Consider the following 144179-nt stretch of genomic DNA (forward strand, 5'->3'; position numbering starts at 1 on the left):
ACACTCCCTGACTTTGAAGCTTATTATAAAGCCACAGTTGCCAAAACAGCATGGTACTGGCACAAAGATAGACATATAGATCAATGGAATCGAATTGAGAATTCAGAGATAGACCCTCAGATCTATGGCCGACTGATCTTTGATAAGGCCCCCAAAGTCACCGAACTGAGCCATAATGGTCTTTTCAACAAATGGGGCTGGGAGAGTTGGATATCCATATCCAAAAGAATGAAAGAGGACCCCTACCTCACCCCCTACACAAAAATTAACTCAAAATTGACCAAAGATCTCAATATAAAAGAAAGTACCATTAAACTCCTAGAAGATAATGTAGGAAAACATCTTCAAGACCTTGTATTAGGAGGCCACTTCCTAGACTTTACACCCAAAGCACAAGCAACAAAAGAGAAAATAGATAAATGGGAACTCCTCAAGCTTAGAAGTTTCTGCACCTCAAAGGAATTTCTCAAAAAGGTAAAGAGGCAGCCAACTCAATGGGAAAAAATTTTTGGAAACCATGTATCTGACAAAAGACTGATATCTTGCATATACAAAGAAATCCTACAACTCAATGACAATAGTATAGACAGCCCAATTATAAAATGGGCAAAAGATATGAAAAGACAGTTCTCTGAAGAGGAAATACAAATGGCCAAGAAACACATGAAAAAATGTTCAGCTTCACTAGCTATTAGAGAGATGCAAATTAAGACCACAATGAGATACCATCTAACACCGATTAGAATGGCTGCCATTAAACAAACAGGAAACTACAAATGCTGGAGGGGATGTGGAGAAACTGGAACTCTTATTCATTGTTGGTGGGACTGTATAATGGTTCAGCCACTCTGGAAGTCAGTCTGGCAGTTCCTTAGAAAACTAGATATAGAGCTACCATTCGATCCAGCGATTGCACTTCTTGGTATATACCCGGCAGATCGGAAAGCAGTGACGCGAACAGATATCTGCACGCCAATGTTCATAGCAGCATTATTCACAATTGCCAAGAGATGGAAACAACCCAAATGTCCTTCAACAGATGAGTGGATAAATAAAATGTGGTATATACACACGATGGAATACTACGCGGCAGTAAGAAGGAACGATCTGGTGAAACATATGACAACATGGATGAACCTTGAAGACATAATGCTGAGCGAAATAAGCCAGGCACTAAAAGAGAAATATTATATGCTACCACTAATGTGAACTTTGAAAAATGTAAAACAAATGGTTTATAATGTAGAATGTAGGGGAACTAGCAATAGAGAGCAATTAAGGAAGGGGGAACAATAATCCAAGAAGAACAGATAAGCTATTTAATGTTCTGGGGATGCCCAGGAATGACTATGGTCTGTTAATTTCTGATGGATATAGTAGGAACAAGTTCACAGAAATGTTGTTATATTAGGTAACTTTCTTGGGGTAAAGTAGGAACATGTTGGAAGTAAAGCAGTTATCTTAGGTTAGTTGTCTTTTTCTTACTCCCTTGTTATGGTCTCCTTGAAATGTTCTTTTATTGTATGTTTGTTTTCTTTTTAACTTTTTTTTCATACAGTTGATTTAAAAAAGAAGGGAAAGTTAAAAAAAAAAAAAAAGAAAAAAGACAAACAAGGAAAAAAAAAAAAAAAGATGTAGTGCCCCCTTGAGGAGCCTGTGGAGAATGCAGGGGTATTCGCCTACCCCACCTCCATGGTTGCTAACATGACCACAGACATAGGGGACTGGTGGTTTGATGGGTTGAGCCCTCTACCATAAGTTTTACCCTTGGGAAGACGGTTGCTGCAAAGGAGAGGCTAGGCCTCCCTGTATTTGTGCCTAAGAGTCTCCTCCTGAATGCCTCTTTGTTGCTCAGATGTGGCCCTCTCTCTCTGGCTAAGCCAACTTGAAAGTTGAAATCACTGCCCTCCCCCCTACGTGGGATCAGACACCCAGGGAAGTGAATCTCCCTGGCAACGTGGAATATGACTCCCGGGGAGGAATGTAGACCCGGCATCGTGGGATGGAGAACATCTTCTTGACCAAAAGGGGGATGTGAAAGGAAATGAAATAAGCTTCAGTGGCAGAGAGATTCCAAAACGAGCCGAGAGATCACTCTGGTGGGCACTCTTACGCACACTTTAGACAACCGTTTTTAGGTTCTAAAGAATTGGGGTAGCTGGTGGTGGATACCTGAAACTATTAAACTACAACCCAGAACCCATGAATCTCGAAGACAGTTGTATAAAAATGTAGCTTATGAGGGGTGACAGTGGGATTGGGAATGCCATAAGGACCAAACTCCACTTTGTCTAGTTTATGGATGGATGTGTAGAAAAGTAGGGGAAGGAAACAAACAGACAAAGGTACCCAGTGTTCTTTTTTACTTCAATTGCTCTTTTTCACTCTAATTATTATTCTTGTTATTTTTGTGTGTGTGCTAATGAAGGTGTCAGGGATTGATTTAGGTGATGAATGTACAAGTATGTAATGGTACTGTAAACAATCGAAAGTACAATTTGTTTTGTATGACTGCGTGGTATGTGAATATATCTCAATAAAATGATGATTAAAAAAAAAAAAAAAAAAAATCAAGCATGACTACCATGGGGTCACCACTACTAAATTAACTTTGTCACATTTGGACCAGTGTTCAGATACTTGTGCCTGTAGATTCACCATTGAAAATTGATAATTTAGTGCCATTTGATGCCCTTCCAATCATGCTTATGCAGAATATTTTCAGCCTGTAGGAAAGAAGAAAGTGCAAATGTCTCTTTTCAATATTTTGGTCAATATTTTGGTCAACAACTGTTGCCCAGTGATAGCTTAGACCAGATTTTTAAAAGTTGCAGCAATTTCATTTTTCAAGCATAATTAAAGAATTTACTCACAAATGCATAGATTACTCACAAATACATATAGTTAGTTAGCGATTGCCATAAACATTACCAAATTTCATTATCATACAAAATGAGCACTTATTTCTCATTTATCTGTGGATCAACTAGAATAGCTCATCCAGGCTTGACTCAGCTGGGTGACTATTTTAAGGTGTGCATACAGCTTAGCTTGTCTAGAGGGGCTTAGTTCTCCCTAAATTCATTATGTCTAAAGGCATGGCATCTTGTTTTTAAAATATCACATTTGTTAGTCATTCTGGCAAACACTACATCTGATCTATCAGTTCTCAAATTCTTGCATATCTAATTTTCTACTTTAAAAATATTAATTGAATATATGTAATTACATGCAATAACTATTCCTTTTACTCTCAAAGGAAGCATTTATGGATATACTATGACAAAAGAAAATGATGGCATATTTGGAATTCTGTCATCCTTTTCATTACCCAGGACTTATCGGGTACTAAGAATACTTCTAGTATATGGGCATAGTGGTCGATACAAAGAAGTGCACTCAGATACTCCCTTCAAGGAAGTACTTGCTTCCCAGCAGCAAGGAGTAAGGTCAGCAGACAGTCTTCTGCTTTCAGCTCCTTAGGGTCTGTCTGTGCCGGAGACAGCCCAGTTACTCAAAGTCATACACTTGCCAGACAGCCCATTCTGGTAACTAAACGAGACAAGTCATAAAGGCGTTGCCGTTTTGGCCTTATGTGGGAAATACACAGGCAATATTGACTGTAGAATTTCCTGCTAGCTTTGCTGAGGCTTTGTCAGTTGCATCTCAGATGACTTCTCTAGCCCACTTCTGCTTTCTGAACTTCCCTGTGATATGTAGTGATCCCTAATAAACATTTTGCAATCCAAACTCTGCCTCAGAGGCTACCTCCTGAGAACACAATCTGTGACAGATATCAAGTAGAGAAATCCCAGTGTCTATACTTATATTCATAATTCATATCCTATTTCAAGTATTGACAATCTCAGGAAAGTGAGATTAGATTTAGATTTAGAGTACTTTTACTGCAGATCAAATACTTAGGTTCATGTATAGCCATTTTCCCTTTTCAGAGCAAATATGGATGTCCAAAATCCCCTATAAACCAGGAAATTCATCTATGTCTCTTGATTCATTCATTCACTCTCTCATTTGTTCAACATTTACTTATTAATCCCTATTGTATACTAATTGCCCTTTTAGTTTGAGGGATATAGAGACAAATATATGGTCTCTTTCATAGAGGCATTAGATGGTGAGATAGACAAATAAGATAGGTAAGTTTCAAACAGCAGAGTATGTAACTTTTGCCATGGAAACCCTAGCAGATACTATATGAGGAAGGTTCTGAATAGTGGGTCAATAAAGACCCAATGGGAGCATAACTTTTAGAAAGAGCTTGGTAGGATAACAAAGTTAACTGGCTGAGGGTAGGGTAGAGGTGCTTTGGGACATTAAGAATGATGGAATAGTATGTGCCAAGACATTAAGTTATAGGAAATAACAGTCTTCGTGGAATTTTAGGTATCAGGAATTTTCAAGTTATAAAGTACACATTTCTTTGTATTTTACTATTCATGAAAACAACATGTGTCCTACACTGCACATTTAATGCTGTCATTCATTTATGTTTTCCCTAAAATGCTGTTATTAAAATAATGCAACCATAATAATTTTAGAAACATATATAAAATTTAATTTGATAAAGTTGGTAAAGAGCATTCTTAGAAAATAGAGAGAGGTGAAGGTGAAAGACAAAGCATGTGCCAAACTCATGACAAGGCTGTAACCATGATAAGCAGTTTTTAATCCATACTGAAATCCACAAGAAGTTATTGAATCCCTTTAAGAAGTCATTCGGCATGGTTTGCTTTTGGTTTTAGAAAGATCTCATTGACTACAGGGGAAGAAATTGATGGGAGGAGAGCAACATTGCCAGCAGAGACAATGGGGGTCTGCTGTCATCCAACTGGCAAATATGGGGGCCCAAATGAAGGAGGTGATGAAGCTATGGGATGAGAGCTAGCAGGAGGCCAAAATGGATGATCCCAACCTATGCTTGTGTGCTGTGGGACGGTGCCTCAGTTTGCCAGGGCTCTTATGGTAAATGCCATACAATGTTTGGGTTTAGACGAACATGTATTTTCTCACAGTCTTGACGCTTAGAGTCTGAGATCAGTTTGTTGGCAAAGGCATGTTTTCTCCCAGGTCGGTAGTGTTCTGGTGATGGCATTCTGCCTCACATGGCCACTCGCTCTCCTGGTGTCTGCTCTTCTGCTTTCCCCTGATTTCTGGCTCCTTCCTGTGGCTTCCTCTGACTGTCTGCATTTCCTCTCTTTATAAGGCCTCCAGTCACATGGATTAAGACCCACCCTGATTCAATTTGGCCACAACTTAATTAAGAATAACATCTTCCAAAGGTTCTATTTACAGATGGGTTCACAGATTGGATAGGTTCGCAGATTAAGATTTGAGCATGTCTTTTGTGAGATTCATGATTCAATCCCCAACAGAAAGTAAGAGAATGGGAAGTGATTAGGATAACTCGCTGATTTAGACAATTAAGAGTATAATTACTTCTTGTGCTGAGAAAGGAATTGAGGAAAAGGCTTTTTGTTGCTGTTGTTAGGGGGAGGGGTAGGATGAAGGAGAGGGATTGTTAAGGAAAGATACGGTTGCATTATATTTAGTTTTTGAGGTGTTTGTGAAATATGTAAATAGAAATATTTCTCAGAATTTAAATATAAAGGTGAAGACTGGGATTTTAGATGGAGATACAGATTCAGGAGCCTTTCAGGGGTAATTGATATCATAGACAATGATGAAGCAACAACAAAAGAATGTTATGGGCATTTTTTTTTTTTTTTACTACTTACCTTTTTTTTGAGATTCTCTGATTTTATGTTTTATCATGAGATACAGTGTCTTGCTTCTCACCAAAAGTAGGAATATGTTTCTTTTCTCTGCTCTACAAGAGACAAAGATTTGGCATTGTGACATGGACTCACACACAAAACTTTGAATCTGGTGCTAAGGCCCCAAGAAGAGTGATTAAGGTTTGTGTATGGCAAATGCAGTAAGTTCAGCAAGTGCAGAACCAGGACTTAGCAGGAGCCTTCACCAGCAGTAGGGGCAGAGGCTAAGTACTTCTTCCTGATCAGCTCTTTTTTTGATTGTTTACCTGTTTTAAAACCTTGGGCTTCTAGCTTACCATCAATTCTTGAATTCCTAACATTATGCCAATAAAAGCCTTTTCTTCCTAGCATACCTAGACTTGACTTTTCTTCTTGCAATCACAATTGCGGAGAAGACTTGTAGAATGCACAAAGAAATGGGCAGAGAAAGGACATTTGATAGTTAGGAAGAATAAGAAGACTCCTTATATTTGATGTTCAGTATCAGTCTGAGCCTTTTATCTTTCCCAGTAACAATCCTTCAGTTTTAACCTAACATAGCTTTGTATTGTCATACTCCCTTCAAACAAAACAGCCCCAGATATAAAGAAACAAGCACTGATATTCTTGGAATTTTCCAAGATGAAAAACTTTCACTGATGAAAAAAAAATGTGATGACAGTTACTGATTTTATTGCCTGAGGGTGGATGAATCCCTTTATAAGTTTGCTTTCCCCATCCAGGTATTCATTGGCAAAGTGTGTGTTTCATTCAGTTGAATGAAAAAGTCCATGTATGTGTGTTTGCCTGTGTTTTTGTGCAGTTGTATGCAAATACATACAAACACACACATATACAGATGTTTATTATATTAATTTTTCATTTCTGAAAGTATCTTTCTGGCCAAATAAATATAGATTAGAATGATGTTTTCTTCTCAGAAAAAAACTTAGCCTATTGTACCCATGAAAAGGTGGCTTGATGGAGTATATGGAGCTTGTGTACATGTTGATTTCCAGGATACATTTCAAAGCATGAATAATCCAGCTCATCAGCTAATGAGTGTTCCCTTCAATAGGATACAGGTTACATTTCAGCATTACAGGCACCAAAATATATTATTTTCACATTTTTAAATGAGTTCTGAAAGCTTTCCTAGATGAAACATGTGAAGAAAACTGAAACTGGAATATGAATTATTTCATTTTCCTCAAAGTGTCAAAATATATATGAATTTTCAAGTTTTGCAGATTGAGACCTAGCTGTAAATAAATTTTTGGGCTATGTACCACAATTATATGATTATTCATTCATTTATTATCTATTATTCTACAAACATTATTTTGTGCCTTCCACATGACAGCTACTGCTTTAAGCATAGAAAGATGATTTTCCCTGTGAGGGGCTTATAGGTTGTATAGAACAAAAGAAAAAAATAGTTCAATTACAAATAACCATAAGACAAAATAGGGAAGCAATATGAAGTGAGAAAATTAAGAACTTTTGAGCACAAAATTAGAGTAAATGGTAAAATGAATTTCATTAAACGGTGACAGTCAGGGATTTTGTCTGTTGAGGAAAGGAGCAGACTATATCTTTCTCAATATTTTCCTATTTAATTTCAAAATACTTCACCTTTACTACAATCAAAATAATGTTATAATAGCACAAAGAATTTTAGCATCAAGAATGAGTCTTCAGAATTACAAAATATTATTCAAGGAAATTACCTAAAAGATAAAGCGCAGAGAAAGTAATACAGGTAACCAAGAATGTGCTAATCCTTGGGGAAAATATTCTGTCAATTTGTATGTGCCCTTGAATGTTTGCTCTTGTGTTTTTGCCATGAGCAATAATTCAGAGATTCTATTTTTTGTTTCTTCTATCAAAACAAGACTGAATTTTTATGCTATATTTCCCATTGCCTTGCATTTTCATTCCTTGAATTATAAGAGATAAGTTATTATTTTAATTATAGAATAAAGTCTGCTAGTTACAATAATTTAGGGAATACATTAATCACTCATACATATTTACATATTTTAAATATTTCATGCGCTGCACACAATCCTTGAAAGAAAAATAAATAGCTTGTTTGATGACATTTGTTAGCCCAGTTATCTTAAATAAGGCAATTTTAATAGTGGTATACACCTAGGCATAGCACCAAAATATATTAGTGGTAACAATTAATATGAATATTTCTAAGGTTAAGATTATGCATGTTATCATTTTAGATGTATTGGGTGTATTTTAAGGGGAAACGTCATTTTATGAATAAAGTCATATATTTTCAGAATCTACTTAATATGTCCCATTACAATCTATATTTATATAGGGAATTAAACACCCAGATTTCACAATACAGTTCTTCCAACTGGAAGAGGCTGCAAACTAGATTCTTGATTCTGTGCAATTAAATCTAACAAGTAATGTAAAAGCTGTTTAAATAATTTGTATTTAATTATTTAATGAGGCCAATGAAATTTAGTGCTGAATGTATGTATGTGAATTTTGTTTTTCTTTTTAAATTTATTTTGCTTTGGTGGCAAATCTTTAAGCTTTCAGATTAATGGATATTATAAAATACTCCATTATTTCATTTTTATGTGTAAATATAACTTGATTGCAAATCTGTAAGTTTGTTTTACTTGAGAGTTTTCTGAGATTTTCATTCTTGTTGGGTCACAAATATTGCAAAGTTTTGTCACAAGGTTGACATTTTTCTGTTTTAGTATGGAGCCTTGATATGTCCTAAAGAAAGGTCATTATTGCATGGTGGGGTGGTTGAAGGAAAAGGGAATCTTATAAAGTACTTCAAAAATTAATTGTTGTAACCTAATTAATGGAACCTAGAATAGGGGATGAAATCTTATTATTCTGTATGGGTAAATGTAATACTCAGACACATCCCAGAGTATTTGGTACAGAAAATAAAAACAAAAAAAGTATTTGCAAAGTCCCCTTGAGGGACTGGGGAAAAATGTGGAACTATTAAAATTCCATACCTGGGGAATTCCAAATAGTCTCTCAAGCATTAGGGACTCCCAATTTAATAAGCCAAACCATTGATCTTGAGGCCTGCCCTTATGAAACTTATTTCTGCAATTGCAAAGCTAGGCCTGCTTGTAATTATGCCTGAGTCACCTCCAGAAAGTCTCTTTTGTTGCTCAGATGTGTCCTCCCTCTCTAAGCCCATTCAGCAAATAAACTCACTGTCCTCCCCCTTACATGGGACATGACTCCCAGGGGTGTAAGTCTCTCTGGCATCATGGGATATGACTCCCAGCGTGAACCTGGCCCTGGCATCATGGGATTGAGAATGCCTTCTTGATCAAAAGGGAAGAAAGAAATGGAACAAAATAAAGTTTTGGTGGCTAAGAGATTTCAAATGAGAGTCAAGAGGTCATTCTGGGTGTTACGCTTAAGCAAGCTTTAGCCAGATACTGCAAACTGCTACAGTAGGCCAATCCCCAACCAACATTATTCCTGAAAACTGTAGGAGTGCCCTGGACTCTACCTAAGCCTCTATAAAAGTTTTCGTTAGTAAGTTTATTCTTTCAGAAACTTTAGGCCTCCAAATTGATCCTAGGCCACATAAGCCCAGAAACCCAGAGGTACCAGTGCCTCCAAGAAGATCAACAAGTTTCATTCCTCTCCCTATAAGGTCAACACCCCTTTCCAGCATGAAGAAGTTAAAATGGTCATTGCTCATCTATCCCTGAGATTGAGAGATTGATTAAATGAGAGGGAGGAGGTGTAACTGAGAAATTAGTATTTAACAAATGACTGCCAATACTGAATCACAATATAGATACTTCTTTTTAGTGTCTATTGTTTTAGAATAGCCAGAAGGAAATAACTGAAGTTGTTGAACTGTAATCCAGTAACCCAGATCTTTGGTAATGATTCTATAACTATATAGCAAAAAAAAAAAAAAAAACCTCAATTGCCTTTGTATTTATGGATCTACTTCTGGCTGTTTTATTCTGTTCCACTGATGTATATATCTATTTCTGACAATACAACACTGTCTTAGTTAACCTACCTCAATTGCAAGTCCTAAAATTGGTTAGCGTGTAATACTAGTAGTCAGTAATAGGAGAGGGGATAAGGGGTATGGGATGTTTGAGGTTTTTTTTTTTTTTTTTTTTATTTAGTTTTCTGGATTAATGCAAATGTTCTGAAAATGATCATAGTGATGAATGCACAACTACGTGATGTTACTATGAACCAATGATTGTATACTTTGGATGGATTGTATAGTGTGTGAATATATCTCAATAAAATCACATTAAAAGTAAACAAACAAATGGATGACTATATGAATGACAAAAATTAATTGTTGATTAATATTTAGATAATATAGTCCTTAGGGACTTAGGGCCATAAATGGGAGGCTAAGCCTTCCTATAATTATGCCTAAGGGCACCTCCAGAGAACCTGTTTGGTTGCTTGGATGTGGCCTTTCTCTCTGTAAGCCCAACTTGGCAAATAAATCCATTAACCTCCCCCCACATGGGTCATGACTCCAAGGGGAGTGAATCTCCCTGGTGACCTGGGACAGGACTCCCAGGAAAGAGCCTGGCCCTGGCATCAAAAACGTCTTCTTATCCAAAAGGGGGAAAGAAAGGTAACAAAATAAGGTTATGGTGGCTATGAGATTTCAAATAGAGTAGAGGGACCATCCTGGAGGTTACTCTTATGCAAGCTCCAGCTAGATATCCCAAATGGTCACAGTATGCCAAGTCCTAACCAACAGTAGTCCCAAAATACCTGGTTCCCTATCTGGGATTCTGTAAAAGTTTCACTCACTAAGTTTATCTCTCAGAAACTTAAATCCACCAGTGTTCCTAAAACTAAGAGGCAACAGCCTCTTTAAGAACAACAACCAGATGCAGTCCCCTTCCCCATAATGTCACCCTTTTTCAACATGAACAAGTTAGGGTGGTTACTGCCTAGACACTCCTGAAGATCGAGAAAGTGATTAAATGAGAAGTAGGGGTAGCAACAGACAAGATAGGATTCAACAAAGGATTATAGATACTGAATATATAATATTTTTTTTTTTTTTTTTTGGATGCAGGGGTATGGAATGGTTGGTTAGAGGGAAATGGCTGAGATGGTGGAACTGTGACCATAAGATTCTTTGAAGTTTGCTCTATAGCTACTTGTTGAATTGTACTTTGAAAGTTATCACCTTTTTGTATATATCTTACATTTCTTGACAAGGAAAAAACTGAAATGGTAGAACTGTAACCCAAAACCTTCTTTGAAGTTTACTGTCTAACTACTTGTTAAATTGCACTTTGAAAGTTATCATTGTTATGTATATTTGTTAAATTTCACAATTAAAGATGTTTTAAAAATTTTGTATAACAGAAAGATATGTACACCTCTTTTCAATATGAACAAGTTAGGGTGGTCACTGCTTAGACACCCCTGAATATCAAGAAAGTGATTAAACAAGAGGAAGGGGTAGCAACAGACAAGAGAGGATTTAACAAAGTATTATGAATACTGAATCTTTATATAAATACATTTTTTAAGGTTCTGAGGTATTGGAATAGCTAGAGGGAAATGATGGAAATGGTGGAAGCATAACCCATAACATTCTTTGAAATTACTCATATAACTACTTGTTGAATCATACTTTGAAATTTATCACCTTTCTGTATGTATGTTTTACTTTACAATAAGGGAATAGCTGAGGTTGTGGAACTGTAACCCATAATATTCTTTGAGGTTTGCTCTCTACTTGCTAAATCGTACTTTGAGAGTTGTCACTGTTCTGAATATGTGTTGTATTTCATAATTAAAAATGTTAAAAAAGATAATATAGTCTTGAACAGTCTGATATAAATATCTAATCTCAATCATAGCTAGTTTTGTAAAAGTCAAAGTATTAAAATAGGTAAGTATGGATTTCCATAATTGACTGACATATTTTTATTATCCTCATTGCTAACCTCGATTGTATTGCATACGTACCAATCACTAGGCTAAGTATTTTACTAGTGTTGCCTCATATATAATGAATCAATGATATATTTATTATTACCTCATGTTTTTGCATGATGAAATCATAACACAGAGAAATTAAGATATGCTCTTAAGTCACACATCCATTGATTTTCAGCACCAGGATTTGCACCCGGGCATTCTGATTCCAGAACTTTTTGTTTCTCTGAAGCTTAATGTGTTAGGGAAAAATTATCCTAGTACTTGTACTCAGTTGTATCAATCACAGTTTTTAGTAGATGAGTCTGGCCAATTAAAGAGACAAGAAGTTTTTTACTTGATATTCTATTGGTACAGTAATAAGGAAATGGAGGAACAAAGGGCTCCAGGGTAAGTGCAGTCAAACATCTAAAACCACTGCAGAAGTGGCAGTTAGGAGAACAACACAAATTCACTTGTGATACTAATGGCTAGATGTTCACGTTTGCAACCAGTAACTTGAATAACTTACACAGCCACTAATGCCACCATTAATGCGCTCTGTGCATTAGGAAGTGTATATATATTATGACTACTGCAGCAATCAAAAGCCAGATGTTTCTGCTATCACCGTTGCCAGCACATACTTAACACAGAATCTGCTTCATCCTTTGCTTTCTTCCAAATCACATGCTTAAATGGTCTACCTTAGCTGTAGGGATGCCAGGGTATTTTGTTTCTGCTTTGTGGAGATAGTATTTATGAAGGTGTTATTCCCCCAAAATAGAAGAATATTCATAAGGTGTTGGGGTGCCATAAAATATTAATAATTTAACATTCAAGCTCAAGAGCTCAGTTTTGTTTTGTTTTCTTTGGTGATACTTCTACAATAGTTAAAGCCCTGTTTCTTCCCTTGGATGTCCATGCATACAATTACTGCAGATTCTACACTGACTGCTTTGATCTGTCTTCTATGTTCATATTTAATTCTTGGTAGATATTAAAGGAAAAGGCTATGGAACAGAATCTCAAAACTAATGATTGTGAATTGGGGCTGTTCAGCACACTGTTGAGTATCTAGATTATTCCATAAAAAATTATTTGGAGCTGGTAAATGATAACATTATTTGAGTATGCTCAAATAACCACGAACAAAGAGGGCATGAAAAGGGCTCTGTCTTATAAAATACTAGATGTCTTATGTAATTTTTCTAGTCAAAAGCAAGCCCAGAAGTAGATCTATTTGATTATAAAAATTAATTAACAGAAACCAAGGTTATTTAATTATTCATGTATTTCTTTAGTTTTGTAATTCAGGCAAGGTTCAATTCTTGATTTGACTTGCATGAAAATTTTGATTATTTTGATTTTTAATATTGTGGTGAAGTAGGTTTCTATGGAGAAGAAGTAGATAGAGCACATATATCATCCTCTCACCTAAGCACCCGTTTTATAGATGTTTTATCAGCTGAAATAGCCAGTAAGTCAATTTTCTTCAGAACAGAGTAGTCAAGCTAAGTTTGTTCTATTCAATTAATTGCTCTTAGTATGTGAAATTTTTTAGGTCAATCCTAGTGTAGGTAATCAACAAACAAGCCCACAAACTTAGGATCTACTCCTACCAAGGCCAAAATATTTCCTTCAAACTTTGTTAGAAACTAATCAGCCTAACAGTGCATTGCATTCAGGAGGAAAGGCAATGACCATTTCAGGTCTTTTAAAAAACGTTAAAGCTCAGGAAACTGAGATCTGAGAGATGTTAATTGCCTTGGCTCTTAAGACTTACAAAGGAAAAGAAAGCAGAGCCATGACTCGTGGCTCACTGTTGCTCCTAAAACACCATGCTGTCTGTTTCAATGCTGGATGGAGGTGCTAGTCAAAGCAGTCCTACCTGTGATTCCTGTACCTGCATGAACTGTGCCTCAGCCTTAAAATCAGCACACTCAGGACGTGACTTTACAGATAAATAACATTGGTGCATTGAAGAGACTCAGTTGTTTTATTTGTCTTTTAAAAAATACAAGAAAATCTTCATGACTTAGTCATTGCTTCCAATTTTAGTGGCAATCTTTGGATTGAAGAATTACATAAAATTAAGGGTTGCCCCTATGCTTTTAGACTAAAGAGCAAAGCATAGATGACAGTTCATAGTTATCCACTGAAAATTCACATGTGAAATAAATACTCCTGAACAGGAATGGTTACCATTGAAAACTACCTCCACAGCTCATGAACAAAATTTTTGTCCTGGGGAGACTATTTTTCTGCCATGGCTTTTGTAAGAAACATGGAGCCAGTTAGGTTAAAATACCCTTGGGACAGACAGTTGAGCACTTGCTGAGTGGCATTCAATCAAAACAAAACAAAATACAGCAGATCTTTTGCACCCCTCTTTATTCTGACAGTGGTCAGGAAGCCAAATTCCAGAGTGCTGAACAGAACTTTTGGCTCCTTTGGACTGCTGAGCTTTACAGTGGATTCCATTGCTTTGCATTAAACCAAGATAGGCCTATCAGAAAAATTTTGGTTGGAATCATCCATAATAAAAAGGCAGAGTAAATGTGGTTATTTGGTCTCATTTTTCTAGCACTTAAATAATTTCACTACCGCTGTTTTAAGGGGTGGATGTCTGAATGTCAGGACACCAAATATCCCCAGAAAACAATTTTTACATTTCCAATGTTGCATAATAAGCTTGGGGCCACTCCAGGCCTCATTAATAAAAACCTAAAGGCAAAACAATAACAAGTAGAAAATGCGAATGAAGCACAAATTCATGGAGACTAAATTATTTCTCACCCCAGCATGCTTGTTATATTTGACATTTTGTGAAATCAACCAAAGTGAAAGGAAAAACAGCTCCTGAGGGGAACTTTGACGTCAGCCTGTTGGGAGTCTCCAGGGAGAGCAAACACTCCTGAAAAGGCTTGCAAATTGTGAATTAGGATAACAGTCTTTGTGATCAATCTTCGTGATAAACTTCTTCTTCTCCATAAATGCTTTCCATATTCAGGAGTCACAAGTTTACCCCCAAAGCCCCCCAAAAGTGGCAGTAGGCAGGCAGAGGGAAAAGGGGTCATCAGGGATCCTAGAGTGCATAGTCTTTCCATAGAGCTCTCAATGTCATATGTTTGCTTTTACCTGGGCTAAGCACAACATTCTGTCTGAAAAAGAAAACCTGGAGAAAACAAAGGTGCCTTTGCCAATATTGTGTTTCGCTTTGACAAGCTCTCAGAATTCTGAGGGGAAATCCACTATAAATGGGATCAGGTTATACGTTTATGTTGTGTTCAAATATAGTTTTAAGATACACACTCCACAAAGAGTATGCTTTCCTAAGTGAAGGCATTTGAAGGACTAAGGGTGCAGGGTTCTTCTAAATCAACTAATCAAGAAAGGTGTTCATTGCATTCTGAAATGCCCTTATTGTAAATACAGGGAATATTGATTAAATTTACACTTAATGGCCATACTCAGGGGAAATTTAACCTTTGACTCATGGAGTGACAAACCCCAAAAGAGCAAGAGCAAAAGATTTATTGAGTTGCTGTATTTTCAGAGTAATTACACTAAAGAAATCTGCTTGCTTTTTGACATTAAAAAGTATAGCATATTTCCAAGTTTCATTTAGAATGATAACCAAGCTACAGATTTTTAACTGTACATTGAATAATTCCAACATTTTAACAGGGCTTTTTCTAATTGGTTCATATGTGCACCTCTCCTAGTTCCAAACTTAACTTTAAGTATGCAAATTTGATAGATTAGTATATACTGATCAATTCATAGAGGTTTCAAAAACACTACTGTATAAATTTTATATCATGGAAGTCATATATTCAACAAATTTATCCATATGTATAACTATGTGTTGTTTAATATAATGCTGTCATCTTAACAGAATCATCATTTTTTTTCAGAACATAGGGAGTTTTAATTAATAGTTATTCCTCAAAGAAACGGAGTTAACAACTTAGCATTATTTGTGTAATATGATCATTGTGATGTATCTAAGGAAACTTGGCCGGAAAAATTAATGTTGTTCCTTGGGATTTTTCTGCACTTGGTCCCATGATTATAATTACTATTTTAAATTTAAAACATATTTTTATTTTATACTCAATTTCTATGATATAAAATTAATTATGGAAATGATTACAAAAATGTTTATTAAAGATATTCAACCAGCAGATGCAAGAATTACTAACATACATAGAAATGAAACATCCATTTCATCACATAGGATGTTGGGAGAAAGAACATTTTTAATTGAAAGAGCACAGGTTACAAAAGGGCAAAATTTCAGTTCTTAACCAATTTTTGATAGCTATGTGGTCTTGTGTTAACCAGCTAACCTATTTGAATCTACTTTTATCTTTTCATTTCTAAAGTAAGGATATAATTACAGTTTTTCTTACAAAAGAAGGCTATGAAAATCAAAAGAATAGATATGTGAGTTTTCTAATACTTTAAAGCACTATTTAAGTGTAACAGGTTATTTTTATTATCAAAACAAGTAGCAGCAATCCCTTTTATATTCCCATTTGCAGGGTATATAAAGTCCCACAATAATGTCTCTCTTTTATTTATATTTGGAGAATTCTAGCTGAAAGGCAAATATGTTTGCCTGGCTGTATAGACCACAAAGGAGTGGATTTGAAGATGGTACTCACAAGTTGTTGAAATTACACCTTAGTTTTCACTTTGTATATTACAAGTTAGATTTAGTGTCTGAAAACTAGTAGGGAAGAGTATTATCAATAGAGAAAAATGACAAAGGTAGTGGAATTAAAACCTTTCCACTATCTGTGCATAGGTATGTTTGCTAGAAACCATGTCTACTTAAGCAGCGTAGTGAGGGAAGGGTCTTCCCAAGGAACATGGTTATGTCTCATGGATTTGAATGTGAAGAATAAACCTAGAATGCAGAGTCATCATTCCACAGTAAGATTGAAAATCCTGGCTTATTTTAAATCATGGTGAATTCATTAACATTTAAAAACCCACTTAAATCTTGATGTTGGTCTTACAGCTTTTTAAGCAGTAATGTAATGGTTTATGAGGTAAGGGTCATTGCCATTTATAGCTTAGCTAAATTGCATGAACATCACTGGGATATGGGCAGATGATAGTGAGAAACAGGCGCAGTGTTCAGCAATATCTTATCTTTTTTTTCTGTATTGGCTATCCCTTTTTCCCCAACCTCCTTATACACTTGCCCCTAAATGTTTTCCCAATCCAATCACATGGGCAAAACATATTTGTCTTGTCTCTATTCACTGTTAGGAAACTGTTGGACTAATCAGGCAACTGATCCATCCACCTGCCAGTATAACTAGCAAAACCATAAGAGAACATTATGTTCTCAAGTTATATTCACTTTCATCTAGTGATATAACCTCCTCTTTTACAGTTAAGGACATAGAAATAATTTGGGGGGAAAGTCTAGTGATAATTTCTTAAAATAAATAATCGGGTAATTGTAAACCTTATCCTACCCTATTCCCCTTATACTATTGTGATGGTTTGAATCTGTACATACCCCAGAAAAAAATGATATTCTTTTAAGCCATTCCTGTGGGTGCAAAACTACTGTGAGTGTGACTTTGGATTAGATCATTTCAGTTGAGGCCTGCCTCAGGTGGGTCTTAATCATCTTACTGGAGTCCTTTATAAGAGGATGAAAGACAGAGAGAAGACACAGAAAAAAGGCCCAGAGAAGCTAAGAGAGACAGAAGCTAAAAGAGAGGACACCTTGAAAACAGAGAGGAAGCCACTGAAGCCAGAAGCTGTAAGCAATGAAACCCAGGAGAGAAGAGAGATATCAGCAGACATCGCCATGAGCCTGGCTGTTTGACAGAAGACCTGAGGATCGCTGGTAGCTAGTCTTCAGGGAGGAGGTACTGTCCTGTTGATGCCTTAATTTGGACATTTTCATGGCCTTAGAACTGTAAACTTGTAAGCTAATAAATCCCCATTGTAAAACTCAACCCGTTTCTGGCATATTGCATTTTGTCAGTGTTAACAAACCAAAACAAATATATACTTCACTGTCTCATGTCTGTTTATGGGTTCATGGCGGGTTACAGCTTTATGCTGCTCAGAGTTTCAGTTTGACAATTCTTAGGGGGAGAAATTAAGTCTTTGGCAGAATGCCAAGTTCAATGCCAATTGTACTATATTAAATATTGTTTTGGCAAAGTATGTTGATGTACCTCTGCCTGTGTAGAGCAAGGATGCTGAGATGCAAATTAAATTCTTCAATTAAATGTTTACACACAGTGAAATTGAATGTAGGATTTCTAGAGCATTCTTCAGTGTCAGTGTCACCTATGATGAGCAAAAGTGTCCTGGATTACACTAAGGACTAATAAGACAATCAGCAAAAATTATATTACATGAAAGAAAATATGTATACATGTGTATATGAAAGTTTCTTATGTAAATGTATACACACAAGCACCCAACCATATATATCTATGTCTATATCTATGCCTAAATCTATCTATATAATTTACTTTAAAATTGTTCAAAGGTTAAAAGGCTAGTGAGAATAAGATGGCTAATAGTAGGGTGCCCAGCCAATTCCCCAACCAGAGAGTAGCCCTGTTTGGAATCGGTACTCAACCCGACTCTGTGGAGTGAGAGGTGCTATTTGGAAAGACATGAATAGTCAAGACCCTACATAAGAATTAGGGGAATACTGGTGAATCTCTGGTAACTTTTGGAAGAAGACAAATTTCTAAGATCATAGGGTTTAAAGTTAAAATCATAGTCCTTATTATATGGGGTAAAGTTGTCTCAGCTGTGAAGTAACCTGTCCTTTCTGGATCTCTCCTCTGTATCCCTGCTTTGGCATGTCAGGTTAAGCATTCCTAAAAGCCATGCCCTTAAAGACTGCTTGTTGGGATTCACTAGTAAACAGGAAAGGTTAGCCCTACTTCACCTTCCCCAAGATCAGGGCTGTGAAGTCACGTGGTCTGCATAATAAAGAAAACATTAGTTGTTCCCCACGTGCTCTTCTCTGAGTTTGTTGGTTTTAAAATAGATCATTTCAGGGAAACTGAGCAGCATCCTTTCTGAACCTGCATTTGTGAAATAGCTTAGAGACACCAAAAACAGAAACTCCATTGGTTTGAAATAGGCTATTGTGCCTTAGAGTCTCTGTTTCTCTAAATGGGTGGATTGATCCTGTAGACAAATAGAATCCAGAAGATTTTCTGAGAATGGGAATAACCGATTCAATTAAAGCATGCTAGGAGAGAGAGAAAATACAACAGAAAGTTTCCAAGAATAAGAGTCCTAAAAATAAACAGGCACTTAAAATAAGCCAAGGACTCTGCAAATCATGGTACATGCTTTTTATCCACAAACCAGTAAAGTGGTATTACTCTCTCTATTGGACATATGATAGAACTAAGGCTCTGAGAGCCTAAGTGATATATGTGAAGTAATACAGTTAATAAATAGTAGAGCAAAAAGTTGGCCTTCAAATTATATTGTTTTACTGCCACAAAGATCTCTATATCAGAGGCCATAATATCAAAAACTATGGCATAGGGATGTACCTGTGATGTGCGTATTCTTATCCACATCTAACAAATGAGAAAAATGAGGTTCAGAAAAGTTTTAAAATGCCAAAATCACATAGTGCCCACCTGACAACAGAACTCACACTCTTAAGTATCTGACGCTGAGGGCCTGGGGCTGTTATCTGTCCCATTCTGTGACTTTGTGTTCCTGTGACTTATGTCTATTGTCATGTGCCATGCATAGTGTTTGTTGGTTTCCTACTGAACTTCTTTTTTATTCAAAATGACCAGCATATTTCCAGGTTGGGGTTTTGGTATCAGGTTATTTTGCTTTCTAGAAGAGAGCTGTTCCCAGAAATCTGAACAGATATTTGGAGAAGTAACACAATTTTTAAAATGCACAATGCCTTTCATGACACAACCCTCCCTCTTACACAACTTACAGGGCTGGACTGGAATATGTATAGTTCAGAATTTAAAGTGAATTGTTATAAGAGATGAAAGCTTCAATAAAATGCTTACACTGTCTCAACCGAAACATAGAATAATGAGAGCATCTTCCAGGCATCTCTGTTATTTAGTTGTCTCCCTCTTCCTGCTAGTCTGCTTTGAAAGTCATATAGAATGGTAACTAGAATTGTCCTGCCAAGGAGCTTGTCAGTATAAGACGACTTTCTTTGTAAACACTGTACCTTTGGGCTTCATTTATAATCAAAAGGAAGTGGCGTAACCTGTCAAATCAAACTTAAAAGGCTATCTGTGACAATATATTATCTTATGGTAACCTGAGGTAAGACGTTAGCAATAAATAAATAAATCAGAGGAATGAAACTGAGCAGAACTGTCAGGGAAAAGGTGAGAATTCACAGTATTTGAAGAATATGGCTATAAAATAACAATAATAAAGCCACTAAATCCAAAATACCACAGGGTGACTTGTCTGTCACACGCATAATCACTGGAGATGAGGTTTAGGCACAAGGTTTGAGCAGATGTCTAGACAGCTAATTGATTCATTTTTATGGAAATCTCACTTGTTTTAAATGTCATCCTTGACCATTCTGATTTTTGACTTGAATATCTATTTTTTAAAATACCACTGTGGGAATAGACTTGGTTTTTTCACCTGTATTATATGGTTTCTATTCTTTCACTTAGTCTCTTTAACCTTCACCTATGAGCTAAAATGTTTTAAAATCCATTCATTCATCTCTACTCTAATAGAGACATTACTTAGAAGATTCATGTTCTCTTTGTTTTCGCTGAAACACTGTTTTTCTAAATGTGATAAGAGAGCAATATTACTGTGCTTTATTCATTTTGACAAGATAATCATTTATTGGTTTATAGAAATGATCATTGCTTTTTCATAGCTAATTTCTGTTAAGAACTATAGTTACACTGGTTAAATTTTTATTCTGAAAATTGTAGCACAGGCTACTTAAGTTCTGGGTTTGTTCTGTCTGGTGCTGCAAAAACAAGTCTTTGAGGGGAAAAAACAAAACAAAGCAAAACAAACAAACAAAAAAACCTGTATATTGTGCCTACAGAGGCAAGAGACAGGGGTGCAGTAGTACCCAAATCCAGCCCACTTCCCTTCTATTGAAGAGTCTTTTAGACTAAGGCAGCTCTCCCACTCACCCATGGCCCCCAAGAATTGATGGTTCTTGCAGGATGTTTTTACAAGGCCTGGCTCAGTTCACTGCCGCTCCAGGATGTTGCTGACTGCAGAGTCTTGGTTCTTGCATGTTTTAGTCAGAAAGGGTGCAGTGGTTTCTCAACCTACAGGGTGCACACATGGCATGCTCAGCATAATGGGCAAAAGCAAAACAAGGCAAATGGGTGGTTAGTTTTGTTAAGAAGAACTTTTGGGGCAGGTCAGGCTGGCATCTATTTGGGGCCTTGCTACAAGGTTGTTTTACCTCTTTCTTGAGCTGGTCTTGATTTTAGTAAACATGCCTAAACTGGATTCATCTTCACTATAGCATGCTATCATTACACAAAGCCTGTAATGACTCTGGACTTTTCAGATGAGTTAAGTATCATATGCTGAAGCATTTTTTATAGAAAATTAACCAAGAGGATTCATGTGGGTAATAAACTTAATGACATGACCTAGGAAATCAGAAATTATATTTTAGAAGAAGAAACTACTCTAAATTGTGTCAACACATACAGCACCATAAAGCACAGAGGCCATTTAAAACCGAAAGATCACATTAAATGTAAAACCATAAAGGCCATTTTTATAATTTGATTGTTTAATATTTATTTTATCCAATGTAGAAGCACACATTTCTAAATGTGTGTGTGTGTGTGTGTATGTGTGTGTAGTCTAAACTCAAATCAATAAATTGTAAAAGTTGTCTAGCTTGAAATATAAATGTATGACTTTACATCTTTTTAAAGTCTAGAATGATTCAATGAAACATATATTGGAACCCCATGTATTGTGAATATAGTAACCAAAAATTTTAAAGAATGTTGTAATATTTAAACAAATGAGATCACCCTCAAGAATTATTCTACTGCAAACTTGTGCATGTACATCTTTATTTTTCCTTATCTTGAAAACAGAAATTCTCAGATATTAGACAATGAGTAATTTAGAATTCTTATGAGAATATCAGATAATTAAATAAATATTGTAGTAGAATAAAAAAAGATAAGATTCAACAGATCAGAAGTTGCATGAACGAACCAAGATGACAATGGTAAACACAGGTTAAAGGATAGAGCCACTAAAATTGACTATGAGGAAAGTAATCTAAAAAAGAACATACCCCACTGAAAAAATAAATTTGCATATCATCAATTTAATACATTTTCATTGAGCGCATATTAAGTACCAGATATTGTTCTAAGTATTGGATTTATACCGTAAGAAAAAGAAAGTTCCTCATTGCCTGGTACTTACATTCTAGTGGAAAGTAACTGAAAATGAACCAACAAATAAATATGTAATATGTCTGGTAATGATAAATGCTATGGAGAAAAGCAAAGGAAAATAAGGGCTTTATATTTCATACAGAATTGTGAGAGAAGGTCTGATTATTGGCATTTGAGCAGAGACCTGAATTAGTTAATCTCTGTAGCAGAGAAAGCTTGCTCTCTACCAATTATGCTCCTCTGAGTAGACAGTGTAGAATTGTAGTGGTTGCTCAGGCAGAATATGTTTCCCAATCTCTGTGAATGGGTATAAGTGATGAGATTTCAACACCCAACATGAGTGAAACTCCGTGTTATAGGCAGAGTATTGGCCCCTGGAAAGATGTCCACATTTTTGTCTCAGGTACCTGGGGACATGTTATGTTATTTGGCAAGAGGGGAACAAGGAGTGCAGATATAACTAAAGGTGCTGACATAGCTGGTCTAAGAATAAGGGGATTATCTTGTATTAAACAGGTGGGCCCAATGTAATAACAATGGCCCTTAAATGGGGAAGATACAGGCAGAAGAGTCAGAACTAGTGAGATGGCATGTTGAGAAGGACTTGCCTGGCCATTCCTGGCTTTGAAGTTGGAGAGACCACAAGCCAAGGAATGCATATGGCCTCTAGAAGCTGGAAAAGGCAAACTCCAGTATGGCCATGGCTTGGCTAATATCATTCAGCAAATTAATAATGGGTAATGAATACATTTAAACCAGAAAAATAGACCAAAACATTTCATAAGTAAAATAATAATGTCTAGATATGGAATAGTTTTCAAGTTATTAAAAGTTTTTGGGTTCACAAAAGCTTAAGTAAACACAGTCCTTTCAGTGGGAATCACACAATAAAGGAAGATAAAGAACTCAGTAAAGTTAAACTAATAAAGAAGGAAAGGCATTGGTTAGAAAGGTATTATATATACTACTTGAGTACTAGTAATAAGTTTTTAAGATTAGGTATTTTATAAAAATTGTGTTGCTTGCTTATTTATTTTCCTAAAGGTTAACTTTATCTAGATTGCTGAAGTTTAATGATAAAGTTATTGTAATGATTCTTGTGTTACTTAGAATCAAAGTTTATTATTATTGCACATTAGTGATTTAAATGACAAGCTGATGATCAGGCTGTATTAAATAATCTAACTTTAATTGCATTATTGTAAACAATACAGGACCCTATCTTATATTCAAAAATGATTTTAAGCTTAATATGCACTACCAGTTGTGTCTGGGGCAAGGTTTTGTTTGTAATAATTTTGATATGTAAATAAGAATATTCCATTCCTTGTTGTTCACTGGTGTATAAAATACATGTCTACATTTCCTACTATGCTCTCATTTCCAAATAGGAAAAAACAGTTTGAGCCAACCTATACCCATGTCCATGAAAAGACTCTAACTTTCTATTTCCTTGTAGAATGATACTAAACAAACATTAAAACTCTGGTCCTCAGTAAATGAATGCCAAGTTTCAAATAAATAAGACCAGAATCCACAACTGATTTTATAAATTAGAGAACATATACAGTACTTAGGAGAATCAACTAACAAAAGTCTTACCAAATAAGGTGAACCAGTGAGCATCTGCCTTTTCCCAGTCTGATAGGCTGCAGCATATACTGAAGAGATATGCATCTTTGACACCTGAGAGATGAGAGTAAAATGGATTATAACATAAGAAAAGAAAAAGTAGGATTGCAAGGAGGACACACAGCCAAGTGTCATGCTCAGGTGTTACCATCTCAGAACTACTAAATTCATATTGGCATGGAAACTTGCCAATTGTAAACAACATACACAGGGAAGCAATGTCTGCAAAGCAATATCAACAGGGAGTCCTGTCAGTTTTAACTTAAGTATGTAGAGAATGTAAAACTATCTGCTAGAAAATACCTGAAGTTAGAGCCAGATTAGACAAGCGACTTTATGGGGTTAAACTGAAAGGTCCAATACTGTAAAGAAAAATGTGAAAATTCATAGTGAAGAGTTTGTAATTTTATAAACCAGACAAAATGTGCCATGGTTCCCTCATGTCTAATCGTTTAATTGTAGAGCAAATTATGTTGTTCTGTTTTCAGCATTTAATTTTTAAATTAGCTCTTGGCTGCAGTGTCCTTGATTACAGAAGTTAATTAACTGTGCCTGTTGAAGAGAATTATGCTATATACAGGATAGGCGATCACATGGAAAAGCTTAATACAAGCGATCATAATCATGGGGAAGCTCTGTCTGCTGTTCCTTAAAGGTGGAAGAACAGTTGCAAAACAGGCTGGATTTGGGGACAGAAGATTCAAAGAGGAAAGACCTATAATAAAATTAGATGGGCCTGTTTTCTATCTAGGCAAATATTTTGATTGGATGAATGTAATTATTGAGTGAATATAATTATTGAGTCATAGAAGAATGAATTAATGAATTATCTTTCACTTTTCTTGTATTAGTTCACCGATAGAAAGAGTGATCAACAACATGGACATTTGTTAAATACCAAATTAAACAGAAAATAAATTCTGGTTTTGATTTTCTAATATACTGGCTTTTTTAAAAACCATTTGACCTAGAATTGTGTAAGCATGCTATTTTGTCTTCACTAGTCAATAATGACAATTTCTCATCTTATTTCATGCAAATCAAATCCTTAATGAAAGGCAGCTAAACCAGACATTGCTTTTTCAATAACTTACAATGTGGGTGAGTTCACAGAACCAATTACATCTAAGGGAGAAAAAAAATCTTATTTTCGAAACAGTTTATGGAAATTTTGTTTTAGAGATTGGCCAACTACAAACCTTTAAAATAAAACTACAAGAAAGCACCAGAAATTGAAGCAGTCTATAAATTACCTAATGTTAATTTTTTTCCTTGGACAGGTCTAGCAAAATGAATGGCCAGTAAAAGGAGAAAAAAATATTTTTGATTTTGAGGATGAGAGGGTAGGAATTGTATCTCAGTAGAGACATTTCTCCCAATTAATTCTCAGGTTTGTTATTTATAATATGAGAAAATCATCTTTTGCTGCAAAAGCAAACAGTGCTCTAATCAATTTGGCATACAACAAAAACATTTGTTTGGGGTCACCCGCAAGGCAAGTCAACTGAGCTTTGCTGTACTCACCAGTTTCTGTTGAGCTGGGCTCAGTTCCACATTAATTCTAATTTTTTCAAATACAGATAGAAGTAGTAGCCACTCTCTGTGAGACATGTTTTCATGTTGAGGGTCTGGAGCAAGAGGGGAAGGACCTAAACATACAGTGCATTCCGTGCTTCTCCTGGGATGCTGAGAACTTCAATTTTGCTTACCTACCCCTGGCCAAAGCATGTCACATGGCCAAGCTCAAAGTTTAAAGAGGTGGGAATTACTTTTTCCACAGAATGCAGGAGAATTTGACATGACAATAGCCATGAAAGTGTTATCCTATTATAGCAAGTAAAGGGTTGGCTATAATAATCCCATGTGCCATGGGTAAAGATTTTATGGGATCTCAGAGGCAGGGAAATAATCTGCTTCTAGTAATCATCACTGAGCTTTTGTTGTAATCATTGAGCTTTTGTTGAGACACACAGAAGGTAATACTTTGATAAATTGTCCTGCCATATTTATTGGTTGACTGTTTCTGTCCTCTAGAAAGTGATTCCAATGAAGCAGTCCTTTTTATCTGTTTTGTTCCCCTCTGTATAACCTGGTTCTAGAAAAATGCTTGGCATGTTATAGACATTCAATAAAAACTTATGATTGATTTAATGAAGAGAAACATGGAGCATAGTTTGAGAGAGTTGCAATTAAATTTATAAAGATGATTTAGTGGAGAAATGATAATGGTGTGATCTAAAGCAATGCTGGTGTCAGAAAAATAATGTGTAAAGTGGGGCAGATCTGTGTTTGGAAAAAGAAAGACATGGCTATGAAAATCTCCAAATCTGAAGGTAAGGTAAAATGATAATGGGGCTTAATGAGGTGAAACCAAAGGAAAGAAGTGTTTCTATGGATTGAATTTTTTCCAAAGAGTTGTTTATAAATGATACTTCCTTAATGCAATCACACAATTATAGGAGAATTAAGATATTATAATAAGATAAACCTTCATATTTCTAATAAGCTATTAGTGTCATTACAAGTAAATAATTATATAAGAAATGTGAAATGATGCACAAACTGTAAGAATTTCCCAAAAGAACATGTGCATGATCCCTCTGTGTCACTAATTCTTCCCATAACCACTATCCTGATTTCAAAATCACTAGCTTACTTGTGCTTATTTTTTTTTCAATTCAATTTTATTGAGATATAGTCACATACCATACAATCATCCAAAGTGTACAATCAGTTGTTCACAGTACCATCATATAGTTGTTCGTTCATTACCCCAATCTATTTTTTGAACATTTTTCTTGTACCAGAAAAAGTAAAAATAGAATAAAAAATAAAAGTAAAAAAGAACACCCAAATCATCCCCTCCCTCCCACCATATTTTTCATTTAGCTTTTTTGTCCCCATTTTTCTACTCATCCATTCATACACTGGATAAAGGGTGTGTGATCCACAAGGCTTTCACAATCACACTGTCACCCCTTGTAAGCTACATTGGTATACAATCATCTTCAAGAGTCAGGCTACTGTGCTGTAGTTTGATAGTTTCAGGTATTTATTTCTAGCTATTTCACTGCACTAAAACCTAAAAAGAGTTATCTGTATAGTGCATAAGAATGCCCATCAGAGTGACCTCTCGACTCCATTTGGAATCTCTCAGCCACTGAAACTTTGTTTCATTTCATTTCGCATCTCCCTTTTGGTCAAGAAGATGTTCTCAATCCCATGCTGTCGGCCATTTGTTTTTTCCCTACATTTTGTCCCTTCTGGCTTCTCACTGATCCCTATCTTTTTGCATTTCAATAGACCCTGGCAGGGGTGGAACTGAAGCTGTTGGAGAGTAATTATCAGACAATAGCCCAAAGCATATCTTTAAATGCTCTATTCTGACACTGACAAAATTTCCAGGCTGGGGAAAAACTTTTAAAAGGGACTCTTTTTTTTTTTTTCTCTTTTCTTTTTCTTGTTTTTCTTTTCTATTTTTTTTTTTTAATCTAAAAGTAATATATATGGTTATTTTCTATCGGAAAGCCCAGGTTGAGGGACTAGGCTGGGCTTGGGGGGAGACAGAGTACCCCACAGCGACTTTGAGTTCTGTATTCACTACTGAAGGTCTCCACCCCTGTCTTTAATTGGCAACTCAGGCTGACCAAGGAATCTAGCTGGAGATGCCCCAAAGAGGAGAGGGGAGAAGGGAATAGTGCCCCTGAGAGACAACTGGAGTTCTGAGTATTGGGAGAGTGGAGGGAGGTCCAGCTCAACTGGCAGTCCTCCTTCTGGGAACTCAGACCCCAGGGGCTGGAATTCAGATTCCTGCTTCAGTCAGCCACGCCCTCGACAGGATCAGAGTCAGCAGGAGAACTAAAGTCTACATACCTCCTTACACTGGTGGGGGAGCTGTGGGCTGGCCAGTGCCACCTGCTGGACAGGAGAGGAAAAGCACCAATTGTAAAGGCCTCATAGGAGGGTCTCATTCTCAGGGAGACTCCATACCCTCCCAATGAGATCTGGGCCTCACTAGACTGGGAAAATCTGACTAGGGTCGACCATATCTGAGGAGACACACTCACAAAAAGGTTACACAGAGGCAGAGCAAGAAACAGAAAAAACAAGAGGGGAAAAATTCTGATCAACTAAATAGAACCTAAGTCAGAGGTCTAGAATAAGTTGAACTGAATAACAGAGGCCAGAGAACAAAGCCAACCAACAAGAAAACCACCAGGTAAAAGATAGAAAACCAGCCCCAAAATAAACTAATCAAGAAAATCAGATGCCTAGACAACTTAAGATAACAAGCCATACCAGGAAACATGAAAATATGGACCAGCCAAAGGAACAAACTAATAGCTCAGCTGAGACACAGGAGTGGAGGCAACTAATGCTAAATAAATTCGATGAAATGAAGGAAGATATAGCAAAAGAGCTGAAGGATATAAAAGAAGACACTGGATGACCATAAAGAAGAATTCATAAACTTAAAAAAACAAATGGCAGAACTCACGGGAATGAAGGCCACAATGGATGAGATGAAAAACACAATGGAGGGACACAACAGTAGATTTGAACAGGCAGAAGAAAGGATCAGTGAATTGGAAGACAGGTCATTCGAATTCATACACACAAAAGAACAGATGGTGAAAAAAATGGGAAAAATATGAGCAGGGTCTTAGGGAGCTGAGTGCCAACATGAAACGCACAAATATATGTATTATGGGTATCCCAGAAGGAGAAGAGAGGGGAAAAGGGACAGAAAGAGTAATAGAAGACATATTCACTGAAAATTCCCAACTCTTATAAAAGACAGAAAATTAGAGATTCAAGAAGTACAATGCACCCCAAATAGAATAGATCCCAATAGACCTACTCCAAGACACTTACTGGTCAGATTGTCCAATGTCAAAGACAAAGAGAGGATTCTGAAAGCAGCAACAGAAAAGCGATCCATTACATACCAGGGAAGGTCAATAAGACTATGCACAGATTTCTCCGCAGAAACCATGGAGGCAAGAAGACAGTGGCATGATATATTTAAGATACTGAAAAAGAAAAACTGCCAATCAAGGATTCTATATCCAGCAAAACTTTCCTTCAAAAATGAGGGAGAGATTAAAACATTTTCAGACAAACAGACACTGAGAGAGTTTGTGAATAAGAGACCGGCACTACAAGAAATACTAAAGGGAGTGCTACAGGCTGATAGGAAAAGACAGGAGAGAGAGAGTTGGAGAAGAGTGCAGAAATGAAGATTATCAGGAAAGGTAAAAGGAGAGGAAAAAATAAGATATGACATATAAATTCCAAAAATCAAAATGGTAGTAGAAAGTACTGCCCTTACAGTAATAACACTAAACTTAAATGGATTAAACTCCCCAATAAAAAGACACAGACTGGCAGAATGTATTAAAAAACAGGACCCATCTATATGCTGTCTACAAGAAACTCACTTTAGACACAAGCACAAAAATAGACTGAAAGTGAAAGGTTGGAAAAAGATATTTCATGCAAACAACAACCAGAAAAAAGCGGGAGTAGCTATATTAATATCAGGCAAGTTAGACTTCAAAAGTGAAACAATTAAAAGAGACAAAGAAGGACACTATATATTAATAAAAGGGTCAATTCATCAAGAAAACATAACAATCATAAATATTTACACACCAAGCCAGAATGCCCCAAAATTCATGAGGCAAACATTGCGATCACTGAAAGGAGAAATAGATACCTCAACAATAATAGTTGGAGACTTCAATACACCACTCTCATCAATGGATAGAACATCTAGACAGAGGATCACTAAAGAAACAGAGATGTTGAATTGTATGATAAATGAACTAGACTTGGCAGACATTTATAGAACACTACATCCAACAACAGCAGGATACACTTTTTTCTCAAGTGCTCATGAAACATTCTCTAGGATAGACACATGTTGGATCACAAAGCAAGTCTCAACAAATTTAAAAATATTGATATTATACAAAACACTTTCTCAGACCACAATGGAATGAAGTTGGAAATAAATAAAAGGCAGAAGGTCATAAAATTCACAAGCATATGGAGGCTAAACAACACCCTCTTAGAAAACCAGTGGGTAAAGGAAGAAATTACAAGAGAAATTAGTAAATACCTCGAGGCAAATGACAATGAAAACACAACTTGTCAAAACTTATGGGATGCAGCAAAGGTGGTGCTGAGAGGGAAATTTATTGCCCTAAATGCTTATATTAAAAGAGAAGAGAGAGCAAAAATTGAAGAGTTAACTGCTCACCTGGAGGAATTAGAGAAAGAACAGCAAACTAACCCCAAAGCAAGCAGAAGGGAAGAAATAACAAAGATTAGAGCAGAAATAAATGCAATTGAGAACAGGAAAACAATAGAGAGAATCAACAAAACCAGAAGTTGGTTCTTTGAGAAAATCAATAAAATCGACGGACCACTGGATAGGCTAACAAAAAAAAAAAAAAAAAGAGAGAGAGCAGATGCAAATAAACACAATCAGAAATAGGAAAGGAAATATAACTACCAACCCTGCAGAAATTAAGGAGATAATCAGAAGATACTATGAGCAACTATATGCTAATAAAATAGACAACTTAGATGAAATGGACAACTTCCAAGAAAAGCATAAACAGCGAACATTAACTCAAGAAGAAATAGATGACCTCAACAAACCAATCACAAGTAAAGAGATTGAGTCCGTCATCAAAAAGCTCCCAAAAAGGAAAAGCCCAGGACCAGATGGTTTCACATGTGAATTCTACCAAGCATTCAAGAACGAATTAGTACCAATCCTGCTCAAACTCTTCAAAAAAATTGAAGAAGAGGGAAAGCTACCTGACTCTTTCTATGAAGCCAACATCACCCTAATACCAAAACCAGACAAAGATACTACAAAGAAAGAAAATTATAGACCAATTTCTTTAATGAATATGGACACAAAAATCCTCAACAAAATACTCGCAAATTGAATCCAGCAGCACATTAAAAGAATTATACACCACAACCAGGTGGGATTTATTCCAGGTATTCAAGGCTGGTTCAACACAAGAAAATCAATTAATGTAATACGCCACATCAAGAAATCAAGGCAGAAGAACCACATGATCATCTTGATTGATGCAGAAAAGGCATTTGACAAAATTCAACATCCTTTCCTGATGAAAACACTTCAAAGGATAGGAATAGAAGGGAACTTTGTGAGTATGATAAAGGCAATATATGAAAAACCCACAGCTGACATCACACTCAATGGGGAGAGACTAAAAGCTTTTCCTCTAAGATCAGGAATAAGACACGGATGCCCACTATCACCATTGTTATTCAACATTGTGCTGGAAGTTCTAGCTAGGGCAATTAGGCAAGGAAAAGAAATAAAAGGCATCCAAATTGGAGAGGAAGAAGTAAAACTTTCACTATTTGCAGATTAAATGACTCTATACGTAGGAAATCCAGAAAAAACTACAGCAAAGCTAATAGATCTAGTCAATGAATACAGCAAAGTAGCAGGCTACAAGATGAACACGCAAAAATCTGTAGTGTTCCTATACAAAAGTAATGTGCAACAAGAGGAGGAAATCAAGAAAAAAATCCCGTTTACAATAGCAACCAAAAGAATCAAGTATTTGGGAATAAACTTAACCAAAGACACAAAAGACCTTTACATAGAAAAGTATAAGAAACTGCTAAAAGAAATTGAACAAGACCTAAAAAAATGGAAGAACATATCATGTTCATGGATTGGAAGACTAAATATAGTTAAGATGGCAATTTTACCTAAACTGATTTACAGATTCAATACAATACCAATTCAAATCCCAACAACTTACTTTACAGAAATAGAAAAACCAATAACTAAATTTATTTGGAAGGGTAAGTTGCCCTGAATAGCCAAAAATATCTTGAGAAAGAGGAATGAAGTGGGAGGTCTCACACTACCTGACTTTGAAGCATATTACAAAGCTACAGTGCTCAAAACAGCATGGTACTGGCATAAGGACAGATATACTGATCAATGGAATCGAATTGAGTGTTCAGAAGCAGACCCTCACGTCTACGGAAAACTGATCTTTGATAAAGCAATGAAGCTGAAGCAACTGGGAAAGGGCAGCCTGTTCAATAAATGGTGTTTGGAGAACTGGATATCCATTTCCAAAAGAATGAAAGAGGATGTCCATCTCACACTTTATACCAAAATCAACTCAAAGTGGATCAAAGACCTAAACATTAGCACCAAGACCATAAAACTCTTAGAAGCAAATGTAGGGCAATATCTTAAAGATCTTGTGATAGGAGATGGTTTCTTAGACCTCACACCCAAGGCGCGAGCAACCAAAGGACAAATAGACAAATGGTTTCTCCTCAAAATTAAACACTTTTGTACATCAAAGGACTTTACAAGAAAAGTAAAAAGACAACCTACACAATGGAAGATGATATTTGGAAACCACATATCAGATAAGGGTTTAATATCCCGAATATATAAAGGAATCCTGCATCTCAATAGCAGAAAGACAAACAATCCAGTTAAAAAATGGGCAAAAGACATGAACAGACATTTTTCTGAAGAGGAAATACAAATGGCTCAAAAGCATATGAAAAAATGCTCAACTTCACTGGCTATGAAGGAAATGCAAATCAAAACCACAATGAGATATCATCTCACACCTACCAGAATGGCCATTATCCAAAAAACAGAAAATGACAAGTGCTGGAGAGGATGTGGAGAAAGAGGCGCACTTATTCATTATTGGTGGGAATGTAGAATGGTGCAACCACTCTGGAAGACAGTGTGGAGGTTCCTCAGGAAGCTAAATATAGATTTGCCATATGACCCAGCTATTCCATTGCTAGGTATATACTCAGAGGACCCAAAACATAAGACACAAACAGATGTTTGTAAACTGATGTTTATTGCAGTATTATTCACAATTGCTAAGAGATGGAAACAGCCCAAATGTCCAGCAAAGGACAAGTGGATAAACAAACTGTGGTATATACACATGTGGAATATTATGCAGCTGTAAAACAGAACAAAGACATGGATCATGTAATAATGTGGATGAACCTTGAGGACATTATGTTGAGTGAAGTTAGCCAGAAACAAAAGGACAGATTCTGTATGGTCTCACTAATATGAACAGACATTAATGAACAAACTTTGGGAGTTAAAAGCTGACAACACAGGTGACCAGGAGATAGAAAGAGGGCAGAGACTAGCCATTTGATGCTGAAGGATTTCAGAATGTTTAGGATTGTTTGTATAGATCCAGAAATAGATAACATATTACTGTGTGATGGTAGCACAGTATTGTAAGTAAACTGAACAAAGATGTCTGTGAATAAAGCTGAAAGAGGTGGGATAGGAGAATGTATGGCACCAGAGGTAAAGATAGATGATAAAGACTGGGACTGTATAACTTGGCAAAAACTGGAGTGGCCAATGACTGTTACTAAATATACAAATATAAAAATGTTTTTGCATGTGGGAAAGCAAATGAATGTCAACCATGTAGAGAGTTGAAAAAGGGATGGTATTCAGGAAAAAACATAATCAAAGCAAACTGGAGTCTATGGTCAACAGTAACATTGTAACATACCTCCATTAAATGTAACAAAGGCAATATGCCAATACTAAGTGTATATGAGAGGGGGATATAGGGGAGGAATATGGGATTTTTGATAGTGGTGTTATTTACTGTCCTTACTAGTATATTGTATTGTATGACATGTTATTTTTCTTTTTATCATTTTTTTCTTATTGCTAAAAAAAAAGAAAACAATTTTTCTTGTAGTAATCAATATGTTCAAGTGCTGATTGTGGTGATAAATGTACAACTTTATGATGATACCATGAACAACTGATTGTACACTGTGGATAAATGTATGGTATGTGAATATAACTCTATAAAATTGTAGGAAAATATATATATAGGAGTAAAAGTGTTGGAGAAAACATGGTGAGAGGGATGTACCTATCTACCTTGGATGAGCAGGTAGAATGGTGTAGACTTTCTGAAGGTCAGTGTGGTTGTTCCACAAAAAGTTAAGTATTTGGGGACCAAAAGGTCCTGCAACCTCATTATGGGGTATGTCATTTGAAGATCTGAGAGCAGAGACATGAATGAACATTTGCAAACTGGTGTTCATGGAGGCACTAATCATGATTTGCAAAGGGTGCAGATGACCTAAGGGTACATTGACTGAAGAATGGAATGGTGGACTGTGGTGTACACATAGAAAGAGGCCAGAGACTAGCCATTTGATGCTGAAGGACTGCAGAATGTTTAGGATTGATTGTATAGATCCAGAAATAGATAGCATATTACTACTGTGTGATGGTAGCACAGTATTGTAAGTACACTGAACAAATATGTCTGTGAGTAAAGCTGAAAGAGGTGGGATAGGAGAATGTATGACACCAGAGGTAAAGATAGATGATAAAGACTGGGACTGTATAACTTGGAACATTGAGCAACTACAAGAAGGAGTGAAGCTGTGAGACACACAACGAGGTGAATGGATCACGTACACAGTATTTGAGTGAAGTACACCAGAAATAAAGGCAAACACTTTAATGCCTCACCAATATGGACTAACTACAATGTGTAAACTCAGAATTGAATCTTAGAACATAGCCTAACATGGACATAATTATTGTAATAGTCCCTAGATTGTAAGCTCTTACAGCAGTTAATTCTATCCCTGAATTGTAATGCCTGTCTCTAAACTTTGAGATGCTGATCCCCTAGCGTATAACCTGACTGGTCTCTGGAACAATGCATATTTCTGAGATACCTGAAACTCAGAGATAGAGCTCGGCAAATGTGAATGTCAGTACTAGTGCATACAGCCACTGTTAAAAAAAAAAAAAAAAAAAAAAATCTGAAAAAGAGCCCAGACTTCAATTAGTGATATGAATGAAGCAGGTCTGGTTAAGACCAGGGCAAGCCAGGCCAAAGAGTAAAGGTTGAAACTGACTGTGTTTTAAAACTTCAACTTCCATATGAGACCAAGGGAAGAGGTATCTATTTGGTACAGGATCTAAATTTTCTAAACAGTACAACTCTACAGTAGATTTGTTCAAACACCACAATTGCATGGAACTTTGAATAGGAAGTGAGATACAGTAGGTTAGTATAGGCTGGAATGAAATAGTGACACATCCCAGAGTAATTTGGGCAGATAATAAAAAATATATTTACAGCCTCCCCCTCCCCAGCCCCGAGGATCTGGGGGAAGGTGCCGATGTATTGGACATCCTCACATGGACTGGTGTTGATGTTGTTACAAACATTGGGACTGGCCGTTTGATGTGCTGAGCCCTTGATCATGGGACTTGCCCTTAGGAAGCTCATTGCTGCAAAGGAGAGGCTAAGCTTACATATAATTGTGCCTAAGAGTCTCCCCCTGAGTACCTCTTTGTTGGTCAGATGTGGCCCTCTCTCTCGCTAACTGAGCCATCTCGACAGGTGAACTCTTTGCCCTCCCCACTACGTGGGACCCGACTCCCAGGGTTGCAAATCTCCCTGGCAATGCAGAATATGACTCCCGGGGATGAATGTGGACCTGGCATCGTGGGACTGAGAGTATCTTCTTGACCAAAAGGGGGATGCAAAATGAGACGAAATAGTTTCAGTGGCTGAGAGATTTCAAATGGAGTTGAGAGGTCACTCTGGTGGACATTCTTATGCATTATATAGATAACACCTCTTAGGTTTCAATGTACTGGAATAGCTAGAAGGAAATACCTGAATCTGTTCAACAGTAATCCAGTAGACCTGATTCTTGATGATAATCGCACAACTATATGGCATTTATCATGTGACAATGTGGTAGTGAAAACCTGGTGACTGCTGCCCCCTTTAACCAGTGTATGGGCAGATGAGTAATAAAATAATGATAAAACAATATATATATAAATAATAGGGGGGAAAGGGGTATGGAATGATTTGGGTGTTCTTTTTTATTTTTTTAATTTTTAAAAATATTTTTAATATGTTTTTCTTCTATTTTGGAGTAATGAAAATGCTCAAAAATTGATTGTGGCAATGAATGTACAACTGTATTAAGATACTGTGTGCCACTGATTGTATACTTAGAATGGCTTTTATTGTGTGTGGGTATATCTCAATAAAACTGCATTGAAAGAACAGTAAAGTTATAAAAGAAAAAATGCTGCAATAACCGAGACTTTTTCTTTACACCAAACAGATGGAAGAAAAAATATAAATTACAGAATTACAATAAGTCACCAACAGGAAAGATAAAAATGAAACCCACACTGAAAACTTGGGTGAAACTGAAAAGGATATTAGGTTATAGTAGACATTGAAAATAAATGCTATGAAGCTGCTCCCCACCCCCACAAAAAAATAAGCGGGGCAATGATTTGAACCTGAGTATATTGTATTCTAAAATTTCTATTCTAAGCATTGTGGAGAGTGTCTGGCCCATAGAAAACACACCATCATAGATTATGAACACATTTCATTTAAATGTTTCCATTACTGCATCTGTCTTGCCAACGTTAAAATTAACTCAGCCCAAATTTCATGCAAATGTAAAAAAAAAAAATAACTGCTCTTTTGAATTTATGGAGCTCAGTTACTGGGATAGAATATATATTTCTAGAATAAATTAATATTCTCCTGGCTTTGTTTAACTTCTGTTACAATGTAATAGTACATGGATTTTTTGGGGTGTGTGTACATATGCCGTACTTTCCTCACTGGACCTTGTGCTCATATTTTGTACTTGACAAGGCAGTTCCTGTTAAACTGTCTCTATTATACAGTATAAGCCTTGTTATTTTATCTTATTGCATCATATCTTATATCTTTCCCGTGTAAGTGTGTGTGTGAGTGTTTCTTATTTCAAGAAACTTTATGGTCTAATAAGTCTTATACTTTGTTCTATTAAACTTATTTTTTTACAAAGTACAAGGTGTATTTATTGTCAGTTTCACCTTTGGTCCATTTTTTCCATCTAGATATTTCTACAATATAGTGGAAAACACTATAAAACTTTTCTATTATAAAACATTCTACAAATAGTTTTTCAGAATTCGAGTGCTTCCCCGTTTATTTAATCTAGAGATACACTCAATTTTTCAAGATATATAATCTATCGATTGTCCAAGAAATGCAGAAATGTACTTTCTTAGTCAGAGAAGAATTTTCTGGTCTAGAGAACAATTTAGACGAAGAGTTCATGAAAATATAGATTTGTAGCAACAGGTCTATAAAGATGATACTCTGGGGAATTATGAGATCATTGCAATGGAAATATGCTATTTACAAGTTATATTTTTCTTATTAGATTGTAGTACCCAATCAGTGACCCTCTTTGAAAGTAAGATGATTCCTCTCAACAAGTACACTAAGCCATGGGAATTATTTGTAATAGGATCCCCTCTTTTTAGACATTGTGAATAATGTGGCTACTTATCACTTCATACACAAAATATGAAGAATGCATTACAATTGCATTAGATATAGTTTACCTCCAAAAACAATGTAAGTGTATGAGCTCCTTGAAGTCAAGTCATCATTTATTAATTTCTTTGTTAGCAGTCTCTAGCAATTGTAATTGTATTATTGTAAATTGCATTATTTCATTTTATCAATATGAACTCTTAACTTATAAACATTTGTTAAATACCTTCTTCTTGTCAGACTCTGTTCTAGATATTTTAAAGAACTTGTTCACGTTGAATTTTACCTATAAAACAATCCATTGAGAGCTGTATCATTCCCTTTATTCTGTTGACTAGAAAGAGGCAGTCAGATGATATCACACTGCCTGAAGAGTCAAGAGTGTGGTCTAGTTTCAAATCTAAAATCCTGTTTACTTTCTATAATCAGAAGCTATTTTTTTAAATGAAATGTGGTTTTGATCACCATGAGAGATTCTCAGAAATGATACTAAATGTACCTTGTTTTCAGAAAATATAGATAGCCATGTTATGTAACTAATGATATTGGAGCAAAGGCTATCCCAGAAACATAAGAAATTCAGAAACGTATTTACTTGAAGACAAATCATACATTCGTTGCATTTTATGTAGAAAGCATGAGAAACGTATAATTATGAGACCTAACATTTTCTAGTTAAAGCCACAATCTTGATATTCTTTCCTTGTATGTCTGTGACAGAGTTAGCGAAAATACACAGATTTCTCAATATTCGGTTTTCATAGCTAATGGGGCATTTGCCTCAGCACTTGGCACTTAAGGCTATTAGTTTATTTGCTTAGTATTTCACTAACAGAAACTAATTCATCATCATGGGATATCTTCACACACTGAAAATTGCTGCATCGATGGTATTTTGCTAATAGTGTTAAACAACTTAACATTTTTCTAGATACACATCTGTCTAAACTCTAAAATGCCATCCCTGAAACTCTATAAGAGAAAATTCCCCTGTAGCTAATTTATTATTCCTGTAAGAGGTATTCATACAGTTTCCTGGCCCTCTTTTTCCTCTCTCTCAACATTCCTAAAACACCATAAAAACTGAGAAATTAAGCGGTATCTATAGTATGTGCCATTTCTGATCAGAGGACTCTAGAACTGAGCGTAATAATAGTGTGCCTAAATCTAGCTTGATTAGATATTGCCAAGCTTGAGAGAATGCACCAAGCATTTAAAAGTCAAATTATAATCAGAGCCCACACATTTTCATCAGTACATACCATGCACACATGTGGATTGTTAGTAATTTTCTTAGCCAAGGAGACCGAGCACATTTTGTGTTTTTTCCCTCAAATACACAGCCTGTACATCTTCCTGTGCTTATTAGTATACTATAATTTAAGACAACTGAGATGGATTTAAAATACATCCATTTAGAATATATCTAGAATTAAAACAAAATTTAAATACAAAAGTATAATTACCATTATACTTTACAATTTTTTTTTACTAATGCCTAGAATAATTTAGGAAAAATTGCTATCTACAAATGTTTATTTCCAATTGAGTACCATTTGAACTTTAATATTCACAAATATGTCAACATTTAAATCCTTTGGAAAATATTGATATTTTAATAGACATTATATACATAACTGCTATAGAAAATTACATAGGTTGCGCATTTTCAAGATTTTAAAAACAGAACATGGTGCAAGTATTCTAGTCAAAAATTATAGTTATATATTCTAAAGAAGACTTAAAAGCACTCAATATAATGATTTTTCATAAAATTATCCAATCACATTAGACTGATATTTAGAGTTTTGGACACTTGTCCTTTATCAAATATGTGCTTTGCAATTATTTTCTCCAAGTTTTTGTCTTGTCTTTTCATTCTCTTAACAGAGTCTTTCAAGGAGCAAAAGTTTTTATTTTAATGATATTCAACTTAACATATTTTCTTTCATGGATTGTAATTTTGATGTGGTATCCAAAAAGTCATCACCAAATAATAGGTCACCTCGATTTTCTTCTATGTTATCCTCAAGAATTTATACAGTTTCACATTTTACATATATATGTTTTGATCGATTTTGAGTTAATTTTTTTAAAGATGTAAAGTCTGTGTCCAGATTATTTTTTTGTGTAGTACATGTTGTCCATTTGTACTAGCATTATTCATTGAAAAGACTAAGATTTCTTCATTGAATTGCTTCTGCTCCTATGTCAAAGATCAGTTTACTGTATTTGCATACATCTCTCTGAACTCTCTATTCTGTTCTATTGACCTATGCAACATTATCTTGATAAGTACATTTTTAGTAAGTCTTGTAGTCAGATAGTGTCAGTTCTCCAACTTTGTTCTTCAGTATTGTGTTGGCTCTTCTGGGTATTTTGCCTTTCCATATAAACTCTAGAATTAAAAAAATAAAAAAATAAAAAACGGTTGCTGGGATTTCAAATAAGACTGTTTTCTGTCTAAAGAAAAATTGGGAAAGAATTGACATCTTAGTAATATTAAGTCTTTCTATCCATGAATATGGAGCATTTGTCCATCTATTTAGATCTTATTTTATTCCTCTCTTCAGATGGCTGTAGTTTTCCTCATAGAGATCTTGTACATATTTCAATATTTACATCTAAATGTTTCTCTTTTGTTGTGAAAATTTAAATTGTGTTGTGTTTTTAATTTTAAATTCCAGTTGTTCATTGCTGGTATGTAAGAAAATAATTATTTATATTAACCCGTGTCTTCAACCTTGATATAATTGCTTATTAGTTCCAGAAGATTTTATTAAAATTAATTATTTGGGATTTTCCACATAAACAATCAATTATCTATGAACAAAGCCACTTTTAATTCTTCCCAATCTGTGTATATTCCCAATCTGTGTATATTGAAATCGTCATGTAAGTTTTCTTCTATTGATGTGGTGAATTTTTTTACATTAATTGATTTTTGAATGTTGAACCAGCCTTGAATATCTTGAAAAAAATCCCATTTGGTCATAGTTTATAATTCTTTTTATACATTGCTGCTTGATTTGATGTGTGTGTGTGTGTATATATATTTATATATAATATATATACATGTGTGTGTACATATATATACATATACAGATTTTTTTTTCTTTTCTTGTCTTACTGCATTATCTGGGAATTCCTGTCTGATCTAGAAAAGGAGTGATGAAAAGGGACATCCTTGCCATGTTCCTGATTTTAGGGAGAAATCATCTATTTTATCACCATTAGGTATGATGTTAATTTTAAATTTTTTGGAGATGTTCTTTATCAAGTTGAAGAACTTCCCATCTATTTCTAGATTGCTGACATTTTTTTATCATGAATGTGGATTGGACTTTCTCATCTTTTTTTCTGCATATATTGAAATGGTCATGTAAGTTTTCTTCTATTGATGTGATGAATTTTTTATATTAATTGATTTTCTAATGTTGAACCAGCCTTGAACATCTTGAAAAAAATCCCATTTGGTCATGGTTTATAATTCTTTTTGTACGTTGTTTGATTTGATTGGCTAATATTTTGTTGAGAAATTTTGCTTCTGTGTTCATGAGATATATTGGTCTGTAATTCTACTTTCTATTTTTGACATTAGGGTAGTATTGGCCTCATAGAAATGAGTTAGGAAATGTTCCCTCTGCTTCTATTTTCTGGAAGAGATTGTAGAGAATTGGCATAAATTTTCTTTAAGTATGTAGAAGAATTTAGCAACAAGACCATCTGGGGGGCCTAGGGTTTTCTCCTTTGGAAGGTTATTAATTTTTTATTCAATTCAATTTCAATGACAGATATAGGCCTATTCAGTTTATCCATTTGCCATTATCTGATTTTGGTAGAGTGTTCCTTTAAATGAATCTTTCCATTTCATCTAAGTTATCAAATTTGTGGGCATAGAGTTGTTCCTAATATTCCTTTATCATTCTTTTATTTTTTTTCCTTCACTGTAACTTTAAAATGCATGTTAAATGTTATTTAAGGGAAAGAAAAGCATAAGCAACAATATGTAACTAATAAAAGATGACATTAAAACATCATGGTGACTGAAGAACACAATTTAAGGGCTAGAATATCACCTATGCTGATCAGGCTTTTTTCTGCCCCTCATGAACCCTATGAGTTTTGAACCAAACAATAATTATGATGTTTCCTGTGTTTTTAAATATATATATTCCAAAACTCTAAAATATTTTATTTTATAAATATATCTATTTCTTCATTCTTCTTGTCATTGGACTGTTTTTTTTTTTTTTTCTGTTCTTACTAGGAATGCTGATACATGTGGTCTGAAGTACATCTGGCAAGAATTTGTCTAGGGTGAAACAAGATAATGCCAAATTGTTTTCTGAATTTGTTATAACAATACTCCTACCAGCAGCTTATAAGGATGATCTTGCTCCACTTTCTTTGCATCAATCTATAGTCTTAGAGTTCTTAGTTATTGCTGATATTCATGGTGTCCAAGTTATGTTTCCTTCCAATTAAAATTTTTTCATATATTTATTTTCTTTTCTTCATAACATTCTATGAAATGTTTATCCAAGACTTTGCCCACTTTCTGTTTTGGATTGTCTATATTAATTGATTTGCAAGTTTTCTTTATATACTTTGGATACAGTTCCTCTGAGCTTATATTGCTTGCATACATCATGTCCATTCCATGGGTGTCACTTGAGAATAAAGTCCAAAAAAAAGAAATTTAAGAAAAGACTCAAAGTTACAATCAAGCCTTAATAATTGTTGATAATCTGTCTTTGCAATTTATGACAATAATTAAGAAACATCAAAAAAAGTAATAAAATTAAATATAATTAAGAATTAATTATTTTGAATTACGTATCACATAAGAGAATAAAGATACTAATTAACTCCAGAAGATGACTCAAATTTATCTTTTAGCACACTTATTTAAAAATCAGGAGTAATTACTAATGAAGTGATGAATAGTTTCTAAATCTGTAAAGGAAAAAAAAAATTGTAGCCTAAGTATCTATTAGTCCTAATTAAGCTTTGAAGTTAGGAAAGCATGTGGAAGGGAAGAAATGCACAAATAGGAAAAAATGGATAGTAGAAAATTATAATGTGATATATATATCTCAAATTATTTTCAGAATGAAAGAATAAACACAAAATATTCAAATAAATAAATTATTTCAAAATTTATAAAACATAAGTTCTTAATTTGAGAAAGCATAATGAGAAGAATACAATAAAGCAGATCCACACATAGATGTACTATAGTGAATGTATATACAACACTAGAGGAAAGGGGTTCTTAAAAACAGCCAGAGAGAAGAGCAGAACAATGACAATTAAATTGATAGCAGACTTCTGTAGAGCAAGAATAGGGCAAGAATATGAATGAAATGCATATGTAGAATGCTGAGAGAAACTGCTATTGAACTAGAATTCTATACAATGTTTAACTCAGTCAAAAATGAGGATAATTTTAAAAGGTTTTGAGAAAAGAACTGAAGCACATTAACACTGGCAGTTTTTCACAGAAATAACCACAGATGGGAGAGAGATACAATAATTTTATGATGAGAAAAATGGTAAATATGTTGGTAAATGTAACATGAATTGACTGTACTACACATAATAATGACTAATTTTGGAGCTATAACATGGTTAAACTAAAGCCTTGGACAAAAATAACATGGAAAATAAGAGAAAGGTGATTGGATTTAAAGAGTTTTATGATTTTTAATTGAGTAGGTACAAAGATAGCTATTCAATCTAAAAGTAACTTAAGCAACCTTGTTAAAATTTGAAGTAAGTTACCCTTAATAGAATAGGAATAAAACATACATTTAAAGAACTGTAGAGAGAATAAGGCTAAATTCATACAATAAAATACCTTGCATCAGCAAAAAATTAATAGTCTATATTTATATGTGTTTACAAAGAAAGTTATCTGAGATATATTGCTAAATGAATAAAAGAAGCCATAGAATATAAAATATTTTGTAATTATATTTATGAGAAAAAAGGCCTAAGCTATATATGTGACTATGGATATGGGTACAGATTGTGATTTACAATATGTATAAATATTTCAAATAGAATTGGGTATTTATTACTTTGTTCATTTGTTTATGTAATTATTTATTTTATGGAAATCATCTATTTATGTGGAATTCATGCAAGCAATAATCAAAAGGAACACAAAATAGCACAATCCAAACAAAATGACTAAACTGTAATGTAAACTATATAGCAACATACAATTTAAATAGTCTTTGGAGATAATATAGTTTAGTCTTTTAATTGTATTAATAGAAATTCTCTTAAGGAGAATTAATGGTTTCTACAGGTCAGAGCTGAGTAGTAGCAGAAAAGAACAAGGCCTCCTTGCATCAAGATATATTCTTGAGGAAACACATCTCCCCAAAAAGCCAGATGTGCACACACACACACACACACACCCACACACCCCAGAAAAAGGGTTGGGCTAAATAGATTTAAGTTATATTGGTGTAAATACAATGGAGAGTATACATGCTATTTAAAATAAAATAGATGTATATGTTTTAATCATTGATTAACTTGGGTTCTAAAAGTTCTGTAATATGCATACCATCATTACTTTTATCAGTGGTATAGCCCAAATTTTAAAACAGTGGTATAGCCCAAATCTTAAAATTTTTAAATTTTATATTTAAATGCCAGCACCCAGTGACGAAATCAAAGTCTAAAGTTCTTACCAGGATATTTAACTCATTCCATATCAATAACTGTTTCAACTTTGTAGAATAATTAATGTGAATATAAAGCTATAGAAATTATTCTATAAATTCTATAATTATAAAATTGTACAATTGTATCATTTGGTTATATCTAATAACATCTACAATTTTTGAGAATGTATGCGAAATCCACATATTGTATAGGAAAGTGATAAAGATTATTCCTGCAATATTTGGTTTCTGTGCTCTGGCTTCGTGTCTAGATATTATAGACATTTTGTAGGTAAATCAAGAAAAATGATCATAGGAAAGGGGACCATAGAATATGTGTTTTGTCCATGTAAAATCACTCAGCAGATGTTTAAACTCTTCCATGATTGGGAGTGGTTGGGTTGGATTAGTATTTTGAGGATTATGAAGGAATTGCTTTAATGAAAGCATTTGAGAACTGAGTTTGAATCCAAGCTTTGCCATTATAATTGTGGAAAGTTACAGTCTTCTGTCTCTCAATTTCCTCATCCCCAAAGAAAGGATATTAGCCTGATCCTCTCAGAATTGCCAAGTGAACTCCATGATGGCAGGTTCTCATTGTGTCCAACTATGTGAAGATTGAATGTGGTAGCATATAAAAAAACATTGCTTCTAAAATGACATTGCCTGCAGAGATTTACAGGTATTCTTGTTGCCTTATATAATTTGAAAATTTACTACCTCCCTAAATTCAGTTTAATATAAAAAAGTTTCTAATTTTATAAAGTATTTAGAGATTTGGAATAGACAAAGCAAATAAATTTGATTTAATGTCATAATTATTATCAGTAGTATATCAAATTTCTGCTAACATTTTTGAAAATATAAATGTCAAATGCATGATTCATCCTGATGAAGATTTAATTTTCAGTGAGTGAGGTTTTAAAGACAAAGTATTAATCTTAATGGGAGAGTTGAAGCATTAATTTTTAGCATTTTTTTGATGCACACAATACCATGATTATGTACAGTCATTGAAGCAATTAGAAAAAAATAACTCCCTAATATATTACAAGTAGTTTCAGTGAGAAAACAACTGAGGTCTATTTGAAACAAAGAAACCTTGTTCATTTTGCTTAAGGCTTCCTTTTGCCAACATCTTGTTATAACATTTACAATGGTGTTTTTGTATTATCTCACATTAAGCTTTGTTTGTATTTAAATGTTAAAGAAAGCAGATGTATTTATTTACCTCCCAAAATTAGTATTATGCTCTTACAGTGAAGGAAGATAATTTCATATCTATTCAACGGCTATTCATACCTACTGTTAAAACCCTGTGCTGTAATTTAAGCCCCCAGTTAAATATAAGCACCTTGGAAGCGAGTACTTTCTAAAACAATAGTTATCATCACATACTGGATGCTCAAAAAATATTGAACAAATGGTTAATTAATAAATATTTATTGATTAAAAAGAATTGTGAACATGAAATAGCTAAATATCAAAATCTCAACTGAAGCTATGGAAGCTCTTTAACAGTGTTACAGTCACTATGTTTTTTAATAATATGAATTTTTTCTTCCTTCTCAGTGGAGAACCATTTGAGTAATCCAGAGAGATGACTGTGCCAAACCAGAGGCAGAACCAGTGAAAACCAATAAAAACGACAGCCCAAGACTGCAAAGGTGTGAATAAAAGCCATTTTAAGGTAATAAGCATTGAAGGTAAGCATTTTGTGATGCCTGGGAAAATGGTTGAGCAAGGACTCGGTTAAATACTTCAGCTCTAGGCAATCATACAAAAAAGAAAAAAAGATAATATATATAATTTCATTATTTTATGTTGTCTCAAAGACAGAAGTTGATGCTTCACTACAGATCACTGCAACAATAAAGATATACATTCATAAAAGGGAAGGTCAGAATAGAGTAATGAACCAGGAAACTTTTTAACAGTTCCGAGAGGATGAGTTTGATGAACTGGATAAAATAAAATTAAAATTTGAATGTTTCCATACTGCATTCTGGCAATATATTTTATCTTTGAATTACGCAACCAGCTGATCTTGGTAATCCAACTAAAAATTGCATATTGGTGTAGCTGTTGTGTGTATATATGTGTGTGTGTGTTGTATATATGTATGTTATTACACATATATGTAAAAAATTATGCAAAGATGTAGAAGAATGGCAATTGATACACAGGGCATAAGAGCAAAAAACACCCAAAGTAAATAAACTTGATAAATAAATCATAGTATGACAACATAATAACATTATTAAAATGCTTAGACAGAGTCACAGAACTTCATATGCTGATTTGTAAATATATATAACAATAAGTTAACATAATATTAAAATAAATGAAAGAACACTGTGAACAGTAAGTATATCATCTAATTTGTATAAAATAAAAATAGAAACAATGTTTCTCTCTTTCAACACACACACACACACACACACACACACGTCAAGAGCAAATACTGTATCCCCAGCACTTAGAACAGTGCTTAGTATGAAGTGGATAATAATTGTTCATTGCAAAATTGAGTTAATTGGTGATTGTATTTGCATTTGCATAGAAAATGTCTGCAAGGAAACACTAGAAACATAATAGTGGTTATATCTGCATACAACTTTCTCTGTGATTTTAACTTTTTAAATAGTGAAAATATATTATTTTTAAGATAATACTAAGAATAAATATAAAGACTTAACTATGTTTGAAAAAGTACTAGAAATGTTTCTTGAGGTAAATCCTGGCTTTGCCTGCATCTGCTCTCTAAGAGATTCTTCGTTATATTCTTCTACATCAGCAAGCTGACATTGTGCCCTTTATCTGCTGAACTGATTTTTATGACATATAAATAGATCCATAAAAACATATGGATCCATCAAAACAAATGTAGGTATTCTATGTTTGAATCAGAAAATATTATAATAAACAGTCTGTTGAGAAATTCTTATGCAAAACCAGATAGTACTCCCCATTTAAAATTTTATTTTTAAAATGAGTCTAGGCTAGTGTTGTCAGGTATGACAAATAAAAACACAGGATGCAATATTTGGGGCACAGTGACACTAAAAATATATTTTTTGTTTATCTTAAATTCACATTTAAATTGATATCCTATATTTTATCTGACAACTCTAATATTAGCAACAGAAAGCTGGTTATTAGGGCCATATTACCATGTTCCTTTAAAGATAGCCTTTCAGGAACTATGCATTGGAGTTTTGATTTTGGTTTTTATCAAAAGATACCACAACTGGCCAAATGACACATATTGTTCCACTTTTGGTCAGCATTTAGGTATAGGAAATTATCCTTAATCTAGAATCCTTTTCTATGTGAATCAGTAAATAAGAAAGTAATTTTAGATGAAATTTTGTTTGATTTAATAAAAAATATATCTTTTCTCTTTAGGGATAGCAGATTTATGCAGAAATTGCTTTTCACTTCTTACTTTGAGGATCAATGAGCATAAAGCCAATTATACCAGACACTTATTATTTTTTAATCTGATATATTGGTCTGTATGTCTGCCCACTATTTATTTCTCTAAATAATGATTTGAAAAGATAAAAGACATATTTATTGAGTCCTTTCTATTGCCAGGATCTTTTTTCAAGCACTTGACCTAAATTATTTCATTTAATTCTCATGACCAGATGAAAAAAACACTTTAATTAGCTCCTTTTTATAAAGGAAGAAGCTGAGTAGTACTGGGCTTCTGCCCAAGATAACATAGCTAATATTACTCAATGCTTTGAAATGGCCAATTTCAATAAAACGCTTTTTTTATTCTACTTGTAGATTTATTATTTTAAAACTTCTAAGATTTTTTTGTTTTTCCAAAAGTCAATGGAAAATCTTCGTGGGGAATTTGATTGAGATTGGATTAGGGCCAAGTGAGTCTCTATATCTATTTTTAACAATAATTTAGAGAGGTTTTAAATTTGGGATTTAAGTTAATATTAAGAAAAATAACCATATGCAGTTTATTATTACATTAAAGTGAACATTTTAATATGTTTTTTAATAAAAAAATTAAGAGCAATTCACACTCTGAAATGGCTTACAGAGCACTTTGAGATGTAGATATGATATCTTTGTCCTAGAAACAAGGTAGAAGGATTTCATAAGCCTTTTATTGTTTTCTTCAACTTGGTTAAGGCTTGTCCAAGATATGGTGTTACTGACATCTCCTAGTGGATGTACCAAAAGTTAATGACACTCCCTTTTCAGTTGGTCAGCTCTATGTTTGTGTGCATGTGTGTGAAAATGCAAATATGCATAGTAATGCATATACACAAAGAATTCTAGAATACAGCCAAGTTTTGACAAATAAGAACATGTAGCCTTATTTTCTATACATAAAATAAATGTATTGATAAATCCTTATAAAATTTTATGAAATACATATTTATAAATAAAACAACAATAAATGGTAATACCCTTCTTAAATATAAGCATGTAATTAAAGTTAATCTTCTAGTCCTTTCTCTATCTTCCACTGAAATCCTCTTCTATCATGCCACCATTACCAGAGGTTTGGTTTGCCTTTTTCCTCTCTACATTTTACAGTTACATACATATAGACACACTCACACACACACACAAAAATACCACTGTTATCTTGGAACTCCTTGATTAATGACTTGTATTTTTATTGTAGGTACTTTTCTATATTTTGCTTTAATTCATTTGGAATGCCTTGAGAGTCTTCCATGCTGATATATCCAAACTATTTTATAACTATTTTAATTTTAATATAGTTAACTTTATTAATTAGTTCTTTCACGTGGTTTGAAGCTTTATGTACTCTAGAATAAACATTTTATTAAATTTAATCCATTCCTGTGTGTGTGAACCCACTGTAAGTAGAACCTTTGGTGAGGTTACTTTGCTTAAAGTGTGGCTCACCTCATTTAGAATGGGTCTTAATCCTATTACTGTAGTCCTTCATACGTGAAATGAAATTCAGGCAGAGAAATAGTGAGAGAGAGAGAGAGGGAGAGACTTGGGGGGCGGGGGGAGGGGAGAGAGAGAAACACAGGAAGCAAGAAGCTGAACATCAGTGGAAACTGAAGAGAAAGGAGCAACCAGAAGACACTGCCATGTGCCGCGCCATGTGAAAGCTAAGGACTAAGCTTGGCCAGCAGCAAGCCCCAGAACACCTTGGTCTTCTGGAAAAAAGCACATCACTTTGATGATGCCTTGATTTGGACTTTTTCCCAGCTTCAAACCATGAGCAAATAAATTTGCATTATTTACCCTAACCCATTTCATAGTATTTGCTTGAGGAGTCCAGAAAACTAAAACATGTTTGTGAATTTTGGTTCCTTATCTAAGAAGTGCTTTCCTATCAAATCACCAAACTATATTACATAATAGACATTTTCTCATCTATTTTTAAAATCAGGTTTATGGAGTTATAATATGTAAGTCATAAAATTTATCCTTTGGAATTGTACAACTAAATGACTTATTGCAAACCTTTATAATTGGGTTACCACCCATAGAAGACACAGACCATTTTCTGTACTCTCAAAAGCTTTCTTGTACACTTTTGCAGTTAACCTCTCCTGTCACTTTCAGCATCTGGATACCACTGATCTACTTTCTGTTCACATATAGAATAGGAATAAACGGCGAGTGGGGGAAATGTTTTCTCAATTCTCTAATTGGATAGTTAAGCAAGTATATAAGGTAATGTTTTAAAAGTTGGCCTGCTATTAACAAACCTAATAATAATTTGTGTTAATTGAATAAGCCAATGATAATATTGAAAAGACCAGAAAAATGACATTCTTAGGTACCCTCAATCTTCCCTACATGTCTCAGACAGAATCGATAACTTCAATACATCTAAGAAAAAGTTAATTTTCTATAATACTTTTCTGTAAAATTATCGGTAATTGATGCATTCCTTTTTGCCAAATAGTTATATTCTACAGTCACTTTCAACCATTGGGAAAGTTCCCACAGTAAGATTTGTGTGGCTATTGTATCATACCTAAAAGGTGAAAAATAGCAAGATTCTTAGACAATCTGGAAAAACTGCTAAGTGAAAAGTGGTATCATACTCAAATGAATATTTTTTTAATGACTTAGTTAGAATATTCTATAAAGAATATCATTTGTTTGTTTTAAACTATCTGCTCCCTCTAGTTCTTTATTTCTAATTAGCTTGTTTTTTTTGGCAGCAATTGTGGCAAATGAAATACTTGAATTTCCAGTATTTGATTTGCCAAACTAGAACCAGTGGATATACTTCTGTCCAGATGGCATAGCAGTCAATGTTCATTTTCTAACACCTCTCACGACTCACAGTGATTTTACTGAAATTACTCACTTGAAGCCCCACCATGTCTTCAAGTTATTCCAATCAAATCATCTCCTGTCCTTTCACAAACAACATAATCTTCCTGTGACAAGAGATATGGTTTAGAAAACATCTTTATATTTTTTCATTGATTCCCCCAAAACACTGATTTCCACATTTTCCTTAAATTTCAGCATTCAGTAGGTTTATAGCTTCAGAGACCTTTTTATTTCAAATGCCTACCTCAGACTACAGTATCCACAGTTAAAAACAACATTAAACAAAATAGCAGCTTTCATTCCAAAGTTTAGACCCATGTGCTGAATCAAAACAAAAAAACTTCAAGCTAACATATCCTAGTGAAACTTCTAAAAAGCCTTATATCTAAAACTTAGAAAAAGCTGTGTGGATTAGTAGGTTTTTGATAGTGAAAGAACTTGCACTTGGAATGCACTGGCATGCCTTTTCTTCCTGTTTAATCTAGCATCCAAATTCTTCAGTCTCCACCTCAATGTTGTATACTTGAACGAAATATGTCCTGATTGTTTCCATTCAAATTAATTGTACCCATTTCTGTTCTCTCATAAAATTTTTATTTTAGCTCTTAAAGGTGTAACATTTATTCATACTTCTCAGATATGCAAGAAAATATGTGTTTTTAAAATTTTTCTGTAGCTGTTCTTATCTTTTTCATCATTCTCCACCCCATGATGTGTGTTATGAGGAAAGTTAAGTTACTGGTATATTAGTCTTACTAAGTTTTAACAGCTTGCTTTTGAATGGCCTGGTCTCTTTCTGGTAAATCCTGCTTACCACACTGTCCCCACCCAAGTGTGGATCATCTAAATGTTTGGGAGGGCTTTTGTGCAGATTCTACTACAAAAGAGAGAAGAAAACAGGGACACTGCCTCCTGATCTTTTCATCCCTATACTCTCTCTGCTTTTCATTCTCTTCTGGTTCCGGAGGGGTAGATTTTCTAATAGGATGACACATAAAATTCTGGATTAAAAACATCTGCCTTTTTGCATATGGACACTCTTATTCTAAGCCCAGAAGGCCAGGCTTATATGTGTTATTAGTAATATGGTAGGTAGTGATTCCACTGGACAAAAATATGTGGGTTTAATACAAAAAAATATGATTCCACTGCTCAAATGTGTTATTCTTCCTGGTAACAGTAATTAGTTATAAATATTTATGTTTTCCCCATAGATTTTAAGCCTTTTGTGAGGATGTTCTTCATTTATTCAATCAATTAGTCATTCAATTGCCATTTATGTCTATCAATATCTGTTGGTCAAAGTAGGTTCTTAGGAGATATAAAATGAATTAAAGGATGTACTTTGAGCTAATTGATGATAATTGTTTTCAGTAATGCAGTTTTCACAGTCATCACTTCAAGGATCCTCTAAATAAGTTGAAATAACTAGACTTCATTTCCTTTTGAATCATTAAGATCACTTATTCCTGCATTCTATTAATTGCTAGAACAATTCCTGGAATTTCTTTTAATGGTTTTAATTATGATACCTTTTTAAAGTGGTCTGTCTTATGAGATATCTATATTTCACATTTTTAAATTTAGAAGCAAACTACTAACACAGTATTCTGCAAATTTTCTCCCAGAATATTAATATTATCATTAAATAAATAAAAAGGATAATGATTTGTCAAATTAAATTTGAGAATTTATGGTTTGAAAATAAATAAATAGATTTTGGGGGGAGTGAGCAGTACCATGAAGATGTTTTACTATGCTTTTATGAATTGTCTAGTCTAAAAGGGGAAATAATATGCAAAATCCTAAAGACAAAATTGGTCACAGATTGGGTTCCTCTTGGGACATTTCATTGGAAATGTTAATTTTCCGTGAAGCACATTACTACAAAATGTCATTTTAACATTTATTAAAACAGAGACAAATATGTCTTAAGAGATATATACAATGTTTGCATGTAAAAAATATTTCCAGGAATTGCTCAACCATTTTGAGAGTTCACTGCCTGCTCAGCGGAAATGTATTATTAATTTGAAGTTTTTCCTTTAATTTTGGATAGGTGTATAAATAAAGTCATATTATCAAGAACTTTCCAAAAACCATTGAAAATGTCACATTCAATCATTTCAGATCTGTTGCATATATAAGCAACTCTATATAGTATGCCCTATGGTAAGAAGTAGCAAAGATTGTTTAATAATGGTTGTGCATGTTTGGATATTATGTCCCCTTACAAGCCATGTTCTTTAATGCAGTTTTGTGGAGGCAAATCTATTACTCTTTTGATTAGGGTGGAAACTTTTGACTGAGTATTTCCATGGATATGTGACTCACCCAACTGTGGGTGACACTTTTGATTAGATCATTTCCATGGAGATGTGGCCCTACCCATTCAGGGTGGGTCTTCATTGATTCATTGGAGTACTTAAGACAGAAACTAAGAGCCGACAGGGACCCAGATGCTTGTTGATGCTTAGAGATGGTTGGAGATGCGGACAGAAGGACCTTTGGAGATGCTAAGCTTCCGGAGATGAAGCCCAGAGTTTGCCCTGGAGAAGCTAAGAGAGGACTCCCAGAGGCTTAGAGAGAAATATCCTGGGAGAAAGAAACAAGCATGCAGAGGAGCTAAGAGAGAGGAGCTAAAACACAACCCAGGACCAGCAGACACTAGCTACGTGCCTTCCCAGCTGACAGTGTTCTGGACGCCATCAGCTGTTCTTCAGTGAAGGTATCCTGTTCTTGTTGCCTTAGTTTGGACACTTTCATGGCCTCAGAACTGTAAATTTGTAGCCAAATAAACCCCGTTTATAAAAGCCAACCCATTTCTGGTATTTTGCATTACAGTAGCATTAGCAAACCAGAACAATGGTTAATGTAATGGTTTTCTTGAGCAACATCTTCAACCATACAGTTATCATTCAAAAAATAAGAAAGAAAAGAGAAGAAAAAATAGTGTCCCACATACAATTTATTTTATAAGTGATACAAATCATTTTTAGAAATTCTATATCTTGTCTGAATTAAACATTGAAACATGCATATTCACATTTTCATGTTTTAAGACTTTAATATAATTATATATATATACATATACATTCTATGTATATATATTCTATTAATCCTTAAGCACACAGTTAAACAGTTTCTACAGTTATTTTAAGAACTAGCAATTTTTAAAGTAAATTGACTTCCAAGTAGTGAATATTAATAAAGTCTTATGAGTTATAAAGATCAAACTGTAGAAATGAGAAGCTGAGGGATGAGAGTACTTATGGATCTCTATGGGCAAATTGGGCAGAAAAAAACTTCATGAAATGCTGAACTCTAAATATTTACTAAGATATTTTCTAAGAGCTACATGTCTTGATTGCTGTTTTTGAAAAATAAAATTAACTCCTATAAAATAAACAGCTTTACAAAAGTATTCTATTTTATTGCTACTGTAAAGGTGAAGAGGCTGAATTATATTATTATGTCACTGCTTGTATATTTCTCAGATGTTTAAATATAAGAAGGAATTAAACAAGCCCCCTTCCAGGCTCTGCTCTTGAAAATCTATGTGATTTTTGGCAAGTTACTTAATTCCATGACTCTTAATTATCTCATTGTTAATATAGTAATGATAATGGTACTAATATGTAGTGTTGCTTGGTGGATTAAATGTAGATAGATACATAGCTAGCTAGCTAGCTAGATACACAAATACATATATAATTATATCTATATATCTACATGTGTTTATCTATCTAAAGTGGATAGCTAGCTAGATGATAGATAGATATTAAATATATGTAGATACATAGATATCTCCAAAAGTGCCCAGCATAGTAAGTACTATGTAGATGTTAGATAGTATTATTTTTCTCATATAATCATATGCTAGTTGTTGTAGTAGACAGTTTAAATTATCATCTTTCTTAGGTCTTACAGGAGAAGTGGCAGATTTTCTATTCCACAGAAGCCTACAATAACATCTCCCATCCCAAATGCTCTTCTTCAGTATTACTTTGTTTCTCTTCCATCAAGGGTTAGAATCTTGAATTTTGGTAGCCACTGTAACTTCTTCAGCTAACACAATGCAGCAGAAATTACACAGTGCTTATTCCAGATATAGCCATTAAATGGTCCGACAGCTTCTAATTCTTGCTCTCTTGGAGACCAGCTGCCACATAAGAAGAACAACTACTATATAAGACTATGGGACTAAGACATATTCTATGATGATGAACATGAGCTTTAAGATCAGTTTCTGCAAATAAACAACTATGTTGTTGGGTACTGAATTATGCCACCTACCCTCCACCACATGAGGAAATGTTCAAGCCCTAACCTCTGGTCCTGTGAATATGAACTCGTTTATAAATGGGATTTTCAAGTCTTAACCATGGTCCCTTGGGTGTAAACTTGTTTGTAAATACAATCTTTGAAGATCCTGTTTAGGTGAAACCAAAATGAATTAGACTGGGCCTTATGTGAAATGACTGAAGACTTTTTAAGCAGTGGAAATACAGACACAGACAGGGAGTCAAAGCCAGAGGCGGACACAGTTTGCCACATGATGCAGCATCGCTGGCAAACCACCATCAGAACACGACGGACTTCAAACAGAACTTAGTTCTCTGATACTTTGATTTGGGCCTTCTAGCCTCCAAAACTATAAGACAATAAATTCCTGTTATTAAGCCAACAAATCTGTGGTATTTTTTTATAGCAGCCCTGGCAAACCAAAGGGTATGTTGAAATCATTTATTCAATGATCCTTTACTCCTAGTGATTTGAAATGCCGCCTTTAGTGTGTGACACATATTTGTATCTACTTGGTTCTGGTTGTGGATTTTTCTTTTATTTATTTCTTATTCTTGTGTTAATAGTACACATTTTAAAATACTGGTTATATATCTATAGGTAAAAGGATGTTTTAAATATACTTCTTTCTATTGTTATCTAGGCCTAGGTGATAAAATAGATTAGCTATTTTAAGTTTTCATTAAAAGTACAGTTAGAGTTTTCTAGTATTGAGAAAAATATCACCCAAAATAATGCTACATATTTTTAGATATACTTTGGCTTAAATATACCATGAAATAGTTATAATTTTTACAAATTGACTTGAGTTTTGACCTACTTTTTTGCTAAGTACATAAGATCAACAGGAGTGAAAAGGATGAATTCTCCAGGAGAGCTGGAAGTCACTACAGGGAAGGAGCAAGAATATAGGTAAGCATATTTGGTAATTTTTTAATATTCTTTAAATTCATTTTCTGATCATTTTTTCTATGAGAGCAACAATGATATCAAAATTTAAGGTCCAGGATTGAAAAATCATATATGGTACATCTCATTTATTGGGTGCTGTGTGAGATAATACATTAGGGATAAATTGTTCTAAGTTTGCAAGAATCTTCATTATACAGAAACAAATAATTTTTTGGAGATAAAATAATTGTTAGTTTCAGGATGTTGCGAGTTGGGACTTTTTCAAGGCAGCCATCATCTTAGCTGTACAGATCCAAAAGGACATCTAGTTTGCGACACTGTTCATTATTTTGCCTTTCTATGATGCTGTCCAAGTGTGTTTTTCATAGCATTGCCTTCCTGGCAGTTGTTTCATGTGTTAAAGATACTCTGTCTAAGGAAATAAGTGTCATTGTGAAATTATTATATTTTTCTGAATATTTCACATCAATTATTCTGAACATTTCACATAACAGGTTCTCTGCTGAAATGAGTAAATAATAAATGCAGAGAAAATGAGAAGGGATCAGCAACAATAGATATTTACTCTTCAAATACTTTCAGTGAATTCATTGTATACACTGATCATAGCACAAGCCAGCTGAACCTTGATTTAGAATTGGTTGAAAACAAAATGGGAGGAGGGGGGGTCGGGAACAACTTTTTACACACTCTTGGAAGAATGTGGTTTATTTTAACACTTGATCTTCTCTTCCTTCTCAGAAAATATTGCATTCTGATTTATAGAGGAGAATTATTAGCCACCTGGGAATCACTAGGCTGAAGATTATATCAATTCAGGATTTCAAAGAATTGATAAGTGATTTCCTGCTGTTAGGAGATATTTTAAAGCATTGTCAGATCCAACACATTTTGTAATTATTTGTTAAGTAAATGTTATTGTTTTGACTCTAACAAATATTTCTTTTCAGGAAAATAAGTAGGTAACATACTCAATAAGGAAAATGTGTGTTTTCATGTTTGCAACAATTTGTTTTTCTTGAGAAATCTTCAGATATTTTCCATTTTTTTTTAAAAAAAGCAGCAATTTATTGTAAATATTCTTATTAGTCATCAGAATAATAAAGAGTTGCATGTAATGCTTTTTTCAAATAGAGTATCAAAGCAAGCGTGTCAAAGACAAAGATAGTGTTTTGTGTTTTTATTATTTTCCTTTTTCTCTTCATTTTTATTGACTATTTTTCATTTTATCTATTTTATAACTGACTTGAACTGATAAATAACTGTATATATTAGTTTGGTTTTTGTATGTAGAGATTAAAGTATGAATCATTTAAACTGTATTGGGCTTTTTTAAAGATAACATCATTTAATGCTTTTTTAAAAGGCTTCATAGGGCACAATCACAAAAATGACCCTTTTTCCTTCAGTATATCTTCAGTATACCTTTCTTATAAAATCTAATAAAGCTAATGAACCAAATTAATATAAATATAGAAAAAAGCATTTTCCCCTTCTTTTCATCATGTTCTAAGCATATTATTTACATGTCCTGTTTGTACTTACATATACATACATACATCCTAAAATAGACGACCTGAATAAGCAGAATGTGATTATATATAAGGTTGGTTTAGATGACATTTACAAAACAGATCCTTCCAATTGCCTTAAAAAGGATCATAGATCAAGGAAGTTCTGTTTTGTTGTTTTTAAATGAGTACATAACATTAGTTATCTTAATCAAGAGATAAAACTATGCAATTTATAATAAATTTTAAAAAAATTGTTCTTTGTGTAAATGTTCTTCTCTCTGGTTCCTAACGTTAGACTAGATAGGATGTTTAGAGTAAATAAACATATGATTAATCAAAGAAGTGGTACTTTTTATAAATCAGCCAAGATAGATAAATATGCCCTCTCAGTTTTTTACTCAGTATTCTTACTTGCACTCTGGGGGCTTATGTGACTGAAAAGGGAAAATTTGTTCCCTGTTGTATTGGGGATATATTAAGGTTAAGGCTAAGCTAATGAAACAAAGAAATCTTAAAATTTACTGTTTAAATAAATTAGGGTTAGGGCTAAGGTAATGAAACAAAGAAATTCCAAGATACACTGTTAAAGAAGACATACATAAATTTCTCTATATTTAACAGTTCTGCTTCTTGAAGCCAGTCAGAGACTTATAGTCCTGCATCTTCTCCTAGGACATTTTTCTTATCTTCATCAATAGCTGAAATGGAGACATGGCCTCAGTCTTGTTCAATCCCCTAGCAGGAGGATGGAGATGGTCAATTAAAGGAAGGCTTTAAACGTAAATTGGGGATGGCCTAAAGTTGCACATATGTAGCACCTACCCACACAACCATGTGCTCATATACCACACTTTTCTTATGGAAGAAGGCAGAATTGTTGCTTTTGGTTAACAACCAATAATTTTTGCCAATCTGGTACCTGGGCATGGTGTTGAATAGAAAAAGGATCTTTGCTATTGATGTGTTATTAGAGGCATAAAGGCAGTGCACCAAATTCAGTTAAAGATGGCAGAGAAAAAATATAATTGTCCCCCATTTTTTACTAAAATAGTAAAAAGAAATGAAATAAGTAAAGAATATATGGGAACTTTTTATTTTTATTTTGTTAAACCTTGGGAAGAGCCAATTGGAAAATAAAATCTTAAAAGAAGTTCTATTAATTTCAGAGTTGTCTTTGAGATTGGGGACCCTGAAAGTAAAACAAGCCCAGGTATATTAAGCTGACTATAAAGAGTGTTTGGAGGAAAGAGGTTTACTGGATCATATGTGAAACCATCCTAATGGAGGAGGAAAGGATAAATGAGCACCTATTTCCCTTCCTTTCAATATTCACGTCTTTGTTACAGGGTAGAGGAGAAGTTGAAGGTGGTTAGCAAAGTTGTGTTGGGTCCCTATGGATCTCTCACATTACTGCATGTATTGGGAGTAGAGGAATGGATTTTGTTTCAGACTATCTGTTTAAGGATGTTTGTATAGAAGGCAGCCTTAAAATATGGAGATGGTGTTACCCTCTGGAACAAAGGACATATGATATATAAGGATATTGTCTTCCTCAGTCAGGCTTACTGCCCATTAAAAAGATTGAGGTTCCTATGCTTAGAATTCCTTTCCTGTAAAACAACCTGTGCAAATTTTACCTGGCTCTGTAATCACTGTCCTATGGGTATTGGGTTTTGAGGAACCAGCACTAATGCTGATAACTTTGTCTAACACTATTGTCATTAGTAATGCTCTGTCTTTGTCTGTAAAGCAGAAGTCTTCTGCCAAATTCCATGAAACAGTGGCAGGCTAACTTGTTAGTTAAACTAACCAGTTAGTTAATTATTTAAGTAAGGGGAAAAATTGGATATAAAAAAGCAAAGGTACTGACTAGAAGAACTAAAAATAAGGCATATATATTTGAAATGTTTAGACCAAAAACATTAACATGCACACATACCAAGAAAATAAAATTTGGGCATAAAAGAAGATTTAATAATATGACAGCACTTAAACATAAAACTCTGAATAAAATATCTTTCAAATAAAAAATGTAAATAAAAAATGATACCTATCAATAGTATAAGACCCTCAGTTGGGATCGAGGAAACAAACATATGAATGTCAGCTGTGACATGTTAACAAAAGTGTGACCCGGACAGAGGTACTGACAGTAAAAGGAAAGTGAAAATCTTACTTGGCTTAGGAAAACAAACAAATAAAACTGAAACCAACAATTAGTATTGTGACATTAATATCAGGAAAGACTAATTTAAGGCAAATATGCTTAATGATAAAAAGAAGGTCATTTAATAATCACTAAAAACTTGAATAAGAAGGCAGATTCATAGTGTTGACTACATATACACAAAACATTAAAAACCATACAATATAAACTATATAAAATACAGAGAGAGAAGGACAGAAACATTATGGACAAAAACTAAATACAGTGGCAGTCCATGAGTGATCAAGTATACAAATATGTAAAGGATAAAGAAAAGCTAAATTAATAATTAATAAGATGCATCTAATATGTTTATGTCAGACTGTTTCTTGAATCAAGACTAGGCCTTCTTTTAAATTCATCATAGACTATTCAGCAAAACAGATGCTACATTAGGCCATGTATACCTTCAAAAACAATCTTTATTCATGATACAAAGCAAAATAAAAAAAAAATACCTGAAAACAGTAAGGCTCATACGATACAAATGAAATCTCATCATGTGGAAATTTAAAAATAATTTTAAAATACAAAAAGGAAATATTATTAAATTATGATTGAATCAGTGAAAACAAAAGCCTTAATTTCAGAAGATAAAGAAAGTAATCTTAAAAATACTACATATTCACACTTATGGTATGTTGCTATACCAGTTCTCAAAACAAGCTAAATAAATTTAGACTCATATAATTGAATAAGAACTAATGAAATGAATCAATTAAATGTTCAAATAACTCAGTTAAGAATAAATCAGAGGAAAGTGGACAAAAGGAAATAATGAAGATAAAATTTTAATGTAGTAGGAAGCAGAAATATATTAAAACTAATAAATATAGGATAATTGTTATAATAAAATAGTTCCTTAAACAAGAAATAACAACATGAACAAAAAGTAGATGGGAATGGATAGATATTCACAGAGGAAGAAAAATAAAGTATTTAAATAGAAAACTTCCCTAAATTCTAAGTCAAGATATATGAAATCTAGAACATGCTGATTAATGAGGAATATAAAAATGATTCTAATATATCAAGGATACAGAGAATTAAACAGACTAAATCAAAGAGTTGACAAAGGATATATACACCCCCAACAACAAAAAAGGATGCAAGATTTTTTATGTATAATATTTAACATACCCAAAAAAAGAGTTCAAAGGTTGTTAGGTAGTCATGAAACACAGAGAAAAATGAAATATTGCTATTTTTTTTACATTTTCTTCAAAATAAAATGTATCACAGGAAGACGCTCAAAGCAAATATATAGCTTATAAAGTGAACACCCTTGTAACCACCATTCAGACCAAGAAAAAATTTTGTCAGTCTTCCTAGAATCCAGTTGCAATATGCCCTGTATGAATTTTAAACCCCCCTCTTCCCCCTCAAGAAGTAACCATATCCTAATTTGTGTGGTAGTTATATAATTTTTGTGTTTTGCTTGTTTTTTAGAATTTTATTACCCTAGAATGCATTCTTAGACACTCCCATCTTACTCATTTAAAAGCTATTTGTTTTTCAAGATTCTTAATCTAGAAGTTTCCCCTCCACCCTCACATTTTTTAAAATTTATCTTTTGAAGATCCCAATCTGAACTCTAAATTTTTCTACTATCTGAATTTTGCTTATTGTGTGCTTATATTACAGTTCACTATGTAACTGCCTTCTGTTTTTCCTGCAAATTGGCATATGCATCAAGAGGACTGATCAAATTCAGACCTGATCCCTTTGACATGAAGTATAGATGGTGTTGTAATCTTTCATTAGGAGGCACATAATATCTAATTTATTCTTGTAATGTTATCAGCTGTTTGTTCTCAATATGTAAATCCATCAATTCACTGGAGGTTGAAAAATGCTGAAAATGCAATTCTATTAGTTTTTCATTTATTAATTGGAATAATTTTATAAAGATGTGCTTTCCATCCTCTGATATGCAGTTTCCCAGTGTTAAATTCATATAGAAAATGCAAAGTAAGACCTATTTCTGTCCCTTTATTATGAACTTTAGAAATTTTGAGTGGGTTTGTTTTTCTCTTATCCATGGGAGATGACTATATTTTAAAAAAAAATCATTATAGACTAATGAATATAAATATATGTAATGGGTTTCTATCACATGCAGTTATTATTTTTAGAGCTTTTTTATATTTTGGGAATAAAAAAAAACGTGATTAATCAAACAGAAGGTACAAAAGAGGTAGAGAAGAAAAAAGGGAAAAAAGAAACCTAAATTATGATGTGGTAGACTTAAATCCAACAATAATGATTATTACATTAAATGTTAACAGACTAAATACTCCAGTTAAAGGCAAAGATTGTCAGAATGGATACAAAAGAAAGAAATAACTATATGATGTCTATGTATGGAACACTTTAAATATTAAAAAAAATGGATATGTTATAAGTAAACAGATGTAAAAATATATACCATGAATGAGTAAGCATAAGAAGGCTGGAGTGGCTATATTCCTATCAGTTAAAATAGACTTCAAGAAAAATTGTATTACTAGAGACAAAGAGGGGCAGTTCATATTGATAAAAGGGACAATTCATCAATATATAACTATCCTAATTGTGTATTGGTGGGTATGTGTGTAATATCAGAGTTTTAATAGTTATTAGCAGTATTGACAGAATTTAAGGAAGAAAAAAATTCCTCACACATAGTAATGTATAGAACAAAAAGAAATAATCAAAGGCATAGAAAAATCTGTCAAACATCATTAACTACATGGACGTAATTTACATTTATGACCTATATCAAAACAACTGCATGATACATGTTATTTTTAAGCCACTTGATATGTTAACTAAGGTAGTAAATATCTTGGGCCATAAATCATGTCTCAAAAATTAAAATGGCTGAAATCATATTGAGTGAGTTCTCTGGCTACCAAGAAATTAAATTATAAATTAATGACAATGCAATATCTTGGAAAATCCCAATACTTGAAAATTAAGCAACATACTTCTAAATAATCCCTGGTCAAAATACAACAAAGAGAAATTAATATATAATCTCTAACTTAATAACACAAGAGTTCATAATCAATAGGACCCACTGACAGAAGTGCTTAAAGGGAAATTTACACTTTTAATGCTTATATTATCAAAGGAAAGCATGTCTAAAATCATTGACTTGAGGGCTCACCCTTAAGAAGCGAGAAAAAGAAGAGAAGATAAACCACAAGGAAATAAAATGGATAAAATAATAAAGAAAAGTGTATCAGTCAATGAATTGGAAAACAGACAAATAATAAGTTAAATTGACAAAACCAAAAGCTGGTTCTTTGAAAAGAGTAACAAAATTAATAAAACTTAATAGACTGATAAAATAAAAAAGAGAGAAGAAACAAGTTCCCAATAACAAGGACATTACCAGTACAGAACTTACACAAATAAATGACTAATAAGGCAATGTTATGAACACTTTAATGGCAACCAATTTGACAATATAGACGAAATAAATTAATTTATTTGCAAACCACAATTTCAAGCAAATCCCACATAAGATTATAAGATCAAATAGAAAATCAGGAAAAAGATCTATATCCATTTAATTATTGGATAGATGGAGGAATGAAGGATTGAAAGAAGGAAGGAAGGAAGGGACTTTCCCACAAACAAACCTCCAGACACAGATGATATCATTGGTGATTTTTTCCAAGCATTTAAAGAAGAAATGGCATCAATTTTGTATGAACTCTTTTGGAAAATATAGAATCCAGGGAATACTTCATCCAAATTTTAGAAGAGTATAATCCTAATACCAAATCCTGAGGAAGACATTACAAACATTAAAGAAAGAAAAAAGAAAGAAGGAAGGAGGAATAAAGGAGTGAGGGAAGGATAAAAAACCAAGTAGACCAATTTCCATCATGAACATAAATGCAAACCTCCTTAACAAATAGGTTATGGAATCCAGGAATATATAAAAGGGTAATATATCATGACCAAGTGGGATCCACTACAACAATGCAAGATTGTTTTAACTTTAGAAAAGCAATCATTGTAATTCATCATATTAACAAAATATAGGAGGAAAACCATAAGATTATTTCAAGAGTTCCAGAGAACACATTTGACAATATTTAACACCCATCTACTTTAAGTAGAAGAGAACTTTCTAAATTTGAAGGGATCAACAAAAAGTCTATATTTGTATTCATAATTAATGGTAACATATGGCACACTTACTAAGATCAGCAAAAAGGGAGAATACATACTTACTTTTATTAAACAGCATCTTGTGTTTTGGCCCTTACAATAAGGCAAGACAAGGGAAATAAAAAAAACATAATGTTAGGAAAGGAGGAAATAAACTGCCTCTTTTTGCAGAGGTCATGATTTTTTTTTATATGGATAGTATTGACGAATCTACAAAATGAATATTATAGCAAATAAGTGAATTTGTCAATGTTTCAGGATATAAGATTAATATAATAAAACCAATTTTATGTTTAGATATCAACTGCAAATAACTGGAATATTAAGTTAACAAAATCCATTTATAATACCATCAAAATGTAAAATAGGAAGGCTAAGTTAAACAAAACAAGACTTCTAAATTAAAAGCAATAAGGTAACCTATTTTCTGAACCAACAAAAATATAATTAAATCCAGGAGTACAATGTGGCCTAATTAATTCTTCATTGATTCTATTACAATCTTGAACTAGATTTTTCCCATATCATCTATGTTACTCATTAGGAGTGGAATGGATATTTTGAAAGACATACCTATTTTTCAGGTCAATTTATTTAAATTTAATGAAACATACAAAACCATATTAACCAACAGGGATAAGATTTTATAATTATTCTAAGACATAATAGTCTTTCAGTCATGATGATTTGGCATATTGTCATTTCTTAAAACCTTTGAAAGTGCACATGGGGAAAGATTTGAAAAACATCAAAAGTTACATTTGCTGATATCAGTTACCAACATCCTCCAACATGGAAAACTAATTTGTCTCCTTGCAGTGCTGTTAAAGCAATAGAATTTTTTAAATGAAATCATTTATGTTTCAAAAGTATAGCATTCAACTAAAGAATACTTCCATTACAATCTTCCTATTCCTCTGCTTTCTTGGAAAAAAATGACTTTAATTAAGAGTATCAGGAATGAAAGACAGACAGAAATAACAACTGGAAAGAAATAATAGTCTAAGGAGGATAATATCTTTTTGACATGTTTATCATAGCATGAAACAGCATTAAAACAATAGTGCAGATATTTGCATTTGAGACTCTACAATAAAGGCAGACAATTTGATGATAATTTAATGTGGTAATTAGATGAAACTAAATATATTATATGCAAAAACATAATTAGATAACACTGAAATACATAACAGTGTGAAAATTTAAATGAAATTATTTCACATATGCACACTGGTATTCTTTGGATTCAGGAGTTTCATTAGGAGGAACATTCATTAATATAATAATCTCAATGTTAATAAAATTTGCTGAAGAAAAGAGAGTGTGTGATTTTCATCTGTGTAGCCCCTCAGCACCAACTGTGCTCTAATTTTATTGTAGACAATAAACACATGTTCAAAGCTTCAAATATAAAATATATTTATAATTCATCAAGCTAGAACATTTACAGGACACATATATGTATATGAGAAATTGAAGGTTTTGAAAGGAAATGCATCATGTTCTATATGGAAATCACTTTCTATAGAAAAAAGTTGTGACATTTATAGAAGTAATCTCCTATCCTGTTCACTTACTCCCCTCCCCATTAAAATATCTAACTTTGATTAACATGTAATATAAGTTAGATGAAAGTGGAAAGAAGTTTTGCCTTTGGGGGCAGGGTCAGATGGAATACTTTACTTCATAGGCAAAATTATTAGAACAAATTAACAAGGTTTCCAGCTTCTGCTAGGGAAGCAATAAGCTGTAATGAGCATTGCTCCCGCCCTCTCAATATCAATGGAAAGCAGGAAAATCTGCATATTTACAACTATTCTTGAATTCATCAGAGTCTGAAGTAACAGAGCAACAAATTAACCAGAAATCCAAGGAAAAGTAAAGGTTCACAAGAAGAAAGGTACAATGGCACTTGTTTACTAAGGACAGATAGTGCCAGAATTTAGCAAACCTCCTTAAACTGGTAAAGGGCAAGTGTGTGTTTTTGAGAAAATATGGAATATCTGGGTGCCCAGATTAAGAAAAATTTGCACCCATAGTGTAGGCTTGACATTGGCTATGGTGGGAATATTTATACCACAGATATTGGCAAATGCTACAAATCAAAGCTTGATTTATTGTTCTATTGATTATTTAGCTTAAGAAAATGGTGAAAATATTCATAATACATATTAAACTTAAAAATAAATATTAAAAAATAATGTCTGTACGAATTATTTTGTGAATAGCACAAAATATTGAGCCCAAATATAGTGCAAAAATATTCTTCCAGTATTTGTAAAGCATTATCCAGTTCAGTAAGGAAGTTGCTCACATCCTAGAGTGAATGAAGCTCTAATGTTTGGCATCATTGTTTTACTTTTGACTTACAAGCATAATTTAAAACATAAACCAACATTCATACAGGAGCCAAACGTATTCACGGATTGCAAACAAAACTTGCACATTGGTAAAAGATTATAGTACAAAACACAAGGAAAGCATTTTGGGACACTTAATTGGCCGTATGGAAATAACAATATGGTACATTATATATTTTGTCATTAATTGTAATTCTGTAATCCTTTATAGAAATACAATTTATAATCAAGTTATGTACACATGAATACATACGTTTAATTTTTATGGGAGAGTGGTAATCATTTATCAGTAGGTTTTTGGGAATATACCAAAATATGCCTATCCTGCTGTCAGTGAATATTTGTGTTGTTACAATTATTTTCCTATTTTTCAGAGGGCTGAAATTTCTCACATGATCTTGTTGTCAAACTTGTTCTGTAAAGGTCAAGATCGTAAATATGTTTAGCCTTGCAGGTCATTTGGTTTCTGTCACTACTACTCAACCCTGTGTTTGTGCTGATGAAACAGTCACAGACAATAATAAGAGTAAATGTGGGTAGATTTAGCCCACAGACCACTGTACCAACTCCTGATCTTGCATAAAGGTCTAGGGAGAAACTGCTGGGTATGAAAATGTTCAAACTAAGAAGAAAAATAAAAAATTGTTTCCAATGTGTCTTTATTTATTTATACTCCCATCAGTAATTTATAATTTCTTGTCAACATATAAAAGAATAACTCATGAAAATTTTACTTTACATTTCCCCATTTGTCAAAGACAATATTTACCTCTAGGTAAATAAACAATGACATTTTCCAAGAGGAAGAGACTTATCTATTGAATGCTTTCCATAGGACATTTCCTGACTAAAGATTACTTATGGCAAATTAACCCAAAATTTTGAGGCATGGCTTCTTGGATAATGTCATATAACCAACTGGATTGTACAATGAAGATGTGTCAAATTCAGATGCTTTCCACTGTATGTTCTAAGTTTGGCAAATTCCTTAGAGACCACTTCTGTTTTGCTGGACCAGGATACATGTCTGATATGAGAAGGAAGGACCTGGAGAGTCATCATCAATGAAAAAGACTTCCTTCTGCTTTGAGCTTTTTTTTTTCAAATTATGTTTTTTTGTTTTGTTTTTTCTTATCAGAGAAATTTTAGTTATACAGAAAAATCATGCAGAAAATAAATAGTTCCATATACACTCCTCACACATGCAGTTTTCCTTTTTACTAACATTTGCATTAATGTGGCAACTTTGATACAATTGATGAAACAGTATTATCATAATTATACTATTAACTATAGTCAGAAGTTTACATTAGCATTCACTGTTTGTGTCATTTAGCTATGTTTGTTTGTTTTAGTTTTAGTCTAGTAACCTGTATCCATCCTAAATTGTCTCCCCTTTAACCATATCCAGATATATTATTCAGTGGAGTTAATTACATTTGCAATGTTGTGCTACCATCCCCCCAATTTTTTCATCACCCCAACAGAAACTCTGTCCCACTTAAGCATTAAGTCCCCAATCCCTGGCTCCTGGTAAACTGTATTCTAGTTTCTGACTCTATAAATTTGCTTTTTCCAGTTATTTCATATAGCGAGATTATTCGTTTGAGTCTGGATTATTGCATTCAGGGTTGAATGATGTCTTCCAGGTTCACACATGCTGTTGCATATATCAGAACTTCATCCCTTTTTATGAGTGAATACTAATTCATTTTATATATATACTACATTTTGTTTATTCATTCATTTGTTGATGGATATTTAGGTTGCTTCCATCTTTTGGAAATTGTGAATAATGCTGCCATCAATATTGATGTGCAAATGTCTGTTCGAGTCCTTGCATTTAAATCCTTTGGAAATACACCTAGAATGGGATTGCCAGGTCATGTGGTAATTATATACTCAGGTTTCTGAGGAACTGACAAACCGTCTTTCATAAAGGTGCACCAATTTACATTCCCACCAGCAATAAATGAGTGTTCCTATTTCTCCACTCCTCTTCAATACTGTAATTTCCATTTTTTAATAGTAGCCATTCTAGTGGGTTTGGAAAGTTATCTCGTGGTTTTGATTTGCATTTCACTAATGGCTAATGACACTGATCATCTTTTCAGGACCTTTTTGGCCTTTTATATTTCTTCTTTGGAGAAATGTCTATTACTGGCTACGTCCATTTTTAAATTGGGCTGAAGTCTTGTGAAGCCACAAAATTTTTTATTTTGATGAGGTCCCATTTCTCTACTTTTGTTGTTGTTGTCGCCATTGCCTAACACAAGGTCCTGAAGATGTTTCCCTTTGTTTTCTTCTTGGAGTCTTATTGTTTTGGTTCTTATATTTAGGTCTTTGATCTATTTTGAGTTGATTTTTGTTATGGTTTGAGGTAGGGTCTGCTTTCACTCTTTTGCAAATGAAGATCCACTTTTCCCAGCACGATTTGTTGAAGAGAATATTCTTTGCCAAGTGAGTGGACAGGCAACTGTTCTAGTTTGCTAATGCTGCAGAATGCAAAACACCAGAGATGGATAGGCTTTTATAAAACGGGGGTTTATTTCACTACACAGTTACAGTCTTAAGGCCACAAAGCGTCCAAGGTAACACACCAGCAATCGGGTACCTTCACCGGAGGATGGCCAATGGCGTCCGGAAAACCTCTGCCAGCTAGGAAGGCAGCTGGCATCCGCTTCAAAGTTCTGGCCTCAAAATGGCTTTCTCCCAGGATGTTCCTCTCTAGCAAGCTTGCTTCTCTTCAAAACATCACTCACAGCTGCACTCACTGAGTTCCCTCTCTCTGAGTCAGCTCATTTACATGGCTCCACTGATCAAGGCCCACCCTGAATGGGCAGGGCCATGCCTCCATGGGAACATCTCATCAAAATCATCACCCACAGCTGGGTGGGGCACACCCCAAGCAAACCCAACCAGCACCAAAATGTCTGCCCCACAAGACCACAAAGATAATGGCATTTGGGGGACACAATACACTCAAACCAGCACAGCAACCTTGTAAAAAATCAATTGGTCATAGATGTGAGTGTTTATTTCTTAGTTCTCAATTCATTTCCATTGTTCTGCATGTCTGTCCTTGTACCAGTACCAAGCTGTTTTGATTACTGTGACTTTGTAATAAAATTTAAGTTTGGGAACTTGAGTAATCCAACTTTGTTCTTTTTCAAGATGAATTTGGATATTTGGGGCTCCTTACCCATCCATATAAATTTTATGATTAGAGTTTCCATTTCTTCAAAGAAAGCTGTCAGAATTTTAATTGGAATTGTGTTCAAGCTGTAAATCACTTTGGATAGTAATTGACAGCATAAAAATATTTACACTCCCAATCCATGAATATGTAATGTCCTTCCACTTATGCAAGTTTTCTTTGATTTCTTTTAGCTTTTTTGAAATTTTCTGTGCATAAGACCTTTAAACCTTGATTAGATTTATTCCTAGATGATTGATTCTTTTATTTGCTATTGTAAATGGGATTATTTTATTGATTTCTTCTTTAGACTGTTCATTACTGTGCATGATAACATTGTTAATTTTTATTGTGAACTTTAACAGGTATATATAACAGTGATAACCTTCAAAGTATAATTCAACAAGTAGTTAGAGAGCAAATTTCAAAGAGTATCATGGGTCCCAGCTCCACAACTTCGGCTATTTCCATTATTGTAAAATATAACATGCCTACAGAAAGGTGTTAACTTTTGATGTACAGCTCAACGAGCAGTTATATAGGTTATTTCAAACATAGTTATGGGTTAAGTTCGAAGTTTCAGTTCTTTGCTTCTTATGCAATGTAGGGTGTATACAGAAATGTGAAGACTTTCAAAGCACAGTTCAATGAATACGTATAGAGCAAAATTCAAAGGATGTTATAGGTTACAGTTCCACCATGTCATTTACAAGATAAGATTTAATGAAGGTCTATGAATACTGAAACTTTACATATATATATAAGCTGGGGTGTTGCAATAGCTGGAAGGAGGTAAATGACATGGTAAATAACTGTCAATTTTTGCATGTTGGTGTGTACCCCATCACTTTGCTGAATTTGTTTATTAGTTCTAGTAGATTTGTTATGGATTTTTCAAGATGTTCTATATACAGGATATCACCTTTTTTTTTTTATCTTCATTTTATTGAGATATATTCACATACCACGCAGTCATACAAAACAAATCGTACTTTCGATTGTTTACAGTACCATTACATAGTTGTACATTCATCACCTAAATCAATCCCTGACACCTTCATTAGCACACACACAAAAATAACAAGAATAATAATTAGAGTGAAAGAGAGCAATTGAAGTAAAAAAGAACACTGGGTACCTTTGTCTGTTTGTTTCCTTCCCCTATTTTTCTACTCATCCATCCATAAACTAGACAAAGTGGAGTGTGGTCCTTATGGCTTTCCCAATCCCATTGTCACCCCTCATAAGCTACATTTTTATACAACTGTCTTTGAGATTCATGGGTTCTGGGTTGTAGTTTGATAGTTTCAGGTATCCACCACCAGCTACCCCAATTCTTTGGAACCTAAAAAGGGTTGTCTAAAGTGTGCATAAGAATGCCCACCAGAGTGACCTCTCGGCTCCTTTTGGAATCTCTCTGCCACTGAAGCTTATTTCATTTCCTTTCACATCCCCCTTTTGGTCAAGAAGATGTTCTCCGTCCCACTATGCTGGGTCTACATTCCTCCCTGGGAGTCATATTCCACGTTGCCAGGGAGATTCACTCCCCTGGGTGTCAGATCCCATGTAGGGGGGAGGGCAATCACCTTTATTTTTAAAGGAAAACATGCCAGATATAAAGTTTTTGGTTGGCAATTGTTATCTTTCAGCACTTTAAATATTTCATACCACTGCCATTTTGCCTCCATGGTTTCTGATGAGAAATTGGCACTTAATTTTACTAGGATTCCCTTGTACATAACTTGTTTCTTTTCTCTTGAAGTTTTCAGAACTGTTTCCTTGTTTTGGCATTGAATGGTTTCATTGCTATTTGTTTGGTCATGTGTTTTTGTTTCCTAAGCTGCAGAATGCAAGCACCATAAAATGGATTCATCTAAGAATAGGAATTTATTAGCTTACAGTTTTCAGGCTGAGAAAAAATGTCCAAAGCAAGACGTCATCAAGGTGATGCTTTCTTACCCAAAACTGGCTACCAGAGATCCTTTGCTCCACTGCCACATGGCAAGACATATGGTGGTGCCTGCTGGTCTCTCCCTTCTTTTCCAAGTATCATTGATTGAGATGAGTTGCACCCTAACTGAAGTAACCTCATCAAAAGAGCCTACTTACAACAGGTTGAATACTACAGGAATGGATTAGGTTTAAGAACATGTTTTTCTGGGGAACATACAGCTTCAAATCACCACACCATCTTCAAGACTTTGCTAAAAAATTCTCTTCTTCTTAAGTCCTACTCTAAGCACCACCTATGCTTCCTTTTCCTTGAGTTGATATTCCTTCACTGCTGAATTTTATTCCACAAAACATTTAGCAATATTGACAAACTATACACTGTGTTTGTTTATTATCTGCCTCTCCTCATTATAATCGAGCCCAAGGATAGGATTTTGTCTGTTTTATTTGCATCAGTAACACATCACCTGATTGGCACAGAGCTGGTATTCAGTAAGTCTTTATTGGAAAAATAGGTGGGAAAATATATAAGGCACATTGAATTGATATATTATTTGCATCCAGAATATATAAAGACTTCCTAAAAATCAATAGAAAAAAAAAAAAAAAAAAAACACTTTGATACAGAAATAAGCAAAGGCATGAACAGTTATTTCACAGTACAAAAAATGTAAGTGGTCCAAAATTATAAAAAAAAAAAAAAGTTCAGTCTCATTAGTGAATAAAAGTGCAAATCAAAACAAAATATCCAATGATGATAGAACATAACATGCCACCTCCAAGATCTGACGTCATGATTAACATTTTCAGACTTCAGGGCAAAGGCATTGTCTCATCTCTTGCCCTTTGCCTTCAAAATAAAAGTAAACAGCATGGTTCATGGAATATGTTCTGTTGCTAGCTATTCTGGAAGACAGACATTGTTTCTGAGTCTGGGGAGGATTTGAGCAGCATATGTGATAATCTGGTTTGGGAAAAGGAATATTAACTAAATTGTCAAATCCTCCCACTCAACTATAAGGAATGTAATAGATTCCAATAGTTCTGAGCAAACTTCTACTTGCTTCTTTTCACTTTCCAACTTGGGATTCCAGAAGTACTTATGATTGAGTGCAGTATTTGCAAGAATTGCTAAGGCGACTAAAGAAACACTTTTCAGTATTAAACAAATATTTCCAAGGTAGGAAATAGAGATATTTTATTTAACAGTTCTTAACTTCATAATGTTTAAACGCATGTTATGTTGGCTTTCATTTTCACTCTTTCCCAAGGACCCCCAAATGATAAGGACTAGCCTGTTCCTAAGAATGCATATTGGATAAATTTTGCACATCCACACATGCAGAAACCTGTGTAGGCATCTCAAAAAAAAACATCAGTGTGTTCTCACAACGCTATATATATACATATATATATATATATATATACACACATATATATACATATATATATACACATATATATATAAACACATATGCAAAATATATTTTTTTCCATGTGAAATATGTGGCAGTGAAAATGACTGCTTGAGTTCATTGATAAATTTATTAAAGATTTATTACTTGAGACTCAAAAATATAAGAGAAGCAAAAATATCAAGTCCCAAGGAGATTACCCATAGTAGGGCTTTAACCCCCCAAATTATTTATCTAGTCCTAGTTCCAGGTATATATTTCTGGGGAAGTAGCAGACATGCCTAGTGAATGTGCAGATGTTTCAATATTTCCATTCTGCAGCCCACAGGAGATGTTAGGTCTAATGGAATGCCTTGATTGTATCTGGAACCCAAAACAGGGAACAAGCAGCCTCAGATGCTTATCAGGATGGGAACTCTGCACAAAGCTTGCTTGATACATGCTTTTTGCTCGGGTGGAAGGCCCCCTCATCCTAGGGAATAAATACCTACTCTCGGGCAGTATAGGCGTCTCTCCTCTCCAATGACAAGTGGAATGTGAGGAGCTGCCATCCACCAACTCTGACCTGAACAGTTAGCCCTCCTGGGACAACAGCCATGATGGAATCTTCCTCTGCCCTTTTGGACTCTTTGTGATGGTTATGTAATAAAGCGGTCATTTGCTGAAAAGTTTGTTTTGCCTGAGCTGTTGTCCCATGAGGCACCATACAGCAGCTGCTCCTTATATGTGTATATATGTTTGTGTATGTGTATGTGTGTGTGTGTTTTAAATCAGCTAGTATGTTATTTAGGAAAATATTAATATATGGAAAATCTTTGCAGAATTTGAAGTTATGATAAAGACAAATCTTAGGATACTGTTTAAACCTTTGCAGAGTGGATATAATTGGGAAAGTGTACACAGTGGGTTTCAAAACATTTGGTAGTATTCTCTTGCTCAATCTAAGTACAAAGATTTGGTTTTGCTTCACTGTTACACCACTAGAAATATATAGTTTTATACCCTTTTTTATGTACATATGACATAAACTATATATGATATATTATATATAAATGATATACTTCACAGAAAACTGTATGCCAAAAATTAAGTGAATGATCAACATAAGAAATAGATATAACCATGAAAAAATAAAATGACTGCATAGCAAAATTTAAAACATAAAATCAAGTTGGAAAATATAATTACAACATACATTCAAAGAAGGAATTACATTCCTGTATGAATAAATCTTATAAATAATAATAAAAAAGCTCCCTAAAGGAAGTCAGTGGCAGGATATAAGGAGGTTCACTTCAAGAGGAAAACTATAATTGGAAAAGATACAGATATTCATCTTCATGAGAAATCAGTGTGGCAAATAGTAATAGCGGGATTCCATTTTTGCCTATCTAATGATAAATGTTAGGTTAAAGAAATAACTGGTGTCTATAAAGGTACAAGAGATGGACATTCTTATACTATATGCTACTAGTGTAAATTGATCCAATCTTTTTTCAAGGGCAATATGTGTCAAAACTTTTAAAATGTGATCAACATTCAATCTGTCCAGAAATATATTTTCAAGAAAAATTATGGGACTGCATAAAATTTTTTGAAAAATAACACTTTTCTCACTTCTTTCTTACAAGCCAAAATTGAAGATAACTTAATTGACTAACAATTGAATATATGTTAAATCAATTGACAATATATTTTTTGTATGGAATAGTATGAAGCTAGTAAAATTCCATTATAGAAATATGGAAAAAATTGAAACCAATGCACCAAATAGCCAGGGGCTGTTATTTATGGTTGAAGGCTATATAGAGATATTTTATTTTAGTGCCCATTCATTTAAAAATGAGTGGGCATTGCTTTAAAAATAAAATTATATTATTCAAAAGAATATATTATATTTGTATGAATTTGCTTTTCATTTCTTCCTGGCAAGTCTTCATCTGTTACACTTACTAAAAAGCAAACATTTCAAAGACCTTTTCAATGACTCAAATGTTTGCAGTTTACTCATCTCATACTTTCCAGAGGATCACACACATTGAAGGGTTTGCTCTTCTGACTTGTCAGGTAAAAAACCTGTTTAACAGACTGCAAAGCTCTGATAAGAAAACATCCAGAGCAGCTGTTCACCCTTCTGCATAATCAAACAAACCTGAAGTCCAAATAATTAGTGACCACATAGAATTCTTATTTATTTATTCATTAGAACCTTTAAAATTATTCTCTTTTAAAAATTGTATTTAGTTTGCCATCATTCTCTTTAGGGATGGCATTATTATTTAGGGGTGAAGAGAATAAAGACATTATTTTTGATTTACTGCTTAGGAAGAAAAATAAAACCAACATTTTGAAGCCAATACAACCATAACCCTGTTTTGTTCTCATTTTGGTAGGGAATGAGCTAATTTTGGTAGGGAATGAAGGATACTAGAGTTGCAGAATTCAAACATTTCTTAGTGGATAGCAATGGATATAGGACAAAACCTTTTTTCATCTATTATTGAACAGTCTCTTTTCCTTTTTATCCGAAAATTTAAAGATGTATCATGATATTTTAAGGCAGTTACAGATTCAGAATTTTAAAGAGCATTTGGGGGTGTTAGCACCTGGAAAGCAAATTGAGCGCTCATCTTTTCTCACTGCAATAGAATTAGAATTTGTGGAATCCTTCATATGTGTCCTAAGGTATATAGATGGAGATAGAGCAATTGGTTGATCTATAGACAGATAGCTAGCCAGCTAACTAGAGTTAGAAAAGAGAACATTTCACAAAGCATATATCACATATGTATATATACTTATCCACCAGAGTGTGTGTGTGTGAGTGTGTGTGTGTGTGTGTGTGTGTGTGTGTGTGTCTTACATACCAATTATATTACTACTTTGTTTTCTTTGGTCCATGACCACATGCTGAAATTTATTTCAGTAGCACTGCCTGCAAATAAATGTATCACGGTATTCATAAAATGAATAATGTATTTAAAGTATTGTTCCTTAACAATAAAAATTCTTATACACATTTAACTGTACTGGGAGTTGTTAAATTCCATGCTAGTGATTCATATATATATATACCTTTGTCATGTAGTGAACACTATTATTAGAAAATAATATGCAGCTAATATTTCATGAGCTGTAACTCAGCAGTTCTTTTCTATAGATTGCAGATACTCAGAAGTTGACATTCTGTAAAGCAGTAATCAATGCAACACCATTTTTTGTACTGCCTTGATAAATGGTGTTTGAACACATTGACAGTTTGACTTTTTGACTTAAAGGCCTGAAAGTCTGATTCACTGTTAACTGTGTTTTTAGTCCATGTGCTGGTTTGGAAATATTATGTCTCCCCAAAAGCCATATTCTTTAATGCAATCTTGTCAGGGCAGACTCATTAGTCTGTTGATTAGGGTGGAAATGTTTCATTAAATTGTCTCCATGGGGATGTGGACCTCACCCATTCAGGGTGGGTCTTAATTAAATTACTGGAGTCCTATAATAGAGCACAGACAGAAGGAGCTCAGAGCAGCTGAGAGAAACTTTTGAAGAGACACTTGGGAGTGGACGCTTAAAGATGCTTGGGGAAGTCTGGAGACGCTAGCCCATAGTTTGCTTTGGGAAGGCTAAGAGAGACAAGTCCAGAGACATCTTGGAGAAAGCCATTCTGAAACACAACCTGGAAGCAGAGTAAAAGCAGAGGCCTTCCCACGTGCCTTCCCAGCTGACAGAGATATTCTGGACACCATTGTCCATTTCTTCAATGAAGGTATCCTTTTGTTGATGTCATAGTATGGACACTTTTATGGCCTTAGAACTGTAAATTTGTAACTGAATAAATTCCTTTTATGAAAGCCAATCCATTTCTGGTATTTTGCATAATGGCAGCATTAGCAAACCAGAACAGTCACGGAGGGTTTATTAGGGAAAAATGTGTCACCACTCAAAAGCAATCTAATTTTACCCAATAACCTTTAAAGAGGATAGTGCACCTGTGATACTTTAAACTTTCCCATATTCCATTTGTGCCTTCTTTGACTGGATTCCTTTTTGTTTCTTGTGTTAGCTGTATTCAGTTGATGAATACATCCTTTTATAAATTATTAAATAGTGGACTTTGAATCAACTCTGGTGATGATATACTAGATTTCTCACAAATATTCTAATTAGGCAGAACTATGTTCAAGAACTAATAACAATATTTTTTGAATGTGGAAGTTAACACATACATTTAAAATTATTTTTATTGAGAGTAGTGATATTTTTTAAAACAAAGTTAAGTAATATGATACATTTCTAACAAGTGGAAGAGTTTGTCATCAAGCTAAAATACTCCTAAAGATAGTATTTGTGTATTTTGTAAACTTTACTCCCAGGGTAGAATTTATTATTATTGATTTTGGCCAGTCTTTTGGCATTAAAGTGAGAATAGCTGTCATATTTTTAAATCCCATGTGTCTTTATTTAATCCACTGTGAAGTTTATGCTGGGATTAACCGTATAATGAACTCTGAAAATGCTAACGCATTCATCTCATTTTAGATCTGTTAATAAGCATTAGTGGTGATACATGCAAAATTCAAGAATATATTCAAGTAAAGATACATTGTTTTTCCATGATTTTGATTTTTTTTCACCTTCAGGGATATTAATAAGATTTAGTATTAAAATGGTTTTATCTTTACCAGAACAACCTGTATGGTGCCTTTCTAAATAAGAGGTTTTAAATAAAGTAACATGTTCATAAACATGTATTGTAAATTGAAATACACAATCCACATCATTTAGCTCTAGCTGGACAGCAGCTAAAGGGAATCTGTCAAAGATAAAGAATTTAAATGGAGATAAATCAATTTGGAGGAAGTCAACTATTGGCCATGAATGAATTCATTAAAGGCACTTTTTTCCCCTCATCTGGTCACTCTAGCAACACACAAAAAGAAACTGGCAGAAAAGTAGTTAAATACCAGCCAAAACACAGCAGAGGGACTAGAAAGCAGGAGGGACAGGGACATGTCCATGAAGAGAGCAGATAAAATGCTTTTCCAACTTTCCTTAGATCATTATTTCCTAAATTATTATACACCACACATCAGACCAGATATTCCCCATGGATATGAAACTCTTTGTTAAATAAGGTTGGTCAATATGTCACACCAGGTTAACCTTTGGAAAAAAATCACAATGTATATTATCATAGTGATGTCTCAGAAAATACATTTAGAAAATAAAAATAAACTAATTAAATTATTCAAATTTCTTTAACCCAGTATTCCTTGAATGTTTATGACCATCAATTCATTTTTTCTCATGTAAAATCTATTAGCATCTAAAAAACTACATTCCATAGATATTGTGATCATATACTCTATCATCCAAACAAGGATGCTTCTGAGAGTGCTAAAGTATTATTAATAATTTAACTGGGATAAAGGTGTAAATGGATACTGTTCTAGGTAAGCCAGAGCAGTTAAGGACAATGCAGAAAATAAGATCACTTTGCTCATTGTCCACATAAATCAAGAAGCATTGAATCTGCTTTATATAACTATCACTATTGAACATAATAAATGAATAAAATCCTTCATAGTAGTTAAACAGTATAGGCACACAGAATTGGGAAATAGAGAGTGGGATCACCATTTACATTGTAGTGAGGTAGAAAATTGGGACAATATTTTAGTGTTAAGGCATTTTTTAAGCCACCAGTTAAATTGGACAATGTCAGTTGGAAAAGACATGTGATAGGTATCAGTTTAACAGAACAGAACAATTTATAATTAGGAAGACTTTTATACTAGGTGAAATATGAGTGGCCCATGAAGTAGAAAGGGAGATTTCAGATATCAAGATAAATTAGTTCAGTAATATGAAATGTAACAAGTAAATTATTCTTAGCTGGAATTAAGTTTCACATCTGAATATGTATGTATAACATATGTATGCTTATACATGTAATATGAAGCTATTCTCAAAAACAGATAAGCAGCAATTTTATTATGTAACAAGGTAAGGAAAGCTTCACAAAATGCATACGTATCATAAACACCTAACTTGCCTAAACATTCATGATGGCATTTGAAGGTAAATAGATAAAAAAATCTATTAACACTCTGAGGTTTTTCAGATTTGCATGTTCATTAACTCAAAGCCCTAACTTAAGACAGTTAAATTTGGTAATGAGGCTTAGTTTAAGCCATTAGGAATATGATTTTTCCAACTTCATAGCTGCTTATTTCAAATCATGCCAGCTAATAGAGTAAAAAAAAATCAGAAAATAGGTCATTAGACATATGAATATTTGATTTTACAGCACTGCACAAAAAAACTGTGAGGGAATTGAGGGGATAAAAGGAAAAGAAAGAAAGAAAAGAAAACATCTCTCCTATACTTACAAAGATTCTACAGAATAGAATTCAAAATAATTTTCCTTGGCTCATTAATATGAAGACTAATTTGTTATTGTTGGTCATCTTCCATTGACCCCTTGGTTCCACCCTTTTCACCTAGCTCTCAATTCTATTTACACAGGTGTAGGTGGCTGTCACCTTGGGTTGCTTCCCTGTGAGCATATCCTATGCCTCTCAAAGTGACCTTATTTCCTCTTTTAGTTTTGTATCTGCATCCACCCTTTCCATCTGGGACTAGAGGTGAGAACACCTCTGCAGTTAGTAGCCTGAGTTACTGCATTATTTCTGTAGTTCCCCTATCTCTACCTTCCCGTGTTTAAAGAGTCCCTTTGTTAAACCTTTCTAGAATTATCTTAATTTGAGTGTGCCATCTGTTTTCTGTTTGTCTAGTTCTACAAAAAAAAAAAAAAAAAAAAAAAAAAAAAAAAGATAACAATTATCCAATAGGGTTATATTTATGTTACTGGTATCTTTACTTTTTTTCTGAAATATTTGTTTAGTTCATATCATCACTTTCTCCATTCTTGAGGAAAATCCTTACTTTCTGACAGGTGAGTAAAATAGATGTGACTAAGTCTCAGCCATCATGTGGTATATCAAATCTTAAGTCTTGATGACCTGGGTTAGAAAGGAGCAGTGGCTTAAGCAGTGTTTTGTTGGTTTTCTTTCTCAGCCAATACTCACATGCATCTTAGGGGAAGGATCCAACCAATATGTAGACAAATGTCATTTTGCAACAGATAACTTTTGACAGATTTGTTTAGGAAATCATGCAAGCATGTGAAAACATCCAAATTGTTGTTCTTGTGGGTATTTAGAGTCTACTTTTTACTGTCCAGTGTTCCTGTAATGTTTCTGTTTTTCATTTATAATTTGGCTTTGTGCTTCTCTATTGCCATTGTATTATAAAACAATGTTAGTGAGCATTAATGGCATGTTGGCCAGTTAGGATTTTCTAATAAGTATAAAGACCATGCTCCTTTAATATAGGAAGACTTACAGCATCAGTTCAATAAACAAAAGCATCTGCCTTTATATTTAACATAAATTATAGGATTATAAATTTATTTTCCATTATCAACTATACACCATTAGAAAGCAGCATATGAACACTAACCAATGTCAAAGGTGTTTCTCTGGGTCACTGGTTCTAAAATATTGCCTTGAGAAATGAAAAAAAAAAATTAAGCCCAGTGAGATCAAATGATTCCAGGAGATACTGCATGATACATCCCAGATACCAGATTAATAATATACATTAAAGGTCATGAGAAGTAGCACTGAATTAAAGAAACCTAACCAAGTATTTTTAACCCTGAGTTATTTGCCATTTATTTTTATATAGAACATCTAAATTAATTATTTTTTCAAAGACTAAATCTTATAGAGTACTAATGGTGCTTATAGAGTAATAATGGTGCTAATTGGCAAAATTTCATGATCCCTTTGAAAATACTTTGTTCATTTCTCACAATGAGATGGCTTACTTCCTAGAGGGCAAGAAGTTTATGAGCTCTGTCTAACAGCATCCCTGCAATCATTGAAAAATATTAAAACAGAATGTTAATTAAATCAGTCTGACAAAGCTTATGTTATGTGTTATGTAAAAATCAGGAGATATTAGGGTGCAGTGGTTAATTTTATGTGTCAGTTTGGCTGGGTTATGGAGTCCAGTTGTTTGGTCAAGCACTGTCTGCTTGTTACTGTGAGGGTATTTTGTACATGGTATTTGCTTTTATAATCAGTTGATTGTATCAACAATCAACAAATGAGATTACCCTCAGCAGTGTGGGTAATGTCCTCATCCAATTAGTCTGAGGTCTCAAAAGCCAGAACTGAGGGTTTCAAAGGTCAAAAAAGAATTTCCACCTCTACTTCAACATTGGCTCTTGCAGGAATTTCCAGCTAGTCAACAGTTTCTACTGGGGAATTCAGACTCAGCACTTCAACACATCACTTTTTATTGGAGTTTCCTGTTTCTGACCTGTCCTTCAGAATTTTAACTTGCTAGCCCCATGGTGATGTGAGCCAATTCCTTGTAATAAATGTCTTCACATACATGATTAGATAGATAGATAGATAGATAGATAGATAGATAGATAGATAGCTCGCTCCTGTGATTCCAGGACATGCACTGCTCTAGCTCTTGAAGAGGGAGAAGTAGGGGAAGAGCACAGAGGTCTGGTAGAAGACTTGATACATAAGATGAGGACTTGTGTGAGAATCTAAGCCAGTGGATTTCACCTTCCTACTGCACACCCACCTGAGAAATATGGCACATATCAAATATTATAAAGATTTATGATGAAAGTTATTTTCAGTCAGAGATATTGAGGTGGGGTAAGGGAGTGAAGAACATGTTCAGTTTGAAAAAGTTGCCCCCCCCATTGTGAATCATTCCATTTTTCCTTGTACATCTCCACTGAAACTACTATGTTGACACATAGGAGATGTGTGTCTGGAATGCAACTTCAGTTATTAATTCAGTCAATGTTTTTGTTTCTTCCCACATAGGCCAAAAGAGATTTAAGTATGAGGAAGTGCTTATCTTCCTCCTTATGTTCCTGTAACTACCATTATGATTTGCATATCTTTGAAAGCAAGACTATTTGTTTTCATAAACCTCTGCTAGAGAATAGTCTATATATAATTGTGAAAATTATACATGTCAACAGTTCTTCTTTAATTCAGTTTCTCAAAGAGCAAGGATGCGTTATTACACTTTTTACAGTAGAGAATCATAAATCATACATGTCACAGACAACTATGTACACACTAAAATCTTCTAAAATAACTTAATCTATTTTGTTGAATACTTGAAATACAACATGCATATAAAAAGGGCACACATCATAATTTTAAAGCTCGATGAATTTTTTTTACCAATTGAACATATTTGTAACCAGCAAACAAATCAAGTAATGCAATATTTTCAGTAACCCAGTTCTTCTAAACCCCACATCCAGCTAGTATCTATACAACAGGAACAACCTACTGACTCTGACACCCTAGATTAATTTTTGTATTTTCAAACTCCATATGTGTAATTTGCTTGCATATGATTTCTTTTGCCCAATATTATATTTCTAAGCATCATTTATATTGTTATGTGCAATTGTTGTTTGTTCATCTCATTTTGTATGGTATTCCTTTGTGTTAATTTACCAGAATTTATGTTTTTATTCTACTATCAGGAACACGTGGGTATTTTTCAAGTTGGGATAGGTCCATTGCAAAAAAGGCTGTTATGAGTTTAATTTTACATATACCCAATTTATAAAATTTATCCTTCCACCAGGATAGAGGCATATTCTCACCAACTTCAATATTTTCTATGTTTTTCATTTTGGCCATTCTAGTAGTTGTACAGTGGTGTCTTATTTTCCTTTTAAATTGGTATCCTCATTTGATTTTAAATTTTAACTTAACTCTTTTTAATCAAAGTGAAAAATGGAATGAGGACCTATTATATGTATTTAATGGTCATCTAAATGTCTTGCTCTGTGAAGTATCCTTTCAAATCTTTTACCAATATTTTATTCGAGTGGTTCTTTTATCATATTGTTAATTTAATTCTTTATGTGTTTGGGATGCACACACACACATACACACACCCAACTCCCACTTCTTTTGGGGTTGCCTTTTGATTATCTTAATGGTGTATTAGATGAAAAGAAGATATTTGTCTCTTAATTAGAGTATTTCATCCATTTAATTTGAGACATATTAGGTTTTGGCAGTTATGTACACTGAGCAGTAAAAGCTGTCATTACATTTTTACTTCTAACTTTAATTGTTTTGCTGAGAAGAAAATTACAGTCTTGTCATTGCTGCTTTGGGAATGGTAATAAATCTGTTCTCTGGTTGTTTTTAGGGAATTTCTTTGTCCTCATCTTATATCATTATTGAATATGTGGATATAGTGTTTCTCTGTGTTATGCTGTTTGGAGTTCCTAACACTCTTTAAATCTGTGATTTTATGTTTTGTTTTCTTTTCCCAGTTTTGAAAAACAGTCAGCCTTCGTATCCTAAGATATTCCTTGTATATAATTTATTCTTTATGAGATTCAAATTACTCATATGTTAGATAGTTTCCCTCTACCTTATGTGTTTTATGCCCTTTTGTGTGTTTTCTTTTTCTGATTTTATTGTCTTCATGTTTCAGCTCGTGTCTTATTACCCATCTTGCACTACATTAATTCCCACTTCAGTTCTAGAATTTTGATTTGGTTGTTTATTTTTAATAATTTCTATTTCTCTTTTGGAAATTTCTATTTGTTCATTTATTATTAGCATACCTTCCTTTGTTTCCTTGAGTCAAGTTATACAATATGTTTATAAATGTTTGTCTTTTAATTAAACATCTGGATAATTTCAGAATTATTCTTCTTTTGTGGGTTTTCTCTGAATTTGTTTGACATTTTTTCTGTTTTTAAAACATTCTTATCTTTAGTAATGTTGAATTATGTATTGAATATTTTGAGTGATACTGCTCCTCCAAATAGTTTACTTATTCTTTGTTTTATTCTTTCTCTTTTGCAGTCATTTACTTTGGAGCTGGACTCAATCCAAACTGTCTTCCTTGCTATGAGCAGCAAGGAAATCTCTGATCTGTGCCTTTAGCCACAGCTGGGCTACTTTAAGTTTATTCCCCACAGACATAGTCCAGGGATTAGCCAAACATTTAGGCACAATTTAAATACAGAATTTGGAGATCAGTGGGAGACTTAAGCAGAGTTTCTATGCAGAGTTTATACACCAATCTTGCTGTCTATTTGTACTTTCTGATATTTCCCCATTAAGTTCCAACTAATATGGTCAACCCAAATTCCACTCTGGTTGTTCAAGGCAGTGGGTCTCATAGTGCCCATCCAAGATACTGCTGCCCAGTGTGATGCTGATTGTTGCCTATTTTCAGGCAAAAAACTTTAAAATTATAAATGCACCCAGTCCTTTCCGTTTTTCCAAATGTTAACCAATCTTTCAAATCCACCTTCTTTCAGTCACTCAACATTGCTTTCAAGTAGTTGGTTTTTATATTTTGTCTAGAGTTAATTGTTATATGTGAGCTGGTTGATCTTATAGAAGCTATTCCACTACCACAAGTAGCCTCCAATTCCCTCTTCAGTTGAGTTCATTCTATTTGTTTTTTAATTTCAGTTTTAAATAAGAATATTCAAGAAATAATAATTACATTCTTCATGTATAAATTCCATTCATTTTTTAAGTCTTTATTTTGAAATACATTGGAAATATGTTGGGATTTACAGAAAGAAGAGCTGCAAAGAGTATACAGTTGTTCATCCAGCTTCCCCTAATGTTAAAATTTTACATACAAAGGTATATGTAAAATAACTAAGGAATTAATATTGGTATAATGCTATTATTTAAATTGCAGACTTTATTCAAATTTCATCAGATTTTTCACTAATGTTTTTCTTTTGAAGAATTTAATCCTGTATACCCTATTATATTTAGTTTTCATGTCTATTTGGTCTCCTTTATTTAGTGGCAATTTCTCAGGTCTTCCTTTTCTTTCATGACCTTGAAAGTTTGAAAAATAGTGGGCAGCTTATTTGTAGAATGTCACTCAATGTGGATTTGTCTGATATTTTCTCTTGATTAAACTAAGGATACGGGGTTTTGGGAAAAAAAACCACACAGGTCAAGTGCCTTTCTCATTGCATAATAAAAGAGGGTATCTGAGATCAACATGACTTATTACTGATGTTAGCCTTCATAACTTTACCAAGGTGATATCTTTTAGGTTTTCTACTTTTACCAATTAGGTACTTTTTACCTTTCCATACTTTATGTGTTAGAAATAATTCACTGAGTCCAGTCTCTAGTCAAGGTTACTAACTAATTCCTACTAGGAATTACATTTCATTTCCTGGAGAGAGACATATCAAAGAATTTATGGAAACATGTTGAAACTCCTTAGTAATAAATATTTTGGGTGAGATGCCTTGAGGCTATGCATATATTATCTTTCTCCTTAAAGTTTTGTCCACTAATTTTAGCTTGGATTTCACTTGGAACAATTACAACTGTGAAGTTATAATGATGATTTTTCCATTTCTCTTTCCTTCTATGTTGATGAATTAGAATTGTTCTGTAAGAAATATTTGTCATTTCTTATTTATTATTGATTGATGTCAGCAGGGACTTATGCATTTTTCTTTTATTCTTTGGGTTACAATCCAATTCTAATGTGATTTATTTTGTTGCTCAATTTTTTTCAGCTTTGGACATTGCTCTTTCTGTTTGTTTTTATGTCCCTTTGACACAATCCACCAACACTCCTGCCCCGCTTTTTTACTTCAGGATTTCCTTTCTTTTTAGCACTGCAAGATGTTCCAAGCTTGTCTTATATTTTCCCTGTACCAGTCTTAGAATCTGTCATTTCTTCAAGAAGATTTAGCTCCTTTTAATTAAACAATGATATTTAGAAATCAAGAACTGAGCCCTAGGTATGTCTATTCATTTTAATTGCTTTGTTTGTCAATATTCTCAATTTTGTCATAATTGTTGAACATTTAAGCAATGTTATTTTAAAACCTTATTTTATACATCCATTTTCTGAGTCTTATGTGGTCTGTTTCATTCATCTACTTTATCTCACTTTTAAGTACATAGTTTTATCTTATATGCTTTCATTTTATTGAACACCGTATGTTTTATATTAAAATTATCTTTTGTTTTTGTTTGTCTCTGTCAGGGTAGGGACATTAGCTCTCTTGGCATAAATAACACTACAAAACAAAACAAAACAAAATACAATGTCCACTACCTATCATAAACTGTCATTAGCAGGGATTCATTGTAACATCCTAAATGTTTTAATACAGAGGATTTCTATTAAATATCATATTTCATTTATCTTAAATGACTTTATATTTTGTAATCCCTTCAAATATTTTTCATGACTTTTATAGGATGGGGGAAAACAAATATTGTGATTCCAATTTCATTTTTGTATGACATTTTCAGCTTTCCATTTACTAATTTGCACATGATTAAAGTAATATGTGCAATACAGAAAATATTCAGAGAAGCAAAAGTGTGATTCTTATAAACCCAGCCAAATAGAGACAATTACCATTAACTCCTTCATATCTATTCCTCCACAACATTCTCTCTCTCTCTCTCTCTTTTTTCCCTTTTCTTTCTTTTTCTCCTTCATATATATTCCCATAATTGAACACACACACACATATAAATACAGAAACAGGACAACTATTTTATTGGATCACTATGAAACCATGTTTAATAGGGATTATTTTAATATATTCCCAGTAAGGATTCTGAGATGATAAATAAGATAACAAATCTCATGGTGACAGGTAAACAACAAGAATTTTATGTGTTGATATTATTTTAATAGTATGGATAATATACATGATTTTATTTCTAATTAGATTATATCATATGGGCAACTTAAATGCACACATAATTCATTTAGGAACCTATCACATTTTGAGACATTTAAATAGTTTTAAACTTTTTCACTATCAAGAACTATTAAAACATAAAACAGGATTGAAAAAGCAAAAAAAAAAAAACAGTAAAAGAGAGCTTTAAGATGGATAGGAATTCTTAAAAACACAATAAAATCATTCTTTGGAGCACAAAATGCTCAACATTTAAGAGATCATTGAATGGAAACAAACATTTTTGAGCAAATATTTTTATTTATTTTTTCATATAGGGCTAGCTTGGTATTGGTCATGTTATTTTAACACAATTCTTTTTCTTTCCTTTTTTTTAATAATCACATACTATCTGGGCCAACTTTTATGAATGTCTTAGTTTCCTCCTTTACCGTATATTTTAAATTCAATTCTAAGGTTTAAATTTCCTTTTTTTCCCTTTTCTATCACCTGCCTTGCCTAACTTTTTTAATCCCAATACCTAAACTTTTCTAATTACTGCAAACATGACTTATTTGCAAATTTGATATAGAGAAATTGACATTCTAGTGCACATTTGCAAATACTAAATTTTAAATTAAGGGAAATTCAAAATTTATATTTCTGAAGGTCTGCACTCATTCATGTTTCTTTTTATTCAACAAACATTTAAAGAAACCATTGTGCTGATTTGGATGTATTATGTCCCCGAAACGCCATATTCTTCAATGCAATCTTCTGGGGCAGACGTAATAATGTTAATTAGGTTGGAATCTATGGATTAGACTGCTTCCATGAAGTTGTGACCCACCCAACTATGGGTAATACCTTTGATTAGATTATTTGCATTGAGATGTGGCCCCACCCATTTAGCATGGGTCTTGATTAGTTTACTAGAGCCCTGTAAAAGGTCACAAGCAGAAGCACCTCAGAGCAGCTGCAGCTGAGACAGACATTTTGGAGACAACCATTAAAAGTAGACTTTTGCTAGTCTAGAGTTTGCCTGGGAGAAACTAAGAGAACACCCCCAGATGCCTAGAGAGGAACATCCTGGGAGAAAGTCATTCTGAAACACAACCTAAGAGCAAGCAGATGCCAGCCACATGCCTTCTCAGCTAACAGAGGTTTCCCAGATGGCAATGGCCTTTCTCCAGTAAAGGTATACTCATGTTTATGCCTTGGTTTGGACACTTTTATGGCCATAGAACTGCAAATTTGTAACCAAATAACCCCCCTTTTATAAAAGCCAACCCATTTCTGGTATTTTGCAAAATGGCAGCATTAGCAAACTGGAACACCCTCCATGTTCCTGACAACTAACTAGTTGTTATGAACACAATGATGAATAAGAACATAAACATTGCCCTTTCAGAGATCACGCACAATTTAATTGGTGGAGTACATACATGTGCAACTGAACCTTTAAAACATAATCTATATAACACAACATGCTCCACACTAGCAATAACAAATAGTCAAATGTCCTAGATGTCCTAATGCCCTAATCAAATGTTATCTTAGAGAAAACTGTTCTTGTTTTTAACATTGTGGATTTACCCAGGAATCCTTTAAGATTGTCTCAGTATTTCCAAGTGGATGTTTTCTTTCCCTTTCTAAAAAAAAGCAAAAACAAAAACAAAAACCCTGAGGATCTATCTCATTTATTACCTTTTTGCAAGGATTTTATGCATCATATAAAAATGTACTCCTTTTCTCAGCCTTCAGCCCAATTCTGTTTTTGTTACTTACAAAATCACCTTGTACCATCCTCACATAATGCCAAAATGATTGAAATGTTGGCAGTTCATTTATCAGGATTTTAACAGTTTGAAAGAAAGGATATATAGAAGATGCCAGAAGCTCTAAAATAATAACACTTAAATCTCACTCTGTCTCTAAGCTAATAAGTGAACACATTTCTATAAGGTTGACTGCATGCGAGTATATCTACTCACTGAGAAAGGAATTAAAAGTTGTCTCAACGACAACAGAATCCACAGTGGCAATACCTAAAGTCCACTATTTCAAATATGAACAATATTCATCCAGTTCTGTTAATTCATTGATCATATTCAGCAAAGAGGACAGGGACTGTTTCTTATATGTCTTTTTCTCAGTGTCTAGCCAAGTTTAACTTTCATAGTAGGAGTTAAGAAATGTGTTTTACTCTAAAAGTAACAGCTTACTATGTGGCAGAACTGTACTTTACAGGCAAGAGTTATCAGTAAAAGAACTTGTCCTTATTCTCAAGGAAACCACCAAACTGGGAAAGGCAGACAAGTAAACCAAACATGGAAGATCTCGGTGACTGTGATCTGGCAGACAGTGTACTGTGGGAACAAAGTGAAGGACCTACTTTGGCCTTTAAAAAGTGGTGCCACCAAATAAGTCATAAAGGACAAAGGAGGAAACAGATAACAAAAATAGAGAAGAAAAGTGTTCCAGACAGCAACCAAAATCATTGTGCAAACAGCAGGTAGGCAAGAAAGAGCAAGACTTTTTTGAGGAAATTTATGCAATTTTATATATTGTGAAGTAGACAGGTATAAAATCAAAATGATATATAGACTTTATTCTTTAGGTGATAGGCAATGACATAGCCAACTTGAATTAGGAAGAAAACAACAACAACATTTGGAAGGTGTAATGGAAACTCTTATTTGCCTACTCAACACACTCCCACTGCCTTCCTGATAGAATTCTTATTTTGTTCAGCTACCTACTTTTTAAAACACAACCATTTGATTCAAGGAAGTAAACCACATTTTAGTTTCAGGGATGAGCCCCAATTTCTCCAACTACCCAAGACTTCCCAACTTTGGTTTTTTTGTTTTGTTTTGTTTTGTTTTAATCATCACATACATATAATATGCTAAAATTTTAGGATATCCTGGTAGAATGCTAATATTGCTCTCAACAGGAAGAAGCAGGAGAGGATCCCTTGCACAGGTGAGGCTCCCTTGCACAGGTGAGGCTTGGCTGTTCTGAAGGTAGGGTGTCCAATATCTTAGCATGCCTGTTATGTAGTCACGACTCTTTGTTTGGGGATATTTTCTCTAAACAGTTTACATTAATGGTATCTCTCTGAGCGAGTAGCCCAATGTAAGTTAGGTAATGTAAGATATTCCCTGCTGACTGTTATTGTTTCAGAAGTAGGCACATGGTCCAAGTTTGGCAATATTAGACCGAGAAATAGAGTTTAGGAAAGGTTTCATCTCTGTTTTCTTGGATATGATCAAAGAATTCTGTAGCCCTGGCTGATGTGCATAGCCATCTCACAGTCATGGCAGATACCATATATAGGGAGAAGCTGACACACAGAAGACAGAATGAGAAGCCAGGATCTTTCAGGATATTGCAGAGCAGCTGAGTTAGACAACCTGCAGCCTAAATTCTGGAATACATAGTAAATTTCCTTATTGAAAATTACATTCCTTTCAAATTTGGTGAATTGGGTTTTCTTTTACTTTCAGTTGGAAGTATCATGACAAGGTAATATAGGGATGAAGGGTACTAACGATTTTAATTATTAAAAAAAATTCAGTAAAAAACTGAGAACATCATTTTAGGTAGCAGGTTGGAAGTATTAAGTGCCTAAATGTAGGGAGAAGCTGGAAAGGGCCAGGTTTATTCTTAACAAATATTCTTATTTTCTCTTTCATAAAAAATAGAGACTGCCATACAAAAGTCCTGTCAATATTTATCTCCTTTATATAAATGCTTTTCTTAATGTACCCAATCCTTGTCTGTCTCCATGTTACCCATGACAGGGGAAAAGATGTTCATATAAGAGCAACTAATTTTTTACCTCTACTCTGGATCTCAGTCCCTGCCACACTCCCCAGAAAACTTACCATAATAATTGTTCCCTTTCCTTCTTGTATCTTCAACCTCCCCCTCTTGGCATCCAGCATTTAATCATATTTGAGTGTTTATCATACAGGGGAATTAAAAAAGCAAAGCAAAACAGCTGATTTAATTCTACCATCCACCCCTTTGCAGACAGATGCATGTCAAAACATTTCATTGTTGATGATGGAGGATGCGGAGCAACTCTGCAGGCATTTGACATCCTAGTACTGAACCCCAGGATTAGCAGATTTACAAACACAATTTCAAGTGGCGTTGGACTAGAGCTGGCCTCCCCTTTGAGGAAGAATAGAATCATCAAATACAGCAAATAGATATTTCTGCTAATACTTCTCATCTTAAATTATAATTTATGCTCCAAATGTTGAGAGAGTTAGAGATTCTCAAAACAGTGTACCCATTTTCCGGGCTTTGATTTTGATTCACTCAAAAATTAGAATGAGTAAAGCAGATGACTATTTAAACACCACTGTTATTAATGGTAAGTCTGAAATTGGGGAATATAGCTTGTAGTTGTGCCAAGTCAGCTTCATAACACTGTATCTAGGATTAGGTAATGCTTGGCCTGGCCAGACCTCCTTCCACTAGAGCAGACCCTGCCCTTTGTGAGTAGGTAGAATGGCTTCTCCCTGTGGCAGCTCACTCCCAACTGGGAAACGGGAGAGTAGGAGCCCTGAATGCAAATGCTAAGATCCCTCTTTTCTAATTCTCCACTCAGACAAGTGAGTAAGGAGAGGCCAAAAGTGTCAATGAAATAGGATATCTTTCCACCCCAAAGGAAATATCAAGGAATACACATGCCTCCTCCCAGTAGATAGAGTTTTGGAATCATCATCCAAATTCAGTTGAAATTGAAGACATGGTATGGATAAGACTGAGTAGAGGGAAGAGAAAAGAATGGTCAAAGATAAGGCTCTGAGGCACTGTTCTAGTTTGTTAATGCTGCCTGAATGCAAAACACCAGAAATGGCTTTTATAAAGGGGGTTTATTTGGTTACACAGTTACTGTCTGAAGGCCATAAAGTGTCCAAGGTAAGTCATCAGCAATCGGGTACCTTCACTGGAGGATGGCCAGTGGTGTCTGGAAAACCTCTGTTAGCTGGGAAGGCACGTGGCTGGCATCTGCTCCAGAGTTCTGGTTTCAAAATGGCTTTCTCCCAGGACGTTCCTCTCTAGGCTGCAGTTCCTCAAAAATGTCACTCTTAGTTGCAGTTGGGGCATTTTTTCCTCTCTTGGCTTCTCCGGAGCAAAAGTCTGCTCTCAATGGCCATCTTCAAACTGTCTCTCAGCTGCATCTACTCTCTCAGCTCCTGTGCATTTTTCAAAGTGTCCCACTTGGCTGTAGCAAGTTTGCGCCTTCTGTCTGAGCTTGTATAGTGCTCCAGTGAACTAATTCAGACCCACCCTGAATGGGTGGGGTCACACCTCCATGGAAATTATCCAATCAGGGTGATCACCCACACCTGGGTCGGGCACATCTCCATGGAAACACTCAAAGAATTACAATCTAATCAACACTGATACATCTGCCCACATGAGATTACATCAAAGATAATGGCGTTTTGGGGGACATAATACATTCAAATGGGCACAGGCACATAAACATTTCGGATGCTGTTGGATGCAGATGTTTTTGCAAAAGGGTCTGAGGAGTACCAAATACTCAGAAGATCCAGAAAAAAAATACATATAGTCAAGGTGACAATTCAAGGATAAAGAAATACTTAAACAAAGCAAATGCCAGAATGGGTACAAGTCAATGGCATGAAAGTGCCTGCTTGAAAACTAGAGATTAGGTGATTGTAAATTTCATAGAATTTGTAGGGGTAGATTCCAGAATGTAATGACAGCAAATAGGTTATGAAAATAAATTACAGTGTGAATGACCTAGAGTAAAGGAGGCTATATTCTTTTGAGAGGAAAATTTTGAGCATTTTTATATGCAGCAAAGAAAGAGTAAATGGATAGGAAAGTGAATATACAGATAGGCCACATTTCATGCAGAGATAGGACAGGATCAGATTCAGAGTCAGCAAAATAAAAATCCCTGAGTATAAGTAAAGTGTCTTCCTGTACCATAAAGGAAAGAAAAGTGGATCTAGATATGTATCTAGGTGTTAGAGTAGAAAATTAAAGGATTTCCTCCAGAATATCTTTCCCTTTTACAAATTAAATCTAAAGAAAGTGACAAAACATTAGAAGAATGGTGATGGTTAGGAAAAACTTTAATAAGGAATTGGAATGGGATTACTATTTTCCAGGCTATGGATTCTCAGCGGTACTTATAATCTTTGCTATAATTACTTTTCTTTCACAATTCACCTGAATAAGTTCAAGGGAATAGGCATCATATGTTTGATAGTTTAACAGAGTTGTGATTTGCCAAATAGGAGAGCCAAAAGACAAGTGGCAAGAAAATTAAAAATGGTGAGAAAGTGTTCTGAATTCATGAGAGAGGTGAGAGAGAGGATGCCTAATCAGATGCTTAGCTTCATCAACAGACATTGCATTAAACGGAAGTCTTAATATACCATTTTTAAATTTTCTTTTTCTTATAAACAGAAAAAATTATTAAAAATAATGTTAAGAAACAACTATGTATTTAAATATATTCTCTGATAAATAATTCTGTATTGGTGGTATTGATTGACGAAAGCAAAAGCATTTGATTTTGATCAACTTGATAAACAATTTTGAAACAGCAAACTGTTTAGTAGAAAATTTTAAACCATTTTTCTGTAGTGTAATTTTATTTCCATTTTAACATGTAAATAAGTGGACATGGGGTATTGCTTTTCTTAGTGCAAGTATTGTAGCAGATGAGAATGAAAATCTATTTTAAACTCCTTTCTTGACTTCCAATCACTTGAATATTCTAATTAGGTGAAGTTATGTTGTCCTTTTAAGAAATAATATTTTCCCTTGGGATATGTCTGTTCAGGACTTCCAAAATAAGTTTCTTGTTCATATACTTAGGAATGATTTCCTGGAAGACAGACTTGTACAGTATTACGGAATATGAAGGTGGAGCCTTAAACCATGCTGTTAATCAGTCCAAACTAAAACTAGCAATGTGCTTGGTAATGCTCTTTGGGAAACAAATATATGCTGTACCAACAAGGAAACAAATATATGTTGTACCAACATTATGTGACTGAGGTATTAGGGCACAATTTTATTATTAAAACTAATGTCAATAATACAAATTAATTATCAGGAATATCCCTAAATACCATGTCTCTATTAAGGTATCTTAATTCCTCCTTTTGTACTACTTATTTTGACCTCATTTGGAGGATACTGTGGTATGTGACATGCATTATCTTCTCAATTTTATAATGGCTTGTCTTTGCTTAAAGGCAACATATGATTCCAAATATTTGTTTTGCATTTAGATAAAATTTAATAAATCTAGGAAACATTTGGAGTTTTTAAAGCTATTAATATATATTAAATAAGGGTATTTTTATATTTTATAATGTACATTTTACTTAAGAATTGTGAATAAGTAGATATTTAAGTGTGGACCAATCAAGAAATAAAGATAACTTTCATTTTTCTCCCATTCCATTTTTCAAAATGCACTCCTATCCTTTGTCAAGTATTTCACATATATGTCAAATTTTATTAACTATCTGTTTAAATAAATGTTTCCAAACGGTAAGATTCCTTACTTACATTGATGGGCTTGTTCCAGTTTAACACATTTTGCATTCTTCAACTTTTCATTGACTCATTTATCACTAAAAGCTTTATAGGTTTTTTGACATTATTATATCACCAATTTATCCTAAATTTATTGCATTCCTTCTTCCTATTCATTCATGAGGCTAGAAAGAATCAATCATAACTACCTACATTTAGGAAAAATATGATGTATATATTATTTGCATTTATCAATAACCATGCATCAGGTCATGATTTATTTTATTTAAACATGCACTATAACCTCAACAATTTTGCAGCCTGATAGAGGATATGTATTATATGCACATAAATCATTATATAAGACATCTTGCAATAATTACTATAGAATTGGTACAAAGTCATGGAAACAGGTTAAGTTAGCACCCAGAAGACTACATGAAGGAAACGAAGGAAGGAGCATTGGGGTGATCTCTGAAGGATATTCAGGATCAAACCATTACATTAAAATTATCCACTGATGCTGAATTTTAAATTCAATGAATTGTTTCTTCTATATGTCAGCACTCATTCTAAGGCTTTTTTTTTTTTCCCTATTTCTCTTCAAATTCTATTCCTCATGCCTTTTATGTCTTGTTGCAACTGTCTCTCTACACTTGGAATATTTAATAGAGTCAGGTAAGCGTGGTACCTGCCTGAAGGTAGTAGATAAATGACGAACAAGCACATTGCGTTGCTGCCATTATTTACCCAGGAAACAGGCAACAGTATCTTAGGTGTCTTACTCTCTATTTCTACTTCTTACTTTTACATGTGCGTGTGGGTATATCATCATATAAAATATTCATATATGTATACATCTATTTCTGTATATAAATCTAAATCAATTTTGGAAAGGATACAATTAAATAGATTTGATTTTAAACTATTATTGAGTATGAAGATTGTTACAAGGATTTTTTTTTTAGTTTAAATTTTACTGTTCACTGTGTAGTGTAGTTCCGTGGATTTTAAAAAATTGTATTATGTTGCCATATAAAGAATCTAAAATTTCCCCTTTTTACATATTCAGATATATGTATTTCAGTGCTGTTAATTGTGTTCACAATGTTGTGATACCATCACTATTGCCATTTACCAAAACATTTCCATCATTCCAAATAGGAACCCTCTACAAAGATATGATTTTTAAAAAGACTTAAGATCCTTAATTTTTATGTCCCATGACAGCAATTCTATTTCTATACCTCTATATTAAAGAAATATATTTTATAAAAGCCAGAGTATTTATATACAAAATTATTGATGATAGCAGAATTTTTAACGACTTGCAAAGGGAAAAACTATTAAATTATACATTGTGACACATCCAAATGAGAGAATTGCTGAAATATTATGTAGCTCTCCAATGTGATATTTTCAAAGAATTTTTAATGATGTGAAAAATATTTAAATGTAGAACATAAAAAGGAGGATAAACATAATATATATGATTGCCTACCAGCCATATAAAAAGATAAATGGACATACAGATAAATTAATGTTATATAGATAGACTCATAAAATAAAAAGAAACATTATTGAATGGAATTTTCCAATATACTGTTTATTCTAGTGGTGTCATTATGAGTGTGTTAGGCAAATATTGGCCCCCAAAGGTGTCCATATCATAATCCCCGAATGTATGAATATGTAACCTTACAAAGCAAAGAGGAATTAAGGTAGTAAATGGAATTAAGTTTGCTAATCAGCTGACCTTAAAATAGGGTGATTATCTTGGATTATCTAGGTGCCCAAAGTAATCCTAAGGGTCCCTAAAAACGGAAGCAGGAGGCAAAAGAAAAAGTCATATTGATGAGTTATGAGAAAGATACCTTTGCTGGCTTTGAGGTTGGTGGAAGGGTGCCAAGAAGCACAGAATATCAAGAGCCTATAGAAGATGGGAAAGGAAAGAAAAGTATTCTCCCATATAATCTCCAAAAAGCGACACAGCCCTACTAATCCCTTGATTTTAACTCAGCGAGACTTCTTTTGGACTTCTGACCTCCAGAACTATAAGATACTAAATTTTCCTTGTTTAAGACACTAAGTCTGTGGTGATTGGTTGCAGCAATAATAAGTAAGTGACCAATAAAATGATTTAATTTAATTTTATTCTTTTTTTTTCCCCAATTTCCTACAAAGTATATGTATAACTATTTTATCAGGAAGAAGACACACACACAATTCAAATTCAAAAAATACTGACTACCACAACATATATACTTTGTCACTTCTGCTGCTTCAACTTTTCTAGCCAACATTTTGGCACACTATTTCTCTATTTAGACTATGTTCCTCATCGTATCTGGACTTGCTGAGCTCTAGAATGAGCCTCATGCTTTCCCACCAGGGGGTGTATTTCCAGAGAAACCTCACTCACCACATTTTTAATTGCCTTTCAAGGACTGACTCAACTGTTCTTTCCTCTCTAAGTCTCAGCGAGAAGTGGTTTTTAATTCCAGAATTCTATCACTCCATTCTCCCGTGTGCTCTGGCTGGCAGTAAAAGCACACGTGCTCATTCGTATTGTCAATTATGATAGTTCTATGGATATGAGAAACAGGTATCTAAACCTGTTAAATCACCTCAAATCACCTATTTCCAGTTTGCAAAATAACTGTTGCCAGAAAAAATGCAGCAGTGTTTCAAAGTGCAAGAAAATTGCTTTTCCTTACTTGAGACATGCATGCAAGCAGGCTTCAGCAAGGACTCGATAAATGCCTAAAAGGTGAAATTTAGTCTACCCTTCCACTTATAATGTAACAACCAGTATACTGTTCTCTAGTTTTTAATTATACCAAATCCCATGTTTATAATAATAGTGACTTTAGAGATCTAATTTTCAAATATATATACTCTGCCAATAATATATCATGTATGTTTTTCAAATTTGGCAGACTTACCCACTCCTTTGTTCCACCTTGACCCCTCAGAGGTATTGCATTTTAACATCATAGTATATATTCTTGTACAGATTAGATTCATACATACAGAAAGTTGATTTGGCATTTGTATTCCCAAAACAAAACAACAAACATATAAAAAACCAGATTCTATAGCACACAACTTCTTGCATCTTATTTGTTATACTGAATATATACTGTATTTATAATCAAGATCAAAGAAATCCTTCTAGGTTAACTAGTGCATTTCTCCTTTTTTCTTTTCTTTGTTTTTTTTTTTTTTTAACCTTCTCTGTTGAAGTACAATTTACATAAAATAATATCCCAAAATTTGAAATGTAAAATTTGAGGAAATTTAACAACTGCATACAGTTTTTAAATATCACCAAAAGAATGATAGAGAATACTTTCTTTACCCTTGTAGTCACTCTGCTCCATCCACTTCCAGTCCCAGGTAACATCTGCTCTGCTTTCTATCACTATATTTTTGCCTTTTCTAGAATTACGTATGAATGAAATCATGCAGAATGTGGCCTTTGTGTCTACCTTCTGTCAGTTAATATAATGCTTTTAAGATTCATCAAAGCTGTTGTATATATCACTATTTTATGCCTTTCTATTGCTGTATGTTATTTTATTGTGTGGATATAACACAATTTGTTAATCCATTTATAATTTGATGAACATTGTGTTGCATCCAAGTTTTGACTGCCATGAATAAAGCTGATATGAACATTTGAGGACAAATCTTTAGAAAACATACAATTTTCATTACACTCCTGAGTGGTGAGTTTTCATACACCCCAAGGGCAGAGGGCCCTGCCAATGAGCAAAAAGCATTCCAGCAAACCCTGGGCCTCAGCAAGGAGCTGGGACTGGTTGAGAGTCAACATTTCCCCACTGCTTGTGGTCTCTTGTGAAATGGAAACACACCAAACACCTGCACACAAGCAAGCAAGAGGGGAAAGGGAGAGCGGAATGTGAGAGCTAAGAGATGGCCATTCAGTGTGTCTGGGCTTTCCCCAGCATTATTACTATATTCACAAAGGTCACCACAAATCTGGTGACACCACATATCAGGGCTAACATCTTTCTCCCTAAGAAGTCCAGATTAATGGGAAAAAAACGAAGATACATGATTTTGGTGATTCATTATTTTGGACTAGAAACAGACTGGATGACCCTGTTATTTTCCATTTATCTTAGTCTGCAAATGTTTTGTTTTGATTTGTTTTTCTTTTTGACTGTGGTTTTTGATGTGCCTATCATAATGGAAGCAAAGTGTCAATTTCTGTTCCCCTGAAATAAATATTGAGAATGTTTATAATAGAAGAGAAACAGACTGGATGACCCTTTTATTTTCCATTTTTTATCTTAGTGTGAAAATGTTTTGTTTTGATTTGTTTTTCTTTTTGACTGTCATTTTTGATGCACCTAGTCAAAATTGAAGAAAGTGTCAGTTTCTGTTTTTGAAATAAATGTTGAGAATGTACATAATAGAAGAGCTTACATACAGATTAAGTGGCTGTATATTGACGTGGTTAAGAGTGAGAGTGAGATCTTTAGAGCCAGATTGCCCAAGGTGACATTTATCATAGTAACTGGAATTTCTTCTGACCATGTGATATAATCTAAAGGTGCCATAATTTCTTCATTAATAATGTAGAGATAATAATAGTGCCTGTGTCATCAACTTTTTTTTGAGAATTAAATGGGTTAATTTATATGAAACATTAGCATCCACACCCAATAAACTTCTGCTAGCTTTTTACTATTAGTATTTGCATGATCGTTCTCTTCCTTATCAAGAAAGCCTCTAATCCCATTATTATGATTGACAGGGACCCCTTCTCTCCACATGGAACATATCCTCCATGTGTCCTGACTTTCTTGTGTCTATATCATAGCATTTCAGTTACTAGTGGTTTATTTTTTATGTATTATGTTCAAACATCTGGTAGGATTTCAGTATCTTCTGGATGTTGATTTATCATTATATTCCATTGTTGTCTTTTGTATTCCTTTATGTTTTGTTTTTTTGTTGACAGAACTGTATATGTACTTATACAAAAGCATATGCATACAAATCCATGTAAATGCTGAAAACAAACCCTTACACATAGTAAGTTTATTCAGTGTTTATCACAGGCAAGAACTTGTTCTAAGTACTTCACCTCATTTGATCTTCACAATAACCCTGTGAAGGAAATACTATCATTAATCCCATTTTACAGATGAAGACACCATGCCTCCAGGAGAGTAAAAAACTTACCAAAATTACACAATAACACATCAACTCAGGATATCTGACTTCAAAGACTGTCCTTAACCATTTTGCTATTCCCCATATGGTTTATAATGTCTGCTGAATAAAGGTCAGGACTTTATCCTGCTGTCTGTTGTCCTGCAGTATGAGACTATGGACTGGTATATAGTAGGTGCTCAATAAATATTTTTTAATTACTGTGCCACTTTGTATGTTTATATCCTCCAGAAAAAGCCATATTCTTTAATGCATTCTTGTGGGGACAGATATATTAGTGTGGATTGGGTTGGAACCTATTGATTCAGTGTCCATGTGACCCACCCAACAGTAGGTGATAACTCCAATTGGATAATTTCCATGGAAGTGTGGCCCCACCCATTCAGTGTGGGCCTTGTTTGGTTTATTAGAGCCTTATAAAAGCTCAGACTGAAGGAGTTCACAGCAAGCTGGAGTTGAGACAGACATTTTGAAGACGGCCTTTGCACACTGATGCAGACATTTTGGAGAATGCCATTTTGGAACACAACCTGGGAGGAAACAGATGGCAGCCACATGCCTTCCCAGCTAACAGAGGTTTTCCAGATGCCAATGGCCTTTTTCCAGTGAAGGTACCCTTTGTTAATGGATACTTTATGGCCTTAAGACTGTAATTGTGTGTTCTAGTTTGCTAATGCTGCCCGAATGCAAAACACCAGAAATGGATTGGCTTTTATAAAAGGGGGTTTATTTGGTTACACAGTTACAGTCTTAAGGCCATAAAGTGTCCAAGGTAACACATCAGCAATTGAGTACCTTCACTGAAGGATGGCCAGTGGTGTCTGGAATACCTTTGTTAGCTGGGAAGGCACGTGGCTGGTGTCTGTTACAAAGCTCTGGTTTCAAAATGCCTTCCTCCCAGGAGGTTCCTCTCTAGGCTTCAGTTTCTCTCCAAAATGTCACTCTCCGTTGCTCTTCAAAATGTCACTCACAGCTGCACTGAGCTCCTTCTGCTTGTCAGCTCATTTATATGGCTCCACTGATCAAGGCCCACCCTGAGTGGGTGGGGCCATGCCTCCATGGGAAAATCTCATCAGAGTCATCACCCACAGTTGGGTGAGGTGCATCTCCATGGAAACACCCAAAGAATTACAGTCTAATCAACATCGATAGGTCTGCCCACACAAGATTGCATCAAAGTTAACGGTGTTTGGGGGAACACAATACATTCGCACTGGCACACTGTGTAACCAAATAAGCCCCCTTTTAGAAAAGCCAATCCATTTCTGGTGTTTTGCATTCTGGCAGCATTAGCAAACTAGAACAATCACATACTAAATTAATCCACTAGATTGAACTTGTTTATCATTGTATTGCTGTTGCATAAATCAGTGTTTACTTTCTGCCTGCCTGATTTCTTGATTTGAGAGAGAGCGCTGTATCAAAATCCCTCCCTGTAGTGTGGTTTTGTGATATTTTTCTCTATAATCTTATAACAATCGATTTAATAGAATTATTTTAATATATGTTCTGTTATATTTCATTTAAAATTATTATAGTTTTATTCATTGTTGATCCATATTTTCATCAGCATTAAACTTATACCTTATTTCCTTGTCAAAATTTCATCAGCTATTAATATTGCTCAGTTGCTGCCCTTCTCCTTGGCTTTGCTATCAGCAGGGCATCTCTCTGCTCCTCAGACTGGGTCTTCTTCTGCAGTTGTCTCCCTCAGGGGAGAATCAGCCTGTGCAAACACTACCCTGCCTGTCCAAGTAATCTTCCAAGTAATGCTACTTTTTAGCTTCTCTTGTTCTCAGCTTTCACCACCCCAGAAGTGGGAATTTTCCTAGCAAAAATCCAGGATGAAATATCATTTCTAACATATTGCCTGCGAAAAAATTGAGACAGAGCTACAAAAATTTATTGCAATATGTGGGAAAAAAACTCCTGATCTTGAACTAGTTTTCTTTACACTATATAACATAATTGAGCCCACCTGTAAATATGGATTTGCAGCCATGCTTGTGGACATACAGAGTCTGTGTATTAATTTGATTTTTATTATTTTGATGTTTACGGCTATTGTTATTTTTATTATTCCTTTTCATGTCATATCTAAAATTTTCTATTGTCAGGCATATATAGAGATACTAATATGTAGATATAGGTATTCCAATATACTACTTCAACTGGGCAAACCAAGGATAATTTACATATTAATCTTTTTAAGATGACTATGTCTTTTATTCTGATTTTTAATAGGCATGATATATCCAGAGAAAAGAAAGATAATTAAATCTTAGCTTATTTTTACGCTTCTCTTTATAATAAGGGTTCTAAAAAGTGGACTTCTAAGTTGATTGCTTTTTTAATGAATTTTAGTGAACCATTTCTAATTTAGTCTTTTTGATAATACAGGTGTTAACTTGCTTCTTCCGAATTAGCAAACAGTAAGTAATTCAAATAAACATTTGAAGATCCTGTCTCCTGGGCCCGCCAAAGAGTCCCAGATCCTTTTGGTGGTGCTCTCTTTTAGCCTATACCTTATCAAGGAGATTTTCCATGGGTACTGAGTATGGCATCCTAATGTCAAATGTGTTAACTCAGTGCAAGCTTCTTAACCAATTTACAGCTTTGGCTTTAGGCTAACTCTGGGTTCTCCCGACAAGGATAAATTTAGTACAATTTGTGATGTGGAAATATTTTACTTTAGCTGTTTATATAACTCTGACTTCTTCCTTGGAGCCGTACTGAACAAGTGTTCTATCCTCCTTCCTTCTGCAATCCAAGGTTGTTAGAACTTCATTTACATTTCAGACTCAGGTTAAATACGTGTCCTTTGGGTTATAAGAATTGTGAAATGAATTGGACATACATGTATAAATTTCTTGATCTATTAAAGTATTGGGTACTCCATTTCATCCTTTTATCACTGCTTGTCTGTTTTGTGTATGTATAAATATGTGTATGCATATACATGTATAAATGTATATGTGTGTAAACACACACACATATCTATATGCATGAAAACAGATACAATATTAGACGCCTTATTGATAAAAATACCCCATAGAGTGTGACTCATGACTAAAGTTGTGTACCTAAGGATCAGTTTAACTTTGGTTTTTCAATTACTCTGACTCTGCAAACCTAAATACCATTGTTGCTCCCTTCTTGGAATTTCTTCTAAGAAGTAGTTGTTTTACTACAATTATATTTTAAAATCAGTTTTCTTCACATACTTATAAAATTTTCTCTTATAACTTATTTCTTAAAATAATTTCTTTTAAGAGGTTACTCCAATTATGCTAATTATTCTGAATTGTTTTACTTAAGATGGCATGGAAGAGTTAAACTAAATATATTTTTCCATTCATTTAATAATAATTTAAACTGTTGGGAATATATTCTCCATTTCAGGAAACTATAGCTTCAGACAATTAGTTACCACTATTTTAAAGCCTTCTGACCATGCAAACATAATTTAAAAAAATTTAACTTGAGAAAAAAAAATTCTAATGACAGTAGACATAAAAATAGGTTTGGGGTTTAAACTGAAGCTTTCCTACAGCTGAATATTAAATTAGTTGGGTCAGCTCAAATGTGAAAAATATAAATACTACATTTTAAAAAAGGTAACAAATAACATTTCTTAATTTCTAACTTTAAAAATATAGTTTCATATTTTTTATAATATAAACTAGATGATTTTCTTAATTATTCACCCTCTTCATTGTTTATTAACTCATAGTCTTAACCTACATCTTGCCAAGTCTGCAGAATGTACACCAAAATTCATTCAATCGGTTTAAACAGTGTATGTCAAATTTTTTAGTTTGTTCTCTTTGCATTTAGTAAAGAAAATGACCAACACAACTGAAACAATTACACAACAAAGATGATGAAAACCTATTCTGAAAACATTAAAGAAGCAACACAGGGGTCTGGTGTAACAGGCAGTAGATAGACTAGGAATTAAGCCATACATAGACAAACAAACTGGAATAGTCAGAAGAAATTCCAATGCAGAGGTCAACTTTCAAGTAGCATATAGGGAATTTCAGACAAATGGAAAAACATGAAAAAATTGTAAATGGGTACATATAAAAAGTAATAAAACACTATCCTACTAAAATAGAATTTAGATATAACCATATTATGTTAATATTACTACTAAAATTCTTATACATTTTGCCTGTAACCATAAGCATTAATAACTTTAAAATGAAAGAAAAAATGTGATTTTCATTTTAGAAAAGCTACCATCTTTCTAACATCCCACTTTATTAAATTATATTAAATTTAATGCATTAAATTTAATAAATTAAATGTATTTATATAATATAATATAATTATGTATTTATTATATTTAGTTATATGATAAAAATATAATTTTTAAGCTTCCTGTCTAAAACAACACAAGCAAACAAAAAGCAGATCTAGTGAATAGACAGAACTGTCTATGGACATCTTTTTTCACACCTTTTTACTATCTCATTCCTTTCTCATGCTAACAAAACTCCACTTTTCCTTTCAGGAACTAGAGGAAGAGTAGTGAGAAATGGGGAGAACTCCAAACCTGTGTCACTTCCTTCTGTTCTACAAAACTGGACACACCAATGAGATTGCTCAATCAGAAATAGTCCAGGTTGTTTAACCCAAGCCAGGACAACCAGAATCCTTTGTTAGGACAAGTTATTCTCCTTTGAGCTAGAGATTTTGTTCTCTGGGATTTCCAGCAGAGTAGATATTGCCTACTGTTAGCCAGATTATATTCCTGTATTTTTATAACTAAAAACAAAAAATCCCAGAATAGAAAGAGGCATCTAAAAGTGCTGTGTTGCAAGTGACACACCGTAAAATGTGGAATTATCTGCCACTGTGGGGGTGACACAATGAGTCTCCTATATTCATTCCCTGGGAAGTCATTGATCATTGTGATGTGGTGTAAAAGCAGTTGGTTAAACTGTCACTTTTGGCTAAATGAGATGCAGAATATGTGCCAACCAAGACTGGATCATTAGAGGACTGGGTATAAAAGATCAGAGTATTGGAGGTACTTGGCTAATTTCCTCAGCCTCCAGTGCACTTTTACACAAAGGAGATACATTTCTTCATATTGGCCTATGTGAAATTATAGAGCAAAGGAAATACAGCTTGGTTCCTGGCTGCCCTTTCAGCTTGAGGCCAGGGAAATAATTGAGGGGATTGCAATAATTGAATTCCTTGCAGATTTGGAAAACTTCAATGTTTTGTCTAAAAGTAAATTTAATACAAGCTAATGCAGGGTGGTGGAAAACACAGTTGGGCATAAATGTGGAGCAGAAATAGCAAAACAACCAGAGGAAACAGGGTTCCCCAGGCTCCTCCCTTACACCTCACACTCATTAATAGATGCCCTTGGAAAGAGTCATCATCCCGATGGCATCTGTGGGCAAATTACAGATTACCATGCACTCAACTCACTATTTCATAGTGAGTCAAGACGAAAGCATTAAAGTTGAGGAGTTGGGGTGACAGACAGATACAAACCTCAGGCAGAGGCCACAAAGGGACGTCAGCTCAGACACAGTTTGTGAGTCCACAGATTCAATAAACGCAAATTCATCAAAAACCTCCTAATGTATTAAGGGGGTTGTTTAATTTAGTTCAGGATAGCTTTGTTTTGTTTTGCAAAACAGTGTCAGATCTGGTAAAAAAAAAAAAAAAAAAAAAGAAAAAGAAAGAAAGAAAGAAAGAAAAAAGCCATATACCCTCATCCTTAGGGAAATCACCTGACCACTAACTTGCACACCATCAGGAAATAGCTTTCAAGTGGCTCAGTCTTTGAAAGAGAACTTCTCTGAGAACCCTGTCAGATGTGGCCAAGAAGTCCATAAACAATGGGGGTTCCAGAGTTCTAATCCAGATTATGCACCTCTGTGGATTTGCCTAGATACATATAGTTTTTTGCTGAAGATGCTGAAAACCCTCCAGGTAGGTCTCCTAGCACCAACCTGATCTTTTGGAGGCCATAGTGGGGAAGTTTGAGCATTCACTGGAAGGACAATCTTTGAGTGCTCTTGCCACTTTTGGCTAAGGCCGTTATGTTCCAGCACCTGAGTGGCTGCCCAGTTCTGCTGCAGTAGCTTTGCCCTGTACTTCCCATCTCCTATGGAAAGGATACGAATGTCTCTTACCTCAGGATTCATGATATATACTTCTGACCTTTGCCCCATGGCTTCCTTGTTGCCATTGAGTGCAATATGCCTCATGACCTATTGGGTACTGTTAGGAATTGAATCTTGTCCTCCACAAAAATTATGTTCAGGTCTTCATCCACACTTCTGTGGATGTGAATCCATTTGTAAGTGGGACCTTTGAATATATTAGTAGTTACGGTGTGGTCTCATCTGTCAATAGGATCTTTGCAGTTGCCATTTATATGAGGCCAAATTGAATCAGAGTGGTCCTTAATCTATGTGACTGGAGCCCTTAAACACAAAGGAAATTTGGATTCAGTCAGTCAGAATAAGCCAGAGTCAACTAAAGCCAGAAGTCAGTTGAAATCAAGGAGACACAGGGGAGAGAGAGGTGACAGAAGATTGCTGGAACACTACAGACTCCAGGAGAAAGCAAGCCTTGCCAATATCTTGATGTTGGACTTCTATCCTCCACAGCCATGAGATAATACATTTCCAATCAGTTTAAGCAAACCAACTTCTGGTATTTGACATAGCAACCCTGGCAAGCTAAGACAAGCACCCATGACATGTGATTGAATGACAAGACCTATTAGACTGTACCCTGTAGCCTGCATTTATGGAGGCAAGGCATGCTGCTGACCCCTGCCTGCATGCTGGCTTGCACAGAGGATGCTGCTGTTGCTGTCTTGGTATCTGGCTTCAATGATAACTCCATGTGGGGCTGGATGGCATAGTCCAGGAGTATATGGTAATTGATGTCCAGTGGGCAGAGGTTGACCAATGGAAGATGGGAGACAGGGGATAAATTCTTCCTCTTCCTTCCCTTGGATGCACCATTTATGGCTGCAATAGTTCAGCGAAATCCATGAACACATCCCATAAGTCATAGAAAATATTTCAGTAACATATATTCTTCTATTTATTCACTCGTCTTCCTTCCTTCACTCCTTTTTACCCCTCCTTACTCTTGCTTTCTTGGGATTTCATTTTATAATAAATTATTATCATCTAGGTTTTTCCCTCAGGCTGTATTATCTAGAGAACTTGTTTAAAAATAAAAAGTAAACAAAACCTGGGTGAGCCAGATTAGCAGTGAACATAACATGTTGCTTTCCTTCTCTTTTTTTTTTCATAAATGGGATTTGTTTCATTGTCATTATGTTCTCTCTCTGCCATTATACTGTATGTATAATAAAAGAAGCATAATTAAGATTTTAGCCATAGGTTTCTAGGCCAAGAGAAACCATGGATGGACTTTTCCAAGAAGAATGGGATTTATCCAGCAATCCTGGACTAAAATTCAGCAATTTTTTGAAAATAGAGAAGTGGCTGGTCACAACAAAGAGTAAGACCAATGGGCCACAAAAATATTGAAATCCATACAGGAAATCCACATATGCATCAGGATCCAACTGTAGTGCAGACATCATTCTTGATTATCAATATTAAATGTGGATTTTAAACATGTACCTCCTAAAAGATGTGTTCAAGTATTAATCCAGGTTTCTGTGTGAACCCATTTGTAAATAGGATTTGCTGACGATGTTATTATTAGTTAAGATTTCACCAAAAGTGTCAGGCTGGTTTCTTACTGTGTATTACTGGAGGCCATGGAAAGAAAGCAAATTCAGATGCAGTCAGAGAAAGTCATAGGAGGAGATGTGAGTCAAGGAACCCCAAGGATTATGGCAAGCCATCACCAGAATGCTACAGATTCCAAGAGAAAACATGGGCTTGCCAATGCCTTGATTTCAGACTTTTGACCAGTAAATTCTTGTTGTTTAAGCCGACTCATTATGCGTTATTTGTCATGGCAGCTCCGGCAAACTAACATATTCATAAATGAATGTTGAAAAAGAAATATGTCATAGTTATAATTTGATTAGAATCTAGGAGTAGGTGTGGGGGCTGCAGGGCACAATTAATACATATGTGCTGTCACCCACATCAACTGAAAATAGTTATATAACTTTTGGTTGGAAACCACTTGAATTTGTGTACACATGTAAAAAAGGAAATCTCTTTTATGAGAGTGGTTTTTTAGAGCTCACTTTATGTTCTTTAAAATATGGGAACGTTAAAATTATGTTGCTGCTTGTAAATGTAAATAGAACCATGAGTAAAAAAGATATGTTTTCTTTTCTTCCTTGTGAGAAATAGAGGATTTTAATTTTAAAAAAACACACAAATTACATGACTAACATCAACTGCCCCCATTATACTTAGAAAAGGAAAAGAGTAAAATTGAGAACCTGCTTGTTAACTTATACTTATTTCTATAACTCAGCAAACTATCATTTCAATTTCCAGTAGGCTACAATTTATTTTCACAAGACATGGATCTGCTGTTACATGGCTTTCAAAGGCATGGGGCTATGTCTACTATATTTATAAATGCATAATTGGAGACATAGGGTACACTTCTCAATAATCCAAAAATCTCTTTCTCACTGATTTGGACTGCATTTAAATATTTTCAGCATTGTTAAACTTCTAAAATACTAGAATTAAGTTCTATAAAAGAATAAGTATACTTTAATATAAATATATTTTCATGCAGTATTTCCATGTGAAATATTTAAAATACTTTTGGATAAGAAGTATAAATAATTGGGAGTAAATATTAATAAGAAAATCTATTTTTTTTCTTTATGCTGTATATATTGAATTCTCTCTTGTTAAAGATAATGTAGATCTTTTTGATTAAATACTTCTTCCAGGTTCTGATATTGAAAACTATGTTCTTCAGAAATTATATGAAATTTTGGGGTACAAAATTTTAAATGAAAGAGAAATGATTGATAAAAAAAGTCAGATTTTGTTTTGCCATATTTAGCATAGAGAAGAGTAGTAATAATTTCTATCTTCCATATGCCACAAATGAACATGATTTTCAAATTTATTTAACTTTGATCTTCTCAACCAATCTAAGAGTATTCTATTAAAACATTCAATAGCCTAATGAAATAAGTCATTCTGAACTTGGTGGTTACTTTATATATTAACAATCTACATTAGTATATATAAATACATAGGTTACATATCATATAACTTACAGGAAATCTATTGCTTTTCTGTATCATATCATATTCTTTAATTAGGCAGATGTATCTTTTCATCAGTTTTTGAAATAGGAATGGGGTCCGATTTTGCCAAAGATAATGAATTCAATGATTGCCCAAGTATACCCATACAGGCTCCTCTTCTTGGTTACATCCCCACTCTTTCCCCTCATCCTCCAAAACTAGCTTATACATTTTCTTTGTGGACATTTTATTAGAAAATTTAAGAAGCCATTAATAGAAACCCTCACAATGATATCTAAAGAAGAAATTACTAAATTTAATCAGTGATGCTCCCTTGTTTTTAAGGAAGAGAAATTTTTTTAGAGATCTCATACAAGACCCTCCATTTTTTCCCTGATTTTAGACTTGTGAGTTCCCTTGGTTTTCTTTTTATACTGTATATTGTATTTTGCCTCTATATAAATGAAGGTCTACAAGAAGAGATTAGGACTAAACTGGGAGAAGTTGGTCTTTTATCATGTCAAATTACACCTAAAGTATTATTATCATTCCACGTTTGTCTTTGGAAGACAAAGAAGAGAACATCAGTTGAAATCTGAAGTTAGGTGCCAGGCAAAAGAAAGATTAATCCTGTTTATGCTGATTAAAAAATAATGAATTTATTAGTCAGAACAAGCTAGATTATGCTGTAGTAAAAGTCCCACACTCTTTCTGACTTATAACAATAAATTTTGACTTACCACTCAGTTTTTTCTCTGCATTTCTGTACTGTAGACCCAGGCTGACAGAGCAATTGTTCTCTGTAATGTCGACAGTCACTGTAGCAGAGCAAGAGAACTCAGGAATGAGTCACACCAGCAGAATTCCTGTTTATTGAACAGATCTAGTCACGTGGCCTGTCCAAGGGGACCAGAAACTGCATTTCTACTACATGCATCATAGGAGCAAAAACTGGAAATGTAATGAAATTACAACTTTCAAATTTAGCACATTTAAAAAGATAATTTGCAGAAGAATTATTAGTTTTTATCATCCATAGGCCAAACGAAAGATTCCAGTTGACTGACTGAAAAAATCAGCAAATAGAGAATATCCTATTTTTTCTAGGTGACAACCCTTACATTTTGAAATAAATCATCAAGAAATGAATTTCAAGAGTGGTTTTAAATTAATAGGCCTGTAGGCTATAAGCGTTTTGTTTTCTCCAAACAGATATATATAGTATTGCCCAAGAGTATAGGCAAAAACAAAGGCTGATTTACAAAAGAATGAAAAGCAGAATCATTCCACTGGTAGGGAGTAAGCCAATTATACAGCTAGTCCTGTACAACGGGCTACTCATGAAACATTAAAATCAAATCACTTCAGGCAAGTTCCTTGTAATGGATTAACTTGTCCATGATGTAATCAAGCTTTAGGATAATATTACAAATGCCAAACAAGTCTTTCAAACAACAACATTAACACCCTTTGCCAGCTGAATCCATTATTATAGAAAGAAATCCTTTAGGCAATGTTAGGTCACTGATTATAGCAATTTATTTCTCATTAGCTTATAACTCCTTGACCTCTTCATCTGTTTCTGTGCTATGAAATTTCACTTCAGAATTTACACATACAAACTCATAAGAAATCATTTTATTTCTTTGATTCAAAAAAAAACAAAACAGAGTTATAATTTGATGCAAGTCATCATTCTCTAGCATCCTAATTTGGAATGCTGACCATTTGGCTCTTGTAACTGGGATTTCACAAGAGATTGATACTCTATATAATAAAGGAAAGGAAGACTCTGACCCAACGGAAGTGCTTGATTGTAACACTCATCAAAGTGTAATCAAAAGGGTTTATTTTGGTAGAAACATTGCAAATTTAACATCTGTTATTCAATAAAATTATAAAGACATAGAGAAAAACGTCAAGGAATAGAAAATATCCAAGTTATTAAAATGCAAAGAGAATTTCAAAAGGAAAGAATGTGATGGAAAGCTTTCTAATTCATCATTAAAATTTATCATAACTGTGCTGTTAAAACTAAATAAGAATATTTAAAATAATTAAGTTGCATTATTTTCCTATAGCTGCTGTAACAAAATTACCCCATGCTTTTGGCATAAAACAATACAAATTTACTATCTTACAGTTCTGGAGCCTAGAAGTCTGCAATCGGTTTCACTGAGCCAAAGTCAAGGTTTTTCAGTAGGGCTCTAGAGATTCTAGGGAAGAATCCATTTCCTTGCCTTTTCCATGTTCAAGACCAACATTCCTTGGCTCCTGGCCTATTCCTCCATTTTCAAAGGAATCAGTATAGGATCTTGCTTCAGGTGTCCCACTGCATTTTCACTATATCCTAATCTCTTTCTTCTTCCCTATTGTAAGGACTCTTGTAACTACATTTAGGGACCAACATGATAACGAGGATAATCTCTCCATCTCAAGATCCTTAACTTAATCACAGCTACAAAGACCCTTTTCCTGTATAATGTAACATTTACAGGTTCCAGGGATTAGGACCTGGATTTTTTTTTGGGGGGGGGCATTTATGCAGCCATCAACATATCTTAAACAATAGAGCTTGCCCCAGAAACACAAAGATATTTCAACAATAAAACATCCATAAATAATGTGCTGCATTACATTGTCAAAGGGGAAAAGCATATAAAAAGGTAAATATTTTTGTGAGATAAATTAAAAATATTGGTTAAAGTAAACCTGTACTATTTTCTTTGGAATTTTAATACATGAACTTTCACAAATGGTGGAGGAATCAGCTAAATGGAATAATCACAATGTGTGTGCGTGTGCACGCTCATTCGTGTCTATTTGCATGTCTGTTTGCATGTCTGTGTTTCTAAAAGGGAACTGAGTCACATAAACCTGGATTGATTGATAGTTTTAAATGCATCAGTTAGTCAGTCCTATTTGACTTAAGATTTCAAACTAGGACACTCAAAAGCTTTGACATTTTTCTTCCATTATTCTTTCATCCTTCAAAAGTCAAGACCTACTTATAAAACACTTGATGAATATTTCATGAGCAATGTACAACACAATACCAACATGCATCTGAGCAAAACAGTCTTGTATCTGAATCCCTGGGGAAGATACTGAAGATATTGTGACATAAGTTCAACAGATTTGAAACAGGTTAATAAAATGTCTTTCTAAATTAATGATCCTGCATACCTCACAAGATTTACGATTTTCACAGTATCCTTCAATTTGGAGCTTTGGTTTCTTCTTTGATCTCAGGATTGCTTTAGATGATGAAGAAAACCCTCGTTCTTTTTTGAGTAATTTTCATTATTAAGTTTTATGTCCATTTATTGTAGCATTTCCTAATCTGAATTAGAGAGAAGACTTATTCCACAGGATGTCAGTGGGATCCCAAACCAAAGCAAAAAAGCAACAACAACAAACAAAGTGAAACTTGCTGGCTCATGAAGCAAATTAACATATGGCTAAATCTAGATGTTGGCAAACTTCTGTAAAATGCTGGAGAGTAAATATTTTAGAAAATATTTTAGATTTAAGGGCCATGGTGTATCTGTCAACACAATAAAATTTTATTTACAGAAATAGGCAGCTGGTTGGATTTGTCTCCCAAGCTGGCTGTATTTTGTAGACCACTAGCATAAACTAAAAGATTCTGTTTGTTATTCAGTTTCTCTCTCTCTCCCCCCCCTCTCTCTCTTCCCCCTCTATTTCTTTCTCTTTGTCTCTTTCTTTTCTTCCTTCCTCCTTCCCCTCTCTTGGTTTTCTGTGTCTTTTGTTTCCATTGATTCCTAATATATAAAGATTGCCTCCAAGCATTGAAAGGGTGAGAGACACTGGCTCAGAAATATAATAAATTTATAAGATTACTAAAAGATAATACAGTCCCTGCTTCTCATTAAAAAAAAAGGCCCAGGAAAATATTCTAAACATCTCTGGCTCCATTATTTACCTACCATTTTCCTAAATTCTGTGGGCAAGAATATTTTTAAAATTAATTGACCAATACTGGGTCAAATGCTCACTACTATAATCAGGCAGTAGCATACTATGATTTACAGTCCTATCAGAAATATGGTAATGGAACTCTGTTCACAAAAGGAAAGTGGAATCCCTATTACCAAAATAAGAAATGCTTACTATAAAGCCAGTTTTACGCCAGTGTTCAAAGTTGAAGTCTGTTTATCACAGATGATTTGGTCAATTTTCTGCAACATCATGTTGTGTTCAAGAATACCAAGAGTGAAATTTCCAAACTGGCATTATAGCTCTGGAAAAAGTGCCAAAGTTTTAAAAGTCAGACTGTCTTGCATTAGATCTCAACATTAGGCACTTTTCATCAAATAATAATGAATAATGACTTATGAATGGATTTATCAGTCAAGCACAGTGATTCTCTTTCTCCTTCCCTACTTTCACTTAGATAACTGTAAAAACATCTTATTTGATCTGTTTCATATCATTATTTATCTACTACAAACCATACTCCATATCTGACCGAGTTTTCAGATTAATGTTTCTTACTTTTTTATAAAGTCATTAAATTTTGTTCTTTCAGTTTGAAAAGGTAAAAGAGATTTTTAGATGCATTAAGTCATGGGAGTTTATTGTAAGTTAAAAGCGGAAATTAAGAAAGAATGATTCACAATCTAAACAGGCTTGTTGAACAACCAGAAAGTAAGAAAGTGCTCTATACAACTGTTTTATTGTTCCATCAGAAATGACATTTAATTTTGCTATTTCTGACTATGTACCTGTCTTATTTGTGGTAGTCTTTTGGTCAGGTGCTCTATTATCTCCTCCCAGACCACCATGTTCATGAGTATTGGGACGTTATCCATCTTGGTTAGTACTATATCTCTGATATCTGGATAACTACATGCCTAGTTCCGCGCTAGAAAAGATGGAGAATGGATAGATATAGACGAAATTGTATACCTAGATAATTTTTATTTGCTGTAAGTCAACTAATTTTTTTGTTGTTAACCAGAGACATTAACTGGAATTAAAAGAGAAAGGAAGAGGACCAGCAATCAAATTTAAAACTACCGATCACAGTCACCTGGTTTGCAAAAGATGCCAAATAACCATGCAATATTGTCATAATGGGCTTCACTGGGAGCTATAAATGGCAAAGAAGAGCCAGCTAAATATAATTACTGCCACTGAAGAAAAGAACAGGGCAAATTAAAAAGAGAATTTTTTTCATACTTATATTAGGGAAAGAAAAAAAATATTTGTGAAAAGAAGGAAAAATGAACTTTTAGGAAGAAAAAGTACATAATTTTCCAGAATAAAAGGAGAACAATTAACATTAAAGTATATAATGATAAATTTACTCAACTTCATGGTAAAGAAAGCTTCCTATTGTTATCTGAACAGGAAGAACCCAAATAAAAGGGCTAAAATGAACTTGGCATGCCAAAAAATGAATACTAGAAATGGAACTAGGTCTAAATATTCTAAGAAAAATGAAAGGGAATTTTATACCCATATAAATTTTAATTCAAGTAAAAAGTAAGCAGATGGGCACTCTTACATACACAGGATTTCATCTTTTTTAGAGATCTAATAAATTGAAAATAAATCAGTATATTTCTTAAATTAGTAGATATGTAAGAAAAAGATAAAAGGGCTAGAAAAAAAAACAAATAGCAGAAGTAGAAAACTCAGTAGATTAATGTTATCAGAAAAAGATGAAAAAATTTGGTCAAATATAATATATGAATTAAATAAAACAAAACAAAACCACCCATAACGAAAAGCATCACATCTAGAATACAAAATTCACAAATTTATAAGAGCTAAGGGAAGATAAGGTGAGACAGAAGAGATGAAATATGGGCTGGCAGAACTCAGGGAAGAAAAAAAAATACAGAAATGAAGACTTTTTGTAACAAGCCCAAATCAGAATAGAATCTTTTGAAACTTAATAATATACTTGAAATAAGACATTGGAACAATGAAATTAAAATAATTAAAAACTTTTAAACGATCAGAGAAAAGATACTTGAAATGGTTAAGTGGGAGACCAAACCCTTAGTCATCATCAATGTCATAGAAGTAGATTAATGAGCTAAAATAATAGAAACAAAAAATCAAGACAGATTTCCAAAAAAGAAAATATCTAAAACTTCAAATGAACAGTAACCAGAACTTCAGAGAGAGAAAGAATATATACAAGAAAATCAACATTACGAAATATCGTAACAAAAAAAATCGTCTTCAAAAATAAAGACCAAATCACATAAAAAGTGGAAATATAAGCTGGTTTTTTTGCTTCTTCACAGATACATTAAACACCTGAAAGCAGTAGAGCAATATTTTAAAAGTACTGAGTGAGAAAGTATAACTGGAATTGTTGACATGCAAGAACTCACGGATTTTTATTTTCATGAGTACTCAGGAAACAACAATGGGAACAACTTCAGTAAACCAAGAGATAAGTAGAGACTGGTGCTAAGTTATGAATGGGGAAATTGGACCACTCAATCAGGGGAAATTAGTCATCATTGGGCAAGAACACTCACCAGCCCTGTGGAGATGCCCATGTGGTGAGGAGCTAAAGGCTCCAACCAACGCCCAGCATCAACTCACCAAGCATGTAAATGAGCATTCATTTCATGAATTCCATGAATTCCTAGTGATTTCTTAAGAAGTTGCAGTCAGATGTCACCTAGGGTAGCAAGTTTTTGAATGCTTCTTTGAAGCTGGAGTTTCTGCTTCCAAGGGGAATGAACATTTATCTAAAAGACCCATTCACATACATAAGACAAAAATTAAGTTTAACTAAATATTAGTTTTGAAGAATAATACAAATGCTAAATTAAATATTAACAGGTATAATCCAATAGTATATTAAAAAATAACACACTATAGTCATGTAGAGCTCCTTCTAGGAAAGCAAGGATAGCTCTGAAGTAAAAATATATCACATTAAGCACACTAATACATCAAATCTCAAAAGATCGTATGATCATTTCCTTATTTAACTCTCTGTATTTTAACTATGTATCTACTTATCAATTTATGATTTTATCTATCTCTTTATCCATTTTTCTACCCACAAACCAGGATTCAAACCCTAATGGACATTCGAATTACAATTAGGAAGAAGAAAAATATTTGCACTATTTTTACAATTATCTGACATGATTCTGAAATAGTAGCTGACACCAACAAAGGACAGAAAAGAAGAAGAATATTCATTAGACAGGAGGAAGTGAAAATATTTATGGTTTGAAAATGAAGTTATGCTTGTAAAATTCAAGAGAATTGTTTGAAAATATTACCAAAATTTCATAGTCATGTGAGTGGAGGAAAAAAAAATATTGGTACACCAATTAATATCCTTCCTATTAAAAAAGAATCAGAGAGACAATACAGTGGTGGAAAACATCTCATTTATTTTTGGAAAGAATATATGTACTGGAAATTAATTTAACAAGAAATGTTTAATATATATGAAGAAAAGCTTAGAATGCTACTAAATAAATAAACAGAAAATTAAGCATGAAGTCTACCATATTAATTATTCCAAAATTAATTCCTACTTGATCAAATATTCACATCTAAAATGAAACCATAAGAATGCAAGAAGAAAACATTGGAGACTACTTGAATCTCTTAGTTAGAGATAGCATTCTAAGAATGAAACAAACTATAAGTCTTAAAATAACTCCATGGTTAAAAGCCACTTAAACAAAGTGAATGGACAACTGACAAAGTTAGGAAAGCCATATTTTTTACAAAGATCTAATTTATATAAATCACCTTGAAATCAAGTGGAAATAAACAAAATGAGTGGATAAATGACATGGATGAACTATTTCAATGTAAGATGTACAAATGGTTAAAACTAAAAGTTCTCAACCTTACTTGAAGTAAAAGTTTCAAATTACAACTACAGTAATATGCCATTTTCTACCTATTAAGTTGGTCAAATTCAAAACATTTTGATACATTATGGTTGATAAGGGTTTATAGAAATAAGATCCAAGATGATAAAACAGCCACGCTCTGAAACAATCTCAGTTGCTCTGGCAGAAGGAAAAGAGAGATCCATAGTGTTGTACAACTTTTATATGCTCCAGCCACTCAAAATTTACTGGCTAGAACTATCCATGCTGCACAACCGAGTTACAGAATGCCCATGAAATGAAATCTTATGAATTGCCCAAAAAGAAGAAATCATAGAAATATTTGATGAATAGTAGTAATGATTACCATATACTACTCTGGTCACCAAATATTCAATACACCTTCCTTTCCAAGTGCAAAGTACCTTTCAGTCCTCCCCAAAGGATGTTATTCAAAATACCTCAAGTCACTTTTGCTTTTGGCTTCAGTGAAAATGTGTGGGGATTTTTTTCTTTTGCTTTGTTTTTGTGCTTCAGTATGAAATTAAGAAATAGGGCAGATATGTAAAAAATAAACAGGTTCAGTAAACCTTGCAAAACAGTAAATGTTAAAGCCCTATTCCAGTTTGCTATGGCTGCTGTTATGTAAAATACCAGAAATGGATTGGCTTTTATAAAGGGGATTTATTAGGTTACAAATTTACAGTTCTAAGAACATAAAATTGTTCAAACCTTCACTAAAGAAAGGCTGACGTCCACTGGAAAACCTCTTTCAGCTGGAGTGGCACGTGGCTGGCATCTGCTGGTCCTTTATTCCCGGGTTCTGGTTTCAAAATGGCTTTCTCCAAAACGTCTCTGGCCTTCTGTCTCTCTTAGTTTCTCTCAGCTTTCTGATTGGTTCTCCTAGGGCATTTCTCTCTAAGCATCCTGGAGTCCTCTCTTAGCTTCTCCAGGGCAAACTCTGGGCTTCGTCTCTTAGCTCCTGTGCATCTTTGCATGCTCTCCCAGGACAAACTCTGGATTACATATCTTAGCCTCTCTCCAAAATGTCTCTCTCAGCTTTTCGGAGCTTCTCCTCTTTGGAGCTCTCTTAAAGTACTCCAATGAACTAATTACTGGATGGGTGGGGTCACACTTCCATGGAAATGATCTGATCAAAAGGTCTCACCTACAGTTGGTTAGGTCACATCTCCATGGAAACAACCTAATCAAACAACCTAATCAAACACTGTGGGAGATGTATTAGATTCAAACCAGCACAAGCCCCCAATCCAGAGTTTAAATTCTTAAAGTATACTTTTTGTGGCCTATGTATTTACAGAGGTGGGAGGAGGAGAATTTGCTTATTGAATTTGATTCATTCTGAATATGCACATGTTCAGATTATAGGACTATTCTTTGCAGTCAACAAAGCATTTGTAAGGTGTTTTGTGTGTAATTGATTAATGAGAAGCAGATTAATTATTTTGCAAACTAAGTTTGGGATCTTTCTGTTTGTATGATGAAATATTTAACAATTTAGAAACGTCTATCCCTAGATGGAGTAAAAGTTACAACAGCACATATCCAAAGGACAGAACATGAAAGTGAAAAAAAAAAAACAAAAAGAAATTTTACATTTAACTGATTATTCTTATTTATATGTAAGTAATTATAAATGCATTTTAATGGCATTCCAGATTTTGTCATTACCCAACAATTTACTTAAATCCCATGTGTTATCATTGCATATAAAGAGGCCCATGTTTTTTTAAATGTATTTATAGTTGTTAATCATTAACATTTAGCAATTCTTCTGCACTTTCCATAAGACAATACTGTAAAATTAAACACATGATTACATTGTTTATACCTTATTTCTTATACAATCATGGATGACAAGTGATTTTGAAACACATAAGTATAAAAATAAGTGTCTCAGGTGTTTTATTTTCAATTGTTTCTATCCACAATTTTAAGACTATAAACATTTTCTCATTAATATAAACATGCTGTCACTGTGTCATGAGATGATTTGTTTTCTTTCTCTGTTCACCTTTAAATGAAATATGTTTTGAAGGATGAAATCTAATGTAGTGAATATATGCCCGAGTTATAATTACTAATGGAGTGAAATAAAGCACAGATAATATAAAATATCTCAAAGTTCTAGAATGTGGAATTAATTCTAACAATACTGTGCAGTGTGCACATAGTATCTTTATTGTCATCATCTCTATTCTAGAGGTTCTCTTGGGATTGCCTTTCTTGCTCATGGAATTTTGTTGACACATTAGATGTCAACTTCTAAAAAAATTTATAGAGTGGAACAGAAGGGTGTTTCCTTCTTAAAGTTTTATATACCCAAGTTTTCTCCTGATGTGTCAGCTGGGACTAACTTTGGATCACACACTGGTATTTTTGCCAGAATACATTTGAAGAGGGAAATGAAGAAAGTACAGGGAATATCAAATTTTGACATGGATAGAAAATCCTCAAATTTTTCAAACTTTGGAATGATTTTAGTAGTGTGATCTAAGAAATATAGTTATTAATATCATGATTTTAGTGTAAACACATCTTGACATGTATCTAAATTTGACATTTAATTTAAGAATTAAATATTTAATTATCTTTTTATTTGCATTTATGTACTTCTCAACTAAGCTATGATACTCACAGTGCTTTGCATATTGTGCTTTAAAGCCAATGCAATGTATTAGCACCAGGGTACTGGGAATGCATTTCTTTTCCTCACTAAAAATCATTGGCTCAGTCTACCCAGAGGAGAGAAGACCCATTTAGTTATATCCCCACTTATCATCTTTCTCGTCTCCCTTTTTAAAAATCTCCTGCTTGTGAAGAGTAATTAAGTAATTGAGAAGAGTAATTAAGCCCCAAATTCACCTGGCCACTTTTCACTACATGGCCATCACTCTATTATGGACTTCTGGTTCTTTCCGACATGAACTGTTTTACAAATAGGTGGTGCAGTCCTTCAATCTCTGTGCACAGACAGGCCTGATTCAGGTTAGGTATATATATATATATATATATATATATATATATATATATATATATATATATATGCACATACAGATACTTACACACAGAATATTTATATACACATACATACACACACAATATTTATTTTGTGGTCAGGGATCATACCTGGAGAGTAGGAAGCCATGTTTAGAATTCCAAGGGGAAAAAGTTTTAAATATGAGAGTGTTGGTTTATGCCAGTTGGAAACTGTTACAGACCCCAGAAAAGCCATGATCTTTTAAACCAGTTTTGTTGGGTGGAACCTTTTGATTAGGTTGTTTCCATGGAGACGTTACCCCTCCCATCCAGTAATTAGTTCACTGGAGTCCTCTAACAGCACTCATGGAGAGAAGGAGTTCACAGAAAGTAAGAGAGAAATTTTGGAGAGAAGCTAAGATATGTAATCCAGAGTTTGTCCCCTAGGGAAGTTAAGAGGTGACAGAGACCCAGATACTTGGAGATGCTGAAAGATGGAGACAGAAGGACATTTGGAGATGCTAAGAGATGAAATCCAGAGTTTGCCCAGCAGAAGCTAAGAGAGGATTCCCAGATACTTAGAGAGAAACACCCCAGGAGAACCAAGCAGAGAGCTGAGAGAAGCTAAGAGAGACAGAAACCCAGAGACATTTTGGAGAAAGCCATTTTGAAGCCAGAATCTGGGAGCAAAGGAACAGCAGTTGCCAGCCACCTGCCTCCCCTGCTGACAGAGGAGTTTGGGCACCACTGGCCCTTCTTTAATGAAGGTATCTGTTTGTTGATGCCTTAGTTTGGATACTTTCATGGCCTTAGAACTGTAAATTTGTAACCCAATAAATTCTCTTTATAAAATCCAATCCATTTCTGGTATTTTGCATAATAGCAGCATTAGCAAGCCAGAGCATTGAGGAAAATTCACCATACATATTAAATGCTTTATTCACTAATTCTGTTAATGAAATAATAACAAATTACTTAGGAACAAATTGTCTTCACAGTAGAAAAAAACAGTAATGGGGAAAATAGATCCCAGTTTATTTAGCAGAGTCCCATGTGAATCTTTGGTTTTCTTGTGTTCACCATTTCTGCCTTTCAATCAACCTTGCGGCTTAATGTATAAGGGAATAGATAATAAAATGCATTTTGGAGGGATTGCACTAGGACTAGATACATGTTTTAATCAGAAATAAATTAATGGCATACCTCAATGTTGATAATCACAACACAACTCTGGGTTTATTCTGAACATTCTTAAGAGGAGCTTAAAAGAAGACAAACACTGGACAAAAGAGTCAGAACGTAGTCCTGTTTTTGATGCTATTTCCTTAGTGAATAGGTATTTTGAAAAGAAGATGATGTGTGTGATTAATAAAAGTTAAGAAAAAGATTAATAATGTATAAGTAAAAAGAAAGAATAAGACAGAAGGAAGCTGGCTGAAAAGTAGAGAGAATTTAAAGGAAAAGTTGTAGGGCAACTGAAATGGATGACCAATATTAATATCTATAAGAATATTGACACCACAGAAAATTTTACCAGTGACATGGAAGACTAATTTTCAAACCTCTTGGTAAATGAAGAGGAAAACAGTAAGAAATGAAGAAAAGTAATTTTATGGAGAGGTATTTGGCTCTTGAATTATATTCAGAGTGAGAGGGAGGGGAACAGCAAGTAAGGATGGAAGAAAACTCTCTTAAGATGAATAAAGACAAACCTAAATGTCCAGATATAAGAGTAGTAGGCAGAGGAACTGAAGATGGCAGCTAGGTGAGACAGAGCAAAAAAACACCTCTGTGAAAAATACTAGATAAAAACCAGAAAGTGACCCAGAACACAACTTCCAGCATAGCACCAGCTGGACAAGGTCTGCTAAATCCACAGGGAACATGCATTTGGTGAAACAAGGAGTCTGCAATGCAGTGTGGGGAAACGGTGGCCTGGTGTTTGGAGATGGACTAGTTCTTTAAAAAAAAAAAAGCCCGGGAGTGGCTGCAGATATGAGGGGGAGACCTGCACAGTGAAGCACGGCGGGAGCAGGCTGGGCTAATGCCTCGGTGTCTGGAGTGGAGGATACCCTTTCCCACACCCACTGCTGATTGTCTCGAGACCACAGGAGCAGAGGGGAGCCAAAAGGAGAAAAAAAAATGCATTCCTTGCAGCCGTCTCCCCAGCGGGCAGGGGACGCTCCTGCCCAGGGCCAGACCCACAGCCTAGAGCCATGCCAAGAAACCCAGTGTGACGGGGAATCTTTCCCACAGCACTATACACACGCCACAATATCAGCTGTGGACAGTGGCCTTTAATGCACCCACAGCTGATTGTCCCGGAGCTGGGAGGGTGGAGCTGTGTGAAAAGGCGAAGTTAACGCATCCCATTCAACCATCTTTGAAGCGGGCTGGGAGCGCCCCTGCATGGCCCAGTGACCCAGGGCTTCCCTGGAGGCCAGCGCGCACTAGTGACGTGGTGCGGCCCTCCCTCAGCAGAGGTCCTGGAAGAGCACAGCTGGGAAGGGGGAACCACTCAGAAATCCCAGGGACCCTATGCGAATACCAAGGACTTGTGGGTCAGTGGCAGAGACAATCAGTGGAAAGACTGAAATGAAGGCTTAGGCTCCTGCAACAGCCTTAAATCTCTGGGAACACTTGGGAGATTTGATTATTAAAGCTTCCCTGGCTGTCTAACCACCCAGACACACGCCCCACATTCAGGGCAGACAGCACCAGCAACACATCCAAACTTGGTGCACCAACTGGACCCCACAAGAATCAGACCCCCACACACCACAAAGACAAAGTGGGGGAGAACTGGCTTGAGGAGAATAGGTGACTCATGGATGCCATTTGTTGGTTAGTTAGAGAAAGTGTACACCACCAAGCTGCAGTTCTGTCAAATTAGGGATCAAGTAAAGCAAATGCCAAGAGACGAAAAACAACAGAAAATCTTAAAGCATATAATAAAACCAGATGATATGGAGAACCCAAACCAAAATACCCAAATCAAAAGATCGGAAGAAACACAGTACTTGGCACAATTAATCAAAGAATTACAGACAGACAATGAGAGCATGGCTCAGGATATAAAAGACATGAAGAAGAGCATAGCACAGGATATAAAGGACATAAAGAAGACCCGAGAAGAGCATAAAGAAGGAATTGCAAGAGTAAATAAAAAAATAGAAGATCTTATGGAAATAAAAGAAAATGTTGGCCAAATTAAAAAGACTCTGGATACTCATAATACAAAATTAGAGGAAGCTGAACAACAACTCAACCACCTTGAGGACCACAGAACAGAAAATGAAAGAACAAAAGAAAGAATGGGGAAAAAAATCGAAAAAATCAAAATGGATCTCAGGGATATGACAGATAAAATAAAATGTCCAAATTTAAGACTCATTGGTGTCCCAGAAGGGGAAGAGAAGGGTAAAGGTCTAGAAAGAGTATTCAAAGAAATTGTTGGGGAAAACTTCCCAAATCTTCTACACAATATAAATACACAAAGCATAAATGCCCAGCGAACTCCAAATAGAATAAATCCAAATAAACCCACTCCAAGACATATTCTGATCAGACTGTCAAGTACTGAAGAAAATGAGCATGTTCTGAAAGCAGCAAGAGAAAAGCAAGTCACCACATACAAAGGAAACAACATCAGACTAAGTAGTGACTGCTCAGGGGCCACCATAGAGGCGAGAAAGCAGTGGCATGACATATTTAAAACTCTGAGAGGGAAAAATTTCCAACCAAGAATACTTTATCCAGCAAAACTCTCCTTCAAATTTGAGGGAGAGCTTAAATTTTTCACAGACAAACAAATGCTGAGAGATTTTGCCAATAAAAGACCTTCCCTACTTCGGATACAAAAGGGAGCCCTACCAACAGAGAAAAAAGCTGAGGGACTTCACCACCAGTAGATCAGTCCTATAAGAAATGCTAAAGGGAATTGAGCAGGCTGAAAGGAAGGGACACTAAACAATTGACTGAAACCACATGAAGAAATAAAGGGTACAACTAAAGATCACATGGTAAATATAAATACCAATACTACTGTATTTTTGATTTGTAACTCCACTATTGACTTCCTACAGGATTTAAAATACATAAACTGTAATGATAAATCAGTGGTTTTGGACTCAATGGAAAATATGTAATTTTTGACAAGAACTACATAAAAGTGGGGAATGAGGGACTATAGGAACATAGTTTATGTGTCATATTGAAGTTAAGTTGGTATTAAAGAAAAACAATATTGTTGTATATTTAAGATGTTAAATTTAAGCCCCACAGTAAACACAAAGAAAGTATCAGAGAATATGACCATAGAGTTGAAAAGTAGAGTAGGGATACCGAGAAGTGGGGGAAGGGGCAATGGGGAGTTAAGAAATGAGTGTAGGGTTTTTATTTGGGGTGAAGGGAAACTTCTAGAAATGGATGGTGGGAAGGGGATAGCATTGCAACATTCTAAATGTGATTAATCCCACTAATGGAATGCTAGGGAGGGGGTGCAATGGGAAGATTTATGCTGTATATATGTTTCCACAATTGAAAAAAAAAAAAAAAAGACAGTCTAAATAGATGACAATTAAATGCCAAGGATGATCCTGGATGGGATCTGAGGATGGAGGAGATGAGGCTCAAAGGGACATAGATGGGACATAAGGAAAAAAAAAAGGAAATATAGAATGTAAGCTTTGCATCAAGGTTGAATTTCTTGAACTTCTTAGCTGCTTTTAATGGGATTGCATAAAAGAATGCTCTTCTTCATGGGAAATGTATATGTGAATTATATTGTTTTTTCAAGGATGTGTGCAGCTTGCTCTCATATGTTCAGAAGACAGAGCAATAGATGATGGATGATAGGGAGGGAGAGAGGGAGGAGGGGAAAGAAAGAAAAAAATGGTGGTGTGACAGGATGTTAAAGGTGGTGGATTGGGGTATCTGGGAAGGGGGTCGGGGTATGCTAGAGTTCTATGTATGAGGTTTGTACTGTTTTTGCAACTGTTCCTGTAAGTTTGAATTTATCTCAAAATAAAATTTCTTATTAAAAAAATAAAAAAAAAAGAGTAGTAGGCAAAAAAAAAAGTGCATAAAATATCCACTTTAAAAATGCACTTTCCGTTGCATGGATTTCTTTCAAAAACCTGTTATTTTCTTAGTCATTGTCAGAAGTTCACTTTTGCCTTACGTGAAGAGTTTAGGTTCATGTTTTTGTTTTTGTATTTTCAAGACAGTAGCCTAAAAACAACCACTTGTCATCAATGAATTAAAAAAAGTCAGGAAATTTGAAACGCTTTTCTTTATATAAAAGGAAAATATATGGCATCTTAACTCTTTTCTGAATTTTGTCTTGAAATATTCAGTGCACCTCTACATGATGCAATTTTCATGGTTACTCCTGTTTCATGGTTACATAATTGTAAGGATTCTACTACATTAGAAGATTTTGATTTTCCGAAACCAATTAGATTGATGACATTCTGGAGTTGGTTTTAACTTCCTTATTGTGATAATTCCTGTGAATAATGTAGTGCCTTCATGAATAATAATAGCTAATCCATATTACAAATGATCATCATTTCAAAAATATTGGCCAAATTCTAGGAATAGCAGTTTAGATCAGTAGTGTTGCTTGCCTCTGCAATATAGCTGATGAAGAGCATTTAATAGAAAAAGGATAAATAGTAGATAGATAAGCCAATTTATTTTTTGTTTCTTGCACTTGCATATTCAACATAATCTTTACTCTGTGATTTCACTGAAGACTCTTTCCAAGGCATATGGACATTTTGAAAGAGTTAGTTGACTAAAAATAGTAAAAATAATTCTTATATCCATGTTGACAGAGATATATAGCTATTATATTGCAATACTCCAAGGCAAAGGGAGGAGTGATGGTGCTTCAACTTGTAGAACTTATACTCATTAAGGTGACCCTTTTGAGTTGGGGTGCATGACTTTTGGTCACAAAGACTAAATTAAGGTGCTGGTACCAAATATTAATATCTAAAATACTAATACATCTCAATGTCCTTCAATTTTTTTAATTATATGTATATATATATATATATATAAATAAAAGCTCTAGTATTCCTCCCAGTACTCACTGAAAATTCAGCTAAGTCATTCCTGCTAGCCCTAACCCTCATAGCCTCTCCTACTACTACAAAGGAAACATGAAACACTTACTGTGTACTAAATATTTCCTGTACTTTATATTATAATTAATGTAATCATCATAACATCTATTGCATAAGATTTATTATCCTCAATTTATTGATGAGGAATCTGGGTCCCAGAAAAGTAAATACATTTCTCAATGTCACACAGCTAGTAAATTGCAGAACTGGGGTTAAAATCCAGGAAATCTAGCTCTGGAATCTTTGCTCTTAATCACAAAGACAAAGTAAGGCACAATTGGCACAATTGGCAATTAGGAACAGCTTGTCCTCAAATATGCAAAAATTTTATAATATTAGATCTTTAAATCAAATACTGTCTTTTCAGTTGTTCATTGGGTATTGGGCACTGAATATATATTAGAATGAAATTATATATAAACTTGGATCTAAAGTTATTCATATAAATTTATCCTCCACTGAGTCTTCTATGGAATGTGTGAGGTAAGAACATTTGCTAAGTTACTACTGGCTTTGTGTCTCTTGGTAATCATTGGCTTTCAGGGGCCATGGCTGCTGGGGCTGTGGCCCCTGATTAGAACAGCAGTAGAAGGCAGAGGTTGCATGTAAAAATGCTTGGTTTCTAATCCTGGTTCACACAGGTATCGACTGTGCCTAACTTTTCTCAATATAAAAATGCTTTAATTGGGGAAACTCTTACATAGAATTTATAGCATTTGTATTATCTACTTTTATAGCAGAGGGCAATGGGATATAATGAAATTGCATAGGGTCACACAGCTAGTAAGTGACAGGGATGGGATTTAGGTGAAAATAATCTGGTTTCTCAAACTAACTTTTACAGAATACTGCCTTTCAAAATTCAGCTCATGCCAATATTTACCTCATAGGCATACTGTGAGGATACAGTGACATGTGAAGCATTTAGAACAGGATTTGACACATGGTTAGCTCTCATTGTACGCTAGTTATTGTAATAGACATTCAATTGCAAGTGGTTTAGACCACACGTGATGTTAAGAAGTGAGAAGGGTGGTAGTATTCAGAAAGAAGTGGAACAAGAGACTGAGAAAAGAACCATCCTGTTTCTAATCACTCATGAGGTCTGGCTCTTTCCCAGTTCTTCTTTCTGTGGCTTGCTTCTTCATTCTTAATAAAGAGTATTCTTAGAAAGGAAAGATGACAATTTTTAAATTTGATTTCTGTATTCTATCTACCATTCTTTACATTTTCTATAATGGCCCTGTGTTACTGATTTTATTAGACAAATTGCTTAAAGAAAGGCATAAAAAGAAAAGAAAGAGGAGAAAGGGAGAATTAAAAAGAAAAGTAAAAGAAAGGAAAGAAAAGGAGAGGAAAATAAAAGAGAGGAAGGAAGGAAGGGAGGGTGGGAGGAAAAAGTCCAGTTCTGACCACAGGGTGAACATTTATACAAATAAAACAAGTATCTATTGAACATGAAAACAATAGAATAAGAAATGAAAATGAGACCAATTTTAGTGATGACACCTATCTAATTATTTCTAAATAGTATACTTGGAAACATAGGAATATTACATGAAAAATTGCTGCCAAAGAGCCAAAAAGTTTGGATCACTCACTATATATGTGTACATATGTGTGCATATGTTTGCCCATCTTTTGCTTTTAAAAAATTTTGGTGTTTTATACATACAATTTGAAAGAATAAAGAAAGAATCCTCATGCCAAAATGGAAACCTCCATAACTAAATCCCATGAATAATCTCCATACAGCTCATCCACTTGCTCAGGACATCTGTTACTTCATAATTTAGGCAAATCATTAGCATTAGCATTTCCAAAGGCAAATCAAAGCAGATTGTAGAAGGTTGTTCTGGTTCATACTCCTTCACTTTGCCTACAGACATTTGACTTCAGGTATCTGGAATAAAAGTCATCCTCACTTTTCCCAAGTATCAAAATTTAGAGAAAAAACTTTCAGTAACAGACAAAATAGCATCTTGAGATCCTTTTAACAATAAGCATTATTTGTTTGTATATAACAGCAGGAAAACCTTAGAAATTGGCATTTGAGATATTTTTCTAATGCCAAATATTATCCCAATGGTTGAAAGAGAATGTATAATTACAGGAAAATGTCAAGGAAAAATCACTATTAGGTTATATTATGTGTTCACTTTTATTTGGCTCCACCAAATGGCAATGGTTGGATTAAGAAAATGGCTATAAATAATTTTCCTGTGTCTATTAATTTGGAATCCAATTATACAGCAATTTAGGTATGCCATGCAACTTAGTGGATGAAAGGTCTTGCTTGATTATCTGATTATGAACATTTAGCATAAAAGAAGGATAACAATACTTAATTTGTGGCCATTAGGAAGGTTAAATGACATATGTAAAGCATCTAAACAATACATTGTAAATAGTAGGCACTTAATAAACCATAGAGACAGAAGTAATAATGCCATTTTCACTATTATTAACACTATAACGCATCTTACACTTTCATTATTTCCTAGGTAACATCACAAAAAAACTTGTAGAACAAATTACTTCTAATTAGTCTAATTTGCCCTATAACACCCACATACTGACTTGGCATGAAGAACTTTTACTATTCTTGGACAACTAAATTTTTGAAACCAAACTATGGCTTTTTCTACATTAATATGGATTAATGTATCAACTGTCTCATTTACATCTAGCAGTGGAACCTGATAATAGGAAGAGGATACATGCTTTTTCCTAAAATACAGTAATAGATAACAAATCCTGAGCTTAGCTATATGTATCCTCTTTGCCACCTAAGTTACTTCATTACAGCAGTAGTGGATTTCTTCATAAGACAATTTATCGAAAACTTTATTCAGGTTTCCATATCACATCTAAAAATGCCAAAAGGAATCTGGTATGAGTGATAGTGTTATAATGAATACCATATGAATTAATAATATTTGGCTACTATTTGAAGTTTTAATGGCTCCGTCTGTCTCTTAGTTCATTTGAAATAATTAATGCTCCCTTGTTTTTCTTGTGACAGCAATTCATACAACCTAGATTCTGATGGTTGTATGCATCCATGAACACAGAATCAACTATTTAAGAGTTAAGAGAGAGTACGTAGATTGCATCCTACTTCTTATCTACTATAAGAAGAGGCAATGACACACTTGCCAGGTTGATTCTTATTTACGAAATTCATCTGCAAGATTGGCAAGATTGCAGAGGAGAATGAAGAAAGGGCAGTACACCTGACAAGCACATATTAGTGCTGCTGAAATAAAGAAAAAAGGGGGCATATGTTAAATAACTTTTATCATGGTCCATTTGATTTTCATGTTCTCAAAATCTTTAGGCTGGCAGATATTTACAGAATGTAATGATTAGTCAGTTGTCTGCTGATTTTTTTCATATTTAGCTTTATTTATTTACAGTGACAGGAAGCACAAGGCTCATTTGAAGATTATATAAAAATTGAAATAAACATTCTAAGAAAATATTTTAAAACTTCACTTTAATAGAAAAAAACATTAGGGGAGTTAAAAGAACAAATATATAAATTAAAGCTCAACTGTGTTTCAGCTAGCCTTATCACAGTGAGAGAGAGCATTGCAATATATATTAAAGAAATTATTTTAAAATTCAAGAGACTCTTTAACTGCATGGCTGAACTGAACAGGGTTTTGGCAGCCTACACCAGACATCAAAACAGATATTGTATAGGAAGTTGCTGATCTGACATCTGAAATTCAGATTTAATTGATTGTGAAGAGTATAAAATGTCTGGCATATTAGTCTTTAGTGTCAAGGGACTCATACTAACAGATCTGACATTTTAAGGACAATTTCTAATTGAGACACACCCAAGAGTGACCTTATAAATAAAGTCTAACCCTTTCCAATGCACTCAAAAATGTTTAATGAATACTAATGAAAAATTGCAACAAATATAATTAGATTTTAAGAAGATTCAAACAACATTTTGGGACAGACATAGACAGGAATGCCAAATGCCTATGACTGGACAATTATGAGGGTGAAAATATGACAAGTGGAGAATTATTATTTTTTCTTTCCTAAAGATTTTAATGGATACCTCATCTTCAAATTTAAAAGACCAGTGGTCTTTCCTGCAATATGTATTTTTTAAATGCAAACATATTCACAAACTAGGTTAAAGATACTGAATAAAAAAGAGAGAATCACTCTGTAAGCCAACTCTGCAGGTGAACTCATTGCCCTTCCCTCTACATGGGGCATGACTCCCAGGGGTGTAAATATTCCTGGCAATGTGAGACATGATTCCCGGGAATGAGCCTGGCCCTGGCATCATGTGATTGAGAAAGTCTTCTTGGACCAAAAGGGGAAGAGAAATGAAACAAAATAATGTTTCAGTGACTGAGAGATTTCAAATAGAGTCAAGAGGTCATTATTCTTATGTATTACATAGATATCCCTTTGTAGTTTTTAGTGTATTAGAACAGCTAGAAGGAAATAAATGAAACTGTTGAACTGCAATTCAGCAGCCTGGATTCTTGAAGATGATTGTATAACTACATAGCTTTTATGGTGTGACCGTGTAATTGTGAAAACCTTGTGACTGACACTCGCCTTATCCAGTGTATGAACAGATGAGTAAGAAAATAAAGACAATAAATAAATAAATAAATAAATAATGGGGTGCATACAGGGTATGGAATGTTTTGGGTGTTCTTTTTTATTCTTATTATTTTTATTGTTTTTTGAGTAATGAAAATGTTCAAAAATTCATTGTGGTGATGAATATACAGCTATATGATGGTACCATGAACCATTGATTGTACACTTTGGATGATTATCTGGTATGTGAATATATCTCAGTAAAATTGCATTAAAAAAAGAGAGAGCATCAAAAGATAACTGAATTATAAAAGACTGCATAATTGAGTGTATGAATCTTGTGCAATAGAAACACAATTAAAATATATTTAGCTAATCAAACCAATTTAACATGTGACAAAAAGGAATTTCACAACAGCAATATTAACAAATACCAAATAGACTGCTTTTAAAAACTATGTGCTGAATTAACATTAATTTTATTTGTGTGTACTCTAATTTGTTCATGGACATATAAAGTTTTTAATTGAGTGCCTATTTTATACACAGTTTGTTGTAGTATCATGGAATCCTCTTCTCTTCCTATCAAAAGCTCTGATCCTGTCCTAGTTATTTCTGAACTTATATTTTTAAAAGACAACCTGCTTCAATCAAAGTGACACTCTTGATAGTGCATGGCATACAAATAATGCTATCATTATTGTATTTGTTTTTTTTTCAAGTGTCTTTTGCTTTCTATAATTATTAAGAGAGGAATTGTTCTTCCTAACTAACCACTGGTACATCAGCTCATTTCACAGATGTGTTATAGGAAGTAGAGTCCACATAAAAAGTTATTATGGATTTGAAAACTGCATCCATTCATAGAGTGAGCATTATAAAAGATGGCAGAAGCAACTTTTAAAGAGGAAGACAAATTTTGTGAATTACATCTGTCAAAACTGTACATATTAGATAATTACATGGAACCCAGAATAGGGAATGAGATCTTGTTATTTTGTACAGGTGAATATATACCCCAATACATCCCAGAGTATTTTGGGTAACAAATAAAAGTATTTGGAAAGCTCCCTTGAGGGTACTGGGGGGAAATGTGGAAATATTAACTTCCCAGCCTGGGGAATTCCTTATATTCTCACAAGCATTAGACACTCACAATTTAATGTCAAGCCCTTGATCTTGGAGCTTGCTCTTATAAGACTTATCCCTGCAAAGGAGAAGCTAAGCTTACTTATAATTATGTCTAAGAGTCACTCACCCCCACCCCCGACCGAGAAACTTTTCTGTTGCTCAGATATGGCCTCTCTCTCAGCCAACCTGCAAATAAACTCACCAATTGCCCCCCACCCCCTGACTTGGGTCATGAGTCCAGGGGTGTAAGTCTCCCTGGTAACATGGGACATGACTCCCAGGGATGAGCCTGGCCATGGCATTGTGGGATTGAGAATGACCTCTCGACCAAATGGGGAAGAGAGATGAAATAAAATAAAGTTTCTGTGGCTGAGAGATTTCAAATGGATAGAGAGGTCATTCTGGAGGTTATTCTTATGCATTATATAGATATCCTTTTTACTTTCTAGTGTATTAGAATAGCTAGAAAGAAATACCTGAATCTGTTGAGTGGTAATACAGTAGACTTGCTTCTTGATGATGATTGTAGCTTTTATCTTGTGACTGTGTGATTGTGAAAACCTGGTGACTGACACTCCCTTTCTCCAGTGTATGAGCAGATGAGTAATAAAATAAAGACAAAAAAATATATAAATAACAGGAGTGGGGTGGGGGTAAAGGGTATGGAATGTTTTAGGTGTTCTTTTTTCTTTTTCTTTTTTTCTTTACTTTGGAGTAATGAAAATATCTAAAATTGCTTGTGGTGATGAATGCACAACTATATGATGACACTGTAAGCCACTGATTGTATACTTTGGATGGATTTTATTGGTGTGTGAATATCTCAATAAAATTGCATTTAAAAAATATATGTGTTAGAGAAAGTATAAATGACAGCTAGAAAGAGATGAGTGTGAATATTAAAATATTCTTTATGCAAAAGCTTTCCAGAAAGAACTCAACTTTCAAGACATCAATGATTAGTCAATGGCGGAGTGAGCATTTTGGGACTTGGTAGAAGAAAAACTGTAAGAAAGATATTTCTCCTATTATAAAAATTTTCAAAAATGGGAATTAGAGTCACCATAATTGATTCATTTACAGACACAATCTTTAATATTCTGTTTGTTTTTGTTTGCTTTGTTTTATTTTGCTTTCATACAAAAGAAAATTAACTACTATGCTCACAACACAGGGATACGATAGCTCTTTTGTTTGTGTGATTGACCTAACAATTGAGTCTCATTTTTTTGTTCTTTCCATTGGGCATTTTTTCCTTATAATTTTGAATCTGAAATTCTAAGTCCTTACTATATTTTTCCCAAATTACCAAAGGTTTAAAATATTATTGTCGCTAAAATCAACTTTCTTAGGAATCAATAATCACATTGTGGAATAATAAACTATAAGTAAAAAGGTTATGAGATATGTAAAGGAGGAAGGGGTATATGGAAATTTCCACTGCTAGATTAGCAAGGTCTTGAAAAATTATTCTTGCTAAGCTTTTCTTTGGAACCTATTGTAGTCTGTGTTCCAGGAAATGAGGAAGTAATAAAGTTAGAAGACATGGAGCACAGGGGATCCAACATAGGAAAGGGGCAAAGGAGATATCCAGAATGATGGTGAATAAAACAGGTTTGTAGAAATAAAGTCCAAGTTTCTAGTTCAGAGGATGATCAATTCATATTGGAGCCTGTCACAAGGCTCCAGCAAAGATTGCTTTCAAGAAAATAAAATTGAGGGGATATGATGAGTGTGTACATATTGAGAGAAGAGATAGGCAATTGTCAGAATGTTTTGGATTGAATTTATAGGAAAATATTATATAATTAATTCCAAAGAAAATAAAAATAGTGCAGAAAATGAATAGTAATCATAGTATAAAGCATATATACCTTGGGTAAAAATTAAAACTAACTAAAAAATAAATTTTAAATATCCTAAAAGATTAATAAAAGCATAGATTACTAAATTAGAATAGATGAAATTTACATGTGTTTTCCATGTCTGTTTATGAAGAATTTTAAAAACAGAATAGAAGACATTAGAGAATGTTTCAAGTGAGGGGCCATCTCTAAGTTTTTGAGATTTTTAGTCCCCTAAGTTTAACGTTTTATACAAATTAATGAGTTTTTATTCTTAAAGAATATTAGCTTTGTTTCCAAAAATTAATTGATTTATCTAAGCTTATACCAAATAAATATGCATAAAATTATAGAAACTTTTTTTTCTAAATAGTAGGCCATTTGCTTTATATTTTAATATATTAAGTTGTACTGTTTTAAAATAATGGGCAATCGAGCTATACTTCACAGTCAATTAGTGTAAATCAGACCAGCCAGTGTTTCTTGTTCAGTTTCCTTAAAATTTCAATGACTGCAATTTTACTGTAAAATAAAGAATATTTTCACACATTATGTAATGAATAAGTGTCCTAATTATGGGTAATAAATACACTATATTGAAATTTTATTGTCTACTCCTGCCACTTGCTCTCAATATATATTAGAATTATTGATTTGTATATTTCCTATGTATATTTTAATTAATTATACATTTTTCTTTTTTGCTAATATTAAGTGACATATACAATGTGATTAAAAGGTTTTTGAGGGTGAATGCTGTGTAAGAACACACAATCAAATATATTGAAAGTCAATGAAAATATATAGCCTAATGTGACCTCAATAAGGTACATGTATAAAGTCCCTGCTCATACAACATTCTGTTCCTTTAATTCCCAAGGATTAAAATATGTGCATAAAAATAAAAATAAATTCTCTACATTTTATTTTACTTTTATTTTTAAATTACCATCTGTATCCCAGAGATGACAAAGCAGATATGATTTACCCAAATCTCAATCGACTCCCTGATCTGTACTATCATGTCCACTTGTCTCCCTGACAGTGCAATTTAAATGTCTTAATGACAATTACAACATCCCCAAACTGAATTATTCTTCTTACCCAACATATCTTCTATTGTTCCATATTCTGAGATTTAAACCTACAAATCTTATGTCACATACAGCTTAAGCTGTGTTTTCAGGTTTGTTGCAACTCTGTGTCTTTAATATGAGCCTCTATGACTTGGCCTCATCTCCCTGTACCCTTCTCTCACCCTCAGAACTCCAGCTATTAGGATACATTTCATTTCCTCAATGTGCAGTGTCATCTCTTTCTTCTGGGCCATTAAACAATCTACTCTTTCCTGTGTTTGGAACACATCTGTCTTCAACCCTCTGCCTAGATAATTGTGATTGTGTCTTTGGAATTCAGTTTAAACATCACTTCATCAGAGTCCCCTTCTTGACTCTACGAAATACTTAAGTCCTCCTTGTTATACTCTAATCTTTGACTTTAACAATACTTATTATATTTGTAACTAATTATATAGCAGATTTAATTTTCATAGTTACACCCTCAAGGATGAAAAATGTATCTTTATTTCCCAATATATCCTATTAAATATGATATATTCTGCTTTTTAACTACAGGCCGGTGAGCACGCAACTTATTCCTGTCACTTCAAATAAGATCAGCCATATGAATTGTATTAGCTAAATTTAATGTACTGTAAGGGATCCCAAAATATAGTCACTTAAATAATATTAAATTAATTTCTTTCTCAAATCAGTTCTGCTCAGTGATAATGATGGGCCCCAGGTTCCTTCCATCCTGTATTTCTAAATCTCTGAATATAGTCTCCTGAACTGCATGATTGAAGCTGGGTTACTTCCATATATATATCTCAGTTTATGGGAGGAACAAAAGTAAAATTCTACATAGCAGAGCTTGGCTTTATTTAAAATCAGATGTCCTGTAGTTATACCCATAATTTGTACTATGAAATGTTAGACACTTGTTCGCAACTCTTTTCTCCTCTTTAATAAGGTTATACATCCATGCCTTTTGCCACATGACTTTGCAGTGTCTGTCAATAGAGTAGTTGGAGTAGATATCCCTGCCCTATTGACTGTGGGCTTAGCCATTTTAACTATTTGGGATGTGGGTAAAAAGTGTAATTTGCTATTTCTTATCAGAGGCTTTGAGAAGTTTGTATATTTCTTCTTGCCTCTCTTAAGCCTCTAGCTTTCTACAAGAGAACAAACTGTACCAATGAGTGGCTGCTTTTTGAGGCTGGCTTCCAGAAAAAAAAAAAAAATTGGGACCCTCGGTTCTGGATGCACTAACTGAACCCAGCCAAACCCACTGAGCTTAGCACAGTCTAGTAGAGTTTGGCAGAGCCTGGCAGAGTCACAGCCCCATCAGACCCAGGAGTTATGAGTAAGTGTTCGCTGTTGTAATCAACTGAGATTTTGTGATCATAACCACTGTTAGTATTAATATATGCACTCCTAACCCACTGGCCCAAATTTAGTCATATATTCATCCCATGTTGCAAGGCAGGCTAGAAAATGCAGCTCTAGTCAAGAAAGAAGATGAGAATGGATCTTAGGAAGAAAATTACACATAGTCTTGGGCTTTTCTCTAATTGAAATGCACAGAATTCTTTGAGGCATTCCTCAGGAATTTCCATTCAAAAAATAGTTGCTACTCAGTTACTTGGGGGTAGCTATTAATTTTGCTTGATCCCAGACTACTTCCTAGGAAGTGAGCAAAAAGTGTGCTAGGATCTGGAAATTTCCAGGGCTGTAGATTTTCTCTTCCTTACTAATAGGGTATTGTATCTCATATAAATGGAAATGAATATGTTTTTATCATGGGACTCTCCCCATCTCTTATTTGTGGATTCATTGAGTTTCTAGCTTTGTTAGTCTGTCATTACAGAGAAGAAAACAAAACCAACAAACCACACAAACATAAATTTCATTGTAAATGCCCTGGTTTCCTGAAGCTGCTGAATGCAAAGTACCAGAAATGTATTGGCTTTTATGATGAGGATTCATTAGGTTGCAAATTTACAGTTCTAAGGCCAAGAAAATGTCCAAATTAAGGCATCAAGAGGTATATTTCTTTTCTGAGGAAAGGTCGATGGTATCCAGAATCCCTCTGTCACATGGGAAGGCACATGGCAGCATCTGCTAGTCCTTCTCCTTGGTTCTGGTTTCAAATGGCTTTCTCCAAAATGTCTCTGGGCTTCTGTCTCCCTTAGTGTCTCTGAACTCCCTTCAAAATGTCTCTGTCTTTTATCCTCTTACAGAGGACTCCAGCAAAGATGATTAAGACCCACCGTGAATGGGCAAAGTCAAGCCTCCATGGACACAATCTAATCAAAGGTCCTACCTTTGGACTAAGAGAACATGGCCTTTTATGGAGTACATAACAGATTCAAACCAGTCCAGTAAGATTAGGCTTAAATCATTGTAAACACATCCTTACAATCTAGAATTATGCCTATAGCAAGAAAAGCAACTTTAGACTAGATAAATTGGGAATTAAAATGGCAGACAAGCAAAATAATACAGAAATAGTTTTTTAACTTCCATCACCATGATGACAGATTTGAACACGGTACCAGTTTGGATATATTATATTCCCCCTAAAGCCATATTCTTTAATGCATTCTTGTGGGGGCAGACTGATTAGTCTGTTGATTAGGGTAGACATGTTTGATTAAATTATTTCCATGGAGGTGTGGGCCTCACCATTAAGGATGGGTCTTGATTAAAGCACTGGAGTCCTGTAAGAGAGTTCACAGACAGAAGGAGCTCAGAGCAGCTGAGAGAATTTTTTGGAGAGATGCTTGGGAGCTGACAGATGCTTGCAGATGCTTAGACATGCTTGGAGATGAAGACAGAAGGATGTTTGGAGATACTAAGTTAAGAGAAACCCAGAGACATTTTGGAGAAAGCATTTTGAAACACAACCTGAAAGCAAAGGACCAACAGATGCCGGCCACGTGCCTTCCCAGCTGACAGAGGTGTTCTGGATGCAATTGGCCATTCTTCAGTGAAGGTATTCTCTTGTTGATGTCTTAGTTTGGACACTTTTATGGCCTTAGAACTAGAAGTTTATAATCTAATAAATCCCCTTTATAAAGGCCAATCCATTTCTGATAATTTGCATAACAGCAGATTTAGCAAACCGGAACAAATATAATATAAGAAATAGAGAGGAACATGACATTGTTATTAAGAATTGGAGTCAAACTAACTGGGTCTAAAAAGGGGTTCCAGCACTTACTAGTTATGTAAACTTACCTAGGTTTCTTAATTTTTTTGGTGGTAGCTTTGTTGATAAATTGGAGATAACAGTTAGGCTGAGAGTATGTCCTGGTTTGTCTGGGAAAAATCCAAGTTTTTGCCTGTTGTCCTGGCATTCTCTCTGCTTAGCATTTAGCTTATTCTCAAGAGTATCCCAGTTTGGATAGTAAATTACAGAAATCACCTTGATATTAGTAGTATTCACCTGACAAAGAGGTGAATTTAGACTTTAGAACAGCATCTAACACAAAGAAGTGGTCAATAAGCATTTTTTAAAACTATACACACTTTTTTCCTTTTTTCTATATTTTATTACCTCAAACAGGTGAACAATTCCATAAAACATATGACAAAAGCATTGATTGTTCCAAGCTGAATGACCAGGGCTTTGGGTGTGGCTAGGCAATTCTTAGGTTAGTGCTACAGAGCTACAATTAGGTCAACAGAGCTGAAGCCCAGGGCCACAGAGGAAGAAACCTCCAGGAACTGGTATTTGTCTCAACAGCCCTTGGAACCTAATTTTGTGGAAATATATAGAAATGCATTCCTACCAAAAAGGTCCATCGAAAATTGTGTACATGGACTTAATAAGACAATACATTTCTCACAGAAATAATATTCAATCAAAAGCTAGTGGGTACTCCCCACTACGTGGGACATGACTCCCAGGGGTGTAAATCTCCCTGGCAATGTGGGACATGACTCCCGGGGATGAGACTGGACCTGGCCTCATGGGATTGAGAAATCCTTCTTGACCAAAAGCGGAACAAGAAAATGAAACAAAATAAAGTTTAAGGGGCTGAGAGATTTCAAATGGAGCTGAGAGGTTGTTCTTATGCATTATATATTTTTAGTGTATTAGAACAGTTAGAAGGAAATACCTGAAACTGTTGAACTGCATTCCAGTAGCCTGGATTCTTGAAGATGATTGTATAACTAAATAGCTTATATGGTGTGAATGTGTGATTGTAAAAACCTTGTTGCTCACATTCCCTTTATCCAGTGTATGGACAGATGAGTATAAAAAGAGGGGAAAAACTGAATGCATAATAGGGGGAAATGGGAGGTAGGGGATATTTTAGGTATTCCTTTTTACTTTTATTTTTCTTTTTTTTTTTTTTTGGAGTAATGAAAATGTTAGAAAATTGATTGTGATGATGAACGCACATCTACCTGATGATACTGTGAACAACTGATTGCACACTTTGGATAATTGTATGGTATGTGAATATCTCAAGAAAATTGCATTTAAAAAACTAGTGATTTTAGAGCATACAAGTGAAGCCAACAAATTACACAGAATGCATGTTCCAGAGCCAGCAATAACCTTCAGTTCCACAGGAGCCAAAAGTACGTTAACACTGGTAGTTATAGATACCTTGCATTGTCCTCTTTATAATTTGCTTGTTGGACCCTGTGCCTGAGAATAAGATTAGTAATTGTGCTTACAATGAAATATATGAATAAATACATAAAATATCTTAATATTTTAATAATCAAAAAAGGCTAGTGGTCAAGATGTTTTACAGTGGAGTTTTGTTTTAGTAGGTTTCTGAGATGTATCCAACATAATTATTCTATGCTCCTTGCATATTTTTATTTTTAATCTATCAGATTTAAAGTTTAATGACCTAAAGTTTCTTTCCAATTTATTCACATCTGATTTATTTATAAGGAATCCTATAAAACTAGCTTACATTTAAATGGTAAAATGGTTTTAACTTCCTTCTTCAGCTTTTATAGGAACAAGGTCATACTCAGAAAAATAGACTTTGGAACAAATGTGATAATTCTTTTCTCTCATAGCCATCATGTTGAAGTTTCCATGATATATTAGATATGCATGATGTATAAATGTTAGTAATGTCACATGATGCACCACAAGACTCTTACATTAAAAAAAGAAAGAAAATTGTGAGGTATTCCTTTAGATAAGCATTATGGAAAAGTTTGACCTGAAACACAAAGACCATAGCGTGCCCACCTATTTGATTATACTTGAAAGCATAGAAATTGACTCCAGTATTGATGAAATGGCATGAAATCTCAAACCTGTTTCTACATATAGTCCTGTTAATTCTTAGATGGATTATAAAAATGATTCAGATGTAATGCAAAATCTAAGATGAATTAAAAGCATATTAAAATGGCTTGAGGAGTTTACATGACCCGTTAGAAATACACATTAGTTTCATTTTGTGTGTAACCAAAAGACAAGTATTTCTTAGCTAAGTTTTAAAGTGAGACTTGTACACTATTGAGGTAACAAGCAAAATGCCCAAGACTACTTTGGCATAATTTAACAACTGCATTTATTGGGCAAGGCAGTCAGTGAAATTAATGTTCTGTGCATGCAAAGCTTCTAAACATATACTATAGTGGTTGGAAAGAGGTGTGTGTTAATCTTGAATCCACAGTAGTACCTAATAGACTCAGTCCCCCAGTTACTAACTTAATCCCTGGTGTCGAATGAAGGTACTATAACTTCAAGATTTAAGAAAGTCAGCATGACTTCATTTTCTACTAGTAGATTTTTAAGCACTGGGATAATTATGCTTGTGAAATATAGACAAGCTAGTTTTCTGCTTCAGAGTACAATAATCTTCACACAACCTTTATTTAATTCTTAATTGTTATTAAGTAATTGTTACTCCAGTGCTGACATTAGGAAAATTTTGATCAGATACTGCAATTGGCTGGACGTTCACAAGTATTCATTTTATTTTTAAAAAACTAATTTTTATACATTAGAACTGCTTTGTTATAATGGCAAAATAACAATATGCAGTAGCATGAAATTAGTAATAGTATTTGACATTTATAAAGTTATATCTTTCAATGGAGCTTGAAGTGCTTTGAAAATACAATTTCTCTAATCCTTATGTCCTATTTCTCAAGCAAACTGCTATGAAAACCATTCTATTTGGAAAAGATAGTATCTGTATTTCAGTTTTAGTAGATTACCTTAATATTGTGGAACTCAAGATCCAAGTCAGAGTCGTTTGTCATAACTAATAATAGGGTCCTCTGGAAGCCCATGGCAGAACATTACCATTATTCAAATTTATATTATCAGCATATCCTATCTAGATTCATTTGCAATGATAGATAGATTAATAAGATTTCCCTTTACTTGTATTCTTCCTTATACTTTTTATAGCACAATAGCAATAGCTTGTATTTATTTTGAAGATTAAAAAAAATGAGCCAATAAATTCTTTTGGCTTATGCTGAAATGACAATCTTGTTCCTAGCTCTTACCAGAAACTGTCCACATCTTCAGAGTCCAAAGCAGAATATAGCTTCAAGTCAAATTAGTCTTAGTGGGAGAAAAATAACTGGATATAAGATGATGGCTTAAAGCAACAGAGGGAAAAACAAGCCTCAAACAATGAAATTTGAAATTTGTTAATTACTATAAACAAAAAATTGTGCATAATTTAAACACAGTTGTTTTTTAGCAGTTTAGATAACTAGCACATAATGGTTAAAATGAACATTCACTTTTGTTTATTCAAAGGTCTAGACATAGGTAAACATAAATGATGCTAGTGCCAGATGTTATTAGTATTGTATAATCTGGGGGAAGACACACTGTTCATGATTAAATGTATTCATCTATTAAATTTGAAATTGTCAGAATATTAAGGAATGAGTGTTTATTTTGGTGAGGTAGAAGGCCTCCCTGTCCTTTAGCACTGCCACAAAAGAACCTTAAGCAAATCCTTGAAATAGTACATACCCTAGGCTGACCGTATGTAAAATGTGTGAATTGACCAGGACAATTCCCTCAGTGTTCTCTGATTATTATTTCAGGGCCAGTTAATTGATTCACCATGTTAAAAAATTACAAAAAATAAGAGCCTCATCCTCACTAGGCTGCACATCCCTTATTTTTTGTTACCCACATATTGGCACAAAGTCCTATTAGTGAAGAAAGAGATTCACGTTTCAGAGGACTGAAGCAATGCCTAATTTACACATGATCACAGAGAAAGATTCATTGTAGGCATGCCTTCTCGGAGGCTGCTGATGAACACTGGCCACATTGGTGCTGTGGGTCACCTATAAAGTCATCGATAGATTTATGAATTCACTAGAACCATGTGAGTGCTGGAACATAATAACACAACCCTGAATCTGATGGGAAGGTCTCAAATACTAATGTTAGCACATCTATCCTAATATTCATTTGGTTCATGGAACCATCAAACAGCTAAGACTACTAGTGGTGCATATAATCTTTCATAATTAGTGTATTATAGTACAGAATAAATAAAATAATATTGAGTTCTATAAGAAATGTGGTCTCTTGGGTTCAGTTCCAGCTAGCTGTGGGTAAATGAGCAAGTTACTTAACCTCTCTCTTACATTTTCTTAATTTGTGAAATGGAGATAAAAATAGTAGTACCCATCTTGGGGCTGTTGTGAAAATAAAATGAGAAAATTCATGTAACATGCTTACTCTGGTGCCTGGCATGAGTGTGCCTACATAAAATATACATTTTTTTTTATAATTTTTATTGTATCTTATTATAAACATCGTAATTGTTGGGGGAGGCTATAGAGGAGAACAGCATAGCCTTGGCTCCCTATATTGAACTCAAATATTTATTCCCCTGGGGGAAAAAAAGTGTAGGCAGAAAGTTAGAAGACAATATAATAGCAGAGCCAAAAAAGATTTATGTGAATAAGGGAATCAAGCAGAATAGCTAAGGGGTCCTTGAACAATAAGGTCAAAATGGAAATGGTCTCACAGGCTCTGCAGTTTTGAAAACCAAGGGAATAGGAACCTGCTCATGATAGTACATTATAACCTAAGGCGTCTGCAGTATTGGATGCACCAGCAATGAGAGGTATTCCTTTTTGTGACTTCATAGACTGCAGGCATCTATGAGTTGACCAGAAAAGTACATTACTCATGAGCATAGGTGGGATGCCCAGATTTAACAAGAAAGTCATTGTAGTGAATGGCAGACATCCTTTGTCATGTAGGAGTTGGAAACATGCCTTTTTTGAAAATTCAATGTAAAGATGGTGATTTATATCCATCAGCTGATGGTGTATGAGAATATCTAATTTTTAGTGACATAGGTTTTAAAATGTAGCCTCCAAAGGCATAATCTCTTTGGAAGGGGGCAGGTCATGAAAAATAAGTATAGTGTACAGCTAGAAGAATATAAAGGTGAAATATCAAAAAACATTTTTGAAATTTACATTATCACTCAAGGGATTTTATAAAACTAAAATAATCAATGTGGGATTTCTCTAGGAAAAAGTACTGGTGTTGTCAGTCAATATAGAGTGCATGGAATTTATAAATAAAATAAAAGGCATTTTAAATGGGGGAAACTGTTTTACCAAAATATAGCTAACAAATGGGATTTCTTTTAATGTTTAGAAGTTTCATGCTATAGATGAATACATTTAATCGTGAATAGTATGACTGCCCCCAGATTATGCAATATTAATAACAGTTCTGGCACTAGCATCATTTATGTTTACCTACTTCTAGACCTTCGGATAAACAAAAGTGAATGTTTGTTTTAACCATTATGTACTATTTATCTTAATTACTAAAAACGACTGTGTTTAAATTATGCATAATAATTTTTTGTTTATAGTAATTAACAAATTTCAAATTTCGTTGTTTGAGGCATGTTTTTTTCCTCTGTTGCTTTAAGCCACTTCTTATAGCCAGTTATTTTTCTCCCACTAAGACTAATTTGACTTGAAGTTATATTCTGCTTTTGACTCTGAGGATATGGACAGTTTCTGGCAAGAGCTAGGAACAAGGTAGAAAATAAAAAGGTTGCTGATTATTCTTTGCCATCCTCAGACCCATTCCCCACGCTGCTGCCTCCTGTCTCTGCCTCTGGAATTTGACCTTTGTGGTTAGAGTTCTATGGCTCTCTTGTTTTCTGACATGTGTTTGGTTTTTCATACAATCATCACAATTACAGTAGAGGATGGGGAGAGAGAGAGCCAGGCATTTATGCTTCTCGGCGTATTCTCTGAATGCTGTATTCTTCTGTGGTTACAGCTCCTGATGTTGGACATCTCCTCCACAGCTTCATCATTCCATGGCTTTGGTGACATAATTCTTCATTCTTTGTCTTCAAGTCTAGGTTTTATAATAGCTTCTTACTGTTGCTAGTCCCTGGGTGTCTTTAACAATCCTTGTTGATTTTCTTAACCATGCCAGAAAATCTTGAAACTATTTTGATATTCCAACGTTTTTTTTTTTTTCTGGGACCCTGCCTTGTAAAGTAATTGTTACTGCAATTTTAGCAGAAAAAGACAACAGGCCCTAAATTAGAATTCTCAGATGGTTTGTGCACCTATTTCTTAAGTGCACAGATAATCAATTTACAGAATTGAATGGACAGTGGCAATCCGTGAAATATTCTCATTGGACTAGCAGAATGCAGTGCTGGTAAAGAAAAAAAAAAAACATTGGGAGATCAAGTTTCTGAGACTTTTGTTATGGTGAAAATGGTGTTTACATGTTTCCGGATGAATTGGTGACATGACTGTCTGGGACAGCTTACCAATACCGAAACTTATCAATTTATTAATTTCTAAACTCTCAATTCAAAGCACAGGTGAGAAATCAAAAAGCTTCTAAGGTGACTTTAAATTAAGCCCTTATCTTCTGTCATCACAGAGAAGACATACAATGTACAGGGCATGTTGGAGTGGATATGTAATGGAAACAATCCAACAACATTTTCCCTCAAGAAGTTTGAAAGTGTGTTACCTTAACCAAAGCATTAAGAAATTTACTGTGTTGAGGAAGCACAGCATACTTAAAAAGCTGTTGGGATGGTCCTCAGTAGTATGGTGACTTTGGTAGATTCTGATACAGATATTGTTATATGAATTCCATGAAAATAATGAATTCTTAGAGAGGTAGAGGATATGGGAAGTGTTTCACCATTAGTGACAAGGTGGATGCATTTACCATAATAAGCCAGATGTACAAAGTGATAATTATGGAGCTTTGAGCCATAAAGTTCTGATGGTATCTAATTGATCACAGTTTCCCTAGATATTTAATAGAGAGGAAGCCAATCACAAGGCTATTTGCATTATATTTCATCTGGACTGCAGAAATCTCAATCAAGTCAGCACAAAAAGTATTCAGGAACTCTTACACAATTTCCAAAAAAAAAAAAAAAAAAAAAAAACAGTTCATATACTGAATCTCCTTGATTGAGGGAAATCTGGGTCTCTGTTGTAAAATTCATCAGGGTTTGGAGCAAGGCCATATCATCTTCTGCCAAGAACCCTTCTCCATTCGAAAATAAAAGTTCTTGCTTGTTATTAGGTCCTTAAAGAAATGCAATCCCTAGTCATGCCAGACCAAGTGATTAAAAG

At 34.2% G+C, this 144179-nt stretch overlaps 1 long non-coding RNA gene across 1 annotated transcript; it reads right to left on the minus strand.

Moving 5' to 3' along the window:
* Nucleotides 1-2580: 2580 nt before the first annotated feature.
* Nucleotides 2581-108778, minus strand: LOC119544886. Its single transcript, XR_005218954.1, has 6 exons — nt 108690-108778; nt 63357-63386; nt 23738-23821; nt 20888-21028; nt 5757-5848; nt 2581-2726 (listed from the first exon to the last, which is right to left on the minus strand). It is a non-coding gene; the product is annotated as an uncharacterized LOC119544886 (long non-coding RNA).
* Between the last annotated feature and the right edge of the window lie 35401 nt (nt 108779-144179).

Source organism: Choloepus didactylus, chromosome 9 (assembly GCF_015220235.1).
Source record: "Choloepus didactylus isolate mChoDid1 chromosome 9, mChoDid1.pri, whole genome shotgun sequence".
Lineage (NCBI taxonomy): Eukaryota > Metazoa > Chordata > Mammalia > Pilosa > Megalonychidae > Choloepus > Choloepus didactylus.